Source organism: Condylostylus longicornis, unplaced genomic scaffold (assembly GCF_029603195.1).
Source record: "Condylostylus longicornis isolate FDR11 unplaced genomic scaffold, ASM2960319v2 ptg000048l, whole genome shotgun sequence".
Lineage (NCBI taxonomy): Eukaryota > Metazoa > Arthropoda > Insecta > Diptera > Dolichopodidae > Condylostylus > Condylostylus longicornis.
This window is the reverse complement of record NW_026578017.1, coordinates 304060-431667: the sequence shown is the minus strand read 5'-3', so window position 1 is coordinate 431667 and position 127608 is coordinate 304060. Positions and strand designations below refer to the sequence as shown.

The following is a 127608-nucleotide window of genomic DNA, read 5'->3' as shown; positions in this document are numbered from 1 at the left end:
TAGTGTCATGTTTTCGAAAAAAAATTTAGTATGCAAGGTTATACATTGAGTATGCACGTGGTTGTGAACGGAGTAGTGCGATCTTGTTTTCTCCTCAATTTACAGTTGCTATTGATACATTTAACGATATTTTTTGTTTATACTGGTAAGTATTTGTTTATGATTGATTTTACACTTTAAATAGAAATAAAAAAATTTAAATTTATCATTTTTTCATTCATTTAGCGATATTTATAGTTATACTGTTTACTTTTTGTTTTTTATGATATTACATTTGAAATATAAAAACAATATGGGTCAATTTTCGAATTTCACTTGTTTCTACGGTCCGTCAACGTGTTAAAAGCTGTTGAAATCTCATCCGTACTTATGATAGATGCTATACATTTACAAGAGTAATTTGGCTATATCCTAAAAATTATTGAAAAAAAAGCATTATAACCACGCATAGTTTTGAAAATTTTCTCAAGCAAATATACTTTTAGGGCGGTTATGCTTGATGAGAGTCGTTGCAATACTGAATACTGAAATTGCAATACTGAATAAAGAAATTTGGTGATGTGGACATCATTTTCAGTAAAACTCTTTCAGATTGTATGGGTTTATATTGTAACTACCATATAATATATATAAAATAGCACTGGACATATAAAAAGCAAGAGATTGTATGAAACTGTATGTCAAAAATATCCGATATTTAAAGCCATTTATTCATATCATGGAGTTGACAGCGTCAACTATGTTTGTTATCGTTTTTATTATAATTACACTGCGCAATATTGCCCGGCCACTTTATAACAATAAATATTAAATTTTTTCTTTGTTTTTACCGACCGCATTGAATAAAATAAAGGAGGTTATGTGATGGCAACAAATATTGCATATCGAGTTTTCGGTGGGAATGCACTTCTAAACTATTTGTAGAGAGGTATCGGTTTGTCTTGTTGTGTGTGTACGCGTGAATCTTAAATTCGCTGAACCGATTTTCATGAAATTTTATATGTGATTTTGTTTTGGCTATGTCACGGATTGATCAACTTTTGGGAACTGGATTTTTTTGCTGGCTAATTTTAGATTTTGGCTCATACAAAGAGAAATAATTTTCTTGAAATTTAATATTTAATTTTGGAGTGTTAAAACAATGAAAAAATTAGTTTTTTGAGAACGATCGCGCCCCGGAAACCAAACTGGGAGCTGATTTTACATATCTACGGAACCAATTGGTGGAATTTCTTGAAATATGATATTTTAATTTTGGTTTATATCGAAACTAATTTAATTAATGAAAAAGTAGTCAAAATTCTGTAAAAAATTTCGAAGTTTCAAAAAATTTTGTACGAAATTACCGGGTTAGAAAAAATAAAAGAAGTGAAGATTTAGGTTTTTTTGCAAAGTTCGAATACTTGGTATTCCGAAAGTACATACACTACAAGGTCAAATAATATATTGTTTTACTAGCACTTTCTGTTTACTTTGAAGCTTGTTTACTTTGAATTAAAACTGTTTAATTGAAGCTTCTATTTTTTTCGGAAACGAAGTTATAAGCAAAAAACTTGGGCGTGAAAATTCTATAAAATCCCTGTATCTCGGAAATCGTTTAAATTTGGCACCTAGTTCTGAACAAAAATTTTACTCATTTTTGATGCTCTAAATCAGGGATGGGGAACCTTTTCTCTATATAAGGCCAAATTTTAGTCAATGCAAAGTCAATCAGGCCGCAAAGTTTAAAAAAAGTCCAAAGGTTATAAATTTTTGCTTTGTGTAGGTTGATGAAAATAAAATTATGTCAGAATATAAAAAATAACATAAAACAATTTAAAAAATGAGAATAATTTTTTTTTTTGTTTTTTGTTTTTTATAATAATTTTAAGTTTGAGCTTCTTTTAAATTTTTGATTTTGATAGGATTCAAATATCAATATGTGTTTGTTTTCAAACAATAAATAAATTTTGAACTCAAACAAATGTGTGAAAGCATTTTTTTTAAAATTATTGAAAAAGTTTACTAGCATGGCATACAATTATTCTGAAAGAAGCCCGGACATAGGATTCAAATATTAATATGGGTTTGTTTTCAAACAAATATGTATGTAAATTTTGAATTCAAACGTTGTTAGAAATTTCATGGCTTTGAATTTTCCAATTTTTAGTTTTCAAATTTGAAAGTTTATGTGCACGGTTTATTTTTCTAAATGTTTGATTTGTTTTCGAAAATTTGGCAGCAAAATTTTAATTTTTAAGAAATATAAGAAATAAATTTTTTTAAGGACAAAGGCCACTAAAAAACAGTTAAAAGGCCGCATGCGGCCTTAAGGCCGCAGGTTCCCCATGCCTGCTCTAAATGATGGTATATATTATGTCACTCATTACTGAATCACTCTATATTTGGGATGACGATAGTGTTAAATATCAATTATGGTTTTTTTTGCTGCTTATTGAAATACATACGTTTTTTTTTGGTAGCTCAAAATCGACATTGATTCGTTATTTTGCGTAAATATTTTCTGACTGCATGTAATAAAAGAATAATGCACAAAGTATTTTAAAAAGAAGAATTAGAAAAATTACAAATATTTCTTTTATGAAGGCCACAGTTCTTTATGTTAAAACTCACTCAAAGTTACCTGTCTAAACAATCGAAAAATATTGAGTGAACTCAAAAAATAGTTACTGTTTTATTGATCTGGCAAATGAAATGAAAATTAACTAAAGTTATGGAATATTAAAAATTTCAAATAGAAAACTTTTGTTTTTTTCGTTAAACATAATTTTTAATTCAATAAACTTTGGTCAGTTATATAAAGTAATTTCATATATTTACGGTTTGTAGATGTTTAGAGATATCAAATTGTGATCCTGGTTATGCTGTTGAAGAGTTCTGCTATTAAGTTTAGCCGAGCGACAAAAAAGTATCAAAAATTATGGCAAGAAGTAACTGAGGTTTTCGTGTCTAGGATGGCAGGATTTCGTCTAACGAAATGTACAAGCTACTTGTCTGATTACGGAAAGTTGCTGTGGAAGGAAAATATAGAAGAAAGAGTAAGAAGGGCCACGAGTACGTTATTTACCTCTAAAGGGGCGGCTGGTAGCCACGGAATAGGGAGAGGAAGACGCTGGAGAGGTTGCAGCGAATGTCATATGTGGAACTGACTGTAGCATTGCGTACTGTACCTACTTCGAATTTGGGAGGTTTCATTGGTTTGGACACGGTGAGTGCATTGAGGCCCCAAGCGATAGGTATACTGAGGAGCAGGGATTATACACAGTATACCCCAAGCGACAGGTATACTGAGGAGCAGGGATTAAAAACAGTAGAATGTGGAGGAATATGAAGTGCACGACGTTTGTGTTTGCATGTAGTTTGAGTTTGTTGCGCCATAATTATACCAGCTGGGAGGTTGATTACGGGATTGCGATTCCACAAAGAGAAGATTGGAGTACTGAAGGACTAAACGTACATAAGGGATTGTCCATTTATACAGTTCTACGACAATGGAAGGTCGCGAAAAGTTGGAAATGGAATTATCGATTGGGCTGCCTGATGGACTGCCTGTGAAGAGTTTCCAGAGTGAGGTAGTCTAGTTGGGATGAAAAGAAAACGAAGGTGTTGTTGGGATATAGTAGGGCTAATAGCCAGGGGGTTTGGAACCGCTGCGACGAATACAATATTGCGGACGTGGAGGAAACTCATTATAGAACTCATTTCAACCAAAAAGAATTCCTCACCGCTTTTATTCTGTCCAGATTAAAAAATTAATTTTTGTCTATCTTAGTTATTCTACTACACGCATTTTTGAAAGATATTACATATCTTTGTCACATTTAGTAACGTATATTTTGTTGTCGACAGAGATATAAAAGTTACTGTGAAATAAAAATTAAAAAAAATGAAGACAATGTAATAACAATTAGATATTTCAATAGAAATATTAATAAATTTTGTTAGTTAATATTGCTATTAACATATTTATTAGTGCTTTTGCTACTACTCTTCTTGTGGCATTAAATTTATTGAATATGTATATGAAAATTTCTTTATCCAATGAAAATTTTAAAAAAGTCTAAAAAATGTAAGTCGATTAAAATAAGTTCGTATATAATAGTAAAAACAAAGTTAAAACTTACTATATCTTATAACTCGTATGTACGGATTTATCAATATGGTTCAATCTATCCCTTATATTCCTATAATTTATTGGGTTTTTGGCTAATTTTCTTCATCATTTTCATTGAAGTCAACTCAAAGTCATCATTTTTTCTCTAATATACTAGTTGTTATTTATACTTTTGCATGCCACCAGTTTATTCAAAAACAATTTCCTAACTTCAATAAATTCTTCGAGTTTCGTTTCTTCTTTCATTTAAACAAAAAAATAGCAGAATACCAAAATAATGTCTTGGTTCTTTAATTAATTTGCTTTTTTGAAACATAAACATGAATATTTCAATATTATACATATTTATGTATAATGGTATATCAATATATTAATTAATTTACACATATTTTTATTATATAAGTTACAATTTTATAAATAGAAAATTCTGATATAGTAGAACTAATTTTCAATAGATTATTATTTAAAATACACAATATAGAAATTTCAAACCTTAATAGACAACTTAATTTAAAAACGTATGCATACATACTATATTGTAATTTGTAACCATATAATGTATCTGGTATAAAAATCTGTATATATATATTTTAATAAAAAACTTAATATTTCATTTAGCTGTATGATTCAATATTTATCTTAAAAAAGACACTTCCTTTAAAATTTACTATTAATTCATAAATTTTAAAATGCCATACTTTCTTCTCTAAAGAGAATTTTAATTATTACATCATTAACTTAATATTTAATTAAGTTGAAGTACTATTATTAGCTTACATGTTCTAATGTTGTTGAAAAAAGATACTTGAGTTTTTAAAATATAATTTTAATTATAATTAAAATGCCTTTATACCAATGCATTATTATATTTTGATAATTATGTATCACTTGTTTGTGTTAATTTCAATATTATGCAATATATTTTATTAATTAATTAGTACAGAAAAAACAAATCCGTTAATTAAAAGCCAGTTAATATATCGAATTATATAAATATTTTACTTAGGATTTTTAATTAAACATTAGGCTTTTGATCTGCCCGAATTACTACAGCAAGGTACATATTAAAAAATTGTTTGGTATCATTTCTTTTAATCGCATTTTTAACCTAAATTTGAAAATTATGTGCATTAAATATGTAAAAGCTTTTAAAGCCTTTTTACTACGTTCAGTCTATTTGAATCTTACAAAGAAAAAAATTCAAATTTATTTATATTTTTTGATTTTTTAAAATTGGAAACACCTGATACTAAGTATTAGTTGCTTTTTTTTTGTTTTATAAAATCATTCTGCTTAAATTTTTCGCACTGCTTAAAAAAACAAAATTAGTTTCAGTCGAAAATGATTACTTATAATAAAAAGTTTTAAATAACTTCATGCAATATTCTTAAGTAGGAATCATTATTACTTATGTGGTCACACTATTTATCTGAATATTTTATTAATATTGGTTTTTTTTTTTATTTTTCGAAAAAATCTAGAGTGATGTTAAAATCTACAATGATATTTAGATTAATAAGAGAAATTGCAGTTTGAAATTCAATGTCATAACATCGACTTATATTTTGGTTTAATTTTTCGCATGAAATTTATTTTTGAGTAATTTTATATACTTTTATCTTAAATTTAAAAGGATTTAAAACAATTTTGAACCTGGGCAACCTTTAATTGAACAAAATGAAGAAATAACGTATTAACGTATTGCTATGTATACATAATATGGTGTTTTGAAGTAACTTAATCTATTACTCATCAATATACTGACAAATAAAAAAAAATTAAAGTATCAATTTTTTTCGGATTTTGTTCTTCTTCGATTGCCAATAGATTTAAGACGTTGACATATTAAAAATTAATTCTTTTTATTTTATCAATATACAATAACGACTGAAAATTCGAGCAAACAAAATGTGAAAGTTGAATTAAAAAATTTTAATAAACCAATTCTTTTCTCGAATATCATTAATAAGGCGATCATGTCAATCACGTCAGTCACTTTCTTTACTAATGAAAGACAAATTATTATGCAATTAATTGTGATGAATTTTGTAAAATTTCTAGAAATTTCTAGGAATCCTAGGAATGTACCTTTTTTATATTTATTTAAAGGAAAATTAGTATCCCCAAATAGATTTAAAATAAAGTATTACTACAATGGAATTGGCGTTACATTTTAAGTTTAAATAAAGTTGGGTCAAACCAATGGTTTGTATTGTAGCACTTTTCCCTTCAACAAGGGAAAATTCTGCTTTTAAATACAGTCTATGTATACCTATCACACTATTAAAATTATTTTCATTCATTTACAAAAGTATTTCTAGGATTGCATATATTTAAGATGAACGATTTATGCAGTCTTTGAAATAAAGCAAAAATTAATATAAAGTGGGGTTAACATAATGCTTGATTTTAAGGTTTAATTGTGTGAGTTAAGAAAAATAATTATATTTCTTAATGTTATGGAATTTACCCTTAGCTTTTTGCGTTTATAGAAGTTGAAAAAGCTTGCGGTTTCGGAAATATAAGGTGTCAAAAACTCAAATTTTACAAATTTCAAGAAGCGATAACTTGAGAGGGGGTGGAGATGGAAAAAAATTTTCTTCTAACGAAACGAACTATTTGTTAAGGTCTAAAAGCCCCTAAAAAGCTTCAAGCTTCTACAGGCTGAGGTCTAGAAGAAAAACGACATCAAAAATTTGGTAAAAAAGGACTTTAGATAACTGTAAATTTGAACAAAATTTCAAAAATGCTTATGGTTTCATTGAAACAAATATTTAAAAAAGGCCATTTTTAGGGTTTTGGGAGGGTATAACTTCTAGAGGGGGGAGATAGGTAAAAATTTTGTTCTACAGAAATAAGTTTCTGGTAAAGATCTATGTACGTATTAAATTTCAGCTTTCTATCTTTAAGGGTGTAGAAGTTTTGTAAACAAAAAACGTGTCCATGGACGGACGGACGGACGGACAGAGTGAAACTAATAAGCACTTTTTTTTCAAAAATTTTTTGGAAAAGTGCTAAAAATAAAAAAAAATTTTTATTTTTCTCACTAACTCCACCAAAAAAATTAGGAACAGTTTATGAATACATATTTGCAAAAAATCGTTTCTCAAGTTATTTCTAATTAAACCAATTATCTCATTATTACAAAGAATTGCAAAGAATTGATCATTTTTATATACCTACGTACATATACACAATGTACTCTTATTTAATACGCATATTTTTATTGCTTTAAAAACCCAAATTATTTATATTTTATGTATATCTTATTTATTAAAATTGGAAATTTGCTGAAATACCCAACTTTTATTAGTTTTAATATCTTTTTTGCTATTATTGATTAAGTTTGAAATATTTCCGGGATTTGAACTCGATTTAGAAATTATTCGTTTTGGCTGTAGTGCCAATTGACAGTTACATTTACAATTGATATTATTTGGTGATTTCAAATTGACCATGTTACTATTATTTTTATTATTGTTTTGCTTGCAACTAAGATTATTATGTAAAAATGAAGTCTTTTTTAATAAAGGTGTGTTGACTGTACTGTAAAATTCAAAATGATTTTCTTGACGTCTTTCAATATTATCATCACTGAATATAGCTGAATCTCGAAATTCATTTTCCAGGCAGTTTTCAACACAGTCTTCGTAAGTAAAATCTGTTGAAAACTGTTCTGTATGTGTTTTTAATTTTTGATCGTTATTGTCATGTATTGAATGTTTTTGTGCTGCTAAGGTTGTTTTAGCTCCAGTTGACACGCTATCACTTGATGAAGAAAGAGAAAACACCGAATCTCGTTGATGATTGCTTAAAGAAATTACAGAATTGATAATTGAACATGATTGAAATATAGTTTTGGGATCTGCATAGTCCAGATGAGCCATTCGTTCACCAACTCTATTATGAATATTTTGACGACGGCACATTTCGCTGACATCTGAAACTCTACGTTCCGGTGGCTTTTTTTTAAAAGCTTGATTAATATTATCCACACTTTTAATCATTCGCGGTAAGAATGACGAATCTGTTGCTGGTTTCAATTTTTGAATTAGTGACTTTTGATTTTCTGGTAATACCACATCAATTTGGTTTTTAATTGGAACACTACATATCGTTTCCATAAAATTTCCTTGCGAAACATTTTTTTTTTTTGTAGAGGTTGACGTATTTTCACATTTTGTTAAAGTTTGATAATTAATTCTTGAGTCACTATTTCGTAATGCATCACCAATTTTAATTTCATTAATTAGTGTGTTTTCTAAACTATTAGATTTGTCATATACCAAAGTGACATAATCAGATTCCGGTCTTTGGTTTAGCTTATTTTTGTTTTTGTTTGGTCTATAATATTGCTGAGACTTCGAACGGTTTAAAACTGGCGAAAATTTATAAGGAACGTGAACATTTCGCAATAAGGTCTCATAAACCGGTTCTTCAGCTGGTTCTGGATTAAAAATTTGTCTCTGCGTTAAATGTTTTTCAACTTCAAACGGTGGAGAAGAAGAGGTAGGGGGGGGTGGTGGTGGTGTCGTTAAAATTGATTTTCTCAAATCTGAACTTATTAAAGACCGACCATTATCTATTGATTTTTTGCGTGGCGATTTATTTAAAATTTTTTCGAAATCTTTGCTTCCTTTTATTAAAGCTACAATTATTTCAGCATCTTTTTTTACACTTATTTCACTAAGTATTTTTTCAGAATTCTCATTGTTATCATTATAATTTTGTACAGCTTGTGATTCCTGATATGGCACTAAAAATTCTTTGTTTTCAGATTCATTTGCTTTTTCATGAAGATCAGAACCTGTAATGTCTTTTGACACCTCAAATAAATTTTCTGATGACTCAGTTATTTTCAAAACAGTATTGTTAAATTCTGCAATATCCATGTAAAATGTTGCAGTTTCCTTTTTATTAGCACGATTTTTTTTTATTGTAGCGATACGTTTCGGAATAGTTTTTGTATTGTACATTTTAACTTCAACCTTTTTATTTGATTTCATAGGTTTTTCATGACAACTTATATTTTCGTTATCACTTTTAGCTAAATTTGATATATGCTTCGAACTCTTACTATCTTTGGTATAATTTAATTTTATTTTGATTCCATCATTATTACTATCCTTACAATCTACAACATTCCTGAAATTATTATCACTTTTATCAATATACTGATAATTGTTATTACATTCATCGTCATTATACATTATGTGCAAATTTTCTCCAGTCTCATTCAAATTAAGATTGAAAGCTCTATTTGATAAAGATATTATAAAATTATCATCAATACTTCTATTAGATTCTAATAATTTTGGCTTAATATTATTAAGGATATCAAATGAAGATGAGTTTGTAACAGTTTTACGTTTCATTTTCGATCTATTTCTTATTTCGCTGCGACGGTATTGATTACGACGTTCAAGGTATACTGGTGTAGGTGTTGAAGTATTGAGGGTCCATTTTCTAGCATTTTTATCTGGTGTTCGGTCTACAAAATATACAAAAATTAAATTTATCTCGTGTAGTAGTATGTAATAAAGATTTTTGATTTGCCTTCAAATGCACATGAAATGTAATATTTAGCATCTACTTAAAATATACATATGTATATCACATTTACATTATGTTAACAACTTTTACAGCATTAACATAATCCACATTATTACATTTGCACGGCATTTATGTTATGATTTAAAGTCTTATTTGTGATAGTTTGGTAAGTTTGCTATGAAAGTTAAAAAAAAACAAAACTTTTTTTAAGAAAAATTAATTAAGTTTACATAGTACATAAACATTTTAAACATGTTAAAGCAGCTCGTGTTAAAAAAAATCTAAATTTTAAGCCTTAAATACGAGTTATGGTGAAGTAGTTTTATTAGAGTTATTTAATTACTTTCAAATTGCTAGTAGTTGTGCTATATGAACAGAAGATTTGAAGTGCAATCAAAAAAGAAATCCATAAGTGCTGGCAATGTTATTAGAATTGCTTTCATTCGCTTTAAAATTGTATATGTCTTAAAAATCGATTAATATTTTTATTTAGTACGGGAATTTGTGAAATTTGTTTCGTTGCTAGATGTTAAATGGAACCATTACATACATTTATACATCCGCGTTAATAACACAATAAAAAAAATATTACACATTTTAATAATGTGCTGTATCAAATCTTTGCAAATACATAAAATATAATGTAAATTTTTTTGTTGAAAATTAGAAATAATGCAAAATATTTTCCTTTCAAATATTTAAAAATGTTCATTTTAGATAAAATTGTAGAAACTGTGTATAAATATTAAGAGGAACGTATTTACAGACATGTATAATTAATAATTACGCAACTTTGTTATTAGAAAAATAATTTTAATATTTTTATTTATAATTGCACATTAAATGCTAAAAATTCCAGGGTTACGAGGTCGTGGGAGGAAAACAAAAAATTGTAAACTGCTTTGAAACTGAACAAATAAAATATAAAATAATTTGCTAAACTTAATGAAAAAATTAAAATTTTTTTTTTTTAAGAAAAGAAGAATATTGTACTGTCATTTCACATTGCCCCGAAAGGAATTTTCTTTTAGGAAAGCGACAAAAACGTTTTTAAAAAAGGATAATTAATTATAATGTGAGAAATACAAAATATTTTTGATTACAGACTACAGTTCAAGAACAAAAGGTGTTTTTATTATAATTTGCATTTTAAAACTAAAAAATGTATTTATCTTACCAGAATAAAAACATTCTTTCTGGCAGTGAATCACAAGTTATTATGGTGATACATATTCATTAAGTATATATATATATATATTATACATATATATTGTTATACATATAAGATGATTACACATATATATTATTATACTGTACATATACATAATCAGAAGTGAAAATGTTATTATGAATAATAATAACATTTTCACTTCTGAATATGATATGTACATATGTATATGATTATGTATATTCTGATTATGTATATGAACGAATGTGATTATGAATACTTTGGGAACTTCGAATGCAATTATTATGAGTTTAGTTCTTTCTTTGTATTTAATAATAATGAACAAAAAAAATTATTTAACCGGAAAAAATTTGTAAAATTTACGGTTTATTTTATATTGTGCCATAGCTTCACTTTTTTTGAAAATTCACTTCTTTTGCATTATAGCTAATACAAATCAATCTTTAATGACGTAATTTCAAAAAGAATATGAGAAGTATAATTACGGAGTCGTAGAAAGAGAACAAAAATGAGGGGTGAAACTTTGAATGCTTTGTGTTTTTTGAAACATTATTTTAAAGTAAAAAAAAAAATCGTTTAAAATCATTATACTCGTACAAGTTGATTTAGCAAAAAGTTTGAAGCCACATATCGGGTAGACAGTCGAAAATTAGTATAGTTTTTCTTCAGAACCGTTTTGGAGCTACAGGGATTTTAAGAAAACTTAGCGAAATCCTTTTTTTTTAACTTTTAGCGAATTTTTTTTTAACTTTCTCTTTTGCCTATAATTTTCGTTCCAAAAAAGATAGAAGCTTTAAACAAACAGTTATTAAAAGGGCTGTTATCACAAAAAGATTTTTTAACGTTTTATGACTTAAATTAAAACTTAAGCAGTTGGCCAAAATTCTGTAACGAGCATTTTGGAAATTTAAAAAAATTTTATGAAAAATCGTTTAATAATGTGCTATCCTTTTTTTAAAGCTCTCTAATAGCCCTTTCAAAAACTGTAGCCCCGAAACGGTTCCGTTTGACACTATGCTGCGAACAAAAATTTTACTTAATCTCGACAGCTGTCTCCCCGATGGTATACGGCTCCTAACTTGATGCTGGATCACCCTGCATACCTGAAAAAAAAATGAAATTATCTTAGTTTTCAATAATTTTAAGTAGTTTTTGTTGATTCAATTCCAAATTAGCTCTTATTTGTAGCACGCTTGAAATAATAAACCGTAGTAAAGTGCGTGCGGAATTTTATTCTGAATTAAAGAAATGTAGCTTAAATTTTCTCGCTGCCGCATAAGATCAAAAATTTTAATATTTATAACAATATCATTTATGCCATTTTCGTAACTTAGCTGAAATTTTAGTGTACGGTTTAATTCCGCGGCTTAGAAATTTAAGTTTTATTGTAGAACTTTCAGCGCAGCGTGCATAAACGGTAATCTTAATCTTAATTGTTGAAATTAGTCTACTTATTTTTGTTTTTAGAATAAAAATATTGGATTTGATACATTAGCATTACATTTTATTTCAACTTTTATTTTTCTCAAGAATTCTCGAAAATCTTGATAAAATCTAGGGAAAGATCGGGAATACTTTTTCACTTCTGGAGAAATAAAGAAAGTGAGAAATGAGGACCCGTTTTTAATTTAGACTAATTTTCCAACGTTTGATGTTAATTTCTAATATTCATTTTGTGTTTTTATTGTGTAAAATATTTTAAATTTTATGATTTTATTATTTTAGAAAATTTCAATTCTTGAATATATATTAATTAATATGAACTTAATTTATTTTAAGAGTTGGTAAATTGATTACTATTGAATTATTTTGCTTTTTACATAAAATTTCTACAATTTCATCCTATTTAAACATTTAATTGCTATTTAAATATTATACTAACGTATACTACATACTTTATTAAGTTATTTTTAAACGTTATTAGTTAATATGTATAAATGACACAATATTTAAGTTTTTGTGCTCAAAATTAATTTAAGATTACAAATAAAAATTAATTTCTATAATTTACCTCCAGTAGCTTTCTATACTTTTTGCATTGTTAATCCCCAGACCCAATAATTTTAAATATGAGTTTATTTTTTATAACGTTATTTTTTTGTTTTTAAAAGACTAATTAGTAAAGAAAAATAAAATAATAATAGCAATAAGTTATTGAAATACAATGAATGATATTATAATAGTATTAAAATTAAAATCATTATTTTAAAGGAACAATAATTAACACAAGAAAATTTTTTTTGTTTTAGCCGTAATTTGATACAAAAATCTCATGTTGTTTTTTAGTAAACAAAAAAAAAATTCAAAAACAAAAATGTTAAGATTAATTTTATATTAAAACATACCTTCTTCATCCCCCAATTTAAAAACTAATTCTTTAGCTCTGTTTGGTATATCTAGATTTTCAATTATTACACTCTTAATGTTTTGTGCCCACAATTTTTTCTCATCACGATTTCTGGCAGTTAATTTTGTTAAATGTCTTGGTTCATCATATGGAATCACATTAAAGCTAGTAGGTTCACCTGGCAAATGTTCAGTCAACATTAAATTATTACGCTAAAAATTGAAGATATAATTTTCTTAAGTTAAAACTTCAACAAAACAATGATTTTTACTTACGTAAATGTAAGATTTAAATTGCAAGCGATTGTCTTCTTTAGGCTTAGTTATAATTAACATTGTTTCAAATAAAAAGATCATTCGACGTTTACCATTTTCCATCAATGAACCCTCCAAACGTAGTTCACCCAATACTGTTAGTTCTGTAATATTTTCCAAAAAATTTATTAAAAATTTAATTAATGTGTACGTACTCTTTTTACTTTTTTTAAAGTTAATTTTAATATTTTACAAAACTTTATTTATACAGTATTTTAATTTTTATTTTAATATAGATGGATATTGCTAAATCTACTCAGAACTGACGTGGAGAATGAATATAGATATACACAACATTTATGTTGGTATGGCTATATAATATAATATCTTTTCGTTAAAGAGAGTGTTTGAAACCATCTATATGGATTCTAACGAAACATATTTAGTAGGTACAATAACAAACCAAACCCCATACAATTGGAGAGAAGAATATAATTTTGAATCATAATTTTACAAGTACATTCACTTATTTGTGCACATTTATTTAATTATTTTTTCTTATAATACAATATCAACTCTTCTTAAATATTTTACATACACAAAATTATTTACATATGTAATTTAATTTATAATTTTAAATTGTTTATAAAATATTTGTTAACTTTAATAATTCAAGACATTTTTTTAAACAAACCTGGTCCTAACCAACCATCTAAAATCCCCGATAATTCTTTAACACGATTCTGTTGTTCTAGTTTTCTTTTAACTTGATCGATATTTCTTGCAACTTCTTTCATAATTTCATGTGCTTTTGTTGTTTCTGGATTGTCGCAATATTTCCGAACGTTCTATAAATGTATAAGGTTATTTTTCTGTTAATGCAACCAATTTATTTGTAAAAAATGTAATTACGCCTAAAAGTAAGTGATATTTTAAAATCCTTTGAACTGGTTTTAGTAAATATGACCCAAGCGGCAATGTATGTTGCAATTGCTTCTGTGTTGATGTTAATAAGGCATTTGTTTGCGATGCTTGTAAAAGACTTGTTAACAGTGATATTGCTGCAGGATAACTTGTGCTAAAACAAGGTTATTAACATTATTTACATTAAAATTGCAGTTCTGCAATATATTTTTTATAACAATTTTTCAAGCTTGAAACTGAATATTAAATTAGCTAGAGTTTTTTGAATGTATAAAATATGCTGATAAGAAGTCAAGCCAAGAAAAGAATATGTTCTTATCAATTATGCTCTTATCTTGGTTTGACTTTCAATTAGGCTTGGCTTCTTATGCAGTCGAAAAGTAGATATAAAATATTTCTGTTGGATAACAATTAGAAGACATAACAATCTTTTTTGAAAAATGTTAATTAGACGTTCAAAACTTATTGTATAAGTTTACATGGTATCATAGATAGTCATGCCCCAGCTTTATTTTGCCATAGAGTTTTTAATTAGGTAACTAGCCTACCGTAGTTTGTTTTCCTTTGTATTAAATTTTAAAGGTTATTAATATTTATTGCTTATTTTTCTTAGTTTAATATCGAGTATTATGGATATTTGAAAATTGTATACTAATTTTTTTGTTATTATAAGTATTGTGTGTATTAAGCTATAATAATTATACCCGTACGAACGTATGTTCGAAGGGTATACTAAATTTGCCTTACCGTTTGTAACGCTAAGAAATAACGGTGTTAGATATAGACTCAAGTGTATGATTTTGATCAGCATCAAATTCTGAGTTGATTTAGCTTTGTCTGTCCGTCCGTCCGTCCGTCCGTCCGTCCGTCCCAACGATAACTCAAAAACTAATTGAGCTAAGTTCACCAAATTTTCGCAAATGATTTATTGTAGTAAGTGCCAGAACCCTATTTAAATTGGACATGATCGGGGTACCGGTTCGGGTAGCTGCCATACAGCTTCAAAATTTATTTGGCTATATCTCAGAAACTATAAAAGCTATGGTATTGAAATTTCACACAAACGAATATATTAGTAGGGCCAATATGCCACATAAAAGTCGTTGAAATTACCTGGCTCCTTCTGGTACCTGCCATACAACTTCAAAAGTTATTTGGCTATATCTCAGGAGCTATAAAAGCTGTGATATTGAGATTTCACACAAGTGAATATATTAGTAGGGCCGATGTGCTTGATAAAATTCGCTAAAATTTCTTGGCTCTTTCTGGTAGCTGCCATACAACTTCAATAGTAGTTTGGCACAACCAGTATTTTGAAAAACACATAGTACTGAAATTTTGCATAAATTAATATGGTAATACGGCAACTTAAAGTCATAGTCTGCCCCATAGTTAAACGGCACATTAGATATTCGCACATAGGATAACAAATTCGTACGTAGAGTTGACAAGGTCAACTCTATTTTTTTTCTCGTATTCAATATAATTTTATAGTGGAGGTCAGAAATTTTACTAACATTTTATAATTTTGGTAATTTTTTATTGACATCTATATAACATAATTCAATAAATATTCAATAAAAGTATTACTTTATAATTATTATGATTTAGCTTGAGATATCTATATCAATTATTTTGCTATGCTATATGTCACGCTTTAAAAAAAATACTAATTGAATTTTTAGACCAATTTTTTACTTCTTAATAATAGAACTAGCGCTAAACACACAGCAAAATTATTTTTCTTGTACATATTTAAGAGTTTATGCAGAAGTCAATAATCTAGCCGCAAGTCGTAATATGCCATGAATCCTTCAGTAAATAAAACACTGAAAAAACGCATATCTAAGTGGTCATTAACCATTTTCAAGATCATATTTGTGCTTTGTACATAAAATATTTGATGATTACATAATGAAACATAAACATATTTCAATACTTCTTGTAGTAGAACATGTTAAAATTAGTGCTATAATTGGACAAAATAAAACTAAAAGGAAAATAATATAGGCAACTTCCTTGATAATTAAATTATGAAATATGAATATTGTAATAAAAATTCAGATGACGGTAAAAATGCTGCAGGCGTTTTTATTGATCTATAGAAGGCGTTCGACTGTGTCAACCGTGAAATACTTTTAAAAAAGCTTCAATTGCTAAATTGCTCTACCAATCAGGCGAAGTATTTCAAATCATATCTATCCAGTCGTTAACAGGCGGTTCGTATAGGTAATGTGTGTGATACTTTCAAAACCATACTGGGACCCGGCTAATTTAGACTTTATATTAATGATATGGCAAAACTACATCTCAAAGGATCAATGCAACTCTACGCAGACGATGCTGTTTTAAAATATGCAGAAAGTGATGATTGACAATTAAAATTTTCAATTGAGGAAGACTTAAAATTAATAAAAAAATGGCTAAAAGAATATCATTTTTCAATTAATATAAAAAAACTAAAGTCATGGTCTTTGAAAATTAAGAAAGGTTGTCTGGGTTAAAAATTGCAATTTTTTTTTAAAGCATTTCTCGGATGGAATTTACCAATTGATTTTTTTTTTAAATTTAAGTTTTAAATTAAAAAAACAGTAGAATCAGTAAAGCTAAAAGTATTAACGAATTTCCCTCACACAAATAATTTCCAACACCTCTTCCATTTAAACTCCATATAAATTAGGAATTTCTCTGAGCTTGGTGGCCTGATAGATATAATATGGAATTACTTCGATAACATTTTTATGTAATTTTTTTTAACGTTCTCCAAATGCAACATTTCGGAAAATAGCTTCAACTTATTGGCCTGATAAATATAATCACTAGTAAAACTAATTTGGAAACAGTATGTATATTTATAAAAATGTTTTGAATTATATTCAAAATTAAAATGAATTGGTGGGGAAAACTTTTAAGTGAAAATTGGAAATTCTTGAAATTAAAAATTTGAGTTTTCTTTGCTACTTTCAGAGAATTTGGTTAGCATAAAGCGAGCCTCTCATAAGAGCTAAATTCGCATTTCTAAATTTACCTAAAATTTGTGAGAAATATTTAAACGGCATTTTGGTAGTCTTATGTAACATATAAGCTAAACTAGACAATGTCTTGCGGTTGGTTATGCGTTGACCATATCAGTTTCTTTTTATGTTAATCAACATAATGTCTGCTAAGTATATTACAACATACGAGTATTACTAGAAGTTCTTAACGCGAATCACACTAATTTCAAATATTTTTGAAAACAGTAAGACAAAATTAGCACGTTGAGCTTCATGACACGTAATACATAGAGACTCAACGTGTCGAAAAATGAATGTATGTACGTTAGTAATTCATTTATTGAGGAAAGGAAAATTAAAAATTAGATAAGGGAAGCTGTTGACTCGCAAGATATCAAAAATTAGGTTCCATATAAACTGCACATAATAACTAACATATGTTAGTTATATCCTTTGCAAGCATTATGCTAATTTACATAAAAAAGAAAAAATTGATATGATCAACACATAACTGACTGCAAAGCATGCCTTTTAAATACTTCTTATAAATTTTAGGGAGGCTAGTATGCTTTAAGTTAACATACCTAGAAAAATATAAATTTAGCTCTTACCGGAGGCTCATTTTAGTCTAACCATTTGGTCCCCGAAAAATTCGGCAATTAGTTTGCTACAGAACTCAAACTTTTAGTTGAGTTTTGAGTTAACATCCCGAATGCAAACATTAAATTTCACGGAAATTGGGTGTTTTTTTCTCTTTATATGCGCAAAAAAGTAAACTTGGCCCGTATATTTTGTTTTATTTACTTTATATTTGCATTAACTCGGATGTGTCGATTACCACCACTGAAAACAAATTCAACCCTAATTATTATATACATATATACACATTTACATAATATACATTATTACCGAGCGTATTGTGTATATAATAAGTAGGTTATGTGATGGCAAAAAATTTTGCATATCGAATTTTCGGTGGGAACGCACTTTTTCATGGTAATTGGTAGGGAAATGTAAATAAGCTAATTTTGTCATCCTGTCGGTCTGTCTGTCTGTGTGTGTACGCGTGTATCTCAAGTTCGGCTGAACCGATTTTGATGAAATTTTATATTTAAGTTTATTTCGACTATGGGACAGATTGATCAACTTTTGGGATATGTCAGGCTCCGGAAACTGCAGGTTTTAGCGGGCCTGTTTTATCGAAAACAGGAACTGCACTGCTGTTACCGAAACAAACTATACCAAGTATTTCAAGGAATTCGGGTAGCACAAAGCGAAACTCTACTAAGAGCCAAATTTTCATTTTTCTAGGTGTGTTAACTAAAAGCTTACTAATTGGAAGGAATTATTAAATAGTCATTTTTATAATATTCTGTAACACTTTCACTTAACTAGACAGTACACATTGCTGTCGGTTATGTGCTGATCACGTCAGATTTTTTTTCTGTTACATTATAATATAAATGCATAAAAAACTTTTTCGGCTACTTACGTTTATGAGTAAAACCAAACATAAAAAAAACTTTTCTGAGTGTTACTTTATTTCATATGCGTTATTATGAACAGGAATGTCGTTTGACTTTTTGGACGGAGAGCGAAGATATTCAAAAAAGGGAGTCATTTTCAAAAAAGTGGAGATAATTCCCATATTAATAAAAAAACAATTTACAATACTTCAAAATTTCTTACCGTTGGTTAAATAAGATCACAACTTGGTTCCTAGCTTTTCGCATTAATATTTTTAAATAATTCTTTTGAATTTAAAATGCTGCTCACCATTTCAACATAAAACGAGTTTCTCAATTTGGTTTTAATCAAATTAACAGAAGAAAATACCCTTTCAGCTGTCGCACTACAGTAAAAAATTCTACAGCACTACAAAAAACTTCTATACAAACATTTCATCTGTTGACGTTCACGAATTGTCCTAAGTTTGGTTATTTAATACTTGAATTGACTAATTGATTAACTTAACTACAAAAAGATGGGTGGCGACTTCTGAATTAGCAGAAAAAGGTATGCGTTCATAATTTCGTTAACTAAGGTTTTGTGAGCAAATTTTTAAATATTTCAAAAAACGTTTCAACTGAAAAACTTTTCAAGAATAATTATCAATATTTTTTTTTAGGTCTGAGTGAGGGAAAAACAAAATCGGAGCCAAATGGATCCGTTGGGAGTCAAACAGCGGCCCTGATTATGGTTCATGAACGAATTATATTTCTTTGCTGATTATTTCTGTTTTCTTTTTTTATGTTATTCTCCCAAAGAGAAAGAATATAAGTGAAAATACTTGATAATTGCACCATCGGATTTGTCTTGTATAATATAATATAGATGTTAGTTTATATGTTTACAAGACAAATAACAACAGTGACAACAACAACAACGACACTAAGGACAACATACAACCACTTAGTGCTCAAGGGTCTTCGGAACCAGAGCTTCTCTCAACTGACGCAGAGGAGGAACTCCTTCTCACGCCAGTGGAGGAAAAGGCGTCGCCTCCGATGGAGACGGATAATCAGGATCCTCTTGGACCTATTATCCAAAAAACTGAGGAGGACCTGAAAAGGTTGGACATCAGGGGAAAAAAACAATATTTCTCTGGTGCATCCAAGCGGCGTATCGCGGCTTATATCAGGGATGGCATGTCCCCAGAGGAAGCTCGCAGATACGAGAAGGAAAGGCTGGAAAAGCTGAAGGCCTGCGGATCGGTTGTTGTGGCCGACCATCCCCAAAAGAGGGAAAGGTCGGAAAGCAACACCCCTGATGCAGGGCCCTCAAAGAAGAGGTCGATGAAGGGCAATGTTGAGGAAAAGGTCCCTGGGAACATTCCTCAACAAAACCCGAAAATGACTTCTTATCGGGATGCAGTAGCACAGGTCAAGGTGACCATCACTCATAGACTGCATCCAGAGGAAAGGCTATCCGAAGTCCAGATGGGGAAAATCAAAGTAGCCATCATGGATGAAATGGATAGGGTTGTGGACTCTCATCCACAATTCACTGCAGCGTTGCAAAGGGACGGATGGATATCCGTAACATGCACCAATCAAGACACCAGGGAGTGGATAACCAGTGTCTGCAGGAAGATAAAGCCTTGGGACGGTTGCGATGTCGTGGTACTGGATGGCGACAGCATGCCCAAACGGCATGTCTGCGTCACCTACGTACCAAAGGACGAGACAACCGTCAGTCTCTCCAGGGACAAATTTCTAAGTAGGATAGGGAAGCAAAATCCCAGCCTCAAGATAAGTTCCTGGAGGGTGCTGAGGATGGATAAGGAAAAGGACGGGGGCTGCTCCATCACCTTTTCCGTGGATGATTCCGGATTGGAAGATCTACGGAAAGCGGAGTTCCGACTTTTCCTGAATTTCTTCCGTGTTACCGTTCGGGTTAAAGGAAGAAAATCCTCTCAAGGTGCTGGCGGCAGGGCAGGACAAAATAAAAAACCAGTGCCCACCGCGACAACGACGAGCACTTCAGGCCAACCAAAAGAGCCAAAACTCATTGGAAAGTCTGAAGTCGCTCCGAAAATGGCGGCAAGGGAAACGGAAGGACCATCGACCAGCACGCCAAATACAAGCGTCCCGGGGAAACCAAAAGGGCTCAAGCCCATTGGGAAGCCCGGAAATGCTTCGGTATTTGCTGTTGGAGGGGCTACCGTGGCACCTGGGGCGGCAAAAGAGGCTGTGGCAGGGCAGGCGCCCACCAAGATGTGTAAAAAGGCGAAAATGGGAGGTAAGGCTCATGTAAAGCCTTTGTCTAAAGGGCCAAAGCCCATAGACAAGAGCCGGAGGAAATAATATGGCTGTGAGGTGCATCCAAATAAATCTACAGCATGCTAGGGCATCTACTGATGTTCTGGCTCATAGATTTATGAAGGATCACCTCGATATCGCCCTTATCCAAGAGCCTTACATAGTGAAGGATCAGGTTAAGGGCCTAACAGGTGAGCTATTGTATGATAATACAACTGGGGGCAGGCCTAGGGCTTGCATCTTGTTTAGTAAAAAGCTAACGTATTTTCCCATTCCAGATTACTGTTCTAAAGATCAGGTAGCTGCGTTGGTGAAGGTGAAGTCCTGCGGGGGCTGGACAGAGTTCATTGTGTGCTCATCCTACCTCCCGGGGGACTGTGCCCACCCGGACGAGCAACTGAAGGATCTAGTGGACTTTTGTGGAAGGAGGAACTTCCAACTTATAATAGGAAGTGATGCCAATGCCCACCACACCGTCTGGGGAAGCAGCAATATAAACAAAAGAGGTGAGTGCCTACTTGAATTTATATATAGCAATAAATTAATGATTATGAATGAAGGCAATAGGCCGACATTCATAAATGCAATTAGGGAAGAGGTCCTTGACATCACCCTTTGCACTGAATTTATCGGCAGTAGGGTTGGTGGATGGCATGTCTCAAATGAGACATCCATGTCCGATCATAGGCAGATTAGGTTTGATATCATGGTCTCCGGGGGCCTGGCAGAAGAAATATATCGGGTGCCCCAATCCACAGATTGGAGTCAATTCGAAACGCTCCTCATGGATGGGATTAGATCCGTTCCTGCTTCTGTCAGAACGGTGATGGATATCGAACTGGCCAGCGAGGCCCTGACGGCGGCTATTACTAATGCCTATCACGGGAGCTGCCGTGCTGAGCCGAGGCGGAGCAATAGGAAGTGCCCGTGGTGGAATGAGGAGCTTTCAAGGCTTAGACTAAAGACCAGGAAGCTATTCAATAGGGCCAAAGCGTCAGGTTCGTGGGAAGAGTATAAGGACTCACTCACAAAATACAATAAAGAAATTAGGAAAGCGAAGAGAATCTCGTGGAGGGCGTTCTGCAAGGGCATTGATGAACTCCCCAGCAGTGCGCGTCTTCACAGGGTGCTTTCCAAAAAGTATGCTAGTAGGTTGGGCCTAATGGAACGTCTTGATGGCTCCATGACTGAGAACGGAAGGCAGACGTTGGAGCTTATGGCGTCAACGCACTTTCCTGACTCGGAGATTCTTCGGAATCACTCAAATGCAGTCATCGAACCGGGGGCACCCTGGCCCAGGAGAGATGACTGGCAACGATCCCGTCTAGTCTTCGCGATGGGCAGGATTAGATGGGCTGTTTTCTCTTTCAGGCCCTTCAAATCTCCAGGTGATGACGGGATATATCCTGCATTTTTGCAGAGGGGTTTCCAACATATCGCTAGAGCACTGTTGGGAATTTTTCGCGCCAGCTATGCGTGGGGTTACATCCCTCAGGCATGGAGGGTGGCTAAAGTGACGTATATTCCGAAGGTGGGTAAGCGACCAAGCAACCACCCAAGGTCTTTCCGTCCAATCAGCCTTACTTCTTTTCTATTAAAAGCAATGGAAAAAGTGATTGATAGATTTATACGGGACGGTGCACTGGGAAGCAATCCCTTGCATGAATCTCAATACGCCTATCAGTCGGGAAGGTCTACTGTACTCGCTCTGCAGAGTCTGGTGGGGGTCCTTGAAAACTCACTGGAAGTGCGGGAGGTAGCAGTTGGCTGCTTCCTTGATATAGAGGGAGCTTTTGACAACACCCCATATTATGTCATCTGTGAGTCGTTGCACAAACGAGGGATTGATGCGACGACTAGCAGATGGGTCAATCGGATGCTACAGGATAGGATTATTAAGTCCACCATAGCTGACGATATACTCTTCATCTCCGCTGCAAAAGGATGTCCGCAGGGCGGGATTCTTTCGCCCCTCCTGTGGTCCATTGTAGTGGATGATCTAATAGCTGCTCTCAGGGGCTCCGGGGCGCGTGTCTGGGGATACGCTGACGATGTGGCCTTCGTCGTGCGGGGAAAATTTGAGAGCACTATTTCTGATCTTCTATAGCAAAATTTACGTGTTGTGGAAAGGTGGTGCAAAGGCGTTGAGTTAAATATAAATCCAAGCAAGAGCACTTTGGTCGCCTTCACCAGACGCAGAAGCAGGGACAGATTAACGAGCCCAATTCTGTTTGGTGAACGTATTAGTTACTTGAGGGAGGTGAAGTATCTGGGGGTAACCCTGGATGATCGTCTCTCTTGGAATACCCATATCGATAGAGTTATCGGGAGAGCTACGGCGGCCTTGTGGACGTGTAGGAGCTTCATCGGGGGGACCTGGGGAATTAGTCCCAGAATAGCACTGTGGCTATATACGGCCCTTGCTAGGCCCATCGTCACCTATGCGTCGATTGTATGGTGCCGTAAAGCTCAGCAGGCGGGTGTGCGGGCCAAGCTGGAAAAGCTACAGAGGCTGGCCTGCCTGGGAGTGACCGGGGCGATGCGGACGGCTCCCACCGCTGCATTGGAGGTGATGATCGGATTGCCGCCACTGCACCTCCATATATTGAAGGAAGCTCGGCTGGTGACTTACCGACTTCTCTCTGGCGAGGACGGGGCAGGGCTAAAGTTGGCCCACAGAACTCACAGAGACTTCATTGAGGGCGATCCGATTCTAAGGATAACCATGTCAGATAACTGTCTGCCGCGGTACAACTTCGACCACAAGTACAGGGTTCTGTTTCCTGATCGATGGACGTGGGATCGGGGTGGTCCGGTACTTAGGTCGGGTTCGAGCGTGTGGTATGCGGACGGATCCAAAACGGAGTCGGGTGTGGGCTCGGGCGTATACGGTGTCCGCCCGGACACGCGTGTATATGCAACCCTTGACCCGTATTGCACAGTGTTCCAGGCCGAAATACATGCAATAGAGATCTGTCTGAGAATCAATTTGGAAAGGGGGTATAGAAACCGCACCATCTATGTGTTCTCAGACAGCAGGGCTGCACTGCTGGCGCTCCGTTCAGCTCAGGTTACATCCAAGCTGGTCTGGAGCTGCCTTGCTGCACTTATGGAATTGGCATCGGAAAACAGAGTGATGCTCATTTGGGTGCCGGGCCATAGTGGCCATGCGGGCAACGAAGTTGCCGATGAGTTGGCGCGGAGAGGATCTGGGGCTGCCTTTGTGCAGCCGCTGCCTTTCTGTGGTCTGCCTTCTTCCGCCGTGGGGGCCAGGCTTGCCTGCCTACTCGCGGCGGAATGCAGTCGTCACTGGCGGGACACGAAAGGGTGCCGTCATGCGAAGGTGTTTGTTCCGGCGTGCTCCGGCGGATTCGCTGCCGAGTTGCTGGGGATGAGCAGGAGCCGGGTTCGCACTATTGCGAATTTCTTCACGGGGCACTGCCCGGTGAAATACCACCTGCACAGGCTGGGGAAGTCGGGCTCCCCCCTGTGCAGATTTTGTGGGGGTGGCGATGAGACCGCCGTGCACATTCTCTGCGACTGTCCGGCACTGGCTGTTCGGCGCCGCAATTGTCTTGGACATGGGTCCCTAAGTGTTCGGGAACTATTGTCCAACTCCCTTAGGGATATCTCCGGCTTTGTGATTGGGACGGGGATATTATAGACGGGAGAGTGGGGTGGCTACAATAAGTCAAAAATGGCTGCGGTGGCTTGGGGGGATGCTCCTGTCCCCACTCAGTTCCCTTAGAATCTACAATCTACAATCTACAATCTAGTTTATATGTTAAGTTTTTATAGAACCTAATGTGAATATGACATCAGTATGTTTAGCTCCAGTATACCCGTACGAACTTATATTCGATATACTAAGTTTTCCTTACCGCTTGTAACGCTAAGAAGTTCTGGTCTGAGATATAGACTCAAGTGTGTGTTTTTGATCATCGTCGAATTCTGAGTAGACTTAGCTTTGTCTGCCCGTCTGTCCGTTCGTTAGTCCCAACGATAACTCAAAAACTAATTCAGTAAAGTTCATCAAAAAATATCAAAGGATATTTTTTCTCGTTTCAATATGAATTGATTTTTGCAGGGCATTACTATATTCATACTAAACATGTGGTTCATGTATGTTGTACAGGTTGTATAGCAAACTAACTATGCGTAGAGAGGTGAACTTTGTATTTTTTATCTTGAAATTTAAGTTCATGTTCATTTAAAATCCTTACTCATTGATTGATTATAATGAGCAATGCGGCAATATGGATGTAATTTTTCGTATTTTGCGAGTCTACGGCTTACCATGTCTAAGTTTTAATTTTTCTTACTTCAAACCAAAAATAGTGAACGTAAGAAAACCTATATGCGTTGAATCATTGCTGAATATACGAGTAACTAAGTATAACGTGGAGATAAATTTGATTTCTACGGAGAAAAAATAATTTAAAATTATACTTATATTTAATTTCTCTAAATTGTATGATTGCACTTGTGATACAGGGACTTAAAATATTTCAGCGTCCTATCTAATATTCTAAAAATGCCATTTTTCAACTATTTATTTCAGTGATACCATCAGCATTTTTAAAATTATGCGAACGCAGAAAAGCAGTGGGTTGCTTCTTCTACTGCGGATCGTACGCTGATCTTGAAAACAAAAAAAAAAAAATGACCGTAAAAATTTACAGTTACCTAAACTACGTATTTTACAAATTTTTGATATTGTTTTACTTCTAAACCCTAGTTTGTGCGAGCCTGAAATTTTAATAACTTTTAGACACTAATAGATTCATTTTGTTTGAAAAGATTTTGTTTTTTTTTTCCATCTCAATTGTCGCCTATCGCCAAATTTGAATTTTGGCACTTTATACTTCCGAAACAAATTTCTATAAACGTAGAAAACTAATGATAAATTCCAATAATATTCCATGCTATTAAAAAATATAATTATTTTTCTCAATACACGCAATTAACCGTTAAAATCGAGCATTATTTTAACACCTCTTTAATTTTCTTTTCTTTATTTCAAAGACAGCACAAAGTGTTCATCCTTATTATATACAAGCCTCAAAATAGTTTCATATATGAGTGAAACTAAGGTAGTACATAGTTAAATTATTTTTAAAAGCAGTATTTTCACTTGCTTTCAATTTGACTTGTTTGACCCAACTTTATTTTTATTAATTTAATGCTATTTAATATATGGTGTAAGAATTTTATATCATCCGATTTACGCACCGTAAAATCTTCAAATTATAATTTGCCCATAATACTCGTAAATAGTAATGTTATAAACACAACAAAAATATCTGAAAACTAATAAAAACGTTTCAGTCGGTATAAATCGAGCGAATTAATACACGACTAGATTAATTGGACACTCGACTTCCAAGTTTCATGAATATGATATTATAATTTTTTTGAATATTTAAAATTAGTTTTTGGGATCGTATGGCAGGTACCAGAACCTATCAATCCATTTCACCAAAACTTCAGTGATATATGTGACCTATTATTGGACACACCACTGACAAGTTTAATGATTTTGACTTTTTCAACATGTAAAAGAATCAACTTTTGAAAGTTTGCTGTCGATTGCATTATTCGTTTTTGAATTATCGTGCAATTGGACGGAAGGACATGGCTAAATCAATGTATAGAATTTTACACTGAGCATGAACATAAATACATGTCCATACGGGAGACGACTCCTTCAAGTGGTTACAAACTCCATACCAAAGTAAATATACGCTTCACGAAGGTGCAGGGTATAGAAGAGCTTTTACAGAAATATAACAGCTCTTAAAAATTGTATAAATCAAATAGGATTCATTTAAATACTACCATTCTAGAAAAGGATTTTTTCATGATTTAAATGCTTGTGATATACGTATGTATTTAAAATCCTCAAAATAACAAAAATTGAATTCAATGATTATGAAGCAAAGTTAGGAAAACCATTCATAGTTTTGAATTTTGTGTAAAATTAATGATAAGAGTATCAGAAAGTTGTTTAGTTGTAACACATTTTGCACAATATGTGATAACCGCTAAAATGGCTTACCAATAAATTGTGTATACTTCAAATTTTTGATTTAAATCAATAAAACACTTTGAAATTTTTGTTTGATCCATTCCTGCATCGATAAGTCTATCTAAAAGTTCCGTATTGAATTCATAAATGCTCTCTATATTGCTGAATAATACTTGTATTTCTTCGGGATTTAGTCGTTCCTTTTCTCGCCAATTGAACAAATATCTAAAAATATAAAAAAATTCTTGGGTAAACCTGAAGTTCTCTTATTTGAAAAATTAATCTGGAAAACCTACAGATTTAGTGTCAAAACTTAAATGTTATTTATTTTTAAAATTTTTTTTGTAAAACTTTAAATCTTTCGTTGTGACATGTTGATGCATAAAAATTTATAGTCTAATTAAACATATTGTACTCATAATCGTATATATCGACGGTTCCGGATAACACTATTGAGCCTTATTCTAGTTGTCGAAGTAGAGCGACAATTGTCGTTACGACTTGAATTTGATATTCTAAGCGGCGATCGCAGTGACAATCGTCGGGGAATAGCGGGAAAATGTGTTTCAGACATATTTCAGTTGTCGTTCTGATGCGAGATATGTAGTAAAACGACGTTTTTTGTATTTACAAGTGACAAACAAGAAGAATACATCAAAAGTGCAAGTTAAAACAAAACAATTTAACAAAATCATAAAAAATTTTTGATTTTAGCGTGAAAGTATTTATATATTTGAAGAATTGGAAATTTCATGACAGGGCACGCCTTTTACGAGTACTCGTTTTTCCCTCGAATATATTCAATAAATATACAAAGGCCTACTTTGGAAGTCTGTAATAGTTTATAAATCTGTGAGTAAAATAAAATGTTTGCAACTAATTTACTAGAAAAAATTTGGCAAATTCAATGGAATAGAGCTGTCGCTAATCTTAAATCTTTCGATCCTTAGTTGTTGTTTTTTTTTAACTTCATCACTACCGGAATGAGAATGCAAATGACATTTTTTATTATTTAAAAATATAAATATATACATTAAAAATTTTTTTTAGTTTGTAATTTACTCGCCGAAATTTCTTTTTAAAATGTATCAATTTCACTTGAAACGTTTCATTGTCGATTATTTCTCGCACTCACGTCACTCGACAACCAGAATACCACATTCCAAAAGGTGTAACAGCGACAACGACAAATGTCACGTAAGTGACGCGACAACTAGAATAAGGCTCATTATATCTCAAAAATATAGGTTTTCACAAGAGCAAAAAAAATTTTCATTTTGCTAAAAATATTGATATAGCAATAAAATAAAAAGATTGAAATGAACGATAAAATATTGGAAATAATTTTCTTAATAGGTCCTGCTACAAATTTATTTTTTTTATTTTAATTAAACTATTTAAAATTCAACTTTTCTCTTTCCAATAAGAAGTGTATTTATACTTACAATAAAAAACATTCCACAAAGTGTGTGCGATATTAGTTTATGTCGATTTGCAACATTTATTATAAAATATTATAGTATGCTTATTATTGTATGTATAAATACAATACCATAAAAAGCAATATTTTCAAATGTAAGAAGAATCAAATGTAAATTTTGCGAAAATATTGTAATTCTTTTTACAAAAACTTTATGATTATTATTGCAATTTCAGTTGAAACTTATATTTTTTCAAGGAATATGTAAGTACATAAATAATAAAAGTTTTACGATATCTTATTAATGGAAATCACTTCAGAATAATATTCCAGAAACTTAGCTTCTGCAAATACAGTATTTGAAAGCCTCTTGAACAACTTACAACAGAAGTTTTTTATATATTATGTGTAATTTATATTAAAGCTAGGTTTACAAAAATTTGTAGGTGTATGCGCATGGTTACATTCACAGAAGCAGGGAAAGCTTTTATCTAAGTGTACTTAGAATAGTTCTATTTAGAGCCGTTGGTACACATATGTATGCATGTGGTTAATATTTTAGTGTCGATATGACAAAAAAAATGAGCTGTAGAGTCGTTTGTAGAGTCGTTTTGTAAAAAATTTTGAGAGGAGGAAAATCAGTAGAGTTTTTCAAGAATTTTTTTACAACATGCCGCAGCAATATTAAATATGATGACGCAATCCAATTTCGCGAGATGTAAATCGTTATATCTGCCTTAGCAAGATTAATTTTTTGAAGAGTCCTCAAACAAAAATTAAACAACTCTTCATCCCACCCGAAACTTTTATAGTCCGAAAATTGTTTTAACATCAAAAGTTATTTATCATTTTTGCATTTTTGCCACATGGGCACTTCAGTGTTTTAATAATCTTACCCTTGAATAACTTGTCGTAAATCTTCTACGTAACTGCGTTCCGAATCGATGACTTCCAAACATGATCTTTCTAATACACTTAATGTATTATTAGAACTTGCCAGAGATGAATTAAATTCACCTTCACTATGATCTGCTAGACTTTCAACACTAGCTAAATATGAAGTCACTTCAGATGATTTCTCAGTGATATGGTTTTCATTTGCTGATGTTGACGATCCTGTTGTTGAACTTGATGTGCTTGATGATGTTGAACATATTGAAACTGATGAAAGTGGGCGGCATTTTAAATTTTCAGTGTCTGCTAATAATTTATTAACTTTTGTTGAATCTCGACTTTTTTGTTTTGATTCTATTTGTTGTTGCGATTTAATTGGCAGTAAATTTGTTGACTTAATGTTATTTTTATCATTCGAATTATTTGTATTATAATTGCCATGTTTTATTAAAATTCCGGGATCTGCTAAATCATTAGAATTTTCAAATTGCACTGATGACTTGTTATCAAGCATTTTTACTTTTGCATAAGTTAATTTTGGCAAATTTTGTTTGATTGATCGTTGAAATTGAAGGGGACTTTTATTAATTTGTAAATTTTTATTATCGATTTCTGTAAAGGGCAACTGCATTGCATTGTCCATTTCATGTTTTAAATTTTCGTTTATATTATAATTACTTCTTATTGTTCGGGACACTTCAATTTTTGCGGTAGTGCTTTTATCTGAATCCAATATTAATGGTGTACTAATTAATATATCATTTGGTATATTTGCTTCATTTTCAAAAATATCTTTTGCTCTATCACATTGACTGTAGTTTGAAGTCTGAAAATCAAATTTATTATAGTTTGCATTGGTTGGCTTTTTATGGGAAATAGTGCTAAATTCATAGGAATTTATTAAGTCTCGAACTGAATTTGACAATGAGAGATCTGTGTCAAATGTTTGAGTCTGCAAATACTGTTGTGGAAAATTAGGGCTTGAATTTTTATCTAGATCCGTTCCAGCCTTGCTAAGTTTAGATGTTTTTTTTGTCAAAGGAATCCAAGAAACTTTTTGTTTACCTAAAATTCGTTTTGGTAATCGCATACAATTAGAATTCACTGGGGAGGATGTACGTTCCGTGTCGCTATTATTACTGTCGACTAAACTATTATCTGTTTCAATAACGGTATTTGAATGTGATATTATTCTTTGGACATTAGGCGATAAAGCTTTAAATGATCTATATTGTTTGTGTGAATGTATAAAAGTAGTATTTAATTTCAAGGCTGATGAATCCAATATATTAGTTTTAGAAGATTTTATACAACTAAATTCATCATTAAAAAATGCGTTTGGCGAGCTATTATGCAAATTACTTGTATTACTGATTGAATTTGTCGTTACAATAACTGCTTGTCGTGTTGTCGTTTCGTCTAGCTCTTTTGTCGAAGTTTTGGCGACGCAATTTTTTAATAGCTTTATATTTGATGTGGTTACGGGAGAATGTGACTGCAACTTTGTGGTAATTAATGATGAAGATGGTAGCGTATTGAAATCTGAACCTATATTTTTATTTAATGTGTCATAAAATCCAAGTATAGATGGCGTTAAATCAGTTGTGCTCCCTGAAATAAGAATGTTATAAGGTAGTTAATATTTTTGCAACTAGTAAGAATATTTGTATAGGTTTTTTTTAATAGACTAAAAATATTTTATTATAATATAAAACTTTTTCCACCTCAACTGAATTAGGCTAGGCAGACCAATAAAAAGTTTTATGTAAAATATAACTTATTTTATGTATAATGCAAAAATTTAAGTAAACACTATCGATAAATCAGAGATCGAAAATTTAATTTTTGAACATTCCAGAGGTAACAACGGGAAAAGAGTGATTTGAGTATATATTTTGTACATTATTAATATATACAAAATATATGTGTATTTTCAGAATTACTTAATTTTAAATCGAAATTTTTACAAGATTCGTTTTGATAACATTTTTCTAATTTCGCAGAATTGAACTGCGTCGGCGATAAGAATATTATAATATATGTACGTATATGCGAATATGAATTATTTCAAATTAAATTGTTAAGGTGAAGTTACCCCATCATCATCATGTCATTCTTATTTTACTTAATGTATGTAACATAATATATTATTTAAATTATGTAAATAAAAATAGTTTATTTACACTTCCCTACCATGGAGAATTACGTTCCCACCGAAAACTCGATATGCAAAATTTGTTGCCATCACATAACCTACCTATTGTATATACGATACGGTCGGTAAAAAGTAAATAATAAAAATTCAGAGCTTCATTAATCTGACTGCTAAATTTCGCCCTTATAAATTCGTATGTAAAAAATTATACATATTATATATGTACATTATACATATATATAATTATTCATATAATTCACATACATATTATATATATATGAAGCGACTTTATGATATGATAGCGACTTTATTTGTTTGAATGAAAAATTTTTAATAGGTATGCTGAATTTAATTGTACATACACCAAAAAATATTACTTACAGCAGAAAAACAAAAGAAAAATTGTATAGATCCATTAATGTAGCAAGGCATTTAGAATATGCCAAACAATTTGTCTGAAAGCTTGATTTTTTTTGGTAATCGGTTGTGTACATTGACGAGTCCAAATTTGATGTTTTTAAGTCTCATGGTCGATAATTATTTTGACGTAAAGTAAATGTTTGTTTGCCTGATACTCGTATATATGTACACAAACTTGTAGATTATTTGTCAAGAGTATAAAAATTAAGAAAACTGAAGAAGAAAAAAATTTTTATGAATCACTTGAAACTAAAATTAGACTAGAATATGAAACTAAAAAAGATGATATATTAAATTACAGTACCAGAGAATATTTGTTTTTATTATAATCAGAGGAATGATATTAATGTAATTAATGGTATTCACTACTTTCAAGGTAGAATAATAATTCCAGATTTAATGAATAATGAAATGTTATAACTTTGCTACACAAATGTCATATAGATGCTAAAAGGACTAGATCTATATTTTATTGGAAAAGTAAAAATACTTCCCGGACATTAAAAACAATTGGAATTGTCAATTGAGTAGATAAAATTTTGAGTTATTGGTTAAGTGGGAGAAAGTATTGAAAGTATTGAAATATGAAAAACATCGAAAAGGAAATTTAAATTAGTTAAAGTTTAATCAAAATTAACCATTTGAAAATGTAATTCCAAAATTATTATTTCTACGATTTTTTAAGTTTATAAATGAAATTTATTTTTTTAAAAATGTGTTTATATTCTTAAATAGTATTCTGTAATAAACACTATTTGATAATTTAGTATTTATGGCTGGCAATAATAGCAGTAAAAAATATTTAAGAGGTCAAAGTAAACAAAATCCAAATGTACATCTGAAAACACTTCAAACATGCGGCCCTTGGGCACTTACGGAACGCAGCCCCGTTACGATGTACATTTTGATCTTGTGCTACGATTTTTGAAAATTGTAAAATTTAATTCTTATAATTTTGTTACAAATATTGATTTAAATCAGTAAGAAAGTGTTGAAAACAGAGTGCATGTTCTGCGGGCGTATGTCACGCATCCAAAAACCAAACTTATGCATATGCGAAAAATACACAGTTTCGAGAAGTGGAAAGCGACTGTTTTATAAATCAAATACTTAAATATTTGAACCAGTTTAATTTTTTTATGCTTGTAAACAGTGTACCAGTTAAGTAAATTCGAAATTTTCCGGTTATTCTAAGTTGAATGACGAACCTCACATTCGCGATCTCAGATTGATAAGCGATCTTACTTAACGTTGATAAGCTAATCAGTTTAAGGCTATTTTCACATGGTGGGAGAATAACAGGGTCCTCCAAAGGAAAATGACGAAATGCAAATCTTAAGAAATGTTTTTGATTCGACTCAATCCTAATTATATGAATGTTGTAAAGAAGTGACCACACCTGTGAAGCGTATTCCAGATGATGACAAACAAGAGATGATTGAAGGAGCTTCAAAATGCAAGGTCGATTCAAGGATCTAAAGAGTTTAGACCAGCGTTTAACAAAACTTAACACCAACCCTACCTTGTGGGGTTGATGTTTAGTTTTGTTAAAAACTTAACCCAAAAATCTTTATATCACCAGCATAAATTAACAGTTCAGTGCAGCTCAAAACAGACGCAACATCATTAACAGCGAAGATGAAAACCAATGGTCCCAGATGACTGCTTTGGGGAATCACCGAATTCGCTAAAAAGGGCGATGACACTGACGAACGAAAGATAACTCTGTATTGCATATCGACAAGGAAGAAACCAACTCAATTTAAAATCCCAATGTTTTCGAGTTCAAAATGATTACTCGAAGGAATTGAGCTCTCTCTACTATGATAAGATCCTGACGCCCCTTATAAATAAATTATAATAGCATTATAATAATATTATAACTATCCACAAATAGTTGGGTTAAATCAAAACATCTACAGCAATCCCTCCTATAACGTAATTTTTAGGACCGAAAAATTTTTACGTTAAGTGAAATTACATTATAGGGGGTCCAACTAAACTAATATGACTAATATGTATGTACTTGATATTTGCCTAAACTAGTAAGTTGTCTGTTGGTAAAGAAAGAAATTTAAATTAAAAAAAAAATAGATTAAATTATTTTAAAATTACGTAAAACCAGGTAAAAATTACATTAAATGAAAATAGGTAGGAAAAATAAAATTTACATATATCGAAATTATATAGTAAGAGGTTACGATATAGAAGGGATTGCTGTACTTCAAAAAAGGCTTATATTAATTTAAGCACAAGCGCTATAGAATGTTGTTGGAAGAAACACTATCGAACAAACATGTGATGGCTAATTAGTTTAATATTTGTTTAAAAGAATTCATTAATGAAAAAAACCGATTAAAATAAATTAACCCTTAATTTTTTACTAAAATTAATAATTTAATAAAAATAATAATATAATAAAAATAAATAATATAATATAATATACAGGGTGTCCGGGACTCAATGGTATTCCAGAAGCAAGGTGATAGAATACATGCAGTGGAACAAAAAACACCTAGTGACATTTTTCTTACTGGGCCCTTGTTCTCGAGTTATGGGGCCTCAAAGTTGGAACAAGCAAAAACCGGTTTATTTTCACACTTTTATTTATAGCTCGGGAAATGTGACAGGTAAATCCAATCTTGTAGACACGTTTTATAGCCAATGAAATCCTCATTCTAACGGTATACCAGCGGCTGCAAAGACTTTTTTTAAAATTTTCCACATTAACTATACCTGAAGATCAATCATTGAATTTTTGAATTATATCAAAATACACAGAAGATCAGAGGGTGAACATTACTTGGATTATAACTAATTTATCGCGAAAAATCTACTTTTTTTTGGTTTTTTATAAATTTGATCCTCGTAGACACGATATTTCTGAAACTTTTGGAAATATTTTGTGGAGAAATAAAGGTAATGCAAATCTCTTTCATTTTGAAAAAGAAAAAGTACATGTTAATAATGCAAAACATTGCGTAATAAAGATTAACAAATTTGTTTTTGTTTGAAACATACTTTGTTTTAGTTAATTTTCTATGGTTTTGGCCTCAATTTTCGCCTGATAAACATGTTATTTCTAAAATTTTTTCCACATTATGTTATATCAAAATGAAGGTCAGAATATAGGGCTCGTCTTTCTGTAAAATGATAGGTTGATAACGTGGAATTATGAGTAAATGACGGTTAAACAAAAATTTAGGAAAAAAATTTTTAACAAATTTTGAGTTTTCACTTGAATATCTCTGAAACTAAAAAAAATCTTTGCAGCCGCTGGTATACCGTTAGAATGAGGATTTCATTAGCTATTAAACGAGTCTACAAGATTGGATTTACCTGTCACATTTCCCGAGCTATAAATAAAAGTGTGAAAATAAACCGGTTTTTGCATGTTCCAACTTTGAGGCCCCATAACTCGAGAACAAGGGTCCAGTAAGAAAAATGTCACTAGGTGTTTTTTGTTCGTCTGCACGTATTCTATCACCCTGCTTCGGGAATACCATTGAGTCGCCGACACTCTGTATAATGAAAATTAATAATATAATAAAAATATGAAAACAAAATTACTGAAAATAAGAAATAATGGAAATTATTATAGTGTATGCTAGGCTCAAGAGAAAATTACAAAATTAAAGAGCGAAAAAATTTTATATTATAACAATTAGTTTTAAATGAACCTTTTTCTACAGTACGAAAGTTTTGAGGTGATATTCCAGTTTCTGAGTATTTAAGACCAATAATTATGATATAATCTATGTTTCATAAAATAGTGAAAAAAGTTATGTGTACATATATGGGGACACAGCTTTTTTCAATATCAAAAATCATTAAAAAAACCCAGAGCCATATAAGAGCTATATACTCTCAATACTGAAAAAATGATTACTATACTCAATCGTGAACTGGAAGGAAAAATGTGTTTTTGAACAGAAATAAGTTAAGTTTTTGTATACCTATAAGAAATTTCTTTTAGTTGACATAAATTGAATTTTAATATTATATTGAAATATCTAAAAGAGGTTCGGCATCGATGTTGAGAAACGCGGTTTTAAATATATTATTTAGCATAACATAATAGCTTCGGAAATAGTGTTGACAAATTACACTTTCACAATTTGAATATGATAACTGATTTCATAATTTTATTTTATAATAAAAATTTTAAATGTTTAAAATTCTTAACTTCGAATTCGCCATTTTCTCAAAAAAAAATTTTGAAAAACAAACGAATTATGTTTATGTAATTGTTCGATAAATGGTTATGGAACATTTATTAAAGCAGCTTATGAATTTAAACTGCACCCAAAATTTCAACTTTAAGCGAATTTTTCTTAATTTTTACTTTACTTATTAACTATTTTGTTATGCTTAGGAAATCACATTTACAAAAAATCTGATGTGGTCAGCACATAACCGACCGCATTGTATATTGTCTAGTTAAGTGAAAGGGTTACAGAATATTGTAAAAATGTCTTTTAAATACTTGCTTTCAATTTTTAGGATATTATTAAGCTTATAGTTAACATACCTAGAAAAATGTAAATTTGGCTCTTAGGAGAGTTTGACTTTGTGCTACCCGAATTCCCTGAAATGATCGCCAGTTAACCAGAATTCAAATATTAGATTTCAAGAAATTCCATCAATTCATTCCGTAGATATGGTGAAAAATGTAAAATCGGTCCACAAATCAGTTTTGGAGCCCTGATCTTTCCAAAAAATTTATATGTTCATTGTTTTAATACGAAGAATTCAAATATTAAATTTCAATGAAATCGGTTGATTATTTCTCTTTATATACGCAAAAATGTATATTTGGCCCGTAATAAACGTATAGTTGCTGATGCCTGATTTCTTCCAAAAGTTAGCAATTTTCGCGGACGGTCAAGCAAAGCTCATATATGAAATTTCAAGTAAATCGGTTGAATATTTTCTTCAAAATGGTGAAAAATGTAAAATCGGCCCGCAAATCAGTTTTCGCGCCCTGATCTTTCCAAAAAATTTATATGTTCATTGTTTTAATACGAGGAATTCAAGTATTAGCAAAGCTCATATATGAAATTTCAAGTAAATCGGTTGAATACTTTCTTCAAAATGTTCAAAAATGTAAAACAGGTCCGCTAAAAAGTGCAGTTCCCGAGGCCTGATATATCCCAAAAGTTGATCAATCCGTGCCATGGTGGAAATAAACTTACATATAAAATTTCATCAAAATCGGTTCAGCAGAACTTGAGATACACGCGTGCGCACACAGACTGATAGACCGACAGACCGACAGACGGACACACCGACAGACCGACAGACCGACAGACCGACAGACCGACAGACTGACAGACCGACAGACCGACAGACCGACAGACCGACGAACCGACAGGTTGCTAAAAATAGTTTACTTACACCTCCCTACTATGGAGAAGTGCATTCCCACCGAAAACTCGATATGCAAAATTTGTTGCCATCACATAACCTACCTATTGTATACACAATACGGTCGGTAAAAACAAACAGTTCAAATTTAGAAATTCTAACATTCCTTATAATTAGATAAAGTACTTAATAATATTAATTTATTTATACACACCGGGCTTGTTATGGTGTTGTTTTCTTTTTTTATTGCAGATATTAAACTTTAGTAAAGCTTGAATTCAATTCAGTTTCTTGAGAGTTTCTAAACAAACAGCTGTAGCTATTTTCATTTGCAATTTTTTGTAGAATGTATATTTTATATATCTTATCTTGTCATAAAGATAAGATAAGATACTTTTGTACTCGTATATTCTCTGCCTTATCGATATCTTTTACTAAAATAAATTTAAAAACTTTTTAGCTTAAAAAGAAGTGGCTTGTGATCCATGCACATTTTTAATCAATTTGCTTTATTAAAAAAAATTAGAGAAAATTATGATGCTTTCATTTTCTCAACGTTTAAAGTTTTTTCAAGTTTTGTAAAATAAAACTTGGTGTTTTAAAAACATTTAAAATTTTATAACTGTTAAAACATATTTTTTCTGGGTTATATTAGAAGGTTTTATTTTCAAAAAAAATTTTTTTCATTAACACTAATTTTTTTTTTCATTTTTTGATTAAAAATATAACAAATAAAAAGGATTCCCAAATGATTTTTCTGAGTTTCACACTTTTATAATCCAAAATCAAATTTTAGGCTTTTTGTACTCGTATAACCAAAAAATATTTGTTTTTGTTTGATAAATATTTTAAACTGTGACGCTTATCGCCTATTTATAAAGTTTTTTAAAGTTTTTTCAATTTTGCCGTCTGATTTACTTTTTTTTTAAATGAGCATTGTTTTTGCTTTTGCGAGAAACTAGAAGTCATTGTTTTTTTTAAGTTTTTTCAAGTTTTATACCTTTTATAAGTAATATTATTTATCTGAGAATAAATCCTTATTTATTTATTTAGTCTGACAAAAGATTTGTATAAGATTGGGAAAATATTCGTTAACATCTTATATAAAATTTCTCTAAACCTAGTGTTTGTTTCTTGTAAACTTAAAAACTGTAAAAAGAGAACTCCCTGTTGAAGTTCATTTTCTGTGATTCGATTACTCTGAAATCTTCTCTGAAAATGTTGACAAACAAAATTCAAATATTAAATTTCAAGAAATACTTGTAATTAATTCTTGCTAGTGAAATTAATTCGCAAAAAGCAATTGCTTTATGAAACACAATTCAAAATATATTTCTCTTTATATTGAAAAAAGTTAAATAACGTATCTATTCACTACCGTACAAAAATGTTAATTTCGTAGTAATTGTTAATAAAATATATAAAAAAATTCTAGAAAATTCATTAATTATTTTCATAAAAATAGTCAGAATCGTAAAATAAAGCTAATTATTTTAAGAATAAGCCAGTAGTAAAGATCTGTTGAGGCTTGAAATACGCCAAGAGCCAATCAACCGAATGACGAAAGTCAACTCAGGCATATATTTTCATTAAAGTCAGTTAAGTCAAAATTGAGATACACAGATAAAACAAAAAAAGTTATAATTTTTTTATATAAAAGATTAGAAGTAGAACTTTTTGGTATTAATTATTTCTACACATAATACGAGAAAATTATACTTAATTTTAAATAAAAATTTAGTTGATCGTGTCAACTCTGTGATAATCGTGCGAATAATTGATTTCAAATGTCCGAGATAATTGGCATACAGATTCATACAACCTCTTGCTTTTTATGTATAGTGCTCTTTTATTCTTATATGATACATGAGTTACCATAAAAACCCATAAAAAATTTGTTTATTCAATATTTCAGCTTTGTAGCTTTAATAGATTTTAAGCTATGAACAAACAGCTTATGAGGTTGTATGGCAGTTACCACAAGCGGTCGAGAAATTTTAACGGCTTTTATTCAAACGAAACAACATGTTTTCTTGTGTAAAATTTTCAAAACTATACCCTAAATAATTTCTGAGGTATGATCAAAAAATTTTGGAGTTGAATAGCAGCTATCACAAACGTTCTTGACATCTCCACAACTTTTAACGAACATAGATACCCTTTTATCTTATCTGTTTTTGCCAAATTTCAATACTGTGGGTTGAACAGTTTTTAAAATATAACCAAATTACTTTTCAAAGTTCTATGGCAATTACCATAAGGAACCAAGCAATTTCAATGACTTTTATCTAACACAATGGAGAAAAGTTTCAATACTATAGCTTTTATAATTTCTAGGGTAAAGCGAAATAAATGTTGAAATTGTATGGCAGCTACCCGAACTAACACCTTGATTACATCCAATTTATATAGGATTCTGGAACTTATCACTTATTATAAATCACTTGTGAAAATTTGGTGAACTTAGCTCAATTAGTTTAACATACAAAGCACACAAAGCTTAGCTCGGACATACAAAGCTTAATCGGCTCAGAATGATCCGATTTGATCGATGCTGATCACAAACATACGCTTGAGTCTATATCTCAGACCATTATTTTTTAGCGTTACAAACGGTAAGGCAAATTTACTATACCCTTCGATTATACGTTCGTACGGGTGAAAAATTTAATACTTTCGCTACTTGTTCTAAATTACTTTTCGTTTCTTCTGAACTTCCTTGGGAATTTTCAATAGTAAATGCAAAAGAAAATATCCCTAAATCCATACTTATTTATTTATAAATTCTTAAAATCCCAGATTATTAGTCAATAGAGTTATTGTATGCAATGCTGATGCGGGCTGGTGTAAGATTATTAAAATCGCGGCCACATGTGGCACGCAGTTTAATTTTTATATTTTTGTTAATATTCATTTACCACCAAGAATTTGTTGAAACCAGAGTGAAGGTTCTGCGGAGGTTTGTCACACATTTAAAAACCAAAATTATGCATATGTGAAAAGTATACAACCGTATGTAAATGTAACTGCAATCGAATTTTTGCGTTAGTTTGTTTCGAGAAGTGGAAGGCGAATGTTCAATGTGTCTAAAAATCGAATATATACTTGAACCAGTTTAATTTTCTTTTTGTAAACAGTACGCCAGTTAAGTAAATTCATAATTTTTCGAATATTGTAATTAGAATAAATTATTAAAAGCGGAATTAGAAAGAAAATTTTTAGATTTTAATAGATGTCAGTAGTGCAAATATACAATTGAAATTGGAATGCTGTGCCATTCTGTATTAAAACAAAAATTTGGAGAAGTGGAAATTACTAAATTTTATAATTATTTACCTATAAAGCTGTTTCCCAGTATTTTACTATTGGCTAAGAGTGTGTTAGCCATGTTCGGAGGCACATACATACAGCAATCCCTCCTATAACGTAATTTTTGGGACCGAAAAATTTTTACGTTAAGTGAAATTACATTATAGGAGGTCCAACTAAACTAATATGACTAATATGTATGTACATACATATGTATGTATGTACTTGATATTTGCCTAAACTAGTAAGTTGTCTGTTGGTAAAGAAAGAAATTTAAATGAAAAAAAAAATAGATTGTTGCATATTAAATTATTTTAAAATTACGTAAAACGAGGTAAAAATTACATTAAGTGAAAATAGGTAGGAAAAATAAAGTTTACATATATCGAAATTATATAGTAAGAGGTTACGTTATAGGAGGGATTGCTGTATTTGTTTTGAGCAATTGTTTTCGAAATTAAAAAATTTATGTTATTTAAGTTTTATATTAATTTTTATGCTGATAATAAAAATCAAAATTTGTGTATAATTTTGTAGTTTTTTTAACGGTCAGAAGCAAAAACCCTAAAATGGTCTGTTCGTAAGGCATCAAAAATGAGTAAAATTTTTCTGTGAGCTTAAATTTCTACTTCCAAAGAAGAATTTCATCCATATCTGACGCTCTGAGCTAAAGGATGGGAAAAAACTTAGAAATTTCCTAGTGCAAGCCCATTTTAGGGATTCCGCACAGTACTTTGCACAATAAAACCTTAAGCTACTAATTATACTCAAATTTTGATTTTTATTATCAATATAAAAAAGTATAAAACATACGAGTACAAACAATACAGTCATACGAAAAAATGTAAAATTATTTTTTTAAAGGAATTTAGCCACGTTTTTCTGTTACTAAATCTTAGAAATTTGATTGAATTTAACTCCCAGTTGTAATTCTTAATATTTTTCATATTGATTGAATATGTTAATCTTGATCTTTAAGTCGTTTTATTACTTTTTAATATCGAAAACAATGGTTCACACAAATATGTGCTTCCGAACATGGCAAAAACACGCTTAATTGATTTATATGTAAATAATTATAAAATTTCTTAATTTCCACTTCTCTAAATTTTTGTTTAAATATAGAATTTTACATTTCGATTTAAATTGTAAATTTGAGTCAAGTTTTTCAATATCTACAGAAAATGTAAAAAGTAAATAGGTTTAAACCATTTTGACAATTATTAAAATCTAAAAATCTTCTTTCAAATTCGGTTTTTAATAACTTATTCTAATTAGAATATTCGGAAAATTTCGAATCTACTTAACTCATATACTGTTTACAAATATAATAAAAAACACCTTCTGGTTTCCACACTCTTACTGATTTAAATCAATATTTGTAACAAAATTATAAGAATTAAATTTCACAATTTTCAAAAATCGTAACGGGTCACAAGATCAAGAACTGCGGTCCGCATGCGGATACATACCTCTCCTAGTGTATTATACATATCCAAGTTGGAATTTTTAGAAAATAAATTATGCTTTAATATTTTATAAATTGTTAAAAGAATTTAAAGATTACTTTAAAATAATCTATTCTAAGGCCTTTCACATTTGAGTACAGAAATAACTCCATCGTAGAATATAATGAAACAAGCAATAATCAAAATTTTCTCAAATTAATGCAATAGATATGTGTGGATATATAAAATAATATTTATTAATTCGGAGAATTAAAAATATTACTTTTTGAAACAAAAGCAAATACTTCAAAAAATATTTTTGGTTGCAATTCGTTTTTTTTTTCTTTTCAGTTTTATAGGTATTTGTTTGACTGACTTGTGAATATATATGCATATTCTAATTGTTTGAACTCGAAATACATAATCAAGAAAATTTCAAATAAAAATTTATTGAATTTGACATTCATTAAAATATCACACTCCAATATATTTATATATATGTATGCACATAGAAATTATTTTCAGAATTATTTGAACCCATTTGACCCTATTTTAAATTGTTGTTAATGGCATACCCACAAACATATTATACGTATTTATTTACATACATTAGTGAATTTTACATCGCCAGGGGTAAATTGTGCATATTGTAAATGTATTTAACATAAATATAAAGATTTTTCAAATTTTAAATTTATTTTTAAGCGCGTTAATAAAACTTTGCCAATAGCTTCTATTCGAGAATTTCAATAAGATTATGACAAATTTTCTTTCATACTTATATTAAGTTAATAACAATCCCTGAAGTACTTGGAATAAAAATTAATTGTAGATACTGGTTATATTAAAAAACATTGTTATTTTATGCCGTGCTAATGTCTTACCGATAGTAATATATAACGGGAACTAACTTAACTGTAGTAGATACATTCCTAAAAACAATGTATCCAATGTGTATATAAAAATTGATTTCAAGGAGATGAAAACAAAATACATAAATACGTATGTAAATATCAATGAATTGTGTTTGCGTTATGTATGTCTTTTTATATATACAGAAAAAAAATCACCCCTGAGTTTCATTTTTGCAAGCTTCTTTGGTTGTTTTGTTTTATAATATTTGATTTCTCATATATTTTTATTATATTTATGAGTACATTGTATTTTAGAGCAATAAGTATTTTTGGAACAAGTACACATTGCACAATTTTAGTATACTTTTTTCATTTTATGTGAAAGAATTAAATATAATGTATGACAATAGTTGTAATAATGTTCTTATTCTTTGGAAAAGAATATTCGCACTTAAATTTATTTTAACATATAATTACATACCTACATAAAGTAATATTGTATAACATATAATAAATGTATATAATAATAATATATAATAATAAACCTACACAATATAAGTGCAGACATGCAGTTAATTTTGCATTTATAGAATTTTGTCGCAAATCAAATACATAAATGAAATATATAGCAGGGTGGTCACAGCTTGATGTACTTAATAGTGCAAAACAAAAAAGGTGATTTTCTTCCAACTAGTGAAAGGCCGATAGAAAGTTGTTTATCTAAAATTGCAATCATGTTAATTTTGAAATATTTGCGAAAGTTTATTTGTAAAATATTGGAAGGTTATTGAAAAAAAATTATACAAGAAATTGTAGTTAATTATTATTGTTACTACGATTATTTTATTTTTACGACTATATTTGAGATTTTCACAAAATATTTCCATTTTCTTTTTATTTTTTAGTCATCATTCAAAAATTAATAAATAAGCAAAACACAATAAATAAAAAAAAACAAATTATTTATATGTTGAATTTTATACAACAAAATAAGTTTTTTTTAAAATGTCTTTATTAAAATTTTGCTGGAAAAAAAAAATTCTTTACAATATGTACATACATATGTTTTTTTGAGTCTAATTTTCAATAGCTAAGGAAATTTTTTTCAAATTATATGTACATAAATTGTTGTTGTAGTAGTGCAAAATATTGCTCTGATACATCAGTAAACATATTGGTACACGGCATTCTGTATCAAGGTTCGAATAATGAGCACTTTTAATATGCGTATGTGTAATGTGTATGATATTATGTACTTGCACACTTATGTGCACACTTATGAATTAAAAACAAAATGCATGAATCGCTTTTCTTATAAGTACGCACATACAATTTTCCCTTTTTCTCATTATAAAAGAGCAAGTTACTCATTCATTAACACGTTAACACCGTTAAGCTAAATTTTTAAGTCATAGACTTTACAAAAGAATACTGATTTTGATTTGGTTTGTTTCGGTTTGCTTGTTAATATATGCATAGATGTACATATTTTTGTATGTATACATGGGTGTATGTATGTATTTATGTACGTATGTATGTACATTTAAATTTCATTTAAAGTTATTTTTACAACTATTTTTATTTGCTTGTCAAAGTAAAAAAAAGGTATTTTAAGGAGAAAATACTTGTCAAATAAATTGTGTGTTAAATAGGCTAATGCTCTACTAGGATTCTAATGTAGGACTCAAAATCGCACTGTCGCTGCATTGTTAAGGGGGAGCTAAGCCATTAAGCAACTCTGGATATTAGGCGTCCTCCAGTTTAAATAAGCCTTCACATGGTATGCCGGGTTCTGCCATGGATGACTTAATCTTCCCGCGCTACCTCAAAAAAGAGGTCAAGGAGTAATTGTAAGAAAAAGAGAACAACGAGTAATTGACCCTGGAACATTTCTCAGCTGTAACATCGCGGTACTTGACGGTGACAAAATGTCAAGACAGCATGTTTTCGTCATCTACGTACCGAAGTATAAAAAAACTATTAATCTCTCCAGTTTTCTCAACAGTATGGGAAAACATATTCCAAGCCTCAAGATGGATTCCTGGAAAGTACTGAGGGTGGATAGGGAAAAGAAGGTGGGTTTTCCGCAAATGATTCCGGTGCGAAAGATATAAGGAAAGGGGAGTTCCGGCTTTTCCTGAATATTTTCCATATCACCTTAAGTGCGAAAGGAAGGAAATCGATCCAAGACACTGGCGTCAGGGGCAAACAACATGAAAAATCAACGCCCATTGAAAAGCCTAAAGCTGAAGGACAGTGAAGAAGAGAGATGAGGGCTTACTTGAATTTATATATAGTAACAGACAATTGTAAACGTAATCAGGGAAGAAGTTTTTGATATCACTCTGTGCACTGATTTCATTAGCAATAGAGCAGATGGGTGGCGTATTTGCTCCTGATTCTCATGACGGACATCGAATTATTGATGAATTACAACGGCTATTATTGATGCCTATCATGGTAGTTGCACACTTATGTGCCTGGGAATGACTCGAGCAACGCGGACGGCTGATACGGAGGGATTTTTGGGCTGCCGCTATTGCACCTTTGCATTGTGCTTGAAACTCTGCTAGCAACTTACCGACTTCTTGCTGGTGATGATGCCGCGGGGAAAAATTTGCCCACTGTACTTATAAGGCTTTTGTTGTGAGCAACCCTGTTCTCGGAAAAGAATGAATAATTATAATTCTTTCCACACCAGACTGCTGGAGAATGGAAGAATTTTTAAACAGTGCTAGCCCTATAAGGAAGCGTAATTCTCTGATATACATAAATTACCTCGTTATTAAACTGAAAAACTGACACGACACTGATATAGAGCACGTTCGATAAATCCTCACTGAAAAATTTGCAAAAATAGCATGTTCGATAAAATTCTGCTACAAAAAACTAATGTTCGAGAAGGCAAATTTGTAAATATGTACATAACTTTTGTATGTTGTTTAGAGCTTCCAATGCATTACTGAGTGTTCGTTTTTATATATAATTGGGAACAATTAGAAGCGGCGTGTTTTAGGAATGCTTTGTGGTGTTCAACAATCATTAATGAAAACCCATTACTTTTTACTCTTTACTAGGTCTTCCCATTTTTTGACATATTCAGAATATTTCGAGTAGAGATGGAAAAAACTTCGAGTTTTAATCACAGTGATTGAAAAAGACCAGTGATTCACAATTTAATTATACTGATGAAACAAACCTATATGATCGATCAGAGAAATGTCATCAATCATTTTGATAACGAATATATTCAAGGCTCTGTAATGAAGCTCTGTATCTTGGGAACCAGACATGATTCAAAAAACATATTTATGGATTTTGACAGTCATGATTCAAAAAACATATTCCTGGATTATGAATTTTACTAATACAACATTATAGTTGCGGAATCAATAAGAATGTGCCTATTACACTACTAATTTATCTTAATGGAAATTTCTTCATGCAACTGCAGAACAGATGGATGACGTAATCAAAGGAACGAGTTAAAAGCAGAAAAATTATTCATTAAAAAAATTTTTCTCCTCGAACTGGACTCGAACCAGTGACCTACCGCTTTCTAGGCGGACGCTCTACCAACTGAGCTACAGAGGCATGAAGAAATTGCCGACGAAATGTTCTCTACATTGCTTTATACTGTAATTCACATGATTACTAAGTATTTGTTTTTTGTTTACATTGATTGCTACATACAATCCATTGAAACACACAATAACAAGAACATATATATTTATAGGATAGTGCCTATTCCACTAATTATATTATGAATTTTACTAATACAACATTATAGTTGCGGAATCAATAAGAATGTGCCTATTACACTACCAATTTATCTTAATGGAAATTTCTTCATGCAACTGCAGAACAGATGGATGACGTAATCAAAGGAACGAGTTAAAGGCAGAAAAATTATTCATTAAAAAAAATTTTTTCTCCTCGAACTGGACTCGAACCAGTGACCTACCGCTTTCTAGGCGGACGCTCTACCAACTGAGCTACAGAGGCATGAAGAAATTGCCGACGAAATGTTCTCTACATTGCTTTATACTGTAATTCACATGATTACTAAGTATTTGTTTTTTGTTTACATTGATTGCTACATACAATCCAATGAAACACACAATAACAAGAACATATATATTTATAGGATAGTGCCTATTCCACTAATTATATTATGAATTTTACTAATACAACATTATAGTTGCGGAATCAATAAGAATGTGCCTATTACACTACTAATTTATCTTAATGGAAATTTCTTCATGCAACTGCAGAACAGATGGATGACGTAATCAAAGGAACGAGTTAAAGGCAGAAAAATTATTCATTAAAAAAATTTTTCTCCTCGAACTGGACTCGAACCAGTGACCTACCGCTTTCTAGGCGGACGCTCTACCAACTGAGCTACAGAACTCTACCAACTGAAGCGGTAAAATAAATACATCAACTGGTTCTCGGTGGAACATTGTTTCAGTGCAAGACCTGTCATAAAGTCAGCTGGGTTTCAAACCACAGGCAAAGAACGTCGAGCCAGATCGACCATTTCATAATTAATCGTCGGTTTAGAAGCTGCCTTATGGATGTCCGAAGCCGTAGAGTTGTCGACAATGGTTTAATAAGGGATCACCATTTAATGATAGCGATAGTGCGGCTTCGTGTAGCATCATCTCGATATACGAACGACAACATAACAGCACGTGTACCCAAGTAAAATGTCGACAAACTGAAAACAACGTCTAATGTTTCAAAATTTAGGGACAAACTCCAGTATCAGCGAAAAAGAATTAGGAGTCTGGAAGAAACATGGCAGAATGGGAGACAGACATAAACCATGGATGTCCAATTGTACATGGCAAAGCATCCAAACCCGCAAGAAGTTTAAAGCGCAGATTCTCACGGCTGAAAACTGTAATAACGCTCCGAACACAGCTGGAAGGGAGATTAAGCGTTGGGTGCGCCGAGACAAGAAGTAACGGCAGAGCACGCAACGCATATTGGTGATAGCAGCTTACTTTACGAAATTACTAAGAAATTAGTTAAAGGTACTCTCTCGACTCAACATCCGGTAGGAGATGGTAATGTAAGCTTACTACGTTCGGATAAGGAGGAAATTTGGCGTTGAAAAGAGCACCTCTATACTGTATTAAGTATCTTGACGGTCGAAAATGAGGCACCATAGATATTTCCCTCCATAGAAACAAATTTCCGAATTAGATCCAGTATCACCGATTGGACGAAATAATTGCAGCTATCAAGGCAGTAATTGACGGTATATCTGCCGCATTTTACAAAGTCAGCCCAGGCGGAATTATTGCTTCCACTAATCACCTTCGGCGGCGTTACTGCTTCCACTAATCACCTACACTTTGGAGAAATGAGATCTTTCCAAATGAGTATAAAGATGGAATCATCGTCAAAATACCGAAGAAAGGTAACTTGATAGAGTGCAGCAATTAGAAGGGTATACAGAAGGGTATATGTGTTCTGCCAACGGTTACGAAAATAATAGCAAAAATAATTCTAAGTCGCCTACTGATCACAGAACAGGCTGGCTTTCGCTCAGGATACTTTTCCACAGACCACATTAATACTGCGCGTATCATCATTGCACAACGCACTGAATTTAGATCCCCGTTTCACATGATGTTTGTTGATTTTGAGAAGGCCTTTGACAGTATTCACAGAGTTTCGGATAAACTAACTGCTCTTATTAGGCTCAGTTACGATGGCGCAAGTTGTCGGGTGCTACACAAGGGAAAATTGAGTGAAAAATTCACTGTATGTAGTGGCGTTCGTCGTGCCTTCCGGCACTTCGATTTTCTGACCTTTATCAAATGGCTCAATCTCTTGAGCTTGGTGCTACTGAAGCTGGTTCAATGGTTGAAAAACGAAAATCGTTACCTTGCTCGAGAATAACAACAACTCTCGTTCACCACTTGCTATTTCCGGCTGCACAACTGACACCGTGGAAAAATTTACATACATGGGGGGCCAACTTTCTGCCTATATAACAACCAGAATGAATAAGGCCAAAATCATTTTTGGAATGATGTCCAATGTGTGGAGAAACAACAATATAAGCCTTTTTACAAAGCTGAAACAGTTTAGCTCGAACGCAAAGTCTGTGTTGCTATATGGGTGTACAACGTGAAAAGCGACCGCGGCACTACGCACGTAATCGATGCCTGCGGAGGATTCTCGGTATTTTTGGGTCAGCACCATCTCTAACGAGGACCTGTTTAGAAGAACTGGCCAAATGTATGTGGGCGTTTTGATCAGGTGTCGTAAGTGAGTGGATTGGTCACACCTTGCGAAAGACTAATGAAAACGTTGCAAAGAGGGCCTTGAAATGGAATCCACTCACCCAATCTGGCAGAGGTGTGGGTCGGCAATCTTGGAGAAGAACAGTGAAAGCTGAAATGTCGGAGCTTGGTTACAGTTGGACGGAGCTAAATAACATCCCCGAAATCCGTATTCGTTTGAAAGGAATTGTAGATGCGTTTTGGCATGCTATTGGATCTGGACACCAGTACGTAAGTAAGCTATAATTAGATAACGTTACCTATCTAGTTTTTGCATTTTGAAAATCGAATACCTGAAGAGATGTCTTGTTTTGTCAATTTATCTCATTACTTTTGTTTTAATACTGTTATTTAACTTGAACGGTTTTCTCTTAGTTATTGTACCTATTCAATGTTCGAAAATTGAAATTTTCAAAAGCCAAGAAGCTAATAGGTTCTCAAATAATTACCAAGTAATTTTGTTTTACTACTTTATGTTTTCTTTAAATTAAATGAGTACTTTTTTTTATATAATATGAATACATTATTGAAAGGAAAACATCAAGCACACAAACACGATAACAATTATACATTCTGGCTTTTGTGAACTTTTATATTTTTATTCATTAAATTATTAATTATGTACAAAAAGTGTCTGAAATTCGATCGTATTCCAGAAAAAGGTATAAGTGCAGTTCCTTAAAATCTAATAGGAGGCATGTCTTTTTTACGAAATTCTTGCTAAATTATTGGCCTTCAAAGTTGACCTTTTTGAAAAGAGTCCGATTTGTACATTTTAATCATTATCAAGCACACCCAGTCACGGCAACACGCACGTATTGCAATGTTTAATATTTTAAAGATGTCGATGAATATTTTGTTTTATTAAAACAAAACTCTACGATTACTTTAAGATATGCTAATTTATCTGTTAATTAGAGAATTATTTCAAGAAACCGTTTCCATTACTCAGAGATTAAGGTATATACGTTAAGTACAGGCTCCGGTCTGCAATTGTTAAAGAAAATATTCCATTCACAATAAGATTTCACATATTGCTATTAAAACTGTATTTAAATTCGAAATATTTTGAAATAACTTGATTTTACAAAGCATTTTAAAGTAACTTAAAAGACAACTTAAAGACAATCTTCGACATTGAGGATGAATATTGAGCAAAAATTGAAATTTTTGACAGTTAATAATAAATATTTTTTGAATATTTTTTTTTTGAAACGAGTATAGTAGAATCAAAAACCTACACATTAACAGGAATGCAATATTTTGGTATTTACAAAAAATGTTTTAAATTATATTAAATTCGTGTGTTCTAAAATATATAAAATATTAACAAATATAAACGTAAATTAAAAATGCAAATATTGGGTTTTGAAAAAATTTTGTACAAATACAGGTTTTTGTAACAACACTTAATATGTTCAATAAGTAATACTTATTGTATTTGCTTTTTTAACTTTTTGTTACAAGTAATTTAATGTTAATAATAATTGAAACCTTCAGTTTTTTAAATAAAATTTTAATTCATATTTTTAAAATAATGTATCAAATTAAAAAAAAAAAACAAAATAATTTTAATTAGTTAATTCAATAAAATTCGACAATAAAATAACAAAGAAAATTAAGAAATTCATAATTTAAATTAAACGAAACAAAACAAAAATTAAAATTAAATAAAAGCTAAATCCTTAAACATTTTCCACATAAATGTCACAGCATGTTGCGTCAAACAAAAATGCACAAAAACGTAATTTAATTTTTAAGAACAATACAGTTCAGCTTCACAAAAGTTCTTAAATTAATTTTCAAAAACAGTCTTTTGAAGCAATTGTTATTGTCTGTCTTTACTATTATAAACCAAAGTAGGTTGTTGTTGCAAAAACTATTGTTTTGCATAAAATAGATTTTGATGCAATCAAAACTGCTCAAATGTGGGATTTTTAAGCAATCATCGTTTTTTAAATAAGTTTTTTTAAGCGAATACAAGCATTTTGAAGCGATTTCATTATAAAAAAATGTAAAGCTTGACGTGCACAACAACACCTAATCATTAGTTAAATTTTTGTAAAAATGCAAATGTATGGGCTTTGATACTACTATACACTTTTTTGCTGTGCAATTGCTTGGATAAAGTATTTCAGTCCCAACTAAGCTGCATAATTTTTATTATAAGAATTTATTAAAATTATTTAATTAAAAGTGTAGTATGTGTAAAAAAAACATTTTAGTTATATTATTCAAACTTGACTTTTTACTAAATTTTGTATCTTTAAAATTCAATATCAGTAAACCAATAATTGCGACTTATCTAGTTGTAAAATTAATATTTGTTGAACTCTCTCCTTACACCTTCCTCATAGAGTGTTACGTTATATTTGAACAACCTCAAAAATGTAAACTTATTCTTTTGCAATCTTATTCATTTGGAATAAACTTAATCCTTTGATTAAAATTTGTAGATTTTTTAGAGATAGTTATTGTTTTATATTTTATATGTTTTTCATTCATAGTTATTATAGAGACATATATACAAAATAGCAGAAAATAATCCAAAAATTTTCCCTAAATTTTACGACGGCTGAAGTTTAGTTATAATTTTTTAATAAATTCCAAAATTTTTTTATACAACGTTATATTTTATATAGTATCTGTGTATTTTCTAAATAGTATTTTGCATTAGTCATTTTAAAATTATTGATACACATTTGTTTAACTATTATTCTAAGTTTAGACTTAGATCATAATTCAAAACAAAAAAAAAATAAGAAATTGCTTATTATGAAAGGAGTTACGCTTCAAAATATGATACACTTTAAGGTTTGGAGTCCCTAAAAAATTTCGCATAAGATAAATTTCATGCCAAAGTCAAATCTTAACGGTTCCGGAATACAGGATTTGAAAATGTTTGGAAAACTCTTAGTTGCCAAAGTATTTTACTTTTAACTCCCGTTTCAAGAAAGATAGCAGCTTCAAATAAATAGTTTTTTAGAGGAAAACGAGTTTGAAAGTGAGTTTTATTACTTATACGTATTTTCAAAAACACAAGCACTCGTACTTTAGAAAAATTCTAATTTTTCTCATCTTTTAATTATGATTCCGTCGATTTCATAGGAAATTTTTCGAAACTTGAAAAACTTTTTTTACAGAATTTTACCCCTCACAAAAGTAAAATTATTTCGAAATCGAAGGGTCGCAGTTTTAAGCAGTACTGGGGCTGAATATATCAGTCTGGAATTGTCTGGCATCATCTGATTGATTGCTCTTTACTTTCATTTTTACAATTTCATTTTAATATAATAAAGCACGTGAAAATCAGAATTTTTTTTTTATTTAAAATTTTTGTGTTATTATTTTTTTTTTTCGATACGGTAGAATAAGAAGTAAAAGTTAACCCATATAACATTTTCCTCTATCTCTCAAAGTTTTACCAGTAAAAAGTGTTAAATGCATACTTCATACATTTCATGCAAACATTACATAGACTAAATATTTCTTTAATTTGTAGGTTTGTAGATTGCAGAATGGGGCGATGATGCACTGTGACCTAAAACATCTAGTGTGTCCTCCATCACAAGCGCCCGGTGTCCTGCTGGGTACATTTTGGATGAATCCGAACAACTTTTCTATTTTCCAAATTTTTCTTGGAAATATCCCACAACGGCGTGCCCACTAACAAGGACCCGCCTAAGCTGTCTCTTCTCTTATAGATTCGCGCTCCACACACATTGAGAATGTGCGTCAGACTCCTCTCCCCTTTTTTAACAGTATTTGCTCTCAATTCCTAAGTACGATTTGCTTATTCTCAAATGATATCTCGGCATCCTTATGATTACCTTAAAGCGCTTCCGGCCATAATTCCTTAACCTTCCAAAACCCCGGACGTGGCTCCATAGTTTGATCCACAATAGGTCCAATGCCCTGGTATCCAGCACAACATAACTTGATTATCCTGACCCAACCGGTTGAGCTTGCCAAAACAATCCCACATCGATTGGGATGAAATCTAGAATGATCCAGAGGTCCAGAGGCTAAATGTCGGAAATTATTACTGTATCGCAGCCGCAGTAACGTTTATTCAGAACAAGTTGAATTGGGCGCGTCTATCTATAGTGTTTATTTCTGCCTGAAAGATACTTGGGTAAATCCCCATGGGCTCGATGTATTTGGTCCTTGGCCCAGCACCCTTATCCGAAGATAATTTCGATCCGTCGGTACATCACCTGATGGTAAGCCGATTCCCGTCTCCAACAATTTTTTTCGTCCAGCTTTAAGGTGAAATTTTTCTTAAAGCTTTACTTCGTAGTCATATCATCCCTCGGCAGGCGCAATAGTGGGATGCTCCTGGAGAGGGTGTCTCGGTTTTTTGACCAAATTGTAGCTTTCTCGTCTCTCGACCTCCCACCAAACTATAGGTTGATTACCCTTGCTGCACTTTCGACGATCAGATTAGCGACAACAAGTTCATAATGACCTCCATTACTGCAGTTGGCCAGATCCTCATAGCGCTCGTAACGCACATGCGTGCGACCTTTCTCCAAGTTCCTCTTTGTACTTTCAAGCGTGATCTTTCTCCCCACGTTATCTCGTATGTTAGAAGCGGCATTACTATCATGGGATACATCCACCTTATGACAAAGGATCTATAACCTCAAGAACGCCGCGCTGCAGTCCTGTACATCATGATGGCCATGATGTAATGTTATTGCACGCAGACGTGCCAGACTTCGTTTTCTAGTGAAAGGCACCACCGTGGTCTTAATCGAGTTCAATCTGGCCCCACCGTGGAGTACCAACTGTGTTATTTGGACCGCCCTTTGGAACATAGGCCTGGCACCCAATGCTTTGCGAAAGCATCCCCGTGAGAAGTCCGTCTAGAATCAAATTCCACATCAGAAGTGAATATACCCAGAAATTCCAAGATCAAGGACTTTACATAAGAAATCGCGATCAACTTTCTGAACAAATCTAGAAAACACACGGCCTAAACAAGTCTGAGAAGATGGACGAGTAAATTCCGAAACAGCAGACAACAACCCAAAAGAATAAAACATTAAAAGATAATTGTCCACAGTTTCACTACTAGACAATATATCAACATTGACATTTCCCAACACAATTTATACTCAGTTTTTATTTTTTTCCAACAACATAAAATTTGAAAATTCTTCCATAAAATAATCTTTACTACAAAAATTTACACATACAAATGAATAATCAAAACCACTAATATTTATTTTAAATTTTAATAAAGCAGCACAATTTAAATTATACTTACGGGCATTAATAATTGCCAAAAATATTACAAATATAAACAAGAATTCCACCAGCAGAATAGAAATCGTTACAATACGAAAAAAAATCAAAATTCGGTATCCTTTCATTATCATACATCCATAACATATTTCATACAAAAAGATTAAATCAGGCAACGAATCCAAAGAATTAATATATGTGATTGTTATATTGATAATTGCTATTGAAAATTATAGAATTACTAATTTTATAATTTTCAATACCAACTGCATTTATTGGTGGACGTCTTCTTTCACTAGCATCTTGTGCGTTATTTTGTTTAAGCTTTTGTTCAGCAGCAGTAATTATATCAAAGTTAGAATTGTCTGTTGTTACCACAACGGGTTTATGTTGTTATCAACGGGTTACCACAATCGGTTTATTTCAGAAGTAATTTTAGGAGAAGATTTAGCTTTTCCCTTAAATGGCCCTCTGCTTTCCATTGAAATTTTTCCAGAATCTATTTCAAAATCTGTAAGCACACTGCTACCGGAATCAGTTGTGCCACAGTTATCTCTTGTAGTGGTTAAATATTGCTAACTGGATGGTTTATATTTTTTTCATTCATATTCGGGAGTGATTTTAAAGACAGATTTTCTGCCTTTAGAACATTAATTTTATCCTGCAATTTACAGGTGACTGCCTCAATTTCTATTAACATTTTCCTCAGAAGCTCATTTTCTGACATAATCTGGATGCTACACTGAGTAAATTTAACAGGTGATCTGCCAATCTTATTGCTTTTCTGAAAGGCACTAAAGTTGCTTTCATAATCTCTGTCTTTTATGTCCACAGTAGCATTATCTAGCATCATAGCCTGTGATTTCACTTTCAAAGTTGATCGAATCACCTCAATCGGCCACCTCAAAGACGTGGATCAACATATTATTTCTTTGAAGTCAGCAATGCAAAAGTGTTAGTGGTTTCGGGAAAAGGTAATACTTCTAATTTAATTTTGTCAGGTCGCGGTCGATCACTCAAGCTCTGTCGGAGCTCTCAATTTATGGCCCCCTGACTGCCCTGATAGAGAATATGCTGTCAGGCAGATCCATCAGAGCCAGCTTTGGCGGGTCATGCGTTGAGCGCTCTGTTGGAAGAGGCACCCCGCAGGGGGGTGTGCTTTCTCCTCTTCTCTGGAACATGGTAATCAATCGGTTACTGATACTCCTGGGGGGGAAGGACTATAAGGTGGTCGCATATGCAGATGTGGCCGTATCTGACAAGCACCTCCATGCACTAAATGGGCTGATACAGAGGGCTCTTAGCCTAGTTTCGAACTGGGCGACCGGCTGTGGGCTATCTACCCTCAAAAGACGGAGTTAGTAATTTTCAGTAGGAGATATAAGATTCCGGGCGTGGTTCCTCCGAAACTTGGCGGAATCGGCCTATCCTTCAGCAGGAAAGCTAGATTCCTGGTTCTAGTTCTGGATTCAAAGCTGAACTGGAGACTTAACATCATGGAGAGAGTAAAGAAAGCAACTATTGCGCTTTATTCGTGCAAGAGGGCCCTCGGGAAGAAGTGGGGCCTGAAACCAAGCATGGTTTATTGGCTATGCGCCGCGGTGGTGAGACCGGTTCTGATGTACGGAGTTCTGGCGTGCTGGCCGGCGCTCCGTTTTTCCTTAAACCTAAGATTAATCAGCAGGGTTCAGAGGATGGCAATGGTGTGTTGGTGGGGCTCTGCGCTCCACACCTCTTGCATCTGCTGCCATTGGGGCCGCATCACAGTGGTCGTGTGGCTCCACAGGTCACGCTTCGATTCTTGCGGACTGGAGGCACGAGGTGGGGTCAATTGATTTGGTTCCTCCCGTGCTTTTATTCGTGAAGAATTTCGGAGCATCGGTCCTGCCGAGGCAGAGCTGGCGGGACGCGGTCAGGGATGGCTCGCTCCATTTCTACACGGATGGATCCAAACTTGATGGAAAGGTGGGTGGGGGTGTTTTCTCCGAGCAATTGGAAGTTGAGCTCTCCTTCCGCCTGCCGGACCACTTCAGTGTCTTTTAGGCAGAGGTGGTCGCAATTGGGGAGGCTCTGCGCTGGTATGGCGAGCATGTGGTGTCCGTGGGTAGTGTTAGAATCTTCACGGACAGCCAGGCCGCAATAAGGGCGCTGGAGTCGGACACCTCTATGTCCAGAACGGTCCTAACGAGACGGCGAGGCAGTTCGAGTTAGACTTGGTTTAAGTTCCCGGACACAGTGAAGTCTCAGGGAATTGCAAGGCGAATGAGTTGCGAGACATGGAACGACCCTTGGAATTCTATCTGAAAAGGAGAACCTGGGGATGCCTCTAAGCACTCACAGGCTGCTGCTGCGCAGTGCAGCGGTGGAACGCACCAATCTCACATGGGCGAATGGAACTACGTGTAACGCGCCAAGGAAGTTGTGGCCAAAGCTAGACTTGCGTCGCACAAGGGATCTAGTATCTCTCCGACGGGAGGATATTAGTGTAATAAGGGTTTTAACTGGACACTGTCTAATAGGCGATAATGCCAGGAGGATGGGCCGCCCTGCAAACGATCTCTGTAGGAGCTGCTGTGACGAAGAGGAGGAGGAAACGGTGACCCAACTCGTGTCCGGCGTTGGAGAACTCCAGGCGGAGGTTTCTTGGGTCCCACTTTTCTGGGCGGGCTACGGACCTAGTGAATGTAAATGATAGGGATCTTGGCCGGTTTCTGAGGAACTCGGGCTGGTTCTAATGAGGGAGAAAGGGAAATAATTGAATTTGAATTAATTTTCCTTGAGTATTATTGCTCGTATAGAGTTTAGTACAAAATTTAAATGTAATAAAATATATACATGCAAACTACATTAGTACAGAAGCTCAGCACAAAAAATAAAAGAAGTACAAAGTTAAGAAAAAAGAAAAATAATAAGAAATCGAAAAGAAAATTTAATAAAATCAGTTAACATTACTAAGCTACACTGCACTCAACAGAAATTTTTTAAGTTCACCAGATAATCCATTATAGTAATTATATGCAAGATTGTATATCGTATCTCGGTAATTAAATCAGCTATCTGAAACTTCCAGTTGAGATCATTATCAAAAAATATTATTCCAAAATATTTTTAAGACTCAACATTTTTAATGCTAAAATTGTTGTAATTTCCTTGTATATTAGTTTTTAACTTTCCTGTAAATATAATTTTCGGATTATTTATGCGTTTCTATCCATTGTTGTATTATTTTCATATCATAATTTGTTGCTGTTTCTACATTCTCAAAAGAGGAGTTACTATAAACTATTGTAAAATCATCAGCACACATAAAAGGTCTTCCTAATAATTGCAGGTTAAAGAAGTCACTTACATAACATGACCTAGCAAGCTGTCTTGTATAACTCCATATGTTATGCTTTTAGTTTTACATTTGATGTTTTTACAAATTGTAAATTGACGTCTGTTAGACGAATAACTTTTGATCCCCTCTTATTCTGCATTCGCATAAAATTCGCAATAAGATGTTTCTATCAATTAAACCGAACGCGTTACTTATGTCTTAGGTCAAAAAATACGGTAATAAAGTTTTTGTCAATCAATTAATCAGTTTACTAAAAACATTAGAAATCGATATAGGCCTGAAGTTGTTCATGTCGTTTGTGTTCGGTAGACCGATTATAAAGTGTAGTAAATATAGTAGCGTTCAGTAAACCGCTACTTTATAATTGTTATTATAATATTTAATTAAATATATTATTATATTGTTTTAATAACGTTGAATAATACTTCAATTTATTAACAAAATAATCGAGATAATAAAACCAAAACTGGTGCTGTGTTGCTCAACTATTGCATAATGCACTGTGACGTCTTTGCTCTGACGGAAACACAGTTTTCTTTTTGTTAACAACCTAGAGTTATTTGGTTCAGCTTTTTCAGTATTTAGAAGGAGCCGTTATAGTAACGTGCTTCCCAGGGAGGTAGGGTACTTGTTGCAGTTAAAATCTCATTATCCGATAATTGGGAGGTTGCGGTTAAAATCGAATTAACTTCTAATAAACTTGAGTTGGTGAATTGTCATATACCACCAGATTCTAATCCAGAGGAATTTTTCCTTAAATTTGGAAGGAAGGCTTCTTTATACCGATTCATAAGAAGGGTAAAAAGACTTGGTAAACTACCGTCTTGTTGTTAGCCTTTCGGCAATTTCAAAAGTTTTTGAACTAATGATATATGATGGAATTTACTACCATTGTATTCGGTTTATCAGTAGTTGTCAGTACGGTTTCTGAAAAAGAAACCAACAGTGACTAATCTGGTGAAAACTGACCCTGTTTTTTTAAATAATATGGAGACGAGTGTTATTTATACTGATTTGCAAAGCCTTTGATATTTTACCCCACAATAATTTTGTAAGTTAGGTTGGCTTATCTTTCTGGACGCTTGTAACAAGTTGTAGAGTTTCCAGGGCAACCACCTGGTAATGCTTGAAAACATTATTACTATTAATACTATTATCATCGCTCTTAATGAATTGAAAATATCAAGAAAATTCGTGATCGCTCTACAGCAGAGCTTCCCAAACTTTTTTCTCTGGCAGACCCCTTGTCGTGTTTTTCAATTTTTGATCCCTCTGTTACTTTCTTTCATAGATCTTACCAGGAGCAAGGTACACCCATGATGTGAAAACTTATTTAATTATTCATATTTTTTTATTAAATTTATTAAATTTAAATAATTTAGTTACTAAATTCAAATAATTTAATTATAAAATTTAAATAAAAGTAAAGTAATTCTTATATCAGCCAAACTAAACAAAAAATAAATTCAATCTTATACATGTCACTTGTCTTTTCAGTCAATATTATCACATATTTATTTTTCATTTCGTAGACCACCATTTTCATTTGATAGACCTACAATTTTTTTCCCTTATCTTGATAACCTTTACAGATGGTGCACTAGTAACAACTTGAAAATCAACATTTGTAAGTGTGCGTTAATGTGTGATTCCAAACTGACAAAGCCAATAATTTCAGATTATACATTAAATGGTCAAATTGCGTTGTTTCAATTAATTACCTGGGGGTTTGCTTTGAAAGCAAGCTGTCATTCGCCAATCACTACAAATATGTGACTCGCAAGGCAAGCTCTTAGTTGGGATTTCTTAAACGCCGGTCAAAGGAGTTAACTGACCCCTATATTTTGAAGTCTCTGTATTCGTCTTTGGTTAATCTCCAATATGCCTCACAACTGTGATAGCTTTTTACAATATTCATATTAATAAGTCGATTCAAAAGAATTTTTTAAGATTTGCGCATGTATTGCGTATTCTTGCATGAATATCTATTATGAAAAAAAAATACAAAAAACTAAACTTAATAACTATATAAAATGAACTGATAATTTACTTGGCATCAGATTTTCAGTGTCAGATGCTCGCAGCACTCTGGTTTCGGAAAACGGGGTTACAGAGTTCAAGTGGTGTATGCAAAGATAAATATGCTCTTTTAATATTAATATTTCGTTAAGAATGTACATAGCAAAATGAAATAAGCCGTACATTCGTCATAACATTCATAGACAATGCCAGATTTTAAGTTTTATTCTAATATGTTACAAATTAATTTTATTTTTATTTCACACCACGAAAAATTTTATTAATTTTATTGTTTATAAGAATCCGACAATTATTTGCTCATGAAACAAATCATTCTTAAAATGACCATATATAAAAAGAGATGGATATAAATTTATACCAATTTCCATTATCACAAATTAAAATAATATATTTAAAATTAAAAATAAATCAGTTTTTTTCAAAGTTATGATAATGGAATTTGACTAGTTAGAAACATCTCAAAATTTTCATCTGCTATTAAATATTATAGACAATCGCTATTAAATATGCTATTAAGTATGGTTTAGATTTAAGAAACCAAAGATCGGAAAAACCTTCTAGTGCTTACTGAATATAGAAATTACCGAGTACTTATAGTTATTAAAACTAATTACTATTTACAGAAAACTTCAGGTAGAAATGTTTGAAATAGAACTTTTCGTTTCAAGCCTATGTAAATATTGTAATAATTATAAAAACATACCGTGTAAAGTCTTTTCGAGATCTACAAACCTTAGCAGAAACCTTTTTGGGAGTTTAAAATTCCCAAAACCTGTTCCATGAAGAACAGTAAAAGCAGATATGAAATATAAAAAACTCTATAGCCTCCATTTTCAATTTAAAAACTCTATAGGCTCTTGAAAAATCGCAATATAGAGAAATAGTATAGGTAATTATTTAATATATGTAGTTATCGCATATTATAACGTATATTACTTACATAAATATCAAAGTAGAAACTAAATTTTTATTTTTACTCAAACATTCAATTTCAAAATTTTTTGCAGCCAGTGGATATCTGTGACACAGAATTGGACACACGACTGTTTCATGAATTTCACTTAATTATTTTCCAAATATTTAAAATTTGTTTTTAGAGTCGTATGGCAAACTCGAACCAGTGGAGCCATTCCATTAAAATTCAGAGTATATTTAAAATGTAATTGGACACACCCATATAGAAATTTATGATAATATCTCTATTAGTTTTTGAAATATTTAAAGTTCAAGAAGATATAATATATTAAATTTAGCTTCAAAATGAAAACTTGGAATATGAAAACTTTTTAAAATATAAAACCGGGAGCTTCGAAATGGTCGGTATTAAGAGGTTCACATATGCATATGTAGACAATAAATACTACTTAGTAGTTCTAATGCTAATTTAAATGCAGAATACAGTAATATTTGCACTTTTTAACGAATTCAACTACAAAACAACAGTGGATGTAGTATGTTGAATAATTTTTCTTTTATGATAGTAATCAAATATACCAACACTCATGGAGTTTTTTAAAAATGCAGAGAATTTGAAAGTGAAGGTGTTTGAAAGAAAGATACTGTAAAGATGTAAAGGATTTGATAATCCTATAAACTACTTCAAAGTTTTTCTTTTGTTAAATATCATCCTTAAGTACTATTTATTACAAAAAAATATTATTTCGAAACGTACCAAAGAAATCTTCCCATCTTTCCGAATCATCCGAGTCTGTATCCATTGCAGCAAAAGTTTTATAAATTATTTTGAAAAATTATCGTGTGTTTTTAAAGTAAACGTTTGTTTTAGTTGACCTTAAAAAAATCTGGTACTTGATTACTTATCATCTTTTAAAAAGTCGATAAATTTAATATCCAATTGCATCGTTTAAAAGCAAAAAAACTTATTATATGTACATACAAGTATATATGAGTGGTGAATTGAGAAGTGTTATGTTTTCCATATAAAATAAATTCCAAGTAAAATAAATTGCGTTCATTATTTATTCTACACTTTAAATGTAAAAACTTAATTCCTTATTTTTGATTTGTAAGTGTAAATGACAAAATAGTTACATTATAATTGAGTATAACTGTTATTGTTGTCATTACCTTTAATTTTTTTGTCTATCTATGTGGTCTATAGCATTGTAATCTATGTGGTCGCATAGCATTACAGGTTATGTTGATCTAAATAATATCTTTGAAGTTCTGAAACGCTTTTTTGTATTTTTTTACGTTCTGTGCATTGTATATACGTTATAACGAATACATACATACAATTATAAGTGTGAATTATTTGTATATTTTATATGTATGAACTTCAAAAAAGAAACTCTCTGATAATTTTGTGCAAATATAATATATCAAATAAAAAAAAATTAATAGCCAACACACTACACACTTTATTATTTGCTGCAAAAAATTGGTTTTTCGAACTTAAACATTCCTGATATTTTGCTATTACAAAACTACTTTATATTTTGCTGTAGGATATTTTTATCCATACACTTGTAGCAAAGAAAGTAGCATGTTATGATACGTAGCAAATTACGTGAGTAATGTTTAATTGCTGTATATACTTATGAATGTGCATATTTATATAATTATAGCTGCACGCTGACATAATTTTTATAATTATTTTAAAATCAAAATGCAAACTTTTCTTTTATACCAACAATTTTCGTATATGTATGTATTTTATTAAGAAAATTACACTCAAAACTTAAAAGAACATTTTCGTAAAATTTATTAAACATCAACCTATATTTCAAAAAATTTAAACAAATTTTGAAAACTTTAATATCAAATATTAAACAATTATAATTACAAAATATGTTTTCATTATTTTTTCATTTCATTTGATTAAGTTTGCACAATTTTCAATTTCAAAACAATCTTGAATTTTAATATTCAAAACATCACAATATTTTTCTCAATTTACATTTCTTAATATGACTCATAAATTGTAGCTCTCTCCACTTCAAATAAAAAAAAAATTTTTTTAACTCAACCATATTTTAATTTATTTTAAATAAATTTTAATGTTTCTTTCAAATACATTTCTTTTTCTTTTTAATGCTTTTAAAAACACATTGCAAGCAAAATTAACTTAATGCATTTCAAATATGTATGTATTATAAATTATCAAAATTTTTCATTGACAAAAATTATAAAGTACTTTTGTACGTAGTAGGAGCAAATGACCTATTTGCGCATACAAGAAAATAAAACACAAAAAAAAACCTTTATAAATCCAAAATACTTTTTATGATCGCTACAAACCGCAACTAAATAGCTTACATCTAAAAACCAACTAATATGCTCAACACCTTATTTAAGTATATATGTATCTTAAAATATTTTATCTATCATGCATCTGCAACAATTTTATTATTTTTTTAGTTGCCGTTGTTAGCTTCAACAGTTCAACTTACATTCGCAAGATACCTAATACTACAAAAAACTACAAAAAATCTTTTGGTTTAATAAATGAATTATATGGTTAAAATACATATGTATACATTGTAGTTTTTATCAGAATATTTAACAATTATATAGTGCTGCCAGAATTAACAACTTCAGCCCATAACAGAATTTAACAGAATTTTGTTCTAAATTTTTCAAATATTAAAGTATTAGTATGTACATAATATGTAGAATTACAAAATAACATTAATACTTTTTGAGAGTATAATTTTGTCATTACTTTTAGCTATACATTCTGAGCAATATTAAAATAATTGTCTTGTTCTTGGATTTTTAAATTGTTTAGTTGTTTTTCTTATTTGTATTTCATTTAGTATTTATGCTTTGCTGTGAAAGCTTGAAAAATACTACCTTATGACAGTATGCTAAATTAAATTCATTTTAAACTGTTGGCAAAATTTTCCAATTTTTCTAGCTATGCTTTACATTAAATTTTGATAAGAGTTTGATGCCGCATAAAAGACGAACTTGTCAAAAGCTTTAAACCTTTTTGCTGCAGAATACATTTTATTTTAAAAAGTTTTACTTTAGAAAGTTTGGCTTTCATTCAATTTAATTGAATTGGCTGGTATCATATATGTTGGATCGTTGATACAATTTTTCTTTTAGAGCCTGCATCTCAAGTGCGTTCTTTGCTAATTCCATGGCTCTTTAGAATTGCGCTTGGGTCCATTGTTGTTTATTATAGTGGAAAATAAAGTTGTTCCTATGAGCGAAATTATGAATTATCATAATATGAAAACTTTTAAAATAATTCGTTAGCCCGAGGTTCTCATTAAAGATGACCATTTCTTTTTCTAACCTGGTATAACTATAAAACTTGCTTCTTAATATTACAAAATGTGCATGTGTTAGTTACAAGAACCAATCTGTTACTTTCATTGCTTGTTATTTTATTAACAAGAAATTCATAAACAAAGTTAATTATTTTCCAGATTTGAATTCCATCTTCGAAGAAAAATCGACTTTTAGATCTCATTATAGTTGAATTTAACAAGCCAATTCAACGCTTGGTTTTTTCAAAAATTCAAACGCTTACCAAGTTTAGCTGCGCAGCTATTTATTATACATATATAAGAAGAATTGAAATGGTCATTTATGCAAACGTATATTAATGCAAAATACAAGCACAAATCCAAATATTTTTGTTAGAAAAATACATCACCACATACTTATAACAAATGTGTTGTAATTCAAAAATTTTGAAAGCATAATAGCTATTCAGTTCATAATGATTTGATTTTCAAAATATTTTTTTGTCAACAGAACACTAGCTATGTTTTTTTTAGAGTACTGCGTTAATATTTACACATTTTATAATAGTATGCACACAATTACACATAAAAGATAACCTTTTTTTATGACCAAAATAAATTTTTTAAAAATCGAAAAGATTTCTCATTAAAAATATGTAACTAACAAAATAATTAAAGTTGGCTGACAGAAATTCAAGCATGTACCCTAAGAGATAGTGACAGTTCACAGCTGACGAATTTACACCTGCTTTTATATGATATATAGAGGGCCCTTTTTAACATCATAAATCTCCCACAAGATCAACTTTTTTTAAAATTTTAATTGGGAAAAGTTAAAATTTAAACTTCTTCTACTTCACTAGTGTTTACATTTTTAAAGTGTAGCGTTAAGAAACAATTAAAAATTGAACATTAAAACATTCCAGACGCTGTTCATTTTTTTAAGATTTCAATAAATGCTACACTGCAAGAAAAACAAAATTGTGTAAATTTTTTTCTCGAAGTATTAAAATGTTTTGTGTGTACTTTTTTAAATTTGAGAAAATTTACATTTGATATCAACAAGTTTGCTAATTATGTATGATATGTCTCACACAATGCAAACTTTTTATATAATCACATACTGTTTTAAACATAATGTTCGAATTCAAGGGTTGATTGAGTCATTTATTGTTAACTTTCATTCATAGAAATTTGAAAAAACTTTCAGTTTCGGAAATATGTGCTGCCAAAAATTCGACTTTTACAAATTTGAAGAAGCGAAAACTTGTAAGCGGGTGGCGTTGGAAAAAAATTTTTATTAGTATCTAAAAGCTACAAAAGTTTCAAACTTCTACAAACCTGTTTTATAGAAGAAAATTAAATTAAAAACTTGAAAAGGAACTGGCTTTAGGTAACGGTTAATTATAGCAGATATTTCTTTTGAATATTAAGTTCTGCCAGCCGCAAACTTTTTTGCATTTGAATGTTTATGGTTTCTTTGAAATGGCTCTTTGAGGATTTATAACTCTTAAAGGAAGAGGGGAGATAGCTAAAACTTTTCAACGGAAGTAAGTTTCTAATAAAGACCCATTTATTTATTACGAATTTTCAGCTTTTTTTGTTCAAAGGTGAAGAAGTTTTGCAAACGGGTACACGGACAGAGGGAATCTATAAGCACTTTTTTTCAAAATTTTTGAAGAGTCCTAAAAAAAAGAAATAGAAATAATTGAAAGACAAAATGATCAACATCATTAGCATCAAATTCATCAACATCATTTTTAAAATTACAGTAAAACCTGTCATAGGCGGAATCGTTAGGGTACTTTTTCAAATTTGAGAAAATTTACATTTGATATTAACAAATCGTTAGGGTTATACAGGTTATGTGGAAAAATGAAAATATTCTCTTATTACCGACTTTCACAGCACACTGGTACTGTTTCTGTAAAATATTGCAAAATAAAATAATAAAATAATACATATTTGAAATATTTACGTACATTTTGTATGGTATATGTTTACACATTCATTTTGAACTAAAATAAAACTAAAATACGTATATCTATAATACGTATCTAAAATATAAAACGTACACTACTGTAATTAAAAATTTTCCGTGACTTCAATAATGTTGCAAAAAAGATATAAGTACGGTATTAATACGGTTGTAGTACCTTCTCAGAATTTTCAATACCTTTACATTGTAAAAAAAACAACTAAAGCTTTTCGTAAATTTTGGAATACAATTTTTACAATATTTTTACGTACTTTGACGTTTGTTTGAAAAGTTCAATTTAAAGTTCTGGGCAAATGTTAATTTTTAACAAACATTACCAAGTCATTAAAAACATTGCATTTTTATGCTGCATTTTAGAAAAGAAACTTAATAGCTAGCAAAATGCTAATTTATTTAATTGGTTATTTATGGCAACATTTATATGACAAGGTATAACAAAAGTGTGTTCTTAATTTTACGTTTCCACTACGTATAAAACGCGTTCACGAAAAGTATACAATGTCAAGAGCTTTTACTAAACTTTTTGGAATTTGATACTTTGTAAAATTTACATCGTAAGCGCATTATTGAAGTAACGGTGTAATTTTAAAATATGTTACAAAAAAATATTAATTTCGGCATAGCCAGTTTAAAAGTATATAAATAATACCTTAAATTTTGCGTTAAATTATTACGGCTTCCGTGTTTGACAGTTTTTCCGCCCTTTCAGTATTAAAATTTTTTACAGGGCCTTTAGTTTTTAGAATTCTTTCGGCAATAACAGGTTTTCGCCATTGACAGTTTTCGTCTTTCACAGTTTTTAATGTATTTAAATATTTTTTTTAAATCCTCAAAATATTAAAATTTCATTTTTTTTTACGATTTGTTTTTATTGTTTTTATGTGTATTTTGTGCTCAAAAGAAAAAGTCCATTTTTAATTTTCAGTTTCTAAAAAATTGGATTTTGGTGTACATAGCGACATCTAACCAAAAAATGTTTCAATTCAGAATTTTACCTATTTCTGGTAGCAACATCTAACAGAAAAATTGTTTCAATTTAGTATCTCTTTCTTAGTGTACGCGCAATTCATTCGATTATCATTCATTTTCTCAAAAATTGATCAACATTGTTGTTTAGAATTTTGATTCAGGATTTGTTTTATTAATCAAAGACACGAGCCAATAATTATTTGTACTCTTCACGCAATACGAATATGTCCGCCAAGATATATGCAATTATATATAGATAATTCAAACAATTTCTTTAGTTTATCAGAATACCGAACCAGAAAATATTTTATTGACTTAGAAATTTATACAAAAAAACGTGAACATTTTATTTTTCTACTTTTCAGGTTGGCAATCATAGAAATGCCTTTTATTAAATGTTTTTTAGGGGAAATTTCTATTTTCTAGCTTTTTAAAAAGAATATTGGTTCAAGTCAGAAATTATATTTTTGATATTTGGTTTTTGTACCTACTTGAATATTTCCATATACTTTATAATTTTCAGTATTTTTTTTTTCAAATTTCGCATTCAAAAAACTGAAAAGTAGAATTTAAAAAGCTGAAAAGTAGAAAAATAAAATGTTCACGTTTTTTTGTATTAACTTCTAAGTCTATAAAATAAAAACACAAATTCTGATCTTGACGAGCTGTATCTAGAAAACTATGACGTACATCAAATCGATTGCAAGATCAAAAATAAAGAGCAATCAATTGCCTGTAAAACAAGTTTCCGATAGTATAGCACTCCCTCTCCCCCGCCCATACAAATTGTTGATGGAAATTGAACAAAGAATCATCCTTGAAATAATTTGCCACCCTGTATTTTTATTTCTGATTATGCTAAAATTTTTTAAAATGATATTGATGATTTATATTTTGATGATATTAATAATTTCTATATGTTATAATTTGTACAATTTGATGAGGTCGTTCGGCAAGAGCTTATGATTATAATATATCATCGGATGGGGGATGTTGAAAATAAAGCCGTAGATGGCTTTAAAAAAGAAGTTCTGAAGACAATAAAAACAAAACTTCTGAATGTAATTATGCAAAGGGATTCAAATGAGTAAATATGATGAACAAAATTGAGAAAAAGAAATAACGTAAATTTTGTAAAGAAGCTTTTTCATGTTATCTAACGAAAAACATAAATAAAATATGTACATAAATAGAATATATTTAGGACATGAAAGTAAATGTGCAAAATGTGTCGGTATTCATATGACCTAATAGTGTAATAAGAATATAATCTTCAACTCAAATGTGGAAAATACAACGGTCTACATTTACGATGTCTCTTATACATTGCAACGATGTCAAGTTTGAAGATTGAACATTTACGTGGCAAGCGTGCCAAGATTGGCACGCGCGATAAGTGTATGAAAATAAATTTTTTTTTTTAAAAAGTTTTTTTATTTATTTTGTTACTTTCCAAAACACAATTTTCTTATTTTTAATTTTTTTTTCAACAAAAATATAATTGCGCTTAAACTCAGTACAAAAAATATTATTAAAAACATAATTTATATTTTGGTTTCAAATTTGAATTTGAATTTTCACTGTTATCCCAATTTTTTAAACCAAGGTTTATAAACTGTTACTAGGTTATCTCTTCAATTTTTTGTCAAAAGAGCATGACGTCGTTGTGGCTGTCAATGTTTATATCTACATTGAAGATTTATAAATTTGCAAAAAATTAGTTCACTTTTTTATTTTCAAACAAAAAGCCAAAAACTTTCTTTAAATAATTTTATTATTTTAAAAAAATAAACACAAAAAATTAGTTAAAAAAAATATTTACAGAGCTTACCGATACTAGATGGTTACTAAAGTTAATGTTTTTAGCTGATTTTATTATGAATTTGAATGATTTAAACAAGAGACTGCAGGGTTTTGGAAAATTATTGGATATTTTATTTGGAAACATTACAGCTTTTGAATTGAAACTAAAATTAATTTAAAATGACCTTAAAAATCTAGAAACAAATTATGAAGAAATGAAATATTTTCCAAATTTAAAATTTTTTTTTGGAAAATACTGACATAGAAGGAAATCTACATGATATTTTTGATGAATTTCATAAAATTATATTGAGCACACAAGAATCATTTGAAGATCGATTCCGACATATTAAAAAAATCGAACCTTTAATTAAATTTATCCGATATCCTGAAAAGTTTAATACGGACAATAATTTCGGCGAATTTGAATGGCTAGGCTTTGACGATTTCGATAGTGAACTGCTAGAACTGCAAGCCAGTTTGATTTGGCGTGAAAAATTTGTCGATTTAAGAATTATGGTCGAAAATAAATTAAAAGAAAATGGTGTAACATTTAACATGGACGATGAAGTTCTAAAGTTGTGGCAAAGTCTTCCAAATCAGTTCTCATCATTAAAAAAGCTGGCAGTTGCTGTACTAACAGTACTTCCTTCAACTTACTTCTGTGAATTTTTACTTTCTCAAATGAATGTAATTTTAAGCAAAACCAGAAACAGAATGGCTAGTGATACTTCCGAGGCGCGTGTTGCTTTAAAAGTAACCAATTGTAAACCAAATATAGACCACTTATCGTCGCAGTTGGTACAAAAGAGATGTCATACTGAACAACAGTAAAAAAAATAATGTGTTCCTTACTAATTTAAGTAAACTTTTATTTATTATTTTTTTTGATATTTATTATTTAAATCTTACTGTGTTTTGTTAATTTTTGATATTGAAGAATATATCTGATATTTTTGTTTTTATTTTTGTTGATTGAATATATTTAAGTTTTTTTTTATATAAATTTATGTTTAAATATAAATAAAAATAAAATAATAAATAAAATAAATAAAAATTAATATAAAAACGAATATAAGTATTCTGTTTTTCAATACTACTTAATTTTATGGAATAGATTCAACACGCCGAAATATTGGTTTGAGAAAACACATCTTTTTTGGCACGATACATAAAATCTTATTGCGACCACTGGTTAAAACCTTAATATGCATATTTGCCCGTAGGTTAATATCAAAATTAAAAGCTGCGCATAAGAAAAAAAACAATGAATTCAGGTCAAAATATATGATATCATCAAAAATAAATCCTTTTTAACTGATCATACCAAAATTACATTGTTTTCCAATACATGTTTATGATCTTCAATTTTCTGCTTTTTTGTTAACAGTTATAGTGTTTCAACTTTGCGATATGACTCTAAAGAGCTTTGAGTTTTTAAAAAATTTTTTTTTTTTTTTTTAATATATACAGTGGATTTTGCTAAAATTTTATAAACAGGGTGTGCGAGACTCTGTTCACATTAGAATTTTTACCGACCGTATTGTGTAAACAATAGGTAGGTTATGTGATGGCAACAAATTTTGCATATCGAGTTTTCTGTGGGAATGCACTTCTCCCTAGTAGGGAAGTGTAAGTAAACTACTTTTAGCAACCTGTCGGTCCGTCGGTCTGTCGGTCTGTCGGTCTGTCAGTCTGTCGGTCTTTCGGTCTGTCGGTCTGTGTGTGCACGCGTGTATCTCAAGTTCTGCTGAACCGATTTTGATGAAATTTTATATGTAAGTTTATTTCCACCATGGCACGGATTGATCAACTTTTGGGATATATCAGGCCTCGGGAACTGCACTTTTTAGCGGACCTGTTTTACATTTTTGAACATTTTGAAGAAAGGATTCAACCGATTTACTTGAAATTTCATATATAAGCTTTTCACGACCGTCCGCAAAAATTCCTAACTTTTGGAAGAAATCAGGCATTAGCAACTAGACGTTTACTACGGGCCGAATATACATTTTTGCGTATATAAAGGGAAATAATTGACCGATTTCATTGAAACTTAATACTTGAATTCCTCGTAACAACATTCCTTAAAACAATAAACATATAAATTTTTTGGAAAGATCAGAGCTCGAAAACTGATTTGCGGGCCGATTTTACATTTTTCACCATCTACGGAACGAATTGATGGAATTTCTTGAAATTTAATATTTGAGTTCTGGTTAACTGGCGAGCATTTCAGGGAATTCGGGTAGCACAAAGCGAAACTCTACTAAGAGCCAAATTTACATTTTTCTAGGTATGTTAACTATAAGCTTACTAATGTCCTAAAAATTGGAAAGAAGTATTTAAAAGACATTTTTATAATATTCTGTAACCCTTTCACTTAACTAGACAATACACAATGCGGTCCGTTATGTGCTGACCACATCAGATTTTTTTTATATAACACATAGACTATGATTCATTTGCACACTCTAAGATAATTTTATTTATACGCGCTCTGAGATATTTTATTCATATTGTCATAAATTAAACATATATACATATTTTGTGTTTTGTGTATGAATATCATATTTTAAAATAAGTTTGTCTTTCATTCATTAGAATTTTACCAGAAATAATCATATAGATTTAGAAATACATGCAAAAAGATGTGAACATTTTATTTTTCTCCTTTTAAAATTGTACTTTTCAATTTTTTAACAAAATATACTGAAAATGAAAAAATATATGAAAATATTTAATTAACAAAAATTAAAGTTATAATTTCTGACTAGAACCAACATCCTTTTTAAAAAACTGAAAAACAGAAATTTTGTTTAAAAAAATTAATAGAAAGCATTTTTGTGTGTGTGTTTATTTTATTTATGTAAAATACAAGCACAAATACAAATATTTTTATTAGAAATACGCATTATCACCACCACATACTTCTTTTTCTCCTCGGGGACTAAGGCCTTTAAGCCACTCTCACGTCTACCCTTATGATCTTTTGTAATTTCTATCCCCACCTACATCAGCACCATATCCAGGGCCTTGAAAAACCGCAGTATAAGTACTATCCTGCCAATCCTTTTTAGATGGACCATCGAGAGGCAGTGTCCAGTGAGAACAGCCACCAATACCCTTAAATCTGAACGACCAAGCATAGCCAGCTTTTCCAATGTTCAACTATGTTCCTCTCCCTCAGACCAAAGTCTAAAGGCATTTTCAGCTCGTGTATACCGTTGGTTTCCTCAATAATGCTTAGGTGACCTTTAAGGTCAACAGGCTTAGGCTCCCTGTATCGGCCTATCCGTAGTACCAAGGCACGCGAGGCACTGTAGTCGCGTCAGAGCGGCACGCGACGTCGCCTGCTCAGCCTTTTGACACCATACGACAGAAGAATAAGTCACAACTGATCGAGCACATACTCACATACATATATATAATAAATATGTTATAATTCAAAAATTTTCCATAAATTTAAAACTTTTTGAAATCTTGAAATTATATTATTCAGCTCATATGTCAGTGTTAAAAAAGATAATCACATTTTTTGATGGTATGGCATTTGCCGATAGCTTCTGTATTTATAGAAATTTGAATAAGCTTACAGTTTCGGAAACATACAAGATATATTACCGAAAATTCGATTTTTTTCTCGAATAAACGAGAAAAAATAGGGTTGGTTCATTTGAGAATATTTGGTGAACTTAGCTCAATTATTTTTTGAGTTATTGTTGGGACGAATGGACAGAGAAGCTAAATCGACTTAGAATTCGAAACTGATCAAAACATATACTTGAATCTATACCTGAGACCATTATTTCTTAGCATTACAAACCTTTAAGGTAAATTTAGTATACCCTTCGAACATACGTTCATCGGGGTATAAAAATTTAGTATACGAAATAAAATATTTATTAGTATCTAAAAGTTGGTAAAATTTCATTCACTATCTCTATGTTATTTCTGATATAACTCTATTTAATGTGCATTTCAGTTGAAAAATAAAATAAAGTAAATTATAAAAACACGCCAAAACTTAAGCCCACTACGTTTGTTTTTTCCTCTACAGTAAAAATAAACTTTATAAAGAATTGAAATACAATTATTAACATCATAAATACAATACATATAAATACATAATATATACATCATATTCGATATTATAATTTTTCTAATTACAGTATGTTGTGGATTATATTAGTATTAAAGTAATATGTGCTGACCAAACATGATTGTTTGAAAAACGAATTGCGAAGCATGACACCAAAGAAGAAAATAAGTACAAACCAGATAAAGATTTTGAAAAAAATATTTAGAAGCAAAATATGAAAGTAAATTCTGAACTAAAAATAATAACTGTTACTTTATTTTTAACTGTATGATAAAAAGTTTACCTTTTTTGCTGGAAATGATCGTAATACATATTTACATTGAGATTTAACAAGTTAACAACACATATACTTAAGAAGAAGGCCTGCATTCTCACTTTTTAAGACCTACTATAGAGGAAATTCGATATGTCATAACATCACTTCGTGTTAACTTTGCTATTCTGTAAGACACGTACGAGTATTATAATTTGGATATGTTTTGTTGTTGCAAATGCAAAATGTTATCTACCAAAAGTATGCAATAAGACTAAAATTATGAAATCCAAACATGACACATAGCGTTTCTAAAACTAAAGTCATGTAAAATAACTAACGTCTGCCGTATCTTGTGTAAACTCTTACATTATAACAAAACGTAACTCGAATGATACTTATAACGATTTAATTAAAGCAAGTATATTTTGGTGTAATTCGATCCACATGACCCTAGGTATTCAATGAGGCTATTCGGTGCTACTTCCACAATAGGGTGATTGAATGGGTCCATGGGTCCATGGTTCTTACTCTTCTTTAGAGTTATAAAGTCTCCAAATTGGGTACTTTTCATAACTGTCAACCATTTGATCGACATGTGGTGATGATTTTTGTCACAGATGTCAGAAATGTTGATCGACGCTTTTTGATATAAACATTATAAGGCAACATATAATTAATTAAATACAATAATTCTCCTCATAATTGAAGGAACACAATGGGTAGATCTTTATATTTTAATATGAACATATTTAGATATTTATACGTTTATTTGTAGTTAGAAAATTCACAATTTTTTGGGTTTTACTGTATTAAATATATGTAAATAAAAGATTAAGAATTAAAAATATCTATGATAAAAACTATCATCGTTCTAAAAATTACCCATCAATAAATTTTTATTTTATTTTTTAAAAAATTCCAAAAATAGTGATATTCAGAAAAGAAAACAAAGTTCATAATTTGATTTAATCTTCAAATATGTAATGTGTATGAAAATATATGTAAAATCCTATTATGATCAAATTGATCCTTATGCATAGACGCTGATTTTAAATGCACAGTATGAAGGTTACTCGTAATAGCCAAATCTCATTGCGTCATTGAAAACTCTGCAGAAAATCTCATTAACATCGCTTTGGATAAAATCTGTTTTTTAAATATTTTAGATATTTTAGATAAGAAGCATATATAAATCTACTTATTCTTTTAATTTTAATGAATCAAACTCAATCAAAAATAAGTTTGGTATGAATGTCATCTTGGAAATGTCAAAAGAAATATTTAGGAAATTCGGACTTTCATTTTGAAATATAATAAGAGATAATCGAAGTTAATACTCACAAAATTTTTGAGAAGGTAATCACATAAATTTTTAATAAGGTATGTACATATGTGCATGAATATGTAAAAATTTTGAAAAGATGGCTACTCTTATTTTGGCATACCATCAAGGTAAAAACAAGCCAAAACAAAATTCTTTCTGTTTGTACAATATTCTTAAATTTATTTTTTTATTTGATTTTGCATTTTTACTTTTTTGTTAGGTTATTACGCTTAATACTACAAAAAGATGAAAAATAACAAGAAAATGTTTAATTAAAACAATCAGATTTTGGAACAGTTTTTAAAGTTTTTTTAACGAAAGTAATAAAAAAAATATATCTAAGAAAAAAAGAAAACAAATAATGAAAAACTTTTTACAGTAGTAAAATAACGTTAAATTTTGCGAAACTTTATGTTACGCCATTATCAGTTCAGTTTCAAACGTCGAAGAGAACGAAGTAGCTTTCTTTGTTTTTAAAATAAAAAATAAAGTTTAAATAAGTAAATAAAAAGAATTTATAATTTGTAATTTTTACTGAACAAAAGTTTATATGAAACAGAGCAAATAATTATTATTATAAACAATTTTCTTTTAATAAAAGTGGTTAAAGCAAAAGAAGCTAACAAATTAAAGTGATAATTTTGCAAAAAAAAAAAGAACAGCATCTTTTTTATATATACATACATATATACTTTTTTAAATAAAATAATTGATATAAAAAACAAGGTAATAGTAAACCGTTATGCTGTTCAGTATAAATAACTAGAAAATAGTATAAAATTTCCAGCTTATTTTCAGTTAATTGTTTTGAAATACATGCATACATAGATGCACATGTAAACATAAAGTATACTCATTCAAATATATACAGGGTGATTCAGAAAGGTATACAACAACATATACCATTGGTTACAGGGTCGAAAATGAGTGAAACTTTTGTTCCGGAGTAGGTGCGAAATCTCAAGGGTTTTCGAGATACAGGGATTTTAACGAATTTTCACAAAATTTCTAGTTATCTAAGCTTTTTTGATTATAACTTCCGTTCCGAAAAAGAGAGGGGCTTAAAACAAACAGTTTCTGAAAGGCCTAGTGGAGGGCTTAAAATAAACTTCTTGCTTGATTATGTATTTTGTGTACTTTCGGAATACCAATCGTTCGAACTTTAGGAAAATCAAATTTTTCCCCTTTTTTATTTTTTCAGTTTTTTCTAACCAGGTAATTTCGTTCGAAAATTTTTTGAAACTTTGAATATTTTTACAGAATTTTGGCCACTTTCCCCAGCTTTAATTTAAGCCACTAAGTGTTGGAAAATTTTTTATGGTACAGAAGATATAGCACGATAACCATTTCTATGTCAAGACTTTAAGGGCCCTAATAAAATGTAAAAAACCAAAAAATTGTCATTATTTTTATTTTTATTGATTTTAAAAGCTATATTTATCATCTACTATCAATTTCTTAACAGACTATCATCCAAAAAATCCGTTAACACTTTTAAGTATCGTTATTTTGATAAAAAATCTGAATTTTATTATTTTTATTGAAATACAATAAATTATAGAGAAAAATCACTATTTTTTATTTTTTTGGAACTTTTCAAGAGCTAACCTCTTGGTCAACAAGCTTCGTATATTTAATTTACTTCAGTTTATTTCTCTTCTGGAATCCCCGAACAGCTTGAGCAATTGAGTATTTGCAGGAAAAAATTGTAAAACAATAAAACCATGGCGAATTTTTTCTAAAATTTACGTATTTAAATAAAAATATTAAAATTCAGTTTTTTATCAAAATAACAGTTCTTAAGAATGTTATTGGAGTGATATTGCAAAAAAAAGTCAATAATAGGTGATAAATACAGCTTTTAAAATCAATAAAATCAAAAATAGTGAAATTTTTTGGCTTTTAGGTTTTATTGGGGCCTTTAAAATCTTGACGTAGGAAAGGTTTTCGTGCTATATCTTCTTTACCATAAAAATTTTTTCAACACTTAGTGGCTTAAATTAAAGCTGGGGAATGTGGCCAAAATTCTGTAAAAAGAAATTCAAAGTTTCAAAAAATTTTCGAACGAAATTACCTGGTTATAAAAAACTAAAAAAATAAAAAAGGGGAAAAATTTGATTTTTCCTAAAGTTCGAACGATTGGTATTCCGAAAGTACACAAAATACATTACCAAGCAAAACGTTTATTTTAAGCCCTCCACTAGGCCTTTCAGAAACTGTTTGTTTGAAGCCCCTATCTTTTTCGGAACGGAAGTTATAATTAAAAAAGCTTAAATAACTAGAAATTTCGCAAAAATTCGTTAAAATCCTGATCTCGAAAACCCTTGAGATTTCGCACCTACTCCGGAACAAAAGTTTTACTTATTTTCGACCCTCTAACCAATGGTGTATGTTTTTGTATACCTTTCTGAATCACCCTGTATACACTTGGTCATATGTGATAAAACTTCTGTTTTTAATAATAAAATAAAAACTAAACAAAAATATTATTATTGTAAATATTTTGCAAGTTGATCCAAATATTCTTTTTGATAGCACATAAAGTTTTGTAAATCAAAATACAAAGAAAAAGGTAAAATATCATATTTTTTTTCTTATTTTATTCATAATTTTTGTTACTTAATTTTTTCCGCATTGAAATTTATGATAAAATAACTATGCTGAAAAAAATATTCTGTCTTATAAAAAAAAGATACTTGTTTAGTGGCAGACTGGGATCATAGTATTTATGAGTGGGTTTTGTTTACATTATATTAAAATCAAATCTACTTGAAGTGGGTTCATACATATACACTTAGATAAAAATGAATATAAGGTTCAACATCTTTCAATAAAGTTTGTTAAGAAAATATAAGCAAAACAAAAAAAATCTGATGTGGTCAGCACATAACCGACCGCAATGTGTATTGTCTAGTTAAGTGAAAGTGTTACAGAATATTATAAAAACGTCTGCTAAATACTTCTTTCCAATTTTTAGGACATTAGTAAGCTTATAGTTAACATACCTAGAAAAATGTAAATTTGGCTCTTAGTAGAGTTTCGCTTTGTGCTACCCGAATTCCTTGAAATACTCGCCAGTTAGTTTCGGTAACAACCAGAACTCAAATTTCAAGAAATTCCATCAATTCGTTCCGTAGATAGGGTGAAAAATGTAAAATCGGCCCGCAGATCAGTTCTCGAGCCCTAATCTTTCCAAAAAATTTGTATGTTCATTGCTCTAGTACGAAGAATTTAAATATTAAATTTCAATGAAATCGGTCAATTATTTCTCTATATATACGCAAAAATGTATATTTGGCCCGTAATAAACGTCCAGTTGCTGACACTTGATTTCTTCCAAAAGTTAGGAGGTTTCGCGGACGGTCGAGCTGAGCTTGTATATTAAATGTCAAGTAAATCGGTTTAATATTTTCTTCAAAATGATCAAAAATGTAAAACAGGCCCGCTAAAAAGTGCAGTTCTCGAGGCCTGATATATTCCAAAAGTTGATCAATCCGTGCCATGGTGGAATAAAATTTCATTAGAATCGGTTCAGCAGTGCTTGAGATACACGCGTGCACACACAGACCAACAGACCGACATGGTTGCTAAAAATACCGAAAACATTCCCACCGAAAACTCGATATGCAAAATTTGTTGCCATCACATAAACTACCTATTGTATACACAATACGGTCGGTAAAAATGTTAAATAGTTTTTAAGGTTCCGGAGCCGTTTGGCAGTAAACGATGCCTCCATAAAAAAAACTTTACCTACTAATAAGGATTTATGGAACGGTATATGCATAATATGTATATAAAAATTCATTTACGATTATTTGACATTGTGATATACCAATTATTTGATATTGTGTATACTGTTTGGCAACATAGATGGCGTTGTAAATATACATATACAGTTTTTGTTAGAAATTTTCATTATTTTCTTGTTTTTTCATCTTTATTTATTTTTATTTCAGTTTTATTATTTTATTAATTATAAATAAAGTTTAAAATTTTTTTATGATTTTATTTTGTGTGCTAATAATTTTTAAAATACATTCGAATAGTATTTTTCTATTACATGTAGATGTAAATTTAAATACCGACATTCTCATATTAAATAACATATTGTGTTTATATTATTATTTTCATACTTAAATTTAACATTCTCATGTGTAAAAGATATTGCGTTTTCCGGGAGAGGAATGTCAAATTATGTAATCTTTCATTTTTCCTACACAAAAACTTAAATTGCATAATCCAATCGTTGAAGTCGTTTTTCTAATGTGCAGAGACAAGAGATAAAATTTATGAGTAGCTGAAAGTATGTAGATGGTGAGCTTTAAATGTCTGGATCCTTAAAGAATAAAAGAAGGACTACTGGTTCGTCCCCAAAAAAATTATATAGAATTTTATTTTTTTTATGTATCGTTTCTTTAGTATTTGGAATTATGTACCAACTTTTAACAGAAAATAAAAATATCTGATATGTCTATCGTGTATTGTCTAGTTAAGTGAAAGTGTTACAGAATATTACAAAAATGCCTGTTAAATACTTTTTTCGTATTTTTAAGGCATTAGTAAGCTTATAGTTAACATACCTAGAAAAATTGTAAATTTTGCTCTTAATAGAGTTTCGTTATGTGCTGTCCGAGTTCCCTGAAATGCTCGCCAGTTAATTTCGGGAACAACCAGAACTCAAATATCAAATTTCAAGAAATTGCATCAATTCGTTCCGTATAGATATGGTAAAAAATGTAAAATCGGCCCTCCGATCAGTTTTCGAGCCCTGATCTTTCCAAAAAATTTATAGATTCATTATTTTAATACGAAGAACTTAAATATTAAAAGTAGAAATAAATATTTCTCCTTAAATACGCAAAAATGTATATTTGGCCCATAGTAAACGTCCAATTCCTGACGCCTGATTTCTTCCAAAAGTTAAGAGGTTTCGGGTCGAGCGAATCTTTTATAGGAATTTTCAAGGTTGAATATTTTCTTCATAATGATCAAAAATGTAAAACAGGGCCGCCAAAAAGGCGGTTCCCGAGGCCTGACATATCCAAAAAGTTGATCAATCCATGCCATAGTTGAAATAAACTTACATATAAAATTTCATCGAAATCGGTTCAGTCGACATGAGATACACGCGTGCACACACAGACCCCACAGGTTGCTAAAATAGTTTATTTACACTTCTATACCATGGAGAAGTGCGTTTCCACCGAAAACTCGATATGCAAAATTTGTTGCCATCTAATAATATAATCTACCTATTAGATACACAATACGGTAGGTAAAAAAAAGATAAAGAATTTAGATTGTAATAATGCTTCACAACTTTATCATGTGTAAATATGAATTTTTAGCAAATAAAATTTTTATTTAGATTTAGTTTGAAAAAACTTTTGTATATCTAGACTTCTCTGTCAGAACATGATATCTACATATTTGCCATTTCGAGTAAAACACCATTGAAATTTTTTGTGTTATTTTTGTTTTACTAAAACATTAACTAGTGAAAATTTAGTGAAGATGGTATAAAAAGTTTGTATTTTAAGATATTGCTACTAAATATTACATAATATTAAAATTTTAACATATTTTTCTATATCAAATAACCGAAGCAGAACCGAATAATTTCACTTATTAAGTTCTAAGTGTTTTTAAACGTGCGTTTTACTAATATGAAAATAATAACACGAACATTTAAATATGAAATGTAAAAAAAGAATATGTGCAAATGTTTCTTTTTCAACTTGGAACGAAACGGTATAGAAACCAGAATACATTTTCATTTCAAAAATGTATAATACGAGTATGACATATTTATATTTCAATACGAGTACCTCAAAAAATTTTATGATCTCGAGAAGTGAATAAATGTTGATATTTAATTTTGTCAAAAAAATTTTTAAAAATTGGTTGGTTATAATGTTCTACAATTATTTTTTTTAAAACTACTGGAAAAATTAAACTTTTTCCTTGCATTAGAAAGCGCTTAAAACTTTAAGTAATACTGCATTCATAACTTTTTTTGTAAAAAATGTAGATATCATGTTCTGAAAGACCCTAGATATAACCCTAGATATAACCTCAGAGTTTATTGTGGTAATTTATATACATACATAAATGTACACATCGTAAATCACGAAATGTGATCTGTACTAATAAACTCGTTTGTTGCAGTTTTTGTTTATACCTCACATTTAAAAGCCCTATTGTTTTTTGGTGAAGTGTGTAGGCTACCATTACATTGTGTATTTTTTTTTTTTTTTTTTCCTTTGTTCACTCCTAGAAGGAGCATAGGGCTAGTGCATGATTTCTCATGCATTAGTTTCATAGCGTCATAGGGTTTAACTAGGTAGGTGACTAGCCTGCCGTAGTTTTTATTTATATATTAATTATTTGAGGTTATTAATATTTACTATTTATTTTTCTTAGTTTTTTTTTTTTAATATCGAATATTAGGAATATTTGAAAATTACTTGTATAATATTTTTATTAGTATTGTATATTAAGTTATAATAATATTGAATATAATTTTTATAGTGACCTGACCGGGGTTTGAACCCGAGACCCTTCGGTTAAAGGACCGGTGCCATAACCACTGCACCAATGGTCAGATACATTGTGTATTACTTCAACATAATATATTAATTATTATTCCGAATTAAAAAAACTACAAAACCAAAAAATTTTAAGAATAGCTTCATATGTATACATATATATATGTACATATGTATAAAAAAGTTAATTGTTTTCTAAACAATTAATTCGTTAATTGTTTTATAAACATACATATGCTATGAAATATTTCAGTTGTATGAAATTACCATGACACGTTTGTATACTGTGAAACTTTTTAACAATTTTCTTATATGAACCGAGACCCTTCGTTTAAAGGGCCGGTGCCATAACCACTGCACCAATGGTCAGATAAAAACTTTTACTTAAGAAACTTTAAAATAACTTGCTAATTCTTATTTTAGTATTAATAAAGCAGCACTGCGAACAAAAACAGTGGTGTAATCTTAATCCCTCTACACTCTCTATAATGAGTTTTTTACTAATTGAAGTTATGAATATAAAAGCAGAAAAAAATGTTGTACTGTCGATCGGACAGAAATTTTTTGCAGTTCTGCCAACAAAAGACAATACTTTATGTAGCTAAATGTTGAAACGCACTGCTATTGCGGATCTTTGTTAAAACTGCAAACGCGAATTCAGCTTTCGACAATATCAGCCGGTTCATTATCATTATTTATTAGAAATCTACATTCATTTTATTAGAAGCTCAAATTTCTCATATTTGATATTCCTTTTATTCTGTAAAATATAAAAAATCCCGAATGTGGGTGAATATTACAACAGTAGTTGTTTAAGTTAGAATAAAATTACGATTAAAGTTACACATTTAGCAAAAATGTTTTCTTGAGAACAAAGTGCGCTTTTATTAATTTGTGGCGCCGAAACTACAAAGCAAATTAATGACTCTTTTATAACAATTTTTAGCCAGGTCAGCTCTGTTGATTTTTGTTATGACTGTACAAAGCTATACATAAGGATGTATTTTTGGATTCGAATTTAAATTATGTTACTCCTGCGGCAATTAATCATGGTTTTCCTATAGAAAACCTAAAAAAAATTAGTGGAGCTCAGTTAAAATAAAAAAACTGTAGTCAATCGTATTTTAATTTTTGCTTATTAAACATTATATAATATATCTAAATGTTTTGTTAAATTTTATAAATATCAAAATTACATTATAAGATTTAAATTATTTAAAGCTATTTTAATAAATTATGAATATAGTTCAAAATACAAGAATCTAAAATGAAATTGGCGATAAGTTATTTTTGAAGTGCTTTATTCCGTTTTTTGAAGAAAACTTTTGTAAAGACATCCGTTCTCTAACCCTAAATTACAATAATTAAAAAATTCCAAAAACATGTCGTAGAAGAAGCAATAAAAAAGGAAAACTATTTAATTTTTTATTTATTAATTTTTTATTTCCGAAGTGATAAACTAAAATTAATAAGTAAAAACGTTTCAGTCGGTATAAACCGATTGAATTATACCCTGCACCTTTCGTTGTTGTATAGCAATTACTCAAACATGTGAAACCATTCTATAACCTGTGAAACCATTCTATAGAAACTTCACGGATATGTCTGACCTATTCTGAACTTCAGAAATATCTTTGACCTATAATTGGACACACAACTGCCATGTTTCATGAATCTGTCTTTATTATTTTTCCAAATATTTAAAATTAGCTTTTGGAGTTGTATGGCAGGTACCCGAACCTGCCAAGCAATTCGAGTAGAACTTCGCAAATATATCTGATCTATAATTGGACACACAACTGCCAAGTTTCATGAATTTGACTTTATTATTTTTCCAAATATTTAAAATTAGCTTTTGGAGTTGTATGGCAGGTACCCGAACCTGTCAAGCAATTCCACTAAAACTTCGCAAATATATCTGATCTATAATTGAACACACAACTGCCAAGTTTCATGAATCTATTTAACTTTTTTATTTTTCCAAATATTTAAAGTAAGCTTTTGGACTTGTATGGGAGCTGCTCGAACCTGTCAAGCAATTTCACCAAAACTTCAGAAATATCTTTGACCTATAATTGGACACACAACTGCCAAGTTTCATGAATCTGACTTTATTATTTTTCCAAATATATAAAATAAGCTTTTGGAGTTGTATGGCAGCCATCCGAACCGGAGCAGCTATCTCATTAAAATTTTTAGAGCATATGTATAATATAATTGGACATATGTATACAAAATTTTATATTTGTACCTTTATTAGTTTTTGAAATAATTAAAACAAACTCTTTGAGTTGTATGGCAGCTACCCGAACCCGTTGCCCGAATGGGTCCAATAACAATAGGGTTCGCTCTTGGCACAAAAGAAACAACTTGTGAAAGTTTGGTCTCGATTTCGTTATTCGTTTTTGAGTTATCGTGCTATCGGACGACGGACGGACGGACATGTCTAAATCGACGCAGAATTTTACGCTGAGCAAGAATATATATATATGTCCATACCGCAGATGACTCCTTCAAGTAGTTACAAACTCCATACCAAAGTTAATATACCCTTCACGAAAACTAAATAGTTAAAAGAATACATTAATTCTTAAAAGAGCTTTTTTAGTAACACAAATATTATAGTGTTATTTGGTTCAGTGTTTTAAATATGTATTTGTAGAACATAATTAAAATAATTGTTAAATTAATTTTAAAATTAGATTTTTGAATAAAATTTTGAAGTTTTTTAAACTTGGTGTTTAACGTCAGAGTTCGTTGAAATTTCTTTACTTCTTTTGCTAGTTGCCGTACAACTTCAATAGTAGCTAGGCAAAATATCTTAGAAAATATTGAAAACACAGTAACGAAATTTTGCATAAATTAATATTGTAATACGGCAACTTATAAACAATATAATAACAAGTCATTACTAATAATAATATTAATAATAACCCACCACCAGTATACAATTTTTTTGCTGGAAATTCATTAAAGAATCATCCCTGAAATTATTTGCCACCTTATGCGAAACATCCTTTATATTCAATAATATAACCTCTAGACGAAAGTAACTAAAATTTTTTAAAATCTTCCCAAAATATTTTCTGAGACGTAACGTATGTGTATGTTCTTGCGGAAATGAGAGTTATGGAAATTTATGAAACCATTTTTACAATAATTTGCTTTATCATTTTTGTCAATTTAAGGCTGCACTGAAAAAAAAACGCATATCTAAAGTGGTTACAAACTTTTCCGAAGGTTATATCTCTGCTTGAGAATCAAAGTAGAAATAATTTTTATCTTTATATAATATAAGCAAATTTCAATGCTTCTTATAGTCAAACGGGCTATAATTAAAAGCTAAAAGGAAAAGCATATAACAATTTCATAGGTAATTTTGATATATAAATGTTTTAATAAAGGTATAATAATAGCTCTTTTGGCAATAGTGCTTTTGTTTTTCAAAAGAAAATGTAGCTGAATAAGAAATGTTTTGATGAACACAAGTTTATCGGTATTCAAATAAAAACATTAGCAAAAGAGAACGAATGTATTGGTAATGCACCATGGCAATAATGCTAAACTTGTTGCAATATACCAATACCTATACATATATGTAATTATTAGCAATAAAATAGTTTTCGCAGGTTCCTCCAAATAGTAAATATATGTATATGTACGTATACATATGTTATAAATTTATAATATATAAAAATGCAAATGAAGTACAGCTACAAAATAAATATTAATTATTTCAAATAGGTATCTATAAATAAAAAAAAAAATATATAAAAGATATATTACATTAATGTTATAAAGTTTTATTAAAGTGGAGATATAACGTATATAAAGTAATATTAAAATATAAAATAAAGTGTACACTTTGAGATACACTTTTATATTTAAAACGACATTATTGTAGCCCCTTCAGATATATATTTTATTTTAACTAGATAATTAATTTTCATAAACAGCTCAAAAGTATAACTAATTTGAAAACATCATATTTCCAAAATTGCTTTGAATTATATTCAAAATAATAAAGTTGGGTCAAACCAATAGTTTGTATTGTAGCATTTTTCCCTTCAACAAGTGAAAATATAGTCTATGTATACCTACCTCACTATTAAAATTATTTTCATTTACAAATTTCAAGAGGCGATAACTTGAGAGGAAGTGGAGCTGGAAAAAAATTTTCTTCTAACGAAATGAACTATTTTTTAATGTCTAAAAGCCTCTAAAATTTCATGCTGCTACAGGTTGGGGTCTAGAAGAAAAACGAAATCAAAAATTTGGAAAAAAAGACCGTTATTTAAATAATAAATAAATTTGAACGGCCATTTTGCTTTTCTAAAGTTTAACTATAGTATACCGCGCTAGAGAAAGAAAGCCTCTAACTTTCTGCGTTTGCAAAATTTGAAAAATGCTTATGGTTTCACTGCAATAAATAGTTAAAAAATGGCATTTTTAGGGTTTTGGAGGGGGATGTCCACGGGCGGACGGACGGACAGAGTGAAGCTTTATTAGCAATTTTTTTCAAAAATTTTTTGGAAAAGTGCTAAAAATAGTGTCGTAGGAAATACATTTATTTCAAAATTAGCTATAAATGAAAGACCTACATATCTTACAATGAAATTATTGAACCTAACCAAAAAAAGCACAGTTGCGTCGATTACTCTCCCTGCACAAATCTACTGAATACTGAAAATTTATAGCAAGTTTAGTAACACTATAATTTGATTATAGGAACCATTAAATTAAATTTTACATTGTGTCACATCAAATTACTTTGAAAAGTGAACCATTAAATTAAATTTTACATTGTGTCACATCAAATTTTTCAAGAGTCCCCACCCCTGAAATAAAATAAATGTTAATGTATGTTGAAACAGAACAATAAAACAATAATCCTTTTAGATGCTTTTAAAAAAATAGCATGAAAGTTATTTTTCGAATATGTTTGAATGTAGTATGTATTTATGTACTCAATTATGTAGTTAATTTCGTACTTGATAGAACTTTTTACTTGCCTTGGCGTTTCTTGTCGCAAGTAATTGACAAGGTCGTCATTTTATGTATTTTTTTTTTGTTAAAAAGTTCCAAATTCCATATTTAAATAAGTAAATGGATCATAAAATTCCAATTTTCGTATCTAGTGTCTTCTTTATATGTACATATGTATGTATATTGCCATTTAAAAATAGTTTTGTTTTTCAATTTTTTACTTTTAGTATTATCACATGTTCGAATTGTTTTTATTGATGGTTAATTTAAGATGACTTATTGTCGGGACCGACAATATACAAATACATACCTAAAAATATATTGTACATATATTGTATGTGTATATTGTATCATTAATAAATTGAGCCTGTTCTGGACATTAAACAATAATATTACTTTTCTACTAATTTAAATTTAAATGTGGTTTTATTTTTTAGCTTTAGAGAATTCTTAGAAAAAATTATGTAACTTTAAAAAGGAGAACAAAATTAAATTTCAATTTTTGCCATTTCAGTTTCTGTTTTTGCTAATTAAAGAATTTTATATGCAAAAATTAATGATATTTTTTTATTAATTTTGCTTTCCTTCTGTTTGTAATAAAAATTTTCTTGATATTTTAATTGAATAATGAAAATTTTTAACCAAACTTAAAATTTTCTGATTATAAAAATAACTCTGAAAAATTTCTTTGGATAATGGATGTACAATAAAATGTGGAATGGCTACGCGTAAAAATGAAGTCAAAATGAAAAGAGTCACAGAGTGCCTTCAATAATGCTTTATAAAAAGTTTAAGTACGGTATTAATACGATTGTAGTACCATCTCAAAGCTTTCAATACCTCTAAAATGTAAAATGTTAATTTTCAACAAACGCTACCACATCATTAAAAACATAGAATTTTTATGCTGCGTTTTAGGAAAAAAACTTAATAACTAGCACTTTATTGCTGAAAATATATGCTAGTTTATTTAATTGATTATATCTGGCAACATTTATATGACAAGTGTAAGAAATGCGTGCTCGATTTATCTCCACACCCCCCCCCCCCCCCCCACCAATATACAATTTTTTGCTGAAATTGATTAAAGAATCATCCCCGAAAATATCCAAAATTTTTTAAGATCTCCTCAAAATATTTTCTGAAACATAACGTATGTGTATGTTCTTGCAGAAATGAGAGTTGTAGAAATTTTATGAAACCATTTTTACAATAATTTGCTGTATAATTTTTGTTAATTTAAGGCTGTTCTCTGAACCTTTTTTGAAATTTACTATTTCGTAAAATGAAAGACCCACAGATCTTACAGTGAAATTGTTAAACCCAACCAAAAAAGCACAGTTCCGTCGGTTGTATCCACTACGTAGTGGAATTAGGAAAAGTGTACAATGTCAAGAACTTTTAATAAACTTTTTGGAGTGTGATACTTTGTAAATTTCACATCGTAAGTGCATTATTGAAGCCTCGTCGTAATTATAATAGGGAAAACAACGTTGTGGGAAATTAAAAAAAAAAACTAGTTCAATTTAAAATATCTAATTTTAATTATGCGCATTATTAAAAAAAAAAAGTTATGTGGTCAGTACATAACCAACCATCTAGTTAAGTGGAAGTTTTACAGAATATTATAAAAATGCCTGTTGAATACTTCTTTCCAATTTTTTAGTATGTTAGTAGGCTTTTAGTTAACATATCTAGAAAAATGTAAATTTGGCTCTTGGTAGATTTTCTTTTTGTGCTCTAAAATTCTCGTCAGTTAGTTTGGGTAGTAACCAAAACTCAAATATCAAATTTCATGAAATTCCATCAATTCCAAAAAATTTATATGCTTTATTTTAACACTCTAAATTTAAATATTAAATTTTAATGAAATTGTTTGACTATTTCTCTTTATATGGGCAAAAATGTGAAATTGGCCCGAAAAAAAGTGCAGATATATCTGAAAAAGATTTTATATATCCCAAAAGTTGACCAATCCGTGACATAGCCAAAACAAACTCACACATAAAATTTCATGAAAGTCGGTTCAGCCGAACTTGAGATAAACGATGCACACACAGACAGACAGACCGACAGGTTGCTAAAAATAGTATATGTACACTTCCCTACCATGGAGAATTACGTTCCCACCGAAAACTCAATATGCAAAATTTATTGTCCTTCTCAACAATCCTTCTTGTATACTCATTGTTTGTCGGTAATAATTGCGTATACTTATAACTGATTTTCTTAACACGGTCAAATACAGAGCGAGACTCCAAAAAGAAAATGGCAGTTTATAAAAGAGAAAACATGCAAAAACGGATAAATTTTATCTTGAACTTATAAGTAGAAGTTATTGCGTTAACCAAAATTTCAAAAAAAAATTTGGTTATATCTCCGAAATTGGGAGAAGCTAAGGTCGTACAAATCGTTGTGGTAACTGTGATACAACATCCACAGTTATTTGCCAAATTTATCGTGAAACTAATTTAAAGTTTTTGAAATTTAGCATAAACGAATATGATAATATGGTGATTATTATTGATGAAAATCTTTGAAATTGTTTTATGGCCCTATACAACTTCAAAAATTAAATATAAAACGCTTAAAAAATATATTAAACAACGTTTGCCTATGAATTTTTCAAATTGAAGAAAGAAACCGTTACCTTTTTCAATTTTCGGAATTTAGAATTTGTTACATATTTTGGACATGGTAGGTTTTTGAAATCCCGCAATTTCATGATTTTGAAGAAATATAACATATGTATATCACTGAAGGGAATTTGTATTTTCTTCAAATCCTAAAAAGGAATAAACTTATACAAATACAGTTTTTAAATTTTTTTTTGGGATATTTATCAATATCAAAAAAAAAATTTATTTTGACAATTGCAATTATAATTTCACTAATCCATTTAAAATAAAAGTATTTTCCACGCCGGAACCTGTTGCACCAAATATTTTGCTCTAATAAACTTATATTAAAAACAGTAATTATTTTATTAGTAGAATTGGTTTTATAGCACAGAAACTTTGAAAATTCTTGTTGAGGCAATAGAATATTTTAGTTCAATAATGTTCAAATCAATATGATATATATAAGTATGTAATAATAACATATAAACATATAATATGGATATAAAATTTCTTTTTTTATCATTGCATTTTTAAGTAAAACATGAAGGCGCACAATAGATCCTTATACGTGGTCGCGGTGTACTATTACCTCCGCTCTACAGATCAACAAGTAAAACATGAAAACAGATCATTATAAATATAAAAATGGTAATGAAACAATTAATTTGTATTTTGCTTCCATGCTATAGTCATTTATCTTATTTAATTAAACGCTTTGACATTTTTATTTTTCTTTTTCAAACTTGCTGACGTATGGAATAAAACATTTTACCAAAAGAAATTCAATAACAAAGTAATTTTTTGAACGAAATTGTGTGCACATACAAAAGTAAAGTCCATGACCTATTACAATTTTAAAAACATAACTATAATTTAAATATAGCGACACGAAAATTTTAATAGCAAACGCGGATAGAAATTTTTCTTCAATATCAGTTTCATATAGGATAATTTGAACTGTTTTTAGTATTACTCCCAAAAATTTATAAAAAAGTATCATTTACTTGATTTCGGTTAGTTTAATAATTTTTTAAATTTCAAAATTTTATACAAGTATGTACTTAAACAATTCGACACATTATATAGACATGAATTACTAAACTTTTTCAATAACAAGTACATGTATGTCTCATATGTGTACACTGTGAGTTGACAAATTTCATATCGAAATACACGTCATGTCAAAATAAGAATTTAAAGGCTTTTTCTAATAGATTAATATCAATTAATAAAACAAACGAACTACCTTCAATTATTGATTTCAATAAAATTATCGAAAGTTAAATTCATAAAATATGAGGTAATAAAGTATAATATTAAAAAGTTTAAAGAATCAAGTTTATTCAGTGGGTATATAAAAATGAAATTTTTATAATATGTATTTATAGAATAATACTAATGTGTTTATATATTTGTGCGTATATAAATAAAAGTACGTGCATTTATTTCAACAATAATTTTAATTTTTCTGCTTTATTGGAAATAATTTAAATTCAATAACTTATTTGTACATACCAAAGTAATCAAAAGTTACTTGTCTCCGCTACTATTTTACCATTTTTATATAACCATATAATTAAAAATATGTAAATAATAAGTTTCGGAGATTTAAAGCATAAAAAATTTCTATGTAAATATGGAAAACTTTTCATGTACATTTTCATAGACAAAGGATGAATTCATTTCAGCCACCTGCAGTTAATCTGTCATTGTGAATACTAAAGAATGATGACTAAATACATTTTATATACAGCATACTACTATGCATGTAAATGTATTCATAAATGAAAAATGAAATGATTTTCTAATTTGTTTTGTAAGCTATGTAGTTTATTTTGATAGTACATATTATTAGGTATGGTTGGTTGCTGAGCAATAAAAATAATATGAGTAGTTTAATAGCTTTTTGTGTTTTTGAAAATTTGAATATGGAAGATTATAAAATACAATGGTCTATAATATTTATTATTTCATGTATTAGTCATTTCGGCAGAGAACGATTTTGGTTGGATACGTTTAAAATTACCAATATCATCGACGCCGGAAATGGAGCAAAGTTTTAAAAAAGAATAAAGTTTGGTTTTAGAACAAAGCATGCAATAACTGGCCAAGTACACAGAACAACATAAATGGTGGAAAAGGCGTTAGAAAAAAGGAAAATATGTTCGACAATATTTCTGGATGTAGCCCAGGGGTTTGAAACTTGAAGGTATTTAAACTTGAAAAATTGATACCTTCCAATTCGTTGATTTGGATATTTATCTGAAAAACTTTTTCGAATCAAACTGGACGGCGAGTAGTCCTTAAGGAAGTTAGGGCTGGTGGGCTGCAAGGTAGTATTCTGGCTCCTATCTTATACGTGCTTTATACAAGCGATTTGCCAGATTAAGAGGGTGTAACTATGCCTACCTTGCCGACGATACAGCAAGGTAGGATCCAATGTTGAAGAATCGACTAAAAAATTACAGGAGGCAAATAAGTGGAGAAATAATACGAAAATAAAGCAAAATAAGAGTAAATTTTTACAAGAAAATTTCCCAAACAAAAATTTAGTAAGCCGACCATAATTAAATATGAATGATGCTGGAGTATTCGTTTCTAGGTCGTAAGTCTAAAATCACAGCGAACAACAAAGCGTTGATCTATAACTAAATAACAAGACACGTACAGATTTGGAGTTGTGCCAAGCAAACACATTTTAAATAATTACGAACTTTCCAGAACAAAGCCCTTCGTTACGTGGTGGGTGCATTGACTTTCATAGATATTTTAGGTGTATCTGATGTAAACAATGAAAAATGAATTGTTCCATGAAACAGTGGACGCATTCAGAGTAGTACGCAAATTTTGAAGCCTCTTGACCTTTAAAAAGAGATAGAACAGAAACCCTCTTAGCATTGCTAATGCTTCCTACTATTAATGGGTCTAAAGTAAACTAAAGGATATTAAAAAAATGAAGGGGAAAAAAATTTGGTTGGTACTAGTACTGATGTCAGTGAACAATCATTAACCATTGCGCATTAGAAACAATGTGATAAACAAATAATATAATAAATCATCAAAGTAACAACAATGCACTACCTCGAAAGTTATAAATAAAACATATGTAACCGGTTGCATTGGAATTAACATATTTGTTTAGAAGTTTTTTATATTACTACATTAGAATTATTAAAGTTTAATTTAAAATCTTTCAAAAGTGAATTTTTAGCAATAACTTTTATTGTCAAGAATATAGTACGTGCAAACTCGTCAACATATAAAGAAATTTTTTCTTAAGTTTTACTTAAATTTATTTTAAAACTTTGTGCCATAATCCAGTTTTCTCGTATTTTCAAAACGAACTTTCCATTTCCGGCGCCGATGAGCCTGATGATTTTAAACGTATCCGATCAAAATCGTTCTCCGCTTATGTAAATATATAGATTATTTAATTTTTAATCTTCCATATTCAAATTTTCAATTCAATTAAATCATTAAATTAAAACTTTATTGCCCAGCAACCAATCACACCTACTTACTAACACAATAACCTGCGAAGCTTTTTCGAGACATAAAACTAAAAAAAAAAAGTGTTTAAAGATAAAATAAAGTTTGGTCAAACCAATGGTTTGTATTGTAGCACTTTTCCCTTCAACAAATGAAAATTCTGCTTTTAAAGCAGTCTATGTATACCTATCACACTATTAAAATTATTTTCATTCATATACAAAACTATTTCTAGGATTGCATATATTTAGGATGACCGATTTATGCAGCCTTTGAAATAAAGCAAAAATTAATATAAAGTGAGGTTAACATAATGCTCGATTTTAAGGGTTAATTGTGTGAGTTAAGAAAAATAATTATATTTTTTAATGTCATGGATTACAGTCAATTTACCGTTAGCTTTTTGTGTTTATAGAAATTTGAAAAAGCTTGTGGTTTCGGAAATATAAGGTGTCAAAAATTCAAATTTTACAAATTTCAAGAGGCGATAACTTGAGAGGGGGTGGAGATGGAAAAAAAATTCTTCTAACGAAATGAACTATTTCTTAATGTCTAAAAACCCCTAAAATTTCATCCTTCTACAGGTTGGGGTCTAGAAGAAAAACGAAATCAAAAATTTGGAAAAAAAAACTTTAGATAACGGTAAATTTGAACGGCCATTTTGTTTTTCTAAAGTTTAACTATAGTATACCGTGCTAGGGAAAGCAAGCCTCTACCTTTCTGCGTTTGCAAAATTTCAAAAATGCTTATATTAACAAATAGTTAAAAAATGGCATTTTCAGGGTTTTGGGGGGGTATAACTTCTAGAGGGGGAGATAGGTAAAAATTTTGTTCTACAGAAATAAGTTTCTAGTAAAGATCTATGTACGTATTAAATTTCAGCTTTCTATTTTCAAGGGTGTAGAAGTTTTGTAAACAAAAAAGTGTCCACGGACGAACGGACCAACGAACAGAGTGAAACTAATAAGCACTTTTTTTAAAAATTTTTAGGTCTGAATATTCCTTAAATTTCATAGTTTTATATAATTGTCTTTTTAGCACTTTTCAAAAAAAAATTTTGATAAAAGTGCTTATAATTTTCACTCTGTGATGTCACGGACGCGTCCGTAGACATGTTTACAAACCTTCTAAACCCTTTAAGATTGAAAGACCTAGAAGGTTGCAATTTTATATATACATAGATCTTTACTAGAAACTTACTTTTGTAAAAAAAATTTTCATCTGTCAAAAAAATTTTTTTACTCTAAAAATATATGGTATTTTTTCCCTGATATTTTTTTATAGTACTCGTATCCAATACGGAGAACGCAAACTCATACGGGAATGTTGAATTTATGTAGCAAATACAAGAATACATTGAGTGTAATATGAGGTGAGCTAATAATAAATGATAAATCGTAAAACAACCAGTGCAATTTAAATAAAAGTGTTGGTATTTCAATAACTTTTAAATGTATTTTTTTAATATCTAAAGATTCTTCCCAACTTGATTAAAAATTGTTCAAAAATGTTCAAAAAATAATGTACCAAGGTTTTATAGTTAAAGAAGTAGTTGTTAATTTTTATTTACATTATTTATATCGTCGACTGAGTTCTATTTGCTTTATACACTATACGAAAATTTATAGTTTTATAGGTTTTGACGGGTGCTTTTTCTCGTGACGCAAACCGTTTTTTTCTATCTTTCATAGTTTGTAAGATATTCGGCATCGTTTTTGCTCCATAAACCACATTTTACAGATTTCATAGATATATAGTAATCGTATATATCTATGAAATCTGTAAAATATATAGATATCATTAGATACCATATAGATATCATTTCATAGATATAGTAAAATTGCTTAAAATTGTGTTTCGTATATATATATTTTTTTAAAATGGAGCAAAACTTAAATTAAAAGGTTAAATTTTTTTGTTTGATTTAAGTGCATTCAAAATGTAATAAAAATTAAGATCAAAAATTTTTATTATAGTTTTTGTCTAATCATCGTGTTTTAAAATTCCGCTGCACGTTTAAAATTCGCCGCTTTGGATAATTATATTTCTCATATTCGTTTTTTTACGAGTAGCTTATTCTTCCAAAATGACAAAATGCATTATTTTCCTTCAGATTTCTTAAATCATTTGCTCCACCGTTACACGATTTCAATATAATTTTACCGGAATTAAATTTCACTTCTAATGTGCTCCATTTGCAAAATTACTTGCTCCATGTGAAAAGAGGTCAGTAACTATTACAGGCTCATTGGATATAGAGCAAAGGCAAAAATGGCCAATTTACAGAAAATTGAATTTCTACGAAAAATCTAGACTTGGATAGATCAAATTTAACCTCGTTGTACATAAATAATTAATAAATTAAACTGCAAAATTTAAATAAAATCGTTCGATATATTTTTTGTACCCGTACCAATGTATGTTCGAAGGGTATACTAAATTTGCCTTACCGTTTGTTTATACCCGTACGAACGTATGTTCGAAGAGTACACTAAATTTGCCTTACTGTTTGTAACGCTAAGAAATAATGCTCTGAGATATAGACCAAGTGTATATTTTTGATCAGCGTCGACTTCTGAGTTGATTTACCTTTGTCTGTCCGTCCGTCCGTCCCAGCGATAACTCAAAAACTAATTGAGCTAAATTCACCAAATTTTAACAAATATTTTATTATAGTAAGTGCCAAAACTCTGTTTAAATTGGACATGATCGGGGTACTGGTTCGGGTAGCTGCCATACAACTTCAAAAGTTATTTGGCTTTATATCAGAAACTATAAAAGCTGTAATATTGATATTTCACACAAGAGAATATATTAGTAGGGCTGATGTGTTGATGGCTCTTTCTGGTAGCTGTTATACAACTTCAATAGTATATTGGCACACACAGTATTTTGAAAAACACAGTACTGAAATTTTGCATAAATTAATATGGTAATACGGCAACTTAAAGTCATAGTCTATCCCATAGATAGTTATGGCATATTTATTCGCACATAGGTTTACAAATTCATACGGGTATCACAGAGTTGACGAAGTCAACTTTATTTTTTCTCGTTTTAAAATGAGGTTCAGACTTTCTTCTTCAAATTTCTTAAATTTGTGTTGGTGGTGAAAGGAAAACTCGGCCAACGATATGTTATTGCTACAAAAAATTATTAAAGGTGGTTGATTATTATTACTAAGTCTCCTTGATAACGACAGGCGTTATAGATAATCTTTTTGAATGATTCAGCACACAAACCATCCAAATATCTTACTCTACTAAATATAACGTACGGAGAGTATGCAATGATTTTCCAATGGTTGCTGAAAATTTAACTTGAAAATAATAATACTTTAAAACCAATTAAAAAATAGTTTTACTAGTTCTTGCCTGAGTTCAGATATAGTCGAATTGTTTTTTGTAGCGATCAAATAGTTTTGGATAGTGACTTCATACTATATGATGAAACAAGAAACTTATGTTCCACCACTTCTGGTCAAAATTGGTCAAATCTTGGTATCGTCCCCTAGATCGTTTTTTTGAAATTTTTTCAGAGACTTATTATTTTAAAAAAAATTATTTTAGTAAAAATCCTTTGATTGTTTTATTTCATGTATTTTTAAGTTTAATTTCAAATATAATTAAAAATTAAAGACCTTAAAATAACACAAATTCCGTTTGAAAGATACTATTTAACCAAATGTTATATTTTCCTTAACAAAAACACCAAGCAAAAGTACATAAGTATATAAAAATAAAAATATATGATTCCAATTTATTGCCGATAGATGACTTTTTCTTATATTATACACATATTGTATTTTATTTATACATATATGCTTATATGTGTATATTGCCCATAGTAACTTCAAACTGCGACTTGTGACAGAAATAAGGATACTGATGAAAATAACTTATTTTATCTTATGTGCTGTTTTTTTTCCTCAGGACGTTTAAAATCCTGAATTAATTTAACACATTTAAGTTCGGTTTGAAACATTTTTATCAATTTCAAATAAAATTTCTGCGAATTCTACATACTAAATTTGTAATTAAAGCTATATGTATGCATATCGCTAAAAATAATAAATACAATTTTTTATTATAAAAGTAAAAATCTAAAGTACAAATTTTTTAAAACGTTAACACTTCAATTCGCCTTTAAAATATACCTTTGCCTCAAATAGTTTTTGGAAGATGGGCTAACTCATATTGAAATTTTCTTTCTGTTTTGATTAAATTTGTTGTTATTTTGCATTCTGATATGACCATTTCAATAAATTTTTTCAATAAGTTTTTAAAAAATGAATGGTTAGAGCATAATATGAACAACAAAATTTCCAACTACAATTCAATAAAAAAAATTATAAATATTTATTATAAAATATCGAATAATCTATTTTAATCGTATAATTTATATTTGAATCACATTAAAAAAAATCGGATCTAAAGTAGTCGCAAATTACATGAAGATCATGATTTGTAAATAAAATATTTGATAACTCGTAATATTTTTACTCAAAATAAAGCAACTATTTTTACCTTTATATATAACATAAACATATTTCAATGCTTCTTATAATAAAACGCGATAAAATTATTTCAATTATATGGATAAAATAAAACTAAAAAGAATATAACGTTGATAATACATAATATGGTTTGTTTTTTTTTAAAGTTAAAAATTTTGTATTTTTTATATTTTACTATATATTCGTGATTTCTGTGATTATTGAACTTAAACACTTTACAATAAAAAAATTAAGTTCACCACTGCTTAAGTTACCATTACATTGAAACATAAATACTTAACAAACTATTCCGCCAATAAATCAAATAAATTGTACAGTGCATGTATATCTACATTATACTTAAGTACATACAAGGAAAAAAAAGTTTCCATTTCAAAAACTTTTCATTTCAACAAGAATCGAATTTGTCTAAATGAAAATAATTTTTCATATTTACTTAGATTTAAATTAAAATAATCGTTTGTTTATTAGGTTTCCGTATTGAAATACTTCATTCTGGATTAATTCTTACATTATATATATATAGCTACTTCTCAGGTGGTAAAAAGTACGGGTACTTCTAGAAGGGCTAGAGACATGGGACAAAAGGCATTAGGTAGAATTTTGCCTCTAGGGTACCAGAAAAATCTGACATTGGAACTTTTTAGCCCCGAAATAGCTCTATTTTAAGATTTTCTGAAAAAATTTTTGTATAACAAAAGCACGTTTTTCTTTTATACTTTTTATAATTAGAAACACAAACCAAGAAATAAATGATACGTTTTACGTTATTTTTATTATTAGAAACACAAACCGAGAAATAAATAATATTTGAAAATGCAATGATCTCACATATATTTTAATTTCGAAAAATCGAAATAAACTTAAATAAATGTCAGATTTTATAAAAGACATCAGATGTTTTGTGGCAACTGAATATTAATGCTTCGTTTGTTATTGTTTTGAATATTATGTTTCGTCAGCAAGCTTTAAAAAAATATACATACACAATTTATGTACGTATGTATCTACCTAAAATTTTATTTTTATTGTTCGAGCGAAAACCTGTAAAAAATGCTAAATTCCAATACATTCATATATACATACATACACACATATATTCATATATACATTCATACACATATTTTTACATACATAAATTATTATTTTGTTTTTGACTAAACCTTTTCTTTATGTTTAAAATTCAATCCTATATGTTTACCCACAGTTTAAAAAAAACAGGTATCTATTCATAATTATGTATATTTGCATTTATAATTTTATTTATAATTTTTCCAACAGCAAAATTTCAAAATTTTCGATTCTAATACATTCATATGTACATACGTTCATATGTTGGAACGAAAAATTTTAAAATCTTCAATTCTAATCCATTCATATATACATACATACACACATATATTCATATATACATTCATACACATATTTTTACATACATAAATTATTATTTTGTTTTTGACTAAACCTTTTCTTTATGTTTAAAATTCAATCCTATATGTTTACCCACAGTTTAAAAAAAACAGGTATCTATTCATAATTATGTATATTTGCATTTATAATTTTATTTATAATTTTTCCAACAGCAAAATTTCAAAATTTTCGATTCTAATACATTCATATGTACATACGTTCATATGTTGGAACGAAAAATTTTAAAATCTTCAATTCTAATCCATTCATATATACATACATACACACATATATTCATATATACATTCATGCACATATTTTTACATACATAAATTATTATTTTGTTTTTGACTAAACCTTTTCTTTATTTGAGAAATTAATTTTTGTAAGTTTACCCCCATGATATAATAATTATGCGTTTAAAATTTATTTCTATTTATTCTACAGTTTTGAATATTATTAAATTCATATAGAAAGCTTAAAAAAATTACTCAGTAAGCTTTAAAAAAAATATACATACTACATACATATTTATGTACTTAAAATTTTTGCGAATTTTTCCAAACTATTATAAGAATATTTTTTTGGAAATTTTCTTTAAACTTTTATATAACATTTATCAGTTATATATTAAAAAAAAATAAAACACAAAATTTAAACAAAATAAAAAAAAAAATTTTTAAAATAATCCAAAAAAAGAAAAATACAACAATCCAGGCAAGCATTGATCCAATAACCTTCTGGCTATGAGACTACCACGCTAACCACTAGGCTACGCAGTACCTTGAATTTCCCTTAATAATTCTACATTTTATTCATATATCGTATAACTCATCAAAAACCATCATATTTTACATTATATATATATAGCTACTTCTCAGGTGGTAAAAAGTACGGGTACTTCTAGAAGGGCTAGAGACATGGGACAAAAGGCATTAGGTAGAATTTTGCCTCTAGGGTACCAGAAAAATCTGACATTGGAACTTTTTAGCCCCGAAATAGCTCTATTTTAAGATTTTCTGAAAAAATTTTTGTATAACAAAAGCACGTTTTTCTTTTATACTTTTTATAATTAGAAACACAAACCAAGAAATAAATGATACGTTTTACGTTATTTTTATTATTAGAAACACAAACCGAGAAATAAATAATATTTGAAAATGCAATGATCTCACATATATTTTAATTTCGAAAAATCGAAATAAACTTAAATAAATGTCAGATTTTATAAAAGACATCAGATGTTTTGTGGCAACTGAATATTAATGCTTCGTTTGTTATTGTTTTGAATATTATGTTTCGTCAGCAAGCTTTAAAAAAATATACATACACAATTTATGTACGTATGTATCTACCTAAAATTTTATTTTTATTGTTCGAGCGAAAACCTGTAAAAAATGCTAAATTCCAATACATTCATATATACATACATACACACATATATTCATATATACATTCATACACATATTTTTACATACATAAATTATTATTTTGTTTTTGACTAAACCTTTTCTTTATGTTTAAAATTCAATCCTATATGTTTACCCACAGTTTAAAAAAAACAGGTATCTATTCATAATTATGTATATTTGCATTTATAATTTTATTTATAATTTTTCCAACAGCAAAATTTCAAAATTTTCGATTCTAATACATTCATATGTACATACGTTCATATGTTGGAACGAAAAATTTTAAAATCTTCAATTCTAATCCATTCATATATACATACATACACACATATATTCATATATACATTCATACACATATTTTTACATACATAAATTATTATTTTGTTTTTGACTAAACCTTTTCTTTATGTTTAAAATTCAATCCTATATGTTTACCCACAGTTTAAAAAAAACAGGTATCTATTCATAATTATGTATATTTGCATTTATAATTTTATTTATAATTTTTCCAACAGCAAAATTTCAAAATTTTCGATTCTAATACATTCATATGTACATACGTTCATATGTTGGAACGAAAAATTTTAAAATCTTCAATTCTAATCCATTCATATATACATACATACACACATATATTCATATATACATTCATGCACATATTTTTACATACATAAATTATTATTTTGTTTTTGACTAAACCTTTTCTTTATTTGAGAAATTAATTTTTGTAAGTTTACCCCCATGATATAATAATTATGCGTTTAAAATTTATTTCTATTTATTCTACAGTTTTGAATATTATTAAATTCATATAGAAAGCTTAAAAAAATTACTCAGTAAGCTTTAAAAAAAATATACATACTACATACATATTTATGTACTTAAAATTTTTGCGAATTTTTCCAAACTATTATAAGAATATTTTTTTGGAAATTTTCTTTAAACTTTTATATAACATTTATCAGTTATATATTAAAAAAAAATAAAACACAAAATTTAAACAAAATAAAAAAAAAAATTTTTAAAATAATCCAAAAAAAGAAAAATACAACAATCCAGGCAAGCATTGATCCAATAACCTTCTGGCTATGAGACTACCACGCTAACCACTAGGCTACGCAGTACCTTGAATTTCCCTTAATAATTCTACATTTTATTCATATATCGTATAACTCATCAAAAACCATCATATTTTACATTATATATATATAGCTACTTCTCAGGTGGTAAAAAGTACGGGTACTTCTAGAAGGGCTAGAGACATGGGACAAAAGGCATTAGGTAGAATTTTGCCTCTAGGGTACCAGAAAAATCTGACATTGGAACTTTTTAGCCCCGAAATAGCTCTATTTTAAGATTTTCTGAAAAAATTTTTGTATAACAAAAGCACGTTTTTCTTTTATACTTTTTATAATTAGAAACACAAACCAAGAAATAAATGATACGTTTTACGTTATTTTTATTATTAGAAACACAAACCGAGAAATAAATAATATTTGAAAATGCAATGATCTCACATATATTTTAATTTCGAAAAATCGAAATAAACTTAAATAAATGTCAGATTTTATAAAAGACATCAGATGTTTTGTGGCAACTGAATATTAATGCTTCGTTTGTTATTGTTTTGAATATTATGTTTCGTCAGCAAGCTTTAAAAAAATATACATACACAATTTATGTACGTATGTATCTACCTAAAATTTTATTTTTATTGTTCGAGCGAAAACCTGTAAAAAATGCTAAATTCCAATACATTCATATATACATACATACACACATATATTCATATATACATTCATACACATATTTTTACATACATAAATTATTATTTTGTTTTTGACTAAACCTTTTCTTTATGTTTAAAATTCAATCCTATATGTTTACCCACAGTTTAAAAAAAACAGGTATCTATTCATAATTATGTATATTTGCATTTATAATTTTATTTATAATTTTTCCAACAGCAAAATTTCAAAATTTTCGATTCTAATACATTCATATGTACATACGTTCATATGTTGGAACGAAAAATTTTAAAATCTTCAATTCTAATCCATTCATATATACATACATACACACATATATTCATATATACATTCATACACATATTTTTACATACATAAATTATTATTTTGTTTTTGACTAAACCTTTTCTTTATGTTTAAAATTCAATCCTATATGTTTACCCACAGTTTAAAAAAAACAGGTATCTATTCATAATTATGTATATTTGCATTTATAATTTTATTTATAATTTTTCCAACAGCAAAATTTCAAAATTTTCGATTCTAATACATTCATATGTACATACGTTCATATGTTGGAACGAAAAATTTTAAAATCTTCAATTCTAATCCATTCATATATACATACATACACACATATATTCATATATACATTCATGCACATATTTTTACATACATAAATTATTATTTTGTTTTTGACTAAACCTTTTCTTTATTTGAGAAATTAATTTTTGTAAGTTTACCCCCATGATATAATAATTATGCGTTTAAAATTTATTTCTATTTATTCTACAGTTTTGAATATTATTAAATTCATATAGAAAGCTTAAAAAAATTACTCAGTAAGCTTTAAAAAAAATATACATACTACATACATATTTATGTACTTAAAATTTTTGCGAATTTTTCCAAACTATTATAAGAATATTTTTTTGGAAATTTTCTTTAAACTTTTATATAACATTTATCAGTTATATATTAAAAAAAAATAAAACACAAAATTTAAACAAAATAAAAAAAAAAATTTTTAAAATAATCCAAAAAAAGAAAAATACAACAATCCAGGCAAGCATTGATCCAATAACCTTCTGGCTATGAGACTACCACGCTAACCACTAGGCTACGCAGTACCTTGAATTTCCCTTAATAATTCTACATTTTATTCATATATCGTATAACTCATCAAAAACCATCATATTTTACATTATATATATATAGCTACTTCTCAGGTGGTAAAAAGTACGGGTACTTCTAGAAGGGCTAGAGACATGGGACAAAAGGCATTAGGTAGAATTTTGCCTCTAGGGTACCAGAAAAATCTGACTTTGGAACTTTTTAGCCCCGAAATAGCTCTATTTTAAGATTTTCTGAAAAAATTTTTGTATAACAAAAGCACGTTTTTCTTTTATACTTTTTATAATTAGAAACACAAACCAAGAAATAAATGATACGTTTTACGTTATTTTTATTATTAGAAACACAAACCGAGAAATAAATAATATTTGAAAATGCAATGATCTCACATATATTTTAATTTCGAAAAATCGAAATAAACTTAAATAAATGTCAGATTTTATAAAAGACATCAGATGTTTTGTGGCAACTGAATATTAATGCTTCGTTTGTTATTGTTTTGAATATTATGTTTCGTCAGCAAGCTTTAAAAAAATATACATACACAATTTATGTACGTATGTATCTACCTAAAATTTTATTTTTATTGTTCGAGCGAAAACCTGTAAAAAATGCTAAATTCCAATACATTCATATATACATACATACACACATATATTCATATATACATTCATACACATATTTTTACATACATAAATTATTATTTTGTTTTTGACTAAACCTTTTCTTTATGTTTAAAATTCAATCCTATATGTTTACCCACAGTTTAAAAAAAACAGGTATCTATTCATAATTATGTATATTTGCATTTATAATTTTATTTATAATTTTTCCAACAGCAAAATTTCAAAATTTTCGATTCTAATACATTCATATGTACATACGTTCATATGTTGGAACGAAAAATTTTAAAATCTTCAATTCTAATCCATTCATATATACATACATACACACATATATTCATATATACATTCATACACATATTTTTACATACATAAATTATTATTTTGTTTTTGACTAAACCTTTTCTTTATGTTTAAAATTCAATCCTATATGTTTACCCACAGTTTAAAAAAAACAGGTATCTATTCATAATTATGTATATTTGCATTTATAATTTTATTTATAATTTTTCCAACAGCAAAATTTCAAAATTTTCGATTCTAATACATTCATATGTACATACGTTCATATGTTGGAACGAAAAATTTTAAAATCTTCAATTCTAATCCATTCATATATACATACATACACACATATATTCATATATACATTCATGCACATATTTTTACATACATAAATTATTATTTTGTTTTTGACTAAACCTTTTCTTTATTTGAGAAATTAATTTTTGTAAGTTTACCCCCATGATATAATAATTATGCGTTTAAAATTTATTTCTATTTATTCTACAGTTTTGAATATTATTAAATTCATATAGAAAGCTTAAAAAAATTACTCAGTAAGCTTTAAAAAAAATATACATACTACATACATATTTATGTACTTAAAATTTTTGCGAATTTTTCCAAACTATTATAAGAATATTTTTTTGGAAATTTTCTTTAAACTTTTATATAACATTTATCAGTTATATATTAAAAAAAAATAAAACACAAAATTTAAACAAAATAAAAAAAAAAATTTTTAAAATAATCCAAAAAAAGAAAAATACAACAATCCAGGCAAGCATTGATCCAATAACCTTCTGGCTATGAGACTACCACGCTAACCACTAGGCTACGCAGTACCTTGAATTTCCCTTAATAATTCTACATTTTATTCATATATCGTATAACTCATCAAAAACCATCATATTTTACATTATATATATATAGCTACTTCTCAGGTGGTAAAAAGTACGGGTACTTCTAGAAGGGCTAGAGACATGGGACAAAAGGCATTAGGTAGAATTTTGCCTCTAGGGTACCAGAAAAATCTGACTTTGGAACTTTTTAGCCCCGAAATAGCTCTATTTTAAGATTTTCTGAAAAAATTTTTGTATAACAAAAGCACGTTTTTCTTTTATACTTTTTATAATTAGAAACACAAACCAAGAAATAAATGATACGTTTTACGTTATTTTTATTATTAGAAACACAAACCGAGAAATAAATAATATTTGAAAATGCAATGATCTCACATATATTTTAATTTCGAAAAATCGAAATAAACTTAAATAAATGTCAGATTTTATAAAAGACATCAGATGTTTTGTGGCAACTGAATATTAATGCTTCGTTTGTTATTGTTTTGAATATTATGTTTCGTCAGCAAGCTTTAAAAAAATATACATACACAATTTATGTACGTATGTATCTACCTAAAATTTTATTTTTATTGTTCGAGCGAAAACCTGTAAAAAATGCTAAATTCCAATACATTCATATATACATACATACACACATATATTCATATATACATTCATACACATATTTTTACATACATAAATTATTATTTTGTTTTTGACTAAACCTTTTCTTTATGTTTAAAATTCAATCCTATATGTTTACCCACAGTTTAAAAAAAACAGGTATCTATTCATAATTATGTATATTTGCATTTATAATTTTATTTATAATTTTTCCAACAGCAAAATTTCAAAATTTTCGATTCTAATACATTCATATGTACATACGTTCATATGTTGGAACGAAAAATTTTAAAATCTTCAATTCTAATCCATTCATATATACATACATACACACATATATTCATATATACATTCATACACATATTTTTACATACATAAATTATTATTTTGTTTTTGACTAAACCTTTTCTTTATGTTTAAAATTCAATCCTATATGTTTACCCACAGTTTAAAAAAAACAGGTATCTATTCATAATTATGTATATTTGCATTTATAATTTTATTTATAATTTTTCCAACAGCAAAATTTCAAAATTTTCGATTCTAATACATTCATATGTACATACGTTCATATGTTGGAACGAAAAATTTTAAAATCTTCAATTCTAATCCATTCATATATACATACATACACACATATATTCATATATACATTCATGCACATATTTTTACATACATAAATTATTATTTTGTTTTTGACTAAACCTTTTCTTTATTTGAGAAATTAATTTTTGTAAGTTTACCCCCATGATATAATAATTATGCGTTTAAAATTTATTTCTATTTATTCTACAGTTTTGAATATTATTAAATTCATATAGAAAGCTTAAAAAAATTACTCAGTAAGCTTTAAAAAAAATATACATACTACATACATATTTATGTACTTAAAATTTTTGCGAATTTTTCCAAACTATTATAAGAATATTTTTTTGGAAATTTTCTTTAAACTTTTATATAACATTTATCAGTTATATATTAAAAAAAAATAAAACACAAAATTTAAACAAAATAAAAAAAAAAATTTTTAAAATAATCCAAAAAAAGAAAAATACAACAATCCAGGCAAGCATTGATCCAATAACCTTCTGGCTATGAGACTACCACGCTAACCACTAGGCTACGCAGTACCTTGAATTTCCCTTAATAATTCTACATTTTATTCATATATCGTATAACTCATCAAAAACCATCATATTTTACATTATATATATATAGCTACTTCTCAGGTGGTAAAAAGTACGGGTACTTCTAGAAGGGCTAGAGACATGGGACAAAAGGCATTAGGTAGAATTTTGCCTCTAGGGTACCAGAAAAATCTGACTTTGGAACTTTTTAGCCCCGAAATAGCTCTATTTTAAGATTTTCTGAAAAAATTTTTGTATAACAAAAGCACGTTTTTCTTTTATACTTTTTATAATTAGAAACACAAACCAAGAAATAAATGATACGTTTTACGTTATTTTTATTATTAGAAACACAAACCGAGAAATAAATAATATTTGAAAATGCAATGATCTCACATATATTTTAATTTCGAAAAATCGAAATAAACTTAAATAAATGTCAGATTTTATAAAAGACATCAGATGTTTTGTGGCAACTGAATATTAATGCTTCGTTTGTTATTGTTTTGAATATTATGTTTCGTCAGCAAGCTTTAAAAAAATATACATACACAATTTATGTACGTATGTATCTACCTAAAATTTTATTTTTATTGTTCGAGCGAAAACCTGTAAAAAATGCTAAATTCCAATACATTCATATATACATACATACACACATATATTCATATATACATTCATACACATATTTTTACATACATAAATTATTATTTTGTTTTTGACTAAACCTTTTCTTTATGTTTAAAATTCAATCCTATATGTTTACCCACAGTTTAAAAAAAACAGGTATCTATTCATAATTATGTATATTTGCATTTATAATTTTATTTATAATTTTTCCAACAGCAAAATTTCAAAATTTTCGATTCTAATACATTCATATGTACATACGTTCATATGTTGGAACGAAAAATTTTAAAATCTTCAATTCTAATCCATTCATATATACATACATACACACATATATTCATATATACATTCATACACATATTTTTACATACATAAATTATTATTTTGTTTTTGACTAAACCTTTTCTTTATGTTTAAAATTCAATCCTATATGTTTACCCACAGTTTAAAAAAAACAGGTATCTATTCATAATTATGTATATTTGCATTTATAATTTTATTTATAATTTTTCCAACAGCAAAATTTCAAAATTTTCGATTCTAATACATTCATATGTACATACGTTCATATGTTGGAACGAAAAATTTTAAAATCTTCAATTCTAATCCATTCATATATACATACATACACACATATATTCATATATACATTCATGCACATATTTTTACATACATAAATTATTATTTTGTTTTTGACTAAACCTTTTCTTTATTTGAGAAATTAATTTTTGTAAGTTTACCCCCATGATATAATAATTATGCGTTTAAAATTTATTTCTATTTATTCTACAGTTTTGAATATTATTAAATTCATATAGAAAGCTTAAAAAAATTACTCAGTAAGCTTTAAAAAAAATATACATACTACATACATATTTATGTACTTAAAATTTTTGCGAATTTTTCCAAACTATTATAAGAATATTTTTTTGGAAATTTTCTTTAAACTTTTATATAACATTTATCAGTTATATATTAAAAAAAAATAAAACACAAAATTTAAACAAAATAAAAAAAAAAATTTTTAAAATAATCCAAAAAAAGAAAAATACAACAATCCAGGCAAGCATTGATCCAATAACCTTCTGGCTATGAGACTACCACGCTAACCACTAGGCTACGCAGTACCTTGAATTTCCCTTAATAATTCTACATTTTATTCATATATCGTATAACTCATCAAAAACCATCATATTTTACATTATATATATATAGCTACTTCTCAGGTGGTAAAAAGTACGGGTACTTCTAGAAGGGCTAGAGACATGGGACAAAAGGCATTAGGTAGAATTTTGCCTCTAGGGTACCAGAAAAATCTGACTTTGGAACTTTTTAGCCCCGAAATAGCTCTATTTTAAGATTTTCTGAAAAAATTTTTGTATAACAAAAGCACGTTTTTCTTTTATACTTTTTATAATTAGAAACACAAACCAAGAAATAAATGATACGTTTTACGTTATTTTTATTATTAGAAACACAAACCGAGAAATAAATAATATTTGAAAATGCAATGATCTCACATATATTTTAATTTCGAAAAATCGAAATAAACTTAAATAAATGTCAGATTTTATAAAAGACATCAGATGTTTTGTGGCAACTGAATATTAATGCTTCGTTTGTTATTGTTTTGAATATTATGTTTCGTCAGCAAGCTTTAAAAAAATATACATACACAATTTATGTACGTATGTATCTACCTAAAATTTTATTTTTATTGTTCGAGCGAAAACCTGTAAAAAATGCTAAATTCCAATACATTCATATATACATACATACACACATATATTCATATATACATTCATACACATATTTTTACATACATAAATTATTATTTTGTTTTTGACTAAACCTTTTCTTTATGTTTAAAATTCAATCCTATATGTTTACCCACAGTTTAAAAAAAACAGGTATCTATTCATAATTATGTATATTTGCATTTATAATTTTATTTATAATTTTTCCAACAGCAAAATTTCAAAATTTTCGATTCTAATACATTCATATGTACATACGTTCATATGTTGGAACGAAAAATTTTAAAATCTTCAATTCTAATCCATTCATATATACATACATACACACATATATTCATATATACATTCATACACATATTTTTACATACATAAATTATTATTTTGTTTTTGACTAAACCTTTTCTTTATGTTTAAAATTCAATCCTATATGTTTACCCACAGTTTAAAAAAAACAGGTATCTATTCATAATTATGTATATTTGCATTTATAATTTTATTTATAATTTTTCCAACAGCAAAATTTCAAAATTTTCGATTCTAATACATTCATATGTACATACGTTCATATGTTGGAACGAAAAATTTTAAAATCTTCAATTCTAATCCATTCATATATACATACATACACACATATATTCATATATACATTCATGCACATATTTTTACATACATAAATTATTATTTTGTTTTTGACTAAACCTTTTCTTTATTTGAGAAATTAATTTTTGTAAGTTTACCCCCATGATATAATAATTATGCGTTTAAAATTTATTTCTATTTATTCTACAGTTTTGAATATTATTAAATTCATATAGAAAGCTTAAAAAAATTACTCAGTAAGCTTTAAAAAAAATATACATACTACATACATATTTATGTACTTAAAATTTTTGCGAATTTTTCCAAACTATTATAAGAATATTTTTTTGGAAATTTTCTTTAAACTTTTATATAACATTTATCAGTTATATATTAAAAAAAAATAAAACACAAAATTTAAACAAAATAAAAAAAAAAATTTTTAAAATAATCCAAAAAAAGAAAAATACAACAATCCAGGCAAGCATTGATCCAATAACCTTCTGGCTATGAGACTACCACGCTAACCACTAGGCTACGCAGTACCTTGAATTTCCCTTAATAATTCTACATTTTATTCATATATCGTATAACTCATCAAAAACCATCATATTTTACATTATATATATATAGCTACTTCTCAGGTGGTAAAAAGTACGGGTACTTCTAGAAGGGCTAGAGACATGGGACAAAAGGCATTAGGTAGAATTTTGCCTCTAGGGTACCAGAAAAATCTGACTTTGGAACTTTTTAGCCCCGAAATAGCTCTATTTTAAGATTTTCTGAAAAAATTTTTGTATAACAAAAGCACGTTTTTCTTTTATACTTTTTATAATTAGAAACACAAACCAAGAAATAAATGATACGTTTTACGTTATTTTTATTATTAGAAACACAAACCGAGAAATAAATAATATTTGAAAATGCAATGATCTCACATATATTTTAATTTCGAAAAATCGAAATAAACTTAAATAAATGTCAGATTTTATAAAAGACATCAGATGTTTTGTGGCAACTGAATATTAATGCTTCGTTTGTTATTGTTTTGAATATTATGTTTCGTCAGCAAGCTTTAAAAAAATATACATACACAATTTATGTACGTATGTATCTACCTAAAATTTTATTTTTATTGTTCGAGCGAAAACCTGTAAAAAATGCTAAATTCCAATACATTCATATATACATACATACACACATATATTCATATATACATTCATACACATATTTTTACATACATAAATTATTATTTTGTTTTTGACTAAACCTTTTCTTTATGTTTAAAATTCAATCCTATATGTTTACCCACAGTTTAAAAAAAACAGGTATCTATTCATAATTATGTATATTTGCATTTATAATTTTATTTATAATTTTTCCAACAGCAAAATTTCAAAATTTTCGATTCTAATACATTCATATGTACATACGTTCATATGTTGGAACGAAAAATTTTAAAATCTTCAATTCTAATCCATTCATATATACATACATACACACATATATTCATATATACATTCATACACATATTTTTACATACATAAATTATTATTTTGTTTTTGACTAAACCTTTTCTTTATGTTTAAAATTCAATCCTATATGTTTACCCACAGTTTAAAAAAAACAGGTATCTATTCATAATTATGTATATTTGCATTTATAATTTTATTTATAATTTTTCCAACAGCAAAATTTCAAAATTTTCGATTCTAATACATTCATATGTACATACGTTCATATGTTGGAACGAAAAATTTTAAAATCTTCAATTCTAATCCATTCATATATACATACATACACACATATATTCATATATACATTCATGCACATATTTTTACATACATAAATTATTATTTTGTTTTTGACTAAACCTTTTCTTTATTTGAGAAATTAATTTTTGTAAGTTTACCCCCATGATATAATAATTATGCGTTTAAAATTTATTTCTATTTATTCTACAGTTTTGAATATTATTAAATTCATATAGAAAGCTTAAAAAAATTACTCAGTAAGCTTTAAAAAAAATATACATACTACATACATATTTATGTACTTAAAATTTTTGCGAATTTTTCCAAACTATTATAAGAATATTTTTTTGGAAATTTTCTTTAAACTTTTATATAACATTTATCAGTTATATATTAAAAAAAAATAAAACACAAAATTTAAACAAAATAAAAAAAAAAATTTTTAAAATAATCCAAAAAAAGAAAAATACAACAATCCAGGCAAGCATTGATCCAATAACCTTCTGGCTATGAGACTACCACGCTAACCACTAGGCTACGCAGTACCTTGAATTTCCCTTAATAATTCTACATTTTATTCATATATCGTATAACTCATCAAAAACCATCATATTTTACATTATATATATATAGCTACTTCTCAGGTGGTAAAAAGTACGGGTACTTCTAGAAGGGCTAGAGACATGGGACAAAAGGCATTAGGTAGAATTTTGCCTCTAGGGTACCAGAAAAATCTGACTTTGGAACTTTTTAGCCCCGAAATAGCTCTATTTTAAGATTTTCTGAAAAAATTTTTGTATAACAAAAGCACGTTTTTCTTTTATACTTTTTATAATTAGAAACACAAACCAAGAAATAAATGATACGTTTTACGTTATTTTTATTATTAGAAACACAAACCGAGAAATAAATAATATTTGAAAATGCAATGATCTCACATATATTTTAATTTCGAAAAATCGAAATAAACTTAAATAAATGTCAGATTTTATAAAAGACATCAGATGTTTTGTGGCAACTGAATATTAATGCTTCGTTTGTTATTGTTTTGAATATTATGTTTCGTCAGCAAGCTTTAAAAAAATATACATACACAATTTATGTACGTATGTATCTACCTAAAATTTTATTTTTATTGTTCGAGCGAAAACCTGTAAAAAATGCTAAATTCCAATACATTCATATATACATACATACACACATATATTCATATATACATTCATACACATATTTTTACATACATAAATTATTATTTTGTTTTTGACTAAACCTTTTCTTTATGTTTAAAATTCAATCCTATATGTTTACCCACAGTTTAAAAAAAACAGGTATCTATTCATAATTATGTATATTTGCATTTATAATTTTATTTATAATTTTTCCAACAGCAAAATTTCAAAATTTTCGATTCTAATACATTCATATGTACATACGTTCATATGTTGGAACGAAAAATTTTAAAATCTTCAATTCTAATCCATTCATATATACATACATACACACATATATTCATATATACATTCATACACATATTTTTACATACATAAATTATTATTTTGTTTTTGACTAAACCTTTTCTTTATGTTTAAAATTCAATCCTATATGTTTACCCACAGTTTAAAAAAAACAGGTATCTATTCATAATTATGTATATTTGCATTTATAATTTTATTTATAATTTTTCCAACAGCAAAATTTCAAAATTTTCGATTCTAATACATTCATATGTACATACGTTCATATGTTGGAACGAAAAATTTTAAAATCTTCAATTCTAATCCATTCATATATACATACATACACACATATATTCATATATACATTCATGCACATATTTTTACATACATAAATTATTATTTTGTTTTTGACTAAACCTTTTCTTTATTTGAGAAATTAATTTTTGTAAGTTTACCCCCATGATATAATAATTATGCGTTTAAAATTTATTTCTATTTATTCTACAGTTTTGAATATTATTAAATTCATATAGAAAGCTTAAAAAAATTACTCAGTAAGCTTTAAAAAAAATATACATACTACATACATATTTATGTACTTAAAATTTTTGCGAATTTTTCCAAACTATTATAAGAATATTTTTTTGGAAATTTTCTTTAAACTTTTATATAACATTTATCAGTTATATATTAAAAAAAAATAAAACACAAAATTTAAACAAAATAAAAAAAAAAATTTTTAAAATAATCCAAAAAAAGAAAAATACAACAATCCAGGCAAGCATTGATCCAATAACCTTCTGGCTATGAGACTACCACGCTAACCACTAGGCTACGCAGTACCTTGAATTTCCCTTAATAATTCTACATTTTATTCATATATCGTATAACTCATCAAAAACCATCATATTTTACATTATATATATATAGCTACTTCTCAGGTGGTAAAAAGTACGGGTACTTCTAGAAGGGCTAGAGACATGGGACAAAAGGCATTAGGTAGAATTTTGCCTCTAGGGTACCAGAAAAAGCAAGAATTCCACCCGCCCTCCCCCTTCACCCCCTCCCAAGATGTTTTGTAACCGTTTTTTACAAAATGGTTTTACATCCTGTAGGGGTAATTTTTTACTTACTTTTGGAAGTATTAATATTGTATATAAATTCATTTTTGGAAGTGTGAGTTATAACAAAAAATGAAAACTTTCTTAAGAAAATTGTTTTAATAAAATCTACATTGTTTTATAATAAGTGTGTACATATGAATTTAGTTGTGCATTCTTCTCGGGATCTGTTGCAACATGTATTAGAAAGCAAAACATAAGTTTACATTAAACTCCTTGACAATATATTTTTAGGGTAAAATTTTATAAGAAAATGTTATTCTATTGCATTAAACTTTTTACAAGTAGGGTAAAAGTTTTAGAACGGAAACTCGCTGATATTGATTTGGTAAGGGTGAAGGTTTTTTAATTTTATTTTAAAAAAAAATAAAATTATCAATAAAAAAAGTTGATCTGGCAAATCGCATTTTGCAGGGTTCGAACCTGAGACTTTTTGCATAGAAATCGTATGCAATACGTATTACCCTATATACGTTAGTATTGGTGTTAACTCATTCTACAGTCACGCGTTTTATTCGCATGTATTATAAACTCCAAATACATACGTGCATGAATTGTAGTTTATAATTAACAATAATTTATGGCTAAAAGTGTTTATTGTAGAAGGTATTTTACGATTTTATGCGACATAACTCAAAGTGAAGTTTTAAAATAAATTACTCAAAAGGTATTAGATTTCAAAGGAACTAATTATTTGTTTAATTATGTATTTTTGGGTAATTATTTCTCAGAACTTTTTTATTTTAAGTTTTAAGTTTTATCTTATTATTTATCAGGAAAAAACATATCTATATGTATATTATGGGTGTGTTTTTGAAGAAATAAAGTAAACTTAAAATATCTCAGCCACAGAATGGAACACAATTTCAAAACTACAGGCATCATACTTGCAAGGCTTGCAATGCAAGCACACACGACTAGTAATATATATAAAATAAATCAGGAATTCTAAACAAAATCTTAAAATTTCCAAAAGAAATTATTTTTCAATAAACATGTAAATATGTATTTATACATAAATAACGCTCATCTTCTTATAAATTATAAATCTATGTTAACTATCAAAATTACTTGTTGCGTGAACTTAGGGACACCCTTAATTAGCTTAAGAAAATATTCAACTCCAACACTGGTAGAAGAAATAACACACAAAATCAAAACTAGAGAAAAATGCAGAAAGAGAAAACGAAAAAAAATATGCATTTTTCGTATGCTTTCTAAACGCATTTAACATGTTTTACTGGCAAAACTATGAGAGATAGAGGGAAATATTATCATGGTTAACTTTACGATTTCATTTCAGCGCACCGAAAAAACTAACAAAAAATAAATAACACAAATTTTCGAAAATTACAAATGTTTCAAAAGAAATTAAAAACAAAAAAACAAAAATTCTAGCTTTGACGAACTTTATCTCAAAAACTGTAGCTCAAATCAACTTGATTGTAAGATCGAACGTAAAGAGTCTGTGAAACTAGACCTTAATGGTTGATCTGTGGTGCACGGTTCCGAAATTATAAGCATTTATTTATATGCAGGAAAAATCTGGTACCTTGTTTTTCAGCAGGCCCATTCAATTTTTGGCTGGAAATTGATCAAGGAATCATTCTCGAAATTAAATTACGTTAGGTGAGAATTTTTCTAATTTTATTTTAATAAAAACAATTCTAATTTTTTATAATTTGTTATTTTGCACTTCATAAAAGTTCATAAATGTACATAGATGTACATGTCTTGTCGTTGTAATAGCAATAAATGTACCTGGTATAGCAAATACGCAAAATGTAATAGGTAGTGATAAAGAAATAAAGCTACTTATAAAGAAAAAATATAATATGTGCGTCTTGATTCATACTTTATTTTTTTTATATTAGACGCTTGCTTAGTACAAGCATCTAATATAGCAAAATAAGCACCACTTAGCAAACAAACGTGGCTTTCAGTAAATATGTATAACTAAAATCGTCATCATTTTTAAATGAAAAACGAGAAGAAAAAGGGAAGGAAAGATAATATTAGTAGTAACAAATTAAGATTAATACTGTCACTACTGCGCAGAAAGTCAATAGTAAACGTCACACAAATGGAGATAAATAAAATAAAATCAATGCTAACGTAAAGTCTGGTCTTTAAGTTAGGTCTTTTTTACGTTCGTACAAATAACAGACGAATACAAGTTAAACTTCTCGCAACACACGCGTTACCGGTTCATGCATTTCATAGTCCGTACTATAATACAATGAAAGCGGGGTAATCACATTTATCAACACAAGTTGGTGAATAAAAACTATATTGGAAACTAACCTACGACAATGGAGCGACCTTAAGTAGATCACAAGTTTGATCAACCCTCTCCAGAATGTGGCTATTAAGCCTGTAATCAAACCTTACTTCAGTAGAATAACGCCTTCTAGAGAAAATTTAATACTCAACACTTCCCTATATTGAGCTCTAAACAATTCCTGTTACATCACGAACCCATCAAGATAATTTTGAAGTCCAATACAATCAACCTCAGAGTGCACCCGCCAACAAATAATCGTGTCGTCAGCAAAACTACTAATCATAGAAAAGGAGGCATATAAAATAGAAACATTAGTTGCCATAATAAAGAAAAGAGGATCCAAATGACTATCCTGGGTAACCCCAGAAACAGCCAAAAAAGCATCCGAGAGGCAGTAACGAAACAGGATCTGACAAACTCTTCCAGACAAATAAATGGAAACAAACGACAAACTACGAGAAGAAAAGCCCACGTTTCAAAAGAATAACATCATGTGGGATTCTGTCAAATGTCTTGCCAATATCAATAAAAATTACATCAATCTGACCCAACTTAAGAGACCCTCTAGTTTCATGAAAAAATTCAACCAAGTTGATTACGACAGACCTCCCTCACTGAAAACCATGCTGATTATCATATAGGCTTTGATTTGATGAGGAATAGTAGACAACTTAGACAAACGTCTGGAAATACTGAGTGGCAGGAACCTCATCAGAAGGTGAAAAGCGATCATCACCAAAAGATTACAAACGTTTCAAAACGACAGCCTCATCAATAACTATCGCACCTATACCAGAACTATTAGAGGGCGAAAATAAACCCAACACCGTCTCAAAATAAGATTCATTAACTAAAAAATCCCCATTAGCGACAATTATTCTCTATTTGAAGTTGAACGACTAAGACAATCGAGCAAGTGGACATTAAAAGTATTGACACAGTCGTGAATAAAACTGCCAGCAGAAAAAACAGTATCAAAGTCGATCAAACTAATTAGATGGTTCAGCAAATCAAAATTTGTCTTATGGAAGCTAAATTTCAAGTTCCCCACCCAGACAGCCGACCCATATAAACCAAACAAAAAATATCCAACGCGGCATAATAATCATCAGGACGACAAAAATAAAAACCACTAGACGACACGCCAGAACCAAAAAGATCAGAGGAGAAAACCAAATTAAGTTGTCTGTCAAATGCATTTCCAATGCCACTAATCTGTTGCAAATTGCAACAAGACTGAATGCCTTGAAGAAAAAAGGGTCTCATTAACATGCTCGAGATTACATGGCACAGTTCCTGATTTCCCCACTTACTTGGCGGGCACCCAGATCCATACAAATGTCACCATTTTGCACATCCCAGAGAGCACCCACCATACGATGAACCTGGTTCCGGAAAGTGCTTTATTTTCATAATTTATGAAATATATTTATTACCGATACCTGAGTATGTAAATTCGTAGGAAATATGTGCTTTAAAACTATAGAGACAATTGAAACAAAAATAAAAAATTCATCATTTATATATGTATTTATTTCATTTATTGACAATTGTTAATTCCAAATTTAAAATTTTTTTAATATTACATATTTGTCTTTTTATAATTCATTTTTATTACTTTTTAAAATTATATTATATAAATTATATCTAACTATTTTTTTTATTTTAACACTAATCTTTTAAAAGTTTTTTTTTTGTCATCTTGTACTGAAATAAATTATAGAAATGATTTTGTGCACCTTACAATTGCTTTATAATTTTCTCTATACTTTATTTACGAAAATAATGCTTTTATGAACTTTTAAAAATACATTACAAAAAATCTGATGTTGTCAGCACATAACCGACCGCAATATGTATTATCTAGCTAAGTGAAAGTGTTACAGAATATTATAAAAATGTCTCAGTTTTTATCAACAGTTAGTTTCGGTAACAACCAGATATCAAATATCAAATATCCGATTTCAAGAAATCGTTTCGATAGATATGGTGAAAAATGTAAAATCGGCCTGTAGATCAGTTTTCGAGCTCTGATCTTTCCAAAAAATTTATATGTTCATTGTTTTAGTGCGAAGAATTTAAATATTAAATTTCAATGAAATCGGTTGATTATTTCTCTTTATGTACGCAAAAATGTATATTTGGCCCTGATTTCTTCCAAAAGTTAGGAGGTTCGCGGACGGGCGAGCGTAACTCATATACGAAATTTTAAGTAAATCGGTTGAATATTTTCTTCAAAATGGTAAAAAATGTAAAGCAGGCCCGCTAAAAAGTGCAGTTCACGAGGCCTGATATATCCCAAAAGTTGATCAATTTATGCCATGGTTTATTAACTTACATATAAAATTTCATCAAAATCGGTTCAGCCGAATTTGAGATACACGCGTGCACACACAGACCGACAGATCGACAGGTTGTTAAAAATAGTTTATTTACTATAGAGAAGTGCATTCCCACCGAAAACCCGATATGCAAAATTTGTTGCCATAAAATAACCTACCTATTGTATACACATTTGTTGCGTTCACTTTCTTTCACCCAATAATTCCAATGTGTATACAAATAAAAATAAGAATGTAATAATCTCTTTTAGCTAAGGATAAATGATTTCGTTAGTGGAATGTAAATATAATTATAAAGTAGATATATGTACTTTGCTTATAATGTAGTTATACTATACATAACTAAATAAAATCTAATATAACTAAATTAAATCAGCAGAGAAATTAGTGCACTTTTTTTTTATTTTTTATTAGTATACTTAAGGAATAGAGTGAAATATTTCTGCTATTTATACCCGTACGAACGTATGTTCGAAGGGTATACTAAATTTGCCTTACCGTTTGTAACGCTAAGAAATAACGGTGTTAGATATAGACTCAAGTGTATGTTTTTGAACAGCGTCAAATTCTGAGTTGATTTAGCTTTGTCTGTCCGTCCGTCCATCCGAACGATAACTCAAAAATTAATTGAGCTAAGTTCACCAAATTTTTACAAATGATTTATTGTAGTAAGTGCAAGAACCCTATTTAAAGCGGACGTGATCGGGGTACCGGTTCGGGTAGCTGCCATACAACTTCAAAATTTATTTGGCTATATCTCAAAAACTATAAAAGTTGTGGTATTGAAATTTCACACAAACGAATATATTAATAGGGCCAACGTGTCTGATAAAAGTCGTTGAAATTACTTGGCTCCTTCTGGTGCCTGCCATACAACTTCAAAAGTTATTTGGCTATATCTCAGAAACTATAAAAGTTATGGTATTGAAATTTCACCCAAACGAATATATTACTTGGCTCCTTCGGGTACCTGCCATACAGCTTCAAAAGTTATTTGGCTATATCTCAGAAACTATAAAAGCTGTGATATTGAGACTTCACACAAGTGAATATATTAGTAGGGCCGATGTGCTTGATAAAATTCGCTAAAATTTCTTGGCTCTTTCTGGTAGCTGCCATAAAACTTCAATAGCAGTTTGGCAAAACCGGAATTTGGGAAAACACATAGTACTGAAATTTTGAATAAATTAATATGGTAATACGGTAACTTTAAGTCATAGTCTGCCCCATAGTTAGTTATGGCACATTAGTTATTCGCACGTAGGATAACAAATTCGTACGAGTATCACAGAGTTGACAAGGTCAACTCTATTTTTTTTCTCGTTTTTTATTATCGTTTTTATTTATAAATTTAAATAGCCAAAATCATTCTGCGTTAATTAATGCAATTATGAATGTTATTAATGCATTTATATTAAATGCATATAAGATGTTATTGGAAAAAAATTATTTACGTGATGTGCACGTTAATACTTTCATGTGTATAGTAATTAACATTCGTTTGCAGAATGGGTGAACTTAAAATTTTTAAACATTCTCATATCCATTGTATAAATTAAGTAAATAAAACAAGGCAATAATAAAATAATCATTACATCATGCTTTATAAATTCCATATCATTCATTTTGTTCACAGATAAAGTGAACGCAGACTTATAATTTTGTACATGAGAACTTCTTTCGAAATACAGTTGAATGTGTGGTGTAACTACGTCATCAGGAAATAACACATTAATCTGTTACAATTATCGTGTTCCATTTTACCTTTTTTTCGGTATACATAAAGCTTGCTAAGTACAATATTATAACATTTTAGTAAGATTCAAGTTTAAATGAGAACAAGAGCGATTTACCGCAGCGAAATGCCAAAGTTTATATAGAATATACATATGTATATAAATGATATAATAGAATGAAACAAAATTTCGGCAGCGGAGTTTACCGTTAGCATTGAAATAGCCTAAAATCCCACTTCAACGCTGGTGTTTTTTTTTTTTTGACATCACCTGTATCCATATGTGGGCGGTTTCATATGCAAAATACCGACACTTGATTCTGCCGGTCCGTTGTTGTTCAACGCTTTAGTTTTGTTTTTACACTTACACATGTATAATATAACGTTCATATAACGAGTATTTTACTTCAATAAGAATATAGACATTTTTGCAGAGCTTTAGTATATTCATACTAAACATATTACACAGGTACTAGATATATTACAGGTGTAAGACATGACATACAGAACTACAAGAACTTTATAAAATTCAAGTTCATGTTCCTTTCAAATTATTACTTATTGATTCATTACTCTTGGTATATGGAAGCCATTTTTTATATTTTGCCATATAATAACAAGTCGTTATATTTGAATCTTCGAAAACGACAACCGATATCTTCGAATCTATTCAAGCTACATATGTACTGCACATTTGAGGAAAATTTATCGAGCCTTATATCTACATATATTAGCCAAGCTATGAAACAATTCCTTATCTAACTAAAGTTAAACACTTGAAATTAGAGAAATGGATGTAGAATGTTACATTTGGAAATATACTACAATATAAAGGTTTAGAAAAACTTTGTTTGAAGGGCCGACGAACATCTCTTGTTTTGCCCACGCTGATCTAATAAAATTACTTATTTGAATTCAAAAAATTCTTTAATGAAAATGTGGACAATTTTTTCAAAATTAAAAAATTTTTTTAGGTACATATATGACATAAAAACTCCCTTTTATTCGCAATAAAATCTAAGAAAATCAGTTTGATAAAGTGTGTATGTAGCGCACGAAATATATTAGCAAAATAGAAGTATTTCATTCTCTATAATAAACTTACTTAAAATTGAAGAAAATTTGTCGAGTGTTGTGCCTTGATTGTCGACGCTTAGCTAATAAATGTACATACATGAAATTAGAGGAAAAGTTGTCGAATATTGCACCTAGAAATATACTACAATATAAAGGTTGAGGAGAGCTTGGTTCGAAGAGTCAACGCACAACTCCTTTTCTGTCCACGCTAAACTAATAAAGGTGCATACTTGAAATTAGAGGAAAAGTTTTCAAATGTTAAGAAAAGCTTGGTTCGAAAGGGCGACGAACAATCTCTGTTTTGCCCACGCTGATCCAATAAAATTACAGCTTTGAAATTGAAGAAAAAGTTGTCGAGTGTTGCGCCTAAAAATATACTACAATATAAAGGTTGAGGAAATCTCGAATCGTCAATGAGCCACCAAACAACTCCTTTTCTGCACACTATTAATCTTTTACTACAACTACATTCTTAAAAATAGAAGGCTTGTTTCGTTGAGCTTTCGCACAACTCCTATTGGGTCTACGACTAAAGCTGCAATCTTTATATTTCAAATGATATTGTCGAATATTGCGCCAGGGAATATACATCAATGTTGAGGTTTGAAGAAATGCTTCAATAAAATATTTCATTTAAAATTTCATTTAAAATAAAAAATATAGACAGAAAAATTCAATCCCAAATGCAAAATGTTTTTAAATGTTTTTAAGGTAAGAAACAATATACCTCTTTAAGGTATTAATTAAACATAATAAGAAATACTGGAAATAAAAAACAAAGAAGAAGATATGATATTATAATGAAAAAAGACGAAAGATTAGCCCGACAGATTTCAGAAACTCTAAATTTCTAACATTTAATACAAAAGTATCTAGATGTGTTCAAAAGCAATCCAAATTTTTTCGCTACACGAGCTTTTAATATAGATATAGGAATATGACACACTGTAAAGTTTACCTCTTTACTGCGTTTTGGAAGTCAAGGGCACTTATACCTTTACACAACTTAAACTCCTACTCCTAAAGCAATTTACTGGAATGGGCACAATCATATTTTACAAAAAAAAATCAGTCTTATGCTGTTAACCACAGGCAACATGACAAATTTTTCAGCTTCATTTTGCAAAAATTAAAACTTAATAATTCAAAACAAGTTCTTAATATGAAAAGGTACAGTTAATTACTTTAGTATGATTTATAAATAACTTTTTATTAAGTTGTTGTATTTACTAAGATTGGTTTTTTAAGAAATAAAAATTAACCGTTTTTTACAATTTATATTCAAGTGACTAAATTTTATACAGAAGTAAACAATGATGATACAGCTTTTAAATAAAAATCATCTTTTGATAATTATGTTGAATATACACCAAATCATTTAAAATAATAAACAGTTAAACTATTATTAATCAACAAACTACATTTACAAGCCATAAAGCTAACATACCATACATGAGTAATAGACGCAAGAGTATTTTATGGATTTATAGTTTATTATTATTTCAAGAATTTTATTGAAATTTTTATAAACATACAACATATTTTTATTTGAGTTATCTTATTTTTGAAATTACAAACTGGAAAAAATATAACAAAATATCCGTGTAAAGTATTCTTTAAACAAGGTAGATAACTCTGATAAATGTCTATATTTTCATTCACATTTGATTTGATATTAAAGTGTTGCTCAAATTTTATTAAAACAACGTCATGTTTGACTAGTTTAGGTATTATCTTATGTTTTTCTAGTTCTTGTTAATCAGGCCTTATCAACCCAAAATCAATAAAGAGAGAAAAATAAAAAAAAATCTAAAGTTCCCAAACAACTGAAATGAAGCAATTTTTGTATATACATTAATTCATTTAAAATATTTGCGTTTAATAATAGGTATTATTAAAAATAAAAAACTTGTTACTCCCATTTATTTGAATAAATTATAAAATCAAGTTTGATCTTAGATGTTGTTATTCAAATCTTTCAAAATCTAGATATTTCAAGTTTTCCAGATTTTGAACAAAGTTTATCATCTGATTCTGGACTTTCAATTCTGAAGGATATTCCATATCAATTAATTTTTTTTTCCAAATTAGGTTGTGAAAAATTACAATTCTATACACCTTATTAGGCACTACAAAAGACAATTCGCTCATTAAGATAACATGAAATAAAATAAATAAATTAAAAAAAAAATATAACAAAATGTATTTTGAGCTGAAAATTATGCTGTAGTGAGCCGCACGCGCACTATAAACCGCAGGTTGACCAACGCTCTAGTTGTCACTTGACAATACAACTTAACTTGACTACAACTCAACATAACTTGATGTTGTAGAAATATTCTACTATGTTACAAAACAAAACACTTCATTTAAGTATTGTCAAACGTAAACTTGAATCATAATTTAGAATTAAAATTTTTTTTACGCAAGTTTTTTCTCTCTTCTTAAATCATGTTTAGATGATGTCACTATAAGGAATAATTCCCTAATGGCAAACTTGTATTGAAATATTTTGAAATCTATCGATTTAGTTATTTAAATAAGAACTCTAATTTAATTCTACCACAAATACTATAGTTTGAGCTGTGTGTGTATCTAGGGCTTTCTATGAGAACGTGATTTTTCTATCACGTTGACAATCTACATTTTTGACAAAAAAAAGTTAAAATGCAATATTACTTAAAATTTTAAGCGCTTCCTAATGCAAGAAAAAAAGTTAATTTTTCCAGTAGTTTACCAATTGTTTCAAAAACTTTTCTGACAAAATTAGATATTAACAGTTATTCACTTTTCGAGATCATAAAATTTTCTAAGAAATATTGAAATATAGATATTTTATACACTTTTGAAATGAAACATGTTATACACTTTTTAAATAAAAATGTATTATAGTTTTTTTATCGTTTCGTGCCAAATTGAAAATGAAACATCTGCACATATGTATACATTTCTACATTTCATATAAAACTGTTCATGTTAATAAATTAACGCAAAAAAAATTAATGGTGCTTTAGTCGAATGGCAAAAATGTAGATATCATGTTCTGACAGAAAACCCTAAATATACAATATAACTATGACAATTAAAAGTTTAAATTTTTTTTTACTATTTAAATAGAAATGAAAAGTTACCCACTTAGTGTGACACTGAAGGAATATTAAAAAAAAAAACTGTTCTACTTCTAATTTATGGGTAAATTAAAAAAAATTATGACGCAATGATTCAAAATTATGGTTTTAATCTACTTTGATATTAAAAATTTAAAATTTCTAAACCTAGACAATGATGCTTTAAACTTCATACATATGCCTCGCAAATCAATTTGATATTTCTATACCGTTTTAAAATCTATATTTATTTTGAGGGGAAGGTATAAAGAACTTTTTTCGTAACCAGGTTTAAATTTATTGCATGAATTGTCGGAATTTGACATTTTTTTAATTCAACAACAAGCAGCTGTTAATAAAGTAGAATTAAAAAGACAATATTCATCCTGAGACGCCCCAAAGCGTGAAATTTTTGCCGAGTGAGCCTCGTCGTGAGTAAGTCGAAGTTAAACCTTTTCTTTTGAAAAGTGTGTTCAGCCGTTCAGCGACGAGGTCTTTTCTATGGATTGGATCATAGATATCAACGGAATTATAAGAATACTGATATAGCTCGAAAGATACAAATATCATTTCATAAACTTTTAAGCAGGTTGTTATTGTAAATAGTTAACTGAATTTCAAAGCAAACATAAACTGAATCACCAAGCAAACATAAGTCGCTTTTTCAGAGCAGCAACCTGTAACTTTGGTATAAATTTTAATTTTATGAATAGTAATCTGAAAACCATAGCATGTAATACGGTATTTGTATAACTACTCGTATGATGTACATAACTATGTTAATCTGCTCTTCGTTATTCAAATTAATTTTTCAATTTCGTTAACAATTTTATTTTGATTGTGTATTATAGAAAAATATTTAAAATACAGAAAAGTATCTAGCACCTCAAATCACAATATCTGACAATAATTACGAGTATATTATTTGTGATTATTAACAAAATATTAGCAAATAATTGAAAATGTATCTGTTTACCCACCCAATAATCTACATTTCTACAAAAAAACATGATTTAGCGCCAGTTTAATGTCACTTTATAAATTCAAACAAGTTTTTTCTTTCTTTGCCGTAAAGCTTCAGTTTTTTGTATGTAGTTGAAGATGAAAGAAGAGCGGCCTTTTGCTCAATTAAGCTATTTTATTTTTTATTTTTTATTATTTTTGTTATTTCATTAAAATAATAAATTTTGTCTTATAGCGAACTTCAAACTATATTCAAATTTAAATTTTTACATAAATAAAGTTAGGTCAAGCCAACGGTTTCTAAAGAAGCACTTTTTTCTTCAAGTATTTTCTTAATTTCATTTATATACCGAATTATTCCAAAGATTACATATATTTAGGATGAGCACTGTATGCAATTTTTAAAATAAAGAAAAAATATATTTAAAGAGGTGTTAATATAACGCTCGAAATTAAGGGTAAATTGCGTGATTTAAGAAAAATACTTTTTTTTAATTTGTATTTAATTATATAAAATATAATATTTTACTTTAATTTTTTATTATTTGATTATGTTATGTCGTGGTAGAAAAACGTCTACTCTACTTTTCTGCGTTAACATAATTTAAAAAATGTTTATGGTTTAATTAAAACAAGTAGTCAAAAAATTGCATTTTTAGGCCTTTTTAGGTGCTATAACTTTTAGAGGGAGCAGATAAGTAAAAATTCAATTTTCTTCCACGGAAATAAGCTTCTTGTACAGATCTATGTACTTATGAAATATTGGATTTCTATCTTTAAGAGTGTAAACGGGTCCAGGGAAGGACGGACAGCACTTTTTTACAAAATTAAAAAGGAATTAATTTGGAATTAATGAGCACTTTTTTTCAAAATTTTTTTGGAAAATGCTAAAAATTAGATGAGACTTAAATAATTAATAACAAATACCGGAAAAATGACGCAACTTTTAAAGCGTAAATAAATAAGTATGTACATATCCATATATATTTTTATTTATATGTATTTTTTTTTATATATGCCGTCGGAAATTTAAATATTGTAAACCATAAAAGATCACAAATTCTAATTATTTTAACATGCAAATTTGGAACTGTTCTACAAATCTAAATAAAATAGGGCATATCAAAGTCGAGGAACTTATCACTTTTTGTTGACAATCTACAAAAGTTTCTTGTGAATTTTATACTCTGCTACATGATCCACACGTAAAGTCAATAGTAAATCAAATTTAAAATAAAAAAAAAACTTTTAAAATATGACAAGGTACAAGTATACCCAAATCAGAAAGTTTCCAATTGATATTTAATTCAAATTTGTTTTTAACCTGACTTGCGGTTAACCTCTTAAGTTGTCTTTTCCGCAATAGTAGTGTTTCAAAACAATGTGTCGGACTTCTGCGGCATGCTTAAATATTGTATTAACAGAAAAATTATATATTTTATGTTATATACCTTAACTAGCAAATGCGAAAGACTTTTTCACTCACATGCATATTTGGTTTTTGGTTTTGGTCGTCAACATTTTTCATAAAATTTTTTTAATAAATTTTGGGTGACTCACAAACCAGTTGGTTGTCAATTATTTTAAGCATTTTCGTAAGACAGAAATGCAACGAAATTATGCCAAGAAAATATTTATACAAACATAGTACAAATTTTAAGAATTTTTTTAGATCAATTTGTTATGATCCGTTTGCTATGGCTATTTTTATTTTCTTTGGTAATTCAGTGATAATAACAACTATGAAAAATGGAGGAGAGTTTAGTCAAATATCGTTAAAGCGTTACGAAAAATTTTTAAAGTTAAATAACAATCACATTTCTTTATACCCTGCACTTCGTGAAGGGTATATTAACTTTGGTATGGAGTTTGTAACTACTTGAAGGAGTCATCTGCGGTATGGACATATATATATATATTCTTGCTCAGCGTAAAATTCTGCGTCGATTTAGACATGTCCGTCCGTCCGTCCGCCCGATAGCGCGATAACTCAAAAACGAATAACGCAATCGACACCAAACTTTCACAAGTTTTTTCTGTTGTGCCAAGGACGAACCCTATAGTTATTGCCATCGGGTAGCTGCCATACAACTCCAACAGCAAATTTTTTATATTCGGCAAAATAATAAAGTAAGATTCATGAAACTTGGCAGTCATATGTCCAATTATAGGTCACATATATTTCTGAAGTTTTAGTGGAATTGCTTGACAGGTTCGGGTACTAGCCATACAACTCCAAAAGCTTATTTCAAATATTTGGAAAAATAATAAAGTCAGATTTATGGAACTTGGCAGTTGTATGTCCGATTATAGATCAGATATATTTCTGAAACTTTGGTTGAATTGCTTGACAGGTTCGAGTAGCTTCCATACAAGTCTAAAAGCTTATTTTAAATTTTTGGAAAAATAATAAAGTCAGATTCATGAAACTTGGCAGTTGTGTGTCCGATTATAGATCAGATATATTTGTGAAGTTTTAGTGGAATTGCTTGACAGGTTCGAGTAGATTCCATACAAGTCTAAAAGCTTATTCTTAATATTTGGAAAAATAATAAAGTCAGATTCATGAGACTTGGCAGTTGTATGTCCAACTATAGATCAAATATATTTGTGAAGTTTTGATGGAATTGCTTGACAGGTTCAGGTACATGCCATACAACTCCAAAAGCTAATTTTAAATATTTGGAAAAATTATAAGGTCAAATTCATGAAACTTGGCAGTCGGATGTCTAATTATAGGTCAGACATGTCCGTGAAGTTTCTATAGAATGATTTCACAGGTTCGAGTAATTTCTA

General features: G+C 29.4%; 1 protein-coding gene across 2 annotated transcripts; it reads right to left on the bottom strand.

The window, feature by feature from the left end:
- Positions 1-7187: 7187 nt before the first annotated feature.
- Positions 7188-62299, bottom strand: LOC129610976 (rhoGEF domain-containing protein gxcJ). 2 transcript variants are annotated; one of them, XM_055523842.1, is made up of 9 exons: positions 61638-62299; positions 29483-31091; positions 27197-27391; positions 14370-14535; positions 14152-14305; positions 13479-13621; positions 13202-13415; positions 9323-9605; positions 7188-9259 (listed from the first exon to the last, which is right to left on the bottom strand). In XM_055523842.1, exons 1-9 carry the CDS (start codon positions 61681-61683, stop codon positions 7381-7383), a joined length of 4689 nt encoding a protein of 1562 aa, XP_055379817.1. In that variant the 5' UTR covers positions 61684-62299; the 3' UTR covers positions 7188-7380. The 2 variants fall into 2 exon arrangements, with proteins under 2 accessions (XP_055379817.1, XP_055379815.1); XM_055523840.1 differs by having other exon boundaries at positions 7188-9605; positions 61638-62298.
- Between the last annotated feature and the right edge of the window lie 65309 nt (positions 62300-127608).

What these genes read in the sequence shown, in the direction of transcription:
- LOC129610976 (XM_055523840.1), bottom strand. Translation starts at nt 61,683, where the DNA reads ATGGATACAGACTCGGATGATTCGGAAAGATGGGAAGATTTCTTTG. An exon ending in GAAGTATACACAATTTATTG is followed by an intron (nt 14,536 to 27,196) that starts GTAAGCCATTTT and finishes ACCTTGTTTTAG; the next exon opens with CACAAGTTATCCTGCAGCAA. An exon ending in AATTTAAATCTTACATTTAC is followed by an intron (nt 13,416 to 13,478) that starts GTAAGTAAAAAT and finishes TTCAATTTTTAG; the next exon opens with CGTAATAATTTAATGTTGAC.